The sequence below is a fragment of the Conger conger genome, chromosome 5, assembly GCF_963514075.1.
Source record: "Conger conger chromosome 5, fConCon1.1, whole genome shotgun sequence".
Taxonomy (NCBI): Eukaryota; Metazoa; Chordata; class Actinopteri; order Anguilliformes; family Congridae; genus Conger; species Conger conger.
Window position 1 is genome coordinate 60,682,665 of NC_083764.1, and position 123,317 is coordinate 60,805,981.

The 123,317-nt window shown below is 48.6% G+C and overlaps 9 protein-coding genes across 18 annotated transcripts in view; 5 read left to right on the forward strand and 4 right to left on the reverse strand.

The window, feature by feature from the left end:
- Positions 1 to 8,807, forward strand: part of LOC133128134 (mitochondrial fission factor-like) — a 14,651-nt gene extending 5,844 nt beyond the window's left edge. The window contains exons 5-8 of the mRNA XM_061241439.1: positions 341 to 490; positions 3,764 to 3,820; positions 4,947 to 5,031; positions 6,656 to 8,807. Coding sequence (XP_061097423.1) covers positions 341 to 490; positions 3,764 to 3,820; positions 4,947 to 5,031; positions 6,656 to 6,787 — 424 coding nt within the window. The 3' untranslated portion in view covers positions 6,788 to 8,807. The remainder of the gene's footprint in view (positions 1 to 340; positions 491 to 3,763; positions 3,821 to 4,946; positions 5,032 to 6,655) is intronic.
- A 372-nt stretch (positions 8,808 to 9,179) lies between these two features.
- Positions 9,180 to 20,233, forward strand: agfg1b (ArfGAP with FG repeats 1b). Of its 3 annotated transcripts, none has more exons than XR_009708726.1 (12): positions 9,180 to 9,721; positions 12,616 to 12,709; positions 13,594 to 13,709; positions 13,798 to 13,960; positions 15,797 to 15,947; positions 17,122 to 17,275; positions 17,767 to 17,846; positions 17,956 to 18,054; positions 18,176 to 18,327; positions 18,567 to 18,662; positions 18,818 to 19,608; positions 19,640 to 20,233. XR_009708726.1 is itself a non-coding variant. In XM_061241438.1 (11 exons), exons 1-11 carry the CDS (start codon positions 9,555 to 9,557, stop codon positions 18,875 to 18,877), a joined length of 1,332 nt encoding a protein of 443 aa, XP_061097422.1. In that variant the 5' UTR covers positions 9,180 to 9,554; the 3' UTR covers positions 18,878 to 20,233. The 3 variants fall into 3 exon arrangements, 1 of the variants encoding a protein (XP_061097422.1); XR_009708727.1 differs by having other exon boundaries at positions 18,818 to 19,541; XM_061241438.1 differs by having other exon boundaries at positions 18,818 to 20,233.
- A 1,180-nt stretch (positions 20,234 to 21,413) lies between these two features.
- On the reverse strand, positions 21,414 to 36,759 carry LOC133128937 (A-kinase anchor protein SPHKAP-like). Its single transcript, XM_061242745.1, has 10 exons — positions 36,548 to 36,759; positions 34,009 to 34,111; positions 32,153 to 32,263; positions 31,638 to 31,697; positions 30,928 to 31,053; positions 29,766 to 30,012; positions 25,722 to 28,713; positions 24,984 to 25,036; positions 23,226 to 23,386; positions 21,414 to 22,272 (listed from the first exon to the last, which is right to left on the reverse strand). The coding sequence occupies exons 2-10, from the start codon at positions 34,090 to 34,092 to the stop codon at positions 22,135 to 22,137; spliced, it is 3,972 nt and encodes a 1,323-aa protein (XP_061098729.1). The 5' UTR covers positions 34,093 to 34,111; positions 36,548 to 36,759; the 3' UTR covers positions 21,414 to 22,134.
- Positions 36,760 to 50,610: 13,851 nt separating this feature from the next.
- LOC133129458 (PTB-containing, cubilin and LRP1-interacting protein-like) lies at positions 50,611 to 58,824 on the reverse strand. Of its 3 annotated transcripts, XM_061243573.1 has the most exons (4): positions 58,221 to 58,824; positions 57,861 to 58,138; positions 55,341 to 55,487; positions 50,611 to 51,127 (listed from the first exon to the last, which is right to left on the reverse strand). In XM_061243573.1, exons 2-4 carry the CDS (start codon positions 57,888 to 57,890, stop codon positions 50,672 to 50,674), a joined length of 633 nt encoding a protein of 210 aa, XP_061099557.1. In that variant the 5' UTR covers positions 57,891 to 58,138; positions 58,221 to 58,824; the 3' UTR covers positions 50,611 to 50,671. The 3 variants fall into 3 exon arrangements, with proteins under 3 accessions (XP_061099557.1, XP_061099556.1, XP_061099558.1); XM_061243572.1 differs by having other exon boundaries at positions 57,861 to 58,824; XM_061243574.1 differs by lacking the exons at positions 57,861 to 58,138; positions 58,221 to 58,824 and adding an exon at positions 56,523 to 56,777.
- A 344-nt stretch (positions 58,825 to 59,168) lies between these two features.
- Positions 59,169 to 89,755, reverse strand: LOC133128048 (E3 ubiquitin-protein ligase TRIP12-like). Of its 5 annotated transcripts, none has more exons than XM_061241270.1 (40): positions 89,479 to 89,755; positions 86,732 to 86,878; positions 85,306 to 86,003; positions 82,550 to 82,670; positions 81,949 to 82,085; positions 81,391 to 81,474; positions 81,191 to 81,286; positions 80,379 to 80,530; positions 79,633 to 79,668; positions 79,325 to 79,420; positions 78,543 to 78,635; positions 78,292 to 78,453; positions 77,736 to 77,804; positions 77,479 to 77,644; positions 75,339 to 75,450; positions 74,734 to 74,890; positions 74,267 to 74,417; positions 73,627 to 73,855; positions 73,223 to 73,344; positions 72,638 to 72,839; positions 72,099 to 72,196; positions 71,632 to 71,806; positions 71,073 to 71,412; positions 69,971 to 70,122; positions 69,317 to 69,474; positions 69,134 to 69,207; positions 68,349 to 68,548; positions 68,020 to 68,147; positions 67,666 to 67,817; positions 66,672 to 66,814; positions 66,114 to 66,270; positions 65,817 to 65,915; positions 65,609 to 65,723; positions 64,835 to 64,989; positions 64,167 to 64,331; positions 63,437 to 63,601; positions 62,636 to 62,749; positions 62,081 to 62,175; positions 61,023 to 61,126; positions 59,169 to 60,847 (listed from the first exon to the last, which is right to left on the reverse strand). In XM_061241270.1, the coding sequence occupies exons 2-40, from the start codon at positions 86,827 to 86,829 to the stop codon at positions 60,651 to 60,653; spliced, it is 5,967 nt and encodes a 1,988-aa protein (XP_061097254.1). In that variant the 5' UTR covers positions 86,830 to 86,878; positions 89,479 to 89,755; the 3' UTR covers positions 59,169 to 60,650. The 5 variants fall into 5 exon arrangements, with proteins under 5 accessions (XP_061097254.1, XP_061097253.1, XP_061097249.1 ...); XM_061241269.1 differs by having other exon boundaries at positions 72,099 to 72,199; positions 73,223 to 73,341; positions 89,479 to 89,754; XM_061241265.1 differs by having other exon boundaries at positions 72,099 to 72,199; positions 89,479 to 89,754.
- Positions 89,756 to 89,987: 232 nt separating this feature from the next.
- Positions 89,988 to 93,246, forward strand: fbxo36b (F-box protein 36b). The gene is made up of 4 exons (XM_061243996.1): positions 89,988 to 90,098; positions 90,961 to 91,069; positions 91,788 to 91,960; positions 92,663 to 93,246. Exons 1-4 carry the CDS (start codon positions 90,003 to 90,005, stop codon positions 92,843 to 92,845), a joined length of 561 nt encoding a protein of 186 aa, XP_061099980.1. The 5' UTR covers positions 89,988 to 90,002; the 3' UTR covers positions 92,846 to 93,246.
- A 5,291-nt stretch (positions 93,247 to 98,537) lies between these two features.
- LOC133129576 (zinc finger and BTB domain-containing protein 38-like) lies at positions 98,538 to 106,003 on the forward strand. 2 transcript variants are annotated; one of them, XM_061243765.1, is made up of 2 exons: positions 98,538 to 98,829; positions 101,818 to 106,003. In XM_061243765.1, exon 2 carries the CDS (start codon positions 101,818 to 101,820, stop codon positions 104,998 to 105,000), a length of 3,183 nt encoding a protein of 1,060 aa, XP_061099749.1. In that variant the 5' UTR covers positions 98,538 to 98,829; the 3' UTR covers positions 105,001 to 106,003. The 2 variants fall into 2 exon arrangements, with proteins under 2 accessions (XP_061099749.1, XP_061099748.1); XM_061243764.1 differs by having other exon boundaries at positions 98,539 to 98,825.
- A 5,311-nt stretch (positions 106,004 to 111,314) lies between these two features.
- grk7a (G protein-coupled receptor kinase 7a) lies at positions 111,315 to 120,260 on the forward strand. Its single transcript, XM_061242165.1, has 4 exons — positions 111,315 to 111,908; positions 112,325 to 112,762; positions 117,397 to 117,680; positions 118,155 to 120,260. The coding sequence occupies exons 1-4, from the start codon at positions 111,315 to 111,317 to the stop codon at positions 118,486 to 118,488; spliced, it is 1,650 nt and encodes a 549-aa protein (XP_061098149.1). The 3' UTR covers positions 118,489 to 120,260.
- Positions 120,261 to 122,460: 2,200 nt separating this feature from the next.
- Positions 122,461 to 123,317, reverse strand: part of atp1b3a (ATPase Na+/K+ transporting subunit beta 3a) — a 15,846-nt gene continuing 14,989 nt past the window's right edge. Inside the window, exon 6 of the mRNA XM_061242929.1 lies at positions 122,461 to 123,188. Coding sequence (XP_061098913.1) covers positions 122,971 to 123,188 — 218 coding nt within the window. The 3' untranslated portion in view covers positions 122,461 to 122,970. The remainder of the gene's footprint in view (positions 123,189 to 123,317) is intronic.

A 123,317-nucleotide genomic window follows, 5' to 3' on the forward strand; every position in this document is an offset into this window, starting at 1 on the left:
CCTCTGTCTCCATCTCTCTTTCCCTCTCTCCATCTCCCTCCCTCTCTCTCTGTCCTCTCTCGCCCGCTCACCTGTCCTCTCACTCGCTCCCTCCCTCTCCCTCTCCCTCTCTCCCTCTGTCTCCCTCTCACTCGCTCCCTCCCTCTCTCTCTCTCTCCCTCTCCCTCTCCCTCTCCCTCCCTCTCTCTCTCCCCCTCCCTCTCTCTCGGTCCTCTCTCGCTCGCTCACCTGTCCTCTCACTCGCTCCCTCCCTCTCCCTCTCCCTCTCCCTCTCTCTCTCTCTCTCTCTGCTGGCTTGGCCCCTCTGTGCTGCTGCTGCTGCTGCTGCGGGGGTGAGCAGTGTGGCGCCCCCGCGGGCCTGCCCCCCCCTGTCGGGGCCGGAGGACGGAGAGAGCCCCTACAGCGCGCGCGGGATGCTGTCACTTATCCAGAACACCACCCGCCGCGCCTACCACCAGGTCCTGGAGGCGCTGGACGAGAACCACCGCAGGTGACCCCCTGACCCCCGTGTGTCACTTCCCACCCCCAGCCGCGCAAGCAGCCAATCGCCGCCCTCCTCCGTCCGCTCACTCCGCCCGCGATTGGCCCCGCGCCGCACCTGCACTTCACTCGCGTTTCCGTAGCCATCCGTCCGCATTTCACATTCGAATCGGCAGCCAATCAAAAGCAAAGCAAAGAGGGGTAAAAAAAAGAAGAAAAAAAAAAAGACAATTAATTAAAAGATTTGGCATCTGTAATTATCTGCCATTTATTTGTTAAAAGTTGATTTGATTTTTCCATTTTCATAATTCATTTCCTGCATTCTTGTGGCTTTGCTTTGCTTGTCAGAGGTGGGTGCTTATCAGAACACTGAGTCACAGCAGCGCTCATTCTGATTGGCTGCTGAACTCTTGACTCCCTGGCTTTCTCTGCTGTAGAAATGTAGAAATGTCACTTCCTTATTGTTGTCATAGCGATGTGTCATGGCTTCCATGGTGACCGGTAGTGTTGAATGTGCTGACGCAGCGTGACTGACAGAGGTGTAGTCTACTATGAGTCACTCACGGGGGGGGTGTGGTTGTGTGTGTGAGTGGGAATACCTGTGTCGGGCCTATTCCAGTATTCTCAAACTTGAACCTTGGACCGTGAACAAGTAGAGGAATTATTAGAGCAGGGTTGGGCAATCCCGGTTCTGAAAGGCCATTGTGTGGGCAGGTTTCTGTTTCCACCAATTACCCTGGCGGAATGAACACTTGTTCAGTTGTAGACTAGATCAGTGTTTCTCAACTCCAGTCCGGGAACTCACACGCCCGATCTAATGACTGAGCCAGTCAAACCACTGAGAGTGCCCTTGATTAGTTAAATTTGGTGTGTGAGTCCCTGGTTACAACTAAAACCTTCTGGCAAGTGGGTTCCGAGGACTGGAGTTGAGAAACGGTTGACTAGATCTCGGTAAAACATTTCACATCGGGACACAAGATCTGAAATGCGGCTAAAATGTCAGAGGTTGTAAGCGTTAGGGCGAATTATGTAATTAAGGGCGAATTATGTAATTAAGGGCGGAAGTTGTCATGAAACCCAGAAACGGCATCCGGCCCTCCTGCCCACATCGAGGTTAGAGGCTTCGCTGTAGAACACAGGTAACGCCACCACCTGGTCTGCTCCCGCTTCTGGACCGTCCTGTGCCCTCTTCCCACGCCAAGGATGCTCCAGATTTCCAGCTCTGTTAACAGTTTTTCGGAATGCTACCCCAGAGGGGAATTTCAAGGACAGGATATCCATAGCAACCAGTCTGGATCTTGGTCATGTCCCTGCAGGGATAATCGTGGGATTCCTAAAACTGGACCGTTTCTGCTTCGTAGTTGAGAGAAGCAAGCTGAGCTCCTGGTTGTTCCGTAGAATGTGTGCTAACGCCCCTTAGCACTGTGCTAATAAAGGAAGAAGGCTACAGTGAGCTTTGTCTGGTTATTCTGTAGAATGTGTACTAATAAAGGAAGAAGGCTACAGTTAGCTATGACTGGTTATTCTGTAGAATGTGTGCTAACACCCCTTAGGACTGTGGTAATCCAGGAAAAAGGCCAAAGTTAATTTAGCACACATTCTACAGAATAGCCAGGCAAAGGTAGCTTTAGCCTTCTTCCTGGATTAGCTCAGCGCAAAGGGACATTAACACACATTCTAGAGAATAACCAGACAAACAGCCTTTTGTGCAGCGATTATCCAAGAAGAGGGCTAAAGTTAGCATGGCCTTGTGTGACACAGCTGTCTTTGGACTGGCCATGTAGCAAGAGTTGGGGAAGTTAAACAAACCGTCTGACAAACGGCTGCCACTATATCAATATATACGCAGTACTCTTTAACCCCAGGGGTAAAAGGACAAACCCGCTATTTGTTAGTTTGTTTATGCAGAGAGGGGTCAGTCTGTATTGGTGTCTGTGGAGTTCCCAGGAGAGAACTTCTCATGAAGACCAATGTGGTTTTAATGTCTACCATTCACGTGATAAAATGAACATTTTTATTTGTTTTTTGGAGCATTAAGCAATTGTGTGAATCTTTTCTGAAGGACTCGGTGTTGGCCACAGTTTCAGAAGCTCATAATGAGCGCGTTGTCTGGTGTGTTTGTGTGCGTGTTGTGTGCATGTTTGTGTGTGTGTGTGTGTTTGTGCATGTTTGTGTGTGTGCGTGTTGTGTGTGTGAGCCTGTTGTGTGTGTGCATGTGTATGTGTGTGTGTGTGTGTGTGTGTGTGTGTGTGTGTGTGTGAGTGTTGTGTGTGTGTGTGTGTGTGTGTTTGTGTGAGTGTTGTGTGTGTGTGTGTTTGTGCGTGTCCATGTTTGTGCGTGTGTGTGTTTGTTTGTGTGTGTGTGTGTGTGTGTGTGTGTGCGTGTTTGTGCGTGTCCATGTTTGTGCTTGTGTGTCTTTGTGTGTGTGTGTGTGTGTGTGTGTGTGTGTCGGCCGCACCCTCAGGCCAGATTTTAACCGCATGCTGAGTGTGTTTCCACATAAATCCTGGACGGTCACCAGCACTGCAGCGCTTTCCTGATAATGATGTAACTTCCTGTGGACACAAGGCCTCGCTGTGTGGGCCTGTTGCTGGTACTGCGTGCACTTTGGGGTCGGTGTGGACCTCAGTGGTATTTGAAGTGATTAAATGTTAATAAGTATGTATAGTCAAATCTAGGGCATGCTGTGCATAAGCATGTCTCTGTCACTCTCAGCCCGGGGCTAATCGCTCGCTCTGATTCTCGTGCCCTCGTTGTTCTTAAAAATAACTGATCTGGGATTCTACACGAATCCACCCCACAAGGGTCACATGACCAGGGATAGTGTTGTCCAGCCCCTGGAGCGATGATTTACGGTCACATGGCAGGGTTAGTGCGGTCCCAGTCAGAAAATGTTTCGCTACGTTTTCTGTGTTGAACGAACGCAGCGTTTTGCAGCCGGCTTTTTAGGTGTGGTGGGTGTGTCAGGGGTGTAGCCCGACTCAATAACGACATAGTCCTGTGCTTTAAAGCCCTCAGGAGCAACCCGTACTATGTCAGCCAGTCTGCCCATTATATGGTCACATGACAGGGTTAGTGGTGGCCTGGTGTGATGTTATGTGGTGACGTGATGGGGTTACTGTTGGCCTAGGGTAATGTTTTTTTCACACATATTTCGACTGGACACCACCCACCCCCAGCCCTCACACACTCTCCCTTTCCTGTCCACTCCACCTGTGTGTGTGTGGGAACTTTCGTCTCAATCTGTCTTTTGTCTCCTCTTGCCCTGTCATTCCCTCCTCAGCAGCCCAGCTTTGAGAGGGGGGTCAGTGTCAGCCTCCAACCCCCTTCACGATACCAGGTAACTCCACCCCCCCCCCCCCCCCAACTCCACCCCCCCCCTCCTCTCATCCCCCCTCCTTTATTCCCCGCCAACCCCCTCATTCCATTTCACTCCACCCCCTCTCCTCCAATCCCCTTCAAGATACCAGGTAACTCCACCCCCCTCTCATCCAATCCCCTCATTCCATGTAACTCCACCCCCCCTCCTCTCCTCCAATCCCCTCATAATTCCAAGTAACTCCACTCCTTTCTCCATGATTCCCCATCCCCTGATACTGAACATTTTAGCAACGTTTCACGCCACTGAGGAGCATTTCCTTGCTTTTGGTGGGCGTGTCCGGGGTGCTGCAGTGATTGGTGCGTTTGAGAATCTGTGTCACACTGGACACAATTGCCCTAGCAGCTCCCGTGGTAACAGTTCACCTTTTTCAGGTAATAAGCACTTTGCGATGTTTTCCGCATGGTGAATGCAGCCAACATAATTCCTCTTCCTCTCCCTACTTCCACCCCACTCTCCAGGTAACCCTTCCCTCTCCCTCTGTACATTTCCTAATTCCAAGTCATTTCACCCCCAGTAGCCTTCTCATCCCCCCTATTTGGAATCCAGATACCGTCTCCCCACTCTAATCCTCTGACCAGGAGACCACTCCATCTCCTATATTCTCGTGTGTGTGTGTGTGTGTGTGTGTGTGTGTGTGTGGACGTGGACGTGGACGTGGACGTGGACGTGAAATTTCATGGATCTGTCAGGGTACTGCATCGATCAGGCTAATATTTACATTTTCAAACAGACTGACTACACCTCTGTCTCTAAATAGAATTATACGTGACCTATTACCTAGTCCAAAGACATGCAGGTTCGGGACTACAGACGAAAATTAGCTTATTAGCTAACTCTGGCGCATTGATGTGGAAACCGAAAATGTTGATGCTAATATGCACTGTTCCTGGTAAATGCACACAACCAATAAAATGTAAAAAAAATAAAAATAAAGAAGCACCACGGTTGGTAAACGGTGGCTGTGATTCGTCCAGGTGTAGACGGGAGAATAGAGGCGCGATAGCCACGAATGGCGTTGGATAAGTGCGGCTGTGATTGGATTAAAATGCGTTTCGTTTCGTTTCGTCTCGTCTCCTGTCCTCAGGCTGGGCCTCTCCACGCTGGAGCAGGCGATGGAGGGCACCCCGGAAGAGATGGCGGTGGTCGACGCGGCAACGCTACGGCGGCAGGTGAGCCCTCTTGCGGGACTGCGTCGACTTTAATTACACTTCCGCCCTTTCACGTTCGTTTTTATCAATTGACGGACTCATTTTGGAATCGATTAGGTAATGGAGACGAACTGATGGACGGATGATGGATTCATTGATTGGATGGCTCGACTGTCTGTGACTGGCCTGTGTGCATAATGGAAAAATTAATTGATGAAAATATATATATATATATATATATATATATATATATATATATGGGCGGCAGGGATGGTGCAGTGGGTAGCACTGCCGCCTCACAGCAAGGAGGTCCTGGGTTTCAATCCCGGTCGACCGGGGCCTCTCTGTGTGGAGTTTGCATGTTCTCCTCGTGTCTGCGTGGGTTTCCTCCGGGTACTCCGGTTTCCTCCCACAGTCCAAAGACATGCAGGTCAGGCTGATTGGACAGTCTAAATTGCCCATAGGTATGAGTGTGTGAGTGAATGGTGTGTGTGCCCTGCGATGGACTGGCGACCTGTCCAGGGTGTATTCCTGCCTTTCGCCCAATGTATGCTGGGATAGGCTCCAGCCCCCCTGCGACCCTGTTCAGGATAAGCGGGTTAGGATAATGAATGAATGAATGAAATGTATATATATTTCTTTTACTTTCATTATGTGAAGACAAATTGAGTTTGGTGACTACATTCATGAAAGATCCACACACTGCAGTTTTCAGTCAAAATAGGTCTTTGAAGAGTCTCTGAAGGCAAATTTAAACTCTGAGAATTCCATTTAGGAGTGGCTCTTATTTGGTTCTAGTTTTCAAAGTTGCTTACTTTTTCGCCTTGTCAAGGGGTGTAGCTTTCATTGTCATTGATTTGCATTCAGCTGAATGCCTCCATTTCAAGGAAGTCAACAAGCATTACATACACACCCCAAGATAGTAAGAGCAGTCGACACCCTTCAGAATGGCAGACTTTGGAGCCAAAGGCCGCAATGCTTTTGGTGCAGCGCTCCTTCGTGTTTGTAAACAGTATTTTTACTGCTTAATGGGGGATAACAAATGGGTAAGCAATTTTAAACCCGAAATCAAAGTGAAACTATTATTTATCATAACCATTCTCAGCATTGTCAGTTCGTAGTGTTTTCTTGAGAGCGCTCTCTTTAAACCAGGCGTTTTCAACCTCTTCTGAACTAGGACTCAGGCTCAAACGCATTCAGGGGACTCCCAACATAAGTTAAAAGGGGTTATGTTTTTATTTCATATTTTATGTTTTCAAATATTTTCCATAGGATATGAAGCCTGTTCAGGGGCCTCCAGGGAATGTGTTTATGGGTGCATCCCAATACTAAAAATGTATCCTCCTTTCCTCCACTCATCTTCTTTGCCCACCATAAGTATTGGGACACACCCCCTGGATGTTTTGACTGACTAGTGTTGTAGTTGTCAAAACCGTGGTATCGCTTGGTCAGTTTATCTCACTATTCTACAAGGGTTCAAGTTTGTATCCATGTGATCACTCTAGCACTTGGAAACCGTACTTCCCTCTGGGGTTTTCGGCGCTCTTGTCCCTGGATTTGATTTGCACTTCATTGTACGTCGCTGTGGATCAGAGCATCTGTCAAATGACTAATGTAATGTAATGTAATGCAATGGCTGTCGCAGATCATCAAGCTGAACCGCCGTCTGCAGCTTCTCGAGGAGGAGAATAAGGAGCGCACCAAGCGGGAGATGATCATGTACTCCATCACCGTGGCCTTCTGGATCGTCAACAGCTGGATCTGGTTCCGTCGCTAGGCAACCCGCCGATCCGCCGCGCCGCTCCAGTCCGTGTCAGAACCTTCGCCAAAAACCGCCCGCCTGCACTCCACTCCAGCAGGGAGCGATCCTTGTTGCACTACGTACTGCCCTGTTCCTGGGGATCGACCGTCCTGTAGGCTTTCGCTCCAACCCTGAATAAGCACATCTCATTCGTCTGCTAGGGCAGGGCTGCCCTGCCCTGCCCTGCCCTGTTCCTGGAGGCCTACCGTCCTGTAGGCTTTCACTTCAACCCTAATTTGGCCGATACGGCCTCCGAACTTCTGTGTCCTCAAAATATGCACTGCCTACTAAACATACTGCTTACTTGTATTAGTACACAGTGTGTACCCAAATGCAGACCTGAGTACGCTGGATGAGACAGTTGCCAAGTAGACAAACTTTTCTCTCAATGTAGTGTACATTAACATACGTATTTCCGGGGTTTCCCGGAGTGCATTCGGGAGCAGACTTTCCAGGAACTAAAAACCATACTTTTCAGGAAGTCCCACAGAGAGGAAGAGGCAGAGCCTTGTTTGGGTCCAATCACAGAGGCCATAAAGGAAGAGGCGGAGCCTTTTTTTCTTTTTGTTACAAGGGCGGGCATTGGAAAATGGCATGGGGATATATGTCAGTCTGCAGAATGGTAGGAGGACACAGTTGCTTCGGGTATGCACACACTCAGTGAAATGCATATATCATCAATACTGAATTTAGAGAAGCCTACTAACAACTTTCCCTTCCAGTCAACTCAATTTACGGATGCAGTAGTAAGCAAGTAGTAAGCTGTTTGGGACTCGGCGTCTCGGCGTTTTCAAACGCTTATTTTTTTAATCTCCTTTCCCTTTACCTGACCTGGAAATCTGATCAAGGTCCACCATCAATCAAGGACATTCCGTTAAATCGTTCCTTCCTGGAACTAGAAGTAGAAGTTAGGTGGCTCCCGAACTTCTCCTTTGAGCGAGGAAACGTGAGCGCATCCGTTGCGCAAGTATTTTTTCCAGAATGCACGATGTGCCGTATAAATGGATCGACCTGTGGATCCACCTCTCCCCATCTGCCACGTCTGTGACTTGGGTGGCCTCGAACTGACGTCGGAAGGATCAAAAGGACATTCCATTTGCCATTCCAATTCACATGCTTCTCACTCTCCCTGTCCTCCCCCGATGGGTGGAGCTCGGGGCCAAGGAAAGAGCCCTAGCTGTTGAATGAGGTGTGCTTTCTTAGGGTTGGAGTGAAAACCTGCAAGAACAATGGATCTCCAGGAACAGTGTTGGGCAGCCATTTTGTACAGCAAGAACTACTGGGCAAAGGGATCCCATTCTCTTTTACTGTATGCAGTACTTGTATAGCTTTTCTTTATTTTTCTATTTATTTATTTTTTACTTTCTTTTTTTTTTATTATTATGATTATGTTTCTGAGGTTTCTCAGATCGCCCAGCGCATGACTTGGTTGTAAATACTCGGTAAAGGTTTTTAGCCCTTAACTGGTGTGAGCATTGAGGTTTTTCCTATGTGATGGGAGAGCAAGTGCAAAGATTCAAAAAAGCAATCATGAACAACTTGGGTGGCTGTATTTTTGTCAATACTTGAAGGTGTGTTCAGAGTATTAAAAAGAAATAATGATAATAATAATCTCATTGTAGGGGACCTGCAAGGCACTGTCCATTGTTTGTATCTTCATTTAGGTCTATTGAATTATGGTTTGTGTAATATATTGCATCTCAATATTGTAAAGTAAATAATATGTGTATAGTATATTGCATTCCGGTATGCAAAACAAACCATACAATTGCATACTTGTTAAGTACTTTCCAGTTTTACATTTGACTGTTTTCCAAAAGAAAAATAGGGTGACGGTGGCAAGTGGCAGTTTCAGTGCCCTTGTGTTTGTGTGACCTATATTGTAATGCGTTTTATTTTATTATTATTTTTTTGTCTTCTGCATCAATGTGTATCATGACATACAGAGAAAAATAATGTACACAGTTTATTTAAATAAATATCAGCAATAGACGAAGGGTGTAGTCTCTTAAGCTGTATTTAACATTTTTTGTGTCTGGTCAAAACAACCAAGGAAATTTATTTTTGGATAACATTTTATGAATGGTTTAATTGGAATAAGTTTCAAATCATAGAGGTTACAGTGAGGCAAATATAATTGGTATTATTACATTCCGTGTTGTAATTTTTGACATGCCGTGGGATGGCATATCGGTTCACGTATGCAATACGTAGGGGTCCACAGATCGACTATAGTTGGTTCATCCGCTTACGGTCCTCTATTTGTAATTGCAATAAATGCTGCATAATAATGGTTACCTTTGCTCCGGGTCTGTCTGTCTTAAGAGGCCCTTGATTATATGGTATCAGCCTGAGTGCAAAATTGTTCTTCCAGGTCTGAGCGTATATTTCACCTGGGAGCACGCTATTATGCTAAACCCAGCCTGCCCAAAAATTGTATCTAGGCCAGTTTGAAGTTTGGCTGTATCATTCGCTATATCGTTTATTGTTCTGCGCAGGCGTGGACCCCCCTCCCTCCTAAAACTAACCATCCTTTTATGAGACTGAAGACGGAAGTGTACGGGAGTCAACAGTGGTGCGACTGTTGATTCAGTCGCTCTCAGCGTTACGTGCAGCCTTTCCCGAAGATCCCTTCTCCCCCTGGATTTTAGATTCCATAGCCTGCGGTCACATCTGGGCAGCTGCTCATCGTCCTCTTCCGCCCAAGTGTCTACACTGTTACCACCGACAGTCGGCCCCGGTCATGGCGGTGAATGCGAAGCGCAAACAGGAGGAGAAGCATCTTAAGATGCTGCGGGAGATGACGAGCCAGCCTCCCAACAGAAAGTGCTTCGACTGTGACCAGCGCGGCCCGACCTACGCCAACATGACCGTAGGCTCGTTCGTCTGCACCACCTGCTCCGGCATACTGTGAGTAACCGTCTCGGCTGACCTCTTTATTTTCTGACGGGCCGCTCCCATCTAACGCGGTGTCTCGGTGGTTAAACTAAATCTCAATTTACATGCTGTAGCTAGCTGTCTAGCTATTTGGCTAGCCGACGTTAGCTGACTAGGCACGGGCTATGCCTCTGTTGGACCGGGCAAGCTGGGGCGCTGTCATTGGTTATCACTAACTGGCTAGCAAGCTTCCCCTCGAGAGGAATAACAGCTGGCGGGTTACCGTTAGTCATGTAGCTAGTGGTAATACCATAGGGTACCAAGTCATCAACCACCGTTAGCGTTATTGTTATTGTTATTTGGTTAGGTTAGGTTAGTTAAAGCTGCCTAGCCTGCTTGCTAACGTTCTCGAAACGGTGATTGTTTTTTTTTCTAACCAGTTAGCTAGCTAGCTAGCTACATAGCGTCTTAGTCGTTTTCCCCAGCGGGCAAGTCCCACCGTTTCGTTAGTCAGGCTAGCGAACATATTTCGACCTTGCCAGGTAACATCAGTAGCGCACTTACATGTGGTTACATGTGTGCCAGCTGCAGTGTAACTGTCTGTGGGTAGGCAGTAGCTAGGCATTTACTTCAGATACGTGAACGTCTGGATGTCTAGATATCTTATGAGAGATGGAAATATTAACTTGCTTGCTATTTACTGGCGTGAAATAAAACAGTATAACTTGGCATCAGTATGATTACTTAGAATCCAGAAACTACTCTTGCGTTAGCTTTCTCGTTCGTGATCTTTAACAGATATTGCCTTATTTGACCTGCGTCCCGAGCAGATTACTCGGTCGTCCTGATGTAGTTAACAGTAAAATAATTTTGGTAGCTATTTAGCGGCCATTAGTGTCTGCGGTTCGTATCGTTCTCCAGATGTAGGCTACGTGGTTAGCTCTAGTTTGATATTGAAATACTCCACACTCTTAAAATGTTCAGCGGATATCTGAAACCCGAAAGTATGTTTTTTTTGTGGATGCGGATATCCCATTTCGATATTTTGCATGGCATGTTTGAAATTGGACCACGATACCGGATGTAAAATGTGACAGTATAAACTTAAACATTCCTACAAATACTTTAGAGAGTCCTCTTCTCAAAATGATTACTCATCTAAAAATATTGGAAACGACCCAGAATACTAAGCCTGTCGTGTGTCCTCTGATTTAGTGACCATTAGCAAAAAACGGTAAACCTCCCTCTTGGCTGTAGGGTGCCGAGCATGACACAATTTTAGTTCGTGGGGTCGCCCGCTGTGTTTCGGAATGAACTTTACGAGTGGAGTTGAATTGAACGTACTGCATGGGAGGGATTCGCCCACTGCGCCTGCACAGTCGGTATCAAAAGAGGCCAGATTTTCTCTTTCGCACCTTGGCGCTATACAGCCTGACAGCACTTTCCCCCCGTTGGTCACTGCCCCCACCTGTCAGCGTCTGAGGGGGATCTATTTTGGATAATTGCTCTCCAGTTTTCGACTTCATTTGATAGCCGTACAGTTTACGTGGTGCTGTTAAAAAAAAAACCCTAAATACAGGTGGGTCAAGCCATGGTCTGCTAGTGTTGAAAATTGTGTTCAAACTGTACTTTAGTCCTCCCTCCTGATTTCCCCCACCCCCTTTCTGATATCCCTATCCCTCTTGTCTAAAAATAATAATAATAATAATAATAATATTGCACTTATGATGACTATATGTTTAGAACAACACTTCATGTGTATTTTACTAGTTATGGATGTGATGCTTTAACTTGTGGAAGAACGTATACACTTGTAAGTCGTTTTGGATTAAAAGCGTCTGCCAAATGACTAAAATGTAAAATGTAAAAATGTTAAATTCTGGGTCTAACCTAGGCCAGGTACACTCAGATTTAAGGAGGCGTTCTGGGCCAGACCTAGGCTACATATGTAGTCCTATTTTTCTACGCTTTACTGAGCTTGTCTGGTGTATTGGAACCGATGAAATGCACTCTAAAAGTGCAAACCCTATCTTCTGGTCCTCTTGGTTTGCTCAGTTGTACTAGACAAGATCAGTCAAGCACAGAAAAATGACACTGACACTGCCCCTGGAGGGCACATTTCTGGCTGTTTTGTGGTTCGGCAATGGTCTTCTCTATTGATATCACACAACCTGTTGAAAGTGAGGCTTCTGCGGGCCTGAGGGGATGTTCTTCATTGGACTTGACACTGACCGGAGCTCCAGGGTGCAGGAGGTTGGAGGGTTGCAGGTTCATGCTGTGCCCTTGAGGTTGCAGGTTCAATTCCCAGGTGGCACAGCCCTGGACGGGAAGGCCCACACAGCCCGGCAGTATAAACTAATTAAACCCTCCCCATCACACTTTTCATTCGAATTAATTGGAATAATCCTCGGCTAAATTGAGAAGTGTGACGAGGAGGGCTTCATTAGAAGTGTGAAACTGCTCTAACAGTCTTGTTTTGGGCTGAATTATTAGTTTGATTGATCTGGACGCTGTGCAGGGGAATATTACCCATGGTGCTCCATCCGTCTCCAGCTATGTTAACGGACTTAACAGTGTGTCCCTGCGTTACCCTGCTGGGACTGTCTCTCTCCTTCTCCCTCCCCCTCTCCCTCTCCCTCTTTCCCTGCCACCCGCATCCTCTCAGTTCTCCTTTCTTCTTTCACTGCTGCTGTAGTTCTTTCCCTCCCTCCATACCCACACCGCTACCTCCCCCTCTCTGTTACTCCCCCCTAAACCTCACCTTCATTTCTTATTTGCGCTTCAATATTTTTTATCAATATTTTATTTTGTTTCTTTTAAATGTTTTGTCTGTGATGCACTTGAACTTTTGTTGAGGTAAGTGCTATCTAACTATATATTTATTATTATTAATATGATAATATAAACTCTGCTCCTTCCTCCCCCAGACGAGGCATCAACCCCCCCCACAGAGTGAAGTCTATCTCTATGACGACCTTCACGCAACAGGAGATCGAGTTCCTGCAGAAAAACGGCAACGAGGTGCGTTCTGCGTCACCCGTGACAAGCCGTCATCGTCCCTGGTGTGGTGGACGCCTCCACTCGCACACACGCAGTAGTGCTTTCCCCAGCGTTAGTTTGATTTGCATGAGCCCAGCTTTGCACAGATAGGAGACCAGGGAACGTACCTTAGGAATTCTCTATCGGAAGTGGTTGTCATGGTTACAGAGTCTGCATCGATCTGTGTCATGTGACCTGAATATCTCTCTCTCTAATGGTGCAAGCGCATTTTGTCTCATCTGGTGCTCTGAACTGGTTGCTAGTCTCTCCTGGCCCTTTTGGGCACAGTGCTGGTCCCACTGCAGACTGTGAAAGCTCTCTGTGGTTGATGCGTCCACCCGTGGTGTCTCAAATCTGCACGGGACTGCTCAGCGGAATGCGGGTGATTGGCCCACTCCCAGCTTTCCCCGCATGTTAATGAGCAGCTGACTGCTTCCTGCCCTCTTCCTGGCAAACACAGGAAGTGAATAATTTTTCCTCCTTAGTTCTCTCCCTCTCATATGACTAACTGGTTGAAAGAACAACCCCAGCTTGTGACATTTTGAGGTTATATTACATTACATTACATTAACGGTATTTGGCAGACGCTCTTATCCAGTTTGCGTACAGTTGATTAGACAAGGCAGGAGACAATCCTCCCCTGGAGCAATGCAGGGTTAAGGGCCTTGTTCAAGGGCCCAACAGCTGTGTGGATCTTATTGTGGCTACACCGGGGATCGAACCACCAACCTTTCGGGTCCCAGTCATGTACCTTAACCACTACGCTACAGGCCGCCTTATATTAATGTTATTTTCTATTAGTGATTGAGATGGGTAGCCTGTACATGTCCTTTTTTTAAAAAAGTTTGAATTCTCTTCCCTCTCAGTTCTGTAGACAGATCTGGCTGGGCCTGTACGACGACAGGACCCTGTCCGTTCCCGACTTCCGCGAGCCGCAGAAGGTGAAGGAGTTCCTGCAGGAGAAGTACGAGAGGAAGAGATGGTGAGTGGAAGCAGAGCCTTTTTTTCGGGAGGGGTACGCGCCTCCCCCCTCCCCCCTGACTGAGGGCCTGTCCCCCGCCCCGCCCCAGGTACGTCCCCCCGGAGCAGGCGAAGGCGGTGGCCTCCGTACACGCCTCCGTTTCAGGCTCCTCAGCCAGCAGCACCAGCAGCACCCCCGAGGTCCGACCCCTCAAAACTCTCCTGGGGGAGAGCGGCCCGTCTGCCCACCTCAGCAGGGGCACGCCCAGTCAGGTGAGAGCGCGCACGTCCACACACACGCACATACACACACACACACACGCACGTACACACACACGCACATACACACACACACACACTTATACACACACACACACGCACATACACACACACACGCACATACACACACACACACACACACACACGCACACACTTATACACACACACACACACTCACGCCCAGTCAGGTGAGAGCGCGCACATCCACAGACACACTTATACACACACACACACACACACACACACACACACAATTATACACACATGGACACGCGCACACACACCCAGTCAGGTGAGAGCGCGCACATCCGCACACACACGCGCATACACACACACACACTTATACACACACACACACACACACACTCATACACACATGGACGCACGCACATGCACGCACGCACACCTAGTCAGGTGAGAGTGCGCACACACATGCGCACACACACCCAGTCAAGGTGAGCACACACTCTCTCACACACACACACACACACATGCGCGCACACACCCAGTCAAGGTGAGCACACACTCTCTCACACACACACACACACACACACACACACGCATACACACACACACACTTATATACACACACACACACACACACACACACACACACTTATACACACATACACAGACACACACACATGCGCACACACACACCCAGTCAGGTGAGCGCACACACACACACATACCTGATCCAGGTATTTGAGGGCTTGATTAGTTTGCGTCAGGTGTGCTTGAGATGGAACGCGTAAAGTACCTCGAACTGGCTGAGGAGAGATTTGGGGGGCGGCCTTTAGTGAGGCCTTTAGTGATGGTGGCCGTGGCGGGAAGGTTAGCGGCTACCGCTAACGTACAGCACCCGCGCGCGGGTTCCACAGGAAGTGGAGATCCTGGCCCCACTGCTGAGCTCAGCAGCCAGTCGTGGTTGGTCACGAGGTCTCCGGGAAGGAGGAAGGAAGCTTTACGAAAGAGTGAGGCCAAGAATTGGCCAACACTGCAACATTTCCCCCTATATGTACTGTTCCTGTGGGCCACGTGTCACCAGAGCCATTCCACCAGGGCGTTGAGTTTCAGAGGAGTAGCGGCACCTGTCCGAGCTGGCTGTCTGTGAGGTAACTTCAGTGTGTGTGACGCGTTGCTGAATTTGGTGACTTTGTCTGCGGTACCTGAACTTCAGTCTTCTTGTCGGGTTATTATTGAATTTGGTGACTGAGGTACTTGAAAATCTGTGAGGTAGCTTCTGTATTTGTGAGTTGACTCTGTGAGGTAACTGTTGCTTCTGCCATTGTATTACTCTCTTGGGTAACTGTTTGTGGTATCTGAGAGGTAGCATTGAGGTGGCTGTGTTGTTATGTGATTTATGTCATTGCGTTTGTGATGTGACTATTATCTTTGCAACTCTGCTATCTTTGTACTAATTGTCTGTGTTTGTGATGTAACAGTTATATCTGTGAGTTCTGTCTCAGGGGTGACTGTTTGTGATGTCACAGCTGTATCTGTGAGCTGTTTGTTAGAGAGGTGACCGTGTTTGTGATGTAACGGTTGTATCTGTGAGCTGTTTGTTAGAGAGCTGACCATGTTTGTGATGTAACGGTTGTATCTGTGTCTGAGAGGTGACTGTGTTTGTGATGTCACAGTTGTATCTGTGTCTGAGAGTTGACCGTGTTTGTGATGTCACAGTTGTATCTGTGTCTGAGAGGTGACCGTGTTTGTGATGTCACAGTTGTATCTGTGTCTGAGAGGTGACTGTTTGTGATGTCACAGTTGTATCTGTGTCTGAGAGGTGACTGTGTTTGTGATGTCACAGTTGTATCTGTGCTCTCTCAGTCTCCAGTGACGAGTCGCGCGCATCCCCAGCAGGCTCAGGAGAAGAAGTTCGACCTTCTAAGCGACCTTAGAGACATCTTCGCCACCCCTTCTTCTCAGGCCCCTGGCCCCAACAGCTTTGCTAATTTTGCACGTTTCAACAACCACCCAGGTACGTGAGCGCTGCCCATATTCCTGTGCTCCCTCCATCCTGCCATACTGTCTGGATCATGCTTTCAAACTCGCGTGCTCAACGCTAAGCTTTTGATGCTATTCATTCATTTTAACCCTCACTCTCCCTCGGGGCCTTTTCCCTTCATGTACCCCCCCCTCCCATTTCCCAAACTACTTATGCTTTCCAGTACCCCCACCCACTTCCTTTTTTCATTTCTCACTTCCTGTGCGCCTGCTGCACTGTCCTGAGGTGACCGTCTCTGCGATGCTGCAGTGTGCGGGGCACGTGACCGGTCTCCTCCTGCTGTTCCCTGGCTGCAGTACCGCCACAGTCCTGTAGAGGGGGCGGTGAGCGCTGCAGCTGGTGAGAGCCATTCCTGTGGGCTTCCCTATTTAAGGCACTGAGGCAGACGGGAGCTGCTCATTGGTCCTCATCGCTGCTTACTGCAGGACTAGATATGCAGCTGCTATTTCATAATATGGTGCCAGCTTTTGCATTTTTATTTATTTGTGTTATTTTATTTATGTTTTATATATATGCGTTCCCCCACCTGGAGTTATTGCAAGCACATTTAAGCACTGGAAATGTTTGTGAGAGCACAGACAAGCCTGGCCTTGTTAATTCCTGTGGCAGAACAGGCCGTGAATCTTTTTAAAAAAAATGTTGTCGCACCCTCACACACACCCCCACACACTCACACACTCGAACGCACACTCACACACCCTCGCACACACTCACACACCCTCGCACACATTCACACACTCGCGCACACACTCGCACACACTCACACACACTCGCACACTCACACACACACTTACACACTCGCACACACACTCGCACACTCACACACACACTTACACACTCACACACACACTCGCACGCACACTCACACGCGCACTCACACACCCTCGCACACACTCACACACCCTCGCACACATTCACACACGCACACACACTCGCACACACACTCCCACACTCACACACACACTCGCACACTCACACACACACTCGCGCGCACACACGCACGCACACTCGCACACACACTCACACACTCGCACACACACACTCGCACACACACACGCACGCACACTCGCACACACACTCCCACGCTCTCTTACACACTCTCACGTGTTTGTCTGTGTCTGTGTGTGTGTCTGTGTGTCTCTCCCAGGCGGCGCAGTGGCTCACATGGCGGGTCCCGCCCCGGTGTCGGCCGGTTCTGCTCCAGCTCTCGTTCGGGTCGCCGGGGTCGGGGGAGACCGCTACGCCGCTCTGGCGGAGCTGGACAGCGTCTTCAGCACGCCCCCCACCTCCGCCCCCCCGGGGTGAGAAACCGCTCCGCTGCTCTGTGTGCTGCAGGAGAGACCACCCTGCTGCACTCTCTCACCGTCAGCCCGTCCCGATACTAATGCACACTGACGTTTACACCGTGTGACCGTGTCTCTGTCCCTCTCTCTCACACACTGTCCCTCGCACACTCACACACACACAGATATGCACAGTCTCTCACAGACACGCGTACTCACACACACACACACACACACACACACATCACACTCACACATCCCACTGTCACACACGCCACGCACACTATCCCTCACACAAACGCACTCACACATACACATGGATTCACACTCTCACAGACACGCCTACACACACACACACACACACACTATCCTTCGCACAAACGCACTCGCATAGATTCACACCCATATGTGCACACACACACACACACACACACACACACACACACACACACACACACACACACACGCACCCCTGCTGCTCAGTGAGTGTGTGTCCTGTGTTGTTGCAGTAACGTGTTTGGTGCAGCTGCTGGGATCACACCTCCCCCGACGCAGCAGGGATTACCCAGCATGCCGCAGGGCTTTGGAGGTGAGAAACGCGCTGCACCGTGTCCTAAACGGAGGATTTTCACACTTCGTCCACGCCCACTGCTCTCAGTTTAAACCCTGAACCTCTCCTTCTTTTCACCTCCACCTAGCTGCTCCCTCCACAAACCCTTTCGTTGCTGCCTCGGTTGCCCCGGCAACGGCCCCCACCAACCCCTTCCAGGCCAATGGGAAAGCAGTGGCGGCAGCAGGTAGGGGCATGTCGGAGAACTTGTGTGAAATGGACGGTATTTGTGCGTGCCTGTGTGTGTTTGCGTAAATATATGTGTGTGTGTGTGTGTGTGTGTATAATCTCCCCTCTCTGTGCTGCAGCTCCCTTCGGGACAGGCTCTATGAGCATGCCGGCGGGATTTGGGAACTCCGCTGCCTTCAACCTCCCGACCAGCTTCAGCGGAACCTTCCAGCAGCCTGTCCCAGGACAGGGCCCCTTCCCCCAGCCCCCGGGCTACCCCCTGCAGCCCAACGGTGCGTCCTGTGTGTGTGTCTGTGCCTGAGTCCCGTCTCTGTGCGTGCGTCTGTGCCTGCACGTGTGTGTATGTGAGTCCTGTGTGTGAGTGTGAGTCCTGTGTGTGAGTGTGAGTCCTGTGTGTGTGTGCCTGAGTCCTGTCTCTGCATGCGTCTGTGCCTGCACGTGTGTGTATGCGAGTCCTGTGAGTGTGAGTGTGCGTGTTTAATATCCATTTCTTCATAATCTCTCTCTCCGGGTACAGGCTGTGCCCCTTACGGACACGCTAAGCCGGTGGTGACCCCGTTTGGTCAGGTGATGTCGGGCCCTGGGGTGTCCAGTAACCCCTTCATGGTGAGTGTGTGTGTGTGCGCACGTGTGTTCTGGGGCAGGGGGTTGAGGCACAGGGGCGTGGGAGTTCCAGTGAGAGAGTGAGAGAGAATGGTGTTTTTTCGGGATGGGATGTGACGTGATTTTGTTCTCCCCCCCCCCCCCCCCCCCCCCCTCAGGCGGGACCCCCAGTGGGACAGTACCCAGCCGGGAGCTCGTCCACGAACCCCTTCTTATAGCGAACCTCCTCTGTCCCGCCACCAGGGGGCGCTCTGACGCCTGCCCCACCAGCTCCCCGCAGACCTCCGTTACGGCTGTCGTCTGCATCACCGTTTCGCCGATCGAAACCGACGACGGCGTCCACAACCACTTCCAGTAACCGACAGAACAAAACATTAAACGTGGTAACGGTGCTACTGGCTGGTCTCCCTCCCTCTCTCTCTCTCTCTCTCTCTCTCTCTCTCTCTCTCTCTCTCTCACTCAAACTCTCTCTCTTTCTCTCCCCTCTACCGCTCCCTCTCTCCCTCTCCTACTCTCCCTGTCTCCATTTCTCACATGCTAGCCGCCCCCACCCCAGTGCACCATAGAGACATGTATATTCCGGCTGGCTGTCAATGCAGAGTCCTTTCAAACACCGCATTCATCACACTGCAGTTCTGTACATAATCGTTTCTTAGAAAAAGATGATGATCTTTGTGCATATCAGTTTGTGCATATTTAAGGCCCATACTTGTGCAGAGCTAGAGTCTTTTAGGGGGAAGAGGGATGAAAAAGGGATCTTAAGCGGTCATGAACGGGTGTGTTTGGAGGAAGAGGAGGAGCAGTGAGGAGGAGGTGTGTTTGGAGGGCACGAAGAGCAATAACGAGGAGGTGTTTTTGGAGGGGAGGGGCAGTGAGGAGGTGGTGTGTTTGGAGGAAGAGGAGGAGCCGTGAGAAGGTGTGTTTGGAGAGGAGCGGTAGTGAGGAGGTGGTGTGTTTGGAGGAAGAGGAGCAGTGAGGAGGTGTGTTTGGAGGAAGAGGAGGAGCCGTGAGAAGGTGTGTTTGGAGAGGAGCGGTAGTGAGGAGGTGGTGTGTTTGGAGGAAGAGGACCAATTCCACCTCTACAGCAGCTGGCAGAATGACTGACTGACCGTTTCTACTTGGTGTTACAAAAATTTAAGTTAATCTGTAAATATATACATATATAAATATTAAAATGGATTTTAAATAAGAACATTTATTCATTTTTTTTGTATTCCTGTACTTGTTCAAGTTTCAAATTCCTGTTATGATTCACAACGCGTACCGAACCTTCAAAGAGCAGAAGGACATTTTGTCTGTTCTGCCACTCACTGGGTGTGGACAGATCCTGCCCTACACACTGATCCTGGATCAGTATAAAGCTTTTCTACCTAACGGTGGGGGTTTGGATTGTGGGTTGAAATAAATGGTCCTGTATCTACTGTTGAGGGGCAGTAATTACCCAGAATGCTGCACTGTTTCCAAAGCGACGTGGAGGAATGTGGCTTCAACTGAGCACACTGCACTGAACACACTGAGTACTGAACTCACATGGGGGAAAAAAATGCTTTAAATAAAATTATTTCTACTGTTAAGTCACCTTCATGTTTGTGCTCTTATTTCAATCAAAATTTTGATTTCATGGAAAGAAAATGTTAACACAACTATGTTAACTCTAGTAGATTACTGTAAGCTTTTCAGCAGATAGTGAGTGTGTGTCTGTGTGTCTGTGTGTCTGTGTGTGTGTGTGTGTGTGTGTGTCTGTGTCTGTGTGTGTGTCTGTGTGTGTCTGTGTGTGTCTGTGTGTGTGTCTGTGTCTGTGTCTGTGTGTGTGTGTGTGTGTGTTAAGTGCAGGTAGTGCCCAAAGGAAAGGAACAGGAATTGAAGTGAAGTGCATGATGGGAGAAAAACATTTGTTGTGAGTAATAATAAGGAAGTGTAATGGTGTGTTTAGTCCACTGGGGGTCGCTCATTCACCGTTCTTGCATCTTCACTGGCTATTCTTTCCGTGTTAAATATGACCCATTTAAAGTACACACTTTTGTCCGCTAAAACTGCAGAGGGTAGATTCATAATTTAAGGTGTAGAACAGTGTTGAAATGTGATGAATAATTATAAATAAGATGTACTTTACTGAACCTCATGGGATAATTTGTCCTCTGCATTTAACCCGTCCTTAGCAGTGGGCAGCCACAGTGCAGTGCTCTGCGAACGAATGTTTAATCTATTTTGGTGGGGCTGCAGAGTATTAGATATTTGTTTCCCTTTGCCCTTGACTATTGCTGTGGAGGAATGGGGTTCAGAGGGTGTCCTCTCTGAGACCGCCTGGACAGATAAGCCTCAAACCAATCAAACTATAAGTCCTGTAGGAAGATGAATGGAAAAACTGCACTATGACCTCATCAAAACTGGACACGTACACCATGACCTCATCAAAACTGGACACAAGTTCTTGTCATAACTCTCACCTTAAGTCCATAGCACATAAACTTTACCCTGAAATCCTAAACCAGGGGTTGGCAACCCTGGTCCTGGAGAGCCGTGGGGTGTGCTGGCTTTCGTTGCTACTCAACACTAAACTGTATCTTGCAGATTTTAAGGTAAAAACAAAAACCAGCATGCTCTGTGGCTGTCCGGGACCAGGGCTGCCGACCCCTTCCCTAAACCTTAAGCCTAAAACTCAAACCATTGACTCTATCCCAGGATTGAGCGTCAGCTTTCAAAAGTATCTCATCCAACTTCACTGAGCAAAGCACTCAAACACCATCTGCAAAATTACACAAGCAGAATTACACATTTATTTCATATCCTATACAGTAACAGCTAACAGCTGAATACATTACATACTGTACCAGGGTACAGTGTCACATTACAAACTGAACGTGTTATACCTCTCCCGTTTAAAACATTAAACCAGTGTGAATTAGTTCATCTCACCTCCAAACCACCGAAGCATACATGACATCAACGCATCAACGATGAGAACGTTTACAGGATCTCTAAAATACAAGGATCACATCATATGACCATAGATACCTTACAAGCGTTTGCAAACCGGAATCAATGTGGGAACACCATGGGATCATGTGACCAATCTGCATTTCCCCTCAACCTTCGATGACGTCATGGGCTCTTAACCCCAGATCAAACTGATTACATTTCAGATTAACCCTGTGTTGCAATAAACAAATGTTGTTTGAATACTGCGACGAAACATTGCTTTAAAAATCTTATTTTGAACAATGAGCTTTCTTGCAGGTTCTGAATCTGGCATGGACAGAGTCTCCTGTAATATGTGAATGTTTCAGGCGTGGAGTCTCTGTAATATGTAAATGTATGAGTGTGGAGTCTCATGTAATATGTAAATATATGAGGGCAGAGTCTCATGTAATATGAAAATGTTTCGGGGTGGAGTCTTAAAATATGTAAATTTACCAGGGGCAGGTGCCCTGGAATATGCAAATGTCTCAGTGCGGAGTCTCTTGTAATATGTAAATCAAGGACAGAGTCTTTCCAAGAGCCAGTCCAAAAAGTCGGCCCTTTCCTCGTGTGTCTCACAGAACTGCATCACCGCGCAGAAGAGGTTCCCCACGGTCCAGCCCCTCTGGCACACCAGCTGCACCACATCCTGGAACTGTAGTTCAACCAGAGAGACGATCAGTGCCCTGCACCCCTCTGACAAACCAAGAGCAAAGCCCCCCTGCAGATACTGCTCGTAACTGGTGCCCCGTGTGAGGGTTCATTAACAATGTGCTGTGGATCCTCACCTAGTGTCAGCCAGACCTGGGTCAAATTCATTATCGTTTTGGATTCAAATATTTTTCCGTGCTCAATTGATTTTGCCTGCTGCAATTGAGGCAACCAAGAGGACCAGCGTATTTCATAGGTTCTGATACATGAGACAAGCTCAGTAAAGCATAGAAAAGTTTTTTAATTGGCTGAAACCAGATCTGGGTCAAGTATGTAATTGTTTAGGCTTCAAAGATGTAAATGTGGAATTTTTATTTTTATTCCAAGTCCGTGCTCTAGAACTCCATAGCGTTCAGTTAGCAGCGGTGATTATTCAGTTCATATATGATTAGAATGTTCAGTTAAGAACTGAGTCTTTAAAGCGTTAAAGTAAGCTCTTTTTTTTTTCCCCAAGCTGATAAAAACCAACAGTGAGGCTTGCTCTAAATAAGCCTTGCCTACAGGTGCTCTGTCCACACCTGATGCGACAGAAGCTAAAATTAGGCAGGCAGGAGTATCAAGTTTAATTATGCAAGCACCGGCAAAAAATAGCAGCATGTCTGTTGTTTTTGTGCACAAAATATCTCATCTCATTTCCTTTGCCAGTACCAGAGGCAGGTGGGTTTTGTACTACCTCGTACATATAGTGTCGGCCATTTTGTGGTGCCCGTAGATGCCATGGGTCTCTTGTACTCAGAGCTATAAAGTCAATGGAGGTAACCTTGGACAAATTCATCTGTCAGATTAATGATTAATGGCAAATGAAAACAATCTATAATATCCCTGACTATCAGCAAAGTCTCTCTTGTGTTTGATGTTTGGCTCTCCACTGGGGGGGAATGGGGGGGGTAGGCCCACCTTGTCTGTTCTCCCCGGAGGTTTCTGGAAAAAGATGGCGGGCAGGCCCAGTTCTGTAGCAGCGATCCACTGCAGAGTAGCTTGAAGGTTCCAGTCTAGGCACTCCCCACCCAGGTCAAAGTTCATCACCAGCACCTCAGTCTGCCTGCCACTGCCCCCTGCTGGAAGGGAGACCGGAAAGCATTCACACATCAGTGCCCGGGGAACACTGACATTTATGAATTTATAAGATGTGTCTGTCCAGGAGGTTCACAGCTTACATCTCTTTACACAGTCATCACTTACCGTGGCTACACCGGGGATCGAAACACCAACTTAGCGGGTCCCAGTCATGTACCTTAACCACCACGCTACAGGCTGCCTAGGTCAGTGCTACCTTACTGTATTCACTACTCATTACTGTAAAGCACTTTGTGAGAAAAGCGCTGTATAAATGAAAGGAATTATTTGTATTGATATGATTATTGCCAGGATATTAACTGAAGTAATTTAGTAGACTGCACAAGCTGGGAGTCAAACCTCAGCCAGTGAGTTACACAACAAGCTCCCTACCGATAATTCCACACTATCCATCAGTTCTGGATGGAGTACCGGCTGAGAAAAGCACTGTGCCAAACGTGACTTCTTTCTATCTTTCTTTCCCACCACCACCCGCCTCTTCTGTGGTGAACTTTTTAAATTGTCATATACAAAACAAATTATGGTGAAGCCTCTCCCTGAGGGAAGGATATATCAAAAACAAAATACAAAACTGGAAAAAAGCCTCCCCCCACCTGCCCTTCCACTGCCTTGGTTTGTTTTTCGTCCCAATGCACTGCCATTCCAATTCCAAGATGAGTCCCATTTACATTGCAGACCAGGACTCTTATGACTTGTAAATATGTAGATATGTTGGGACACTGAGATGGGAAAATTATGCTAGGCTCTTAGATTGAATCTTGCTAGATTGAATAACCAGGCTATATACATTTCAACTATTTAGGCTATGGTATCGATTTAATGCAATGAGTATATACAGACAATACCATGAGTATATATAGACAATTTTAGCCCCAAAAAGTGCCAATCTTTGTTGCATGTATATATATTTTTTATGTATATATGACCTTGACCTCTGACCTATATAGTTGTCATTTGAGAAATATGTGCCCTCAGTCAAGCTTCAAGTGGATATTTTGGTTTTCCTGATCGGACATATAGTTCTCGAGCTATCAGCAAAAACATGTTTTTGTCCAGTAGGGCGGCCATCCTTGAAAGGTATGTCAACAACTTAAGTAAGCATACATCTCTGATGTACAAGGACGGTTTCTGAGATTCTGCTGCCACAGTATTTTTGAGAGTGGTTTTGAACTAGTGGGTGGAGATGGAGTCTGATGACGTAGATAATTCCTGCGAGAAATCAATGTAGAAGAAAACCCAAAATACTGGTATAAGCCAGTGGGGGAGGCTTAATTAAGAGAACACAATGAAAGCAAATTACACAAAATGCATGAAATAGATAGAGGATATAGCAGAGTATATTGCAGAAGAACAACCAGAGGGCACACACATAGACAAAGACAGACATAGACTAAAGGACCAGAAGAGACAGACATGGATAGGCCTAGACCAGACACAGACTGATGTGGAAAGGACCATCTTGCAGTGGCAGTCATTGGCATGGAGTTACAGTTCTGCTGCCCCTGTTTCATCCAATCAGAGTCAAGGGTGTGGCTGAGACCCTGCTGTGATTGGTCGCAGAGGTGCAGCCTGACTCACCTTCTCCATCCTCCAGGCAGTCTTTAGCAGAATCACTCTGGCCCCAGGATTCGCTGCAGAGGAATGACATTGTTAGCTGGAAACCTGAGGAACCATTTGCTGATGAAAAGAAAACGCATAATTTATTCAGATTTGTCAAGACTCCTCTGAACACGATGTTCCCAGCACATCACTCCAACAGTTAGCATTATTTCTGAAGCCTGAAATTATTCCTAAAATAGACAGACGGAAAACGTCTCAGTGCAGATGTTGCTTTTGGAAATGTGCACATGGACAGTATGTTTGTGTGTGTGTGTGTGTTTTACAATGTGCTTGAATTAATTTTTGGTACAATACATTCATTTAGCAAATGTTATAATCCAGTGTGTGTATACAAGTGTACATAAGGCCAACAGTGCCAGACCTGGCTGATTTCAATCTTCAATCTCTTCCCTCAAACAACAGGCAACCTGCTGATCATCAACCGTACGGTTAATCGTAAGAAGAAAATGTGGTGACCATGTGTGAGAGGGTTCAACAGGGTCTATGGGACAGAGAGAGTGTGAGACTGGGGCAAGAGACAGGGAAAGGATGAGTGTGACAGAGATAGAAGAGGATGTAGGCGAGTCAGAGAGTATGAGATGGCAAGCATGAGGGAGATGGTGTGAAGGGGACAGAAGGTGTGAGATGTCATAGAGAGTGTCAGAGAGAGCGAGAGAGATGGTGTGAAATGAAGATGGCGGGTGAGAAAAAGCGTACCTGCTCGTCTGGAGGGGTGAATGTGGACTCTCCTCCGGCGACTGGCAGAGCCTGCCGTCGTCGAGTTGCTCCCTCTGGTCCTCCTGGATGTGAATCTGTGGCACGTCCCTGGAGCCCGGCGGAGGGGTGGCGTCTCCTCCCTGGCCCCACCCGCTCCAGTCGAACTCCGCCTTGGCCCTGAAGCACCGCCTCCTCTCGCCCACGGAGGCGGGGCGGCGGCTGCCCAGCGTGGACTTCCCGCTCTCCATGATGTCCGCCACCAGGCGGTTGGCGTAGACCTCGACGTGCGGCCTCCGATCCCCGGGGCCCTCCTCGTCCGCCGGTTCGTCCCCGATGATCTTGTTCTTGCGCATCAAGGACTCGATGGAGCCGCGCCAGGTGTCGTGGATTAACGCGTCCGTGATGCGGTCCATCTGACCCCTCTGGTACAGGCAGGAGTCCGAGCGGCACAGGCCCGACCCCGACGACGACCCCGCGGGGTAGACGTCCAGGGTGCTCCTGTGGCTGCTCCGGCCAAAGTCGAACGAGTTGGCCTTGACCGGCGCGTTCACGGTCAGCCTGGAGTCGGACGAGCGGCGGTCCGGCATGGACGACTGGCGGATGCAGAAGGGCGACCGGGGCGTCGGAGGCAGCAGGGTGTTGCTCCACTCCTTGGCTCTGGCCAGGCCGCGGTCGCCGCCGTCCCCGTCCAGGTCCCGGAGCATGAAGCGGTAGAACTCCTCGGTGATGCTCTCCGTGCTGGACTGCTTGGACACGCAGGCGGCGCGGACGTTGAGGCGGCCGTTGCTCCTCCGGCCGGCCACCTGCTGCATGGCGGCGCTCAGGATGCTGCCGGCGCTCTTCCCCGCGTAGTAGTCCAGCAGCAGGTCGAAGCCCCGCCCCTCGCTCTCCATCTGGTGCACCATGAACCTGGAGAACTCATCCGTGATGCTCTCGCAGCTCGACTGCTTGGATATGGAGCCCCCCCGGCTCAGGTCCTGCCCCAGACGGGCTGCAGGGCCCAGGGCGACGGCGGGGCCGTCCTCATCCTCCGGGATGCTCCCTCGGCCCGCTGTCGTCCCTCCGCCCGAATTCTCGCACCCCGGCCGGCTCTGGGGCTGGTCCTCAGCGGACGTGTCCACCACGCTGAGCTCAGGACAGGCCACGGCCTTGGCAGGGCCCTCGGACGCCAACGCGGGGTCCGGGGGCTCGTCCAGGATCACGGTCTCGTCCACCACCCGGTTCACCAGCCTGTCCATGAGCTCTGGTTGCTCCTCCGCCTTGCGCTTGATCTCGCTGAGACGCGGCGGGCGGTGCTTCTTGGCGACCGCGAGAACGCCGCTGCAGTCACTCTGCGATTCCTTTCTCCTTCCCGCCGCGCTGCGGCAGGGCAGCAGGAGGCGCTGTGGGGCCTTGCCGACCGCGCCCTTCAGCCCGCAGAACCACGGCTGCTTCCCGCTCGAGTTCTCCAGGTAGATCGCCGCTAGCTCCGTCGCCATGGAGACGACCGTAGCAGCCAGGTCGTCGGCGAAGCTGGAGACAGGGGATGCGAGCGCTTCGTGAGTTGTTGTGCTTCTCGTGACCGCGAGTGGAGAGGACTGTGTGAACTGGGGGGTCAGCAGAGACGGTTTGTTCTCTGGGACCGGCGGCGTTTTCTCTCTGACTGAAGGGCAGGTCTTGGGGTCCGTGCCGGCGGGAGTTTTCTCACTCTCCGAATCGATTTTGACATCGCCTGTGTTTTTCCTGCCTGACTGCCCTGATAGGTCAGAGCAACCCCTGCCTGAAGAGGAATCTCCTTTAAATTGACTGGCTCCTTGGCAATCTTTGCCCGTTTGCGTGTAGTCTGAGCTTGGTATTTCAGCATCTTCCTCATCCTCGCCCTCCTCCTGGGTACTGTCCTCCTTAACTGGAAAGGCAGACAGGGCATCTGCGCAGGGAGACACACTGCTCTGTCCCCAGCTATCGGTCAGCCTGGACGCAGAGAGCTGCAGCAATTGGTCCAAAGGTTCCCCGCTCGACTTTTTCAAAGCCCCGGGCTGGTCTTTTTCGCTCCCTCGTCCGACAGACACGCCCGCGCTGTGTACTGAAGTGTCACTGATCTTCTTCGCCGTGACGCACAGGACATCGAACAGAATGGCGTTCATGCTCTCCAGCAGGGCGTCCTGCACCGGGGGCGCGTCTCCGCTCTCCCCGCCCGTCTTCACCGCCGCTCTCTTCGCCGCTTGCTCCCAGATGCTGTCGGCGACCGCGCGGGTGAAGCGGTCCACCTTCCGGCGGCCGCCCGAGCGCCGGACGTCCGACCCCAGGATCGCGTCGTTCGCCTGGCCGCCGCCTCCGCCGCCGGACCGCAGGAGGTCCGCGACGCTCCTCCCGTCGTCCCGCTGGCACAAGATGGCGGACGCCTCGCCGAGGAGCACCCGAGCGATGTTGGCGCGGAACGCCTCCGCGTCGGCGGCGTCGTCCGCCTTGGCCAAGTCGGCGAGGGCCACGGCCCCCGCCACCTGGGCCGCCCCGCACAGGGCGGAGAAGAGCGAGAAGTCCTGCCTCTCGCCCCTCGCCTTCAGCAGCGGGGGGACGGGACCCCGGAGCCTGGGGTAGGCGGAGGTGATGGTGGCGGCACACACGAGGGGCGGGAGGTCCGGCCAGGGGCAAGAGGAGCGAGGCACCGCCCCCTCTCCTGGCGCATCGCGGGGGACGACCTTCAAGGTCGGGGACCCCGGGTGATCGCCTGTGCCGTCATCGCTGTCCGTGCTCTGCATGATGATGATCTTCGGGAGTTTGAAGGAGTAGGACTGGGAGCCGGGGGCCACCTCATGCCCCTCCTTAGGGAGGGTAATTTCTGACAAGGAGGGGACGAGGAGGTCAGGGGTCACGGCACAGGGTACGGCCCCCTGGTCACGGACACATGAGTAGTTGTCCCGAGGTGTCCTTTGGCAGGGCTGCTGGCTGTTGGTTAGCTCTAACGAGCCTGGCCCACCCTGCAGGGTGTCTGTGATGTTTCCACTGGCAACATCTGCAGGGAAGAGACAACAGCTTGCCTTTCTCTTTTTGTAAACCAACATCTCCAAAATCATTTAATCCAGGTAGATATTACCACTACAGTTTACCAGGCACTGATGAATGACACATATGTTAGATGTTACAGGTTGTTCATAGCATAGCATTAGAATGTTCTTAAAGATTCTAATGCTGATGAAACAACCTAGACTGAATTCTGAAAAACAACATTCCAAAAAACCTACCCCTTCAAAGGGTTTTAAAGTAGCTGTTTTTTGCCCAGCCAAATTCTATGCACACATTAGCATACGACTATATTCTTAATCTTGAAAATGTGCTGATGAATGGTGCAGTGCAGCATAAAGTTAAAACGCCCCGTGCTGTTAGCACTGACGTGTGCCTCCAGCTCCAGGGCTTCCACAGAGATGCTGAAAATCGCATTAGAGTCGGAGAGACAAAAACTGCCATGCCAGACCAGTGAGCAATGAGCCTGCTAGATTACCTCATTCAGGGAGATGAAGGTGATCTTAATTGATGGTGAATGTTAAATGGTGTGTCATGGTAACCTGTTTTTCTTCCTGCCACCATTATTTTCCCTAATACAAAATATTAAATATGTAATAACCTTCGAATGCAAAAAACATTAATTGGAAACGAAGAGCATGACACATAACTGTGCATATTTGCCTTCTAAATTGGGACATGTGAGGTCAGGCAAACTGGAACCGATGTCTAGTGCAGTGTATTATCTGGAAAGCATTTCAAGTACCATTATTATTATTATTATTATTATTATTATTTTATTTATTTTAATGAACTCTTTGAGGAGTTTTTCAGAATGTATTTTCAACATGAGCTCTTTCTAACTGAGTGTTCTAGATTCTAGAACTCAATTACCAGTAGTGACTGCTACATCAGCATCAGAAACTTCATTCTAATTCTAATCACGTGTTTGTGACATTCTAATCTAGAACACACATGTTTGTGACCTCACACCTTAAAGGTTACAGGGCATTTGAGGCTGAGTGAACAGCTGAGGAGCACGGTGGTTTAAGTCAGGTAAGTCACCTGCTTGGAGGGTGTCCCCCTCATTGTTCTCTCCCAGGTGTTCCGAGGCAGACAGGAAGTCGTCGTCGACAGAGGACACGGAAAGCTCGGCGTCTTCCTCGGTCTGCTGGCCCAGCGGGTCGCCGCGGCTCTGCAGCTCTCTGCCCGACCCCAGGGCGGTCAGGAACCTGTTTATCTCGCGGGCCGCGCTGTCGCCCTGGCAACTCCGCGCACAGCGAAGCAGACACACGCTGGCGGCTGGCTGGCTCTGAAACAGAATGCACATGCTTATATATGAGGGATGAAACTGAACACTGTAAGACAGGAGCCACCTGAACACAGCTGCTACCTGAACACTGAGATCACCTAAAGTCACCTGAACACATCTGCTACCTGAACACTGAGATCACCTAAAGTCACCTGAACACAGCTGCTACCTGAACACAGAGATCACCTAACGTCACCTGAACACAGCTGCCATCTGAACACAGAGATCACCTAAGGTCACCTGAACACAGCTGCTACCTGAACACGGAGATCACCTAAAGTCACCTGAACACAGCTGCCACCTGAACACGGAGATCACATAAAGTCACCTGAACACAGCTGCTACCTGAACACGGAGATCACATAAAGTCACCTGAACACAGCTGCCACCTGAACACGGAGATCACATAAAGTCACCTGAACACAGCTGCCACCTGAACACAGAGATCACCTAAAGTCACCTAAACACAGCTGCTACCTGAACACGGAGATCACCTAAAGTCACCTGAACACAGCTGCCACCTGAACACGGAGATCACATAAAGTCACCTGAACACAGCTGCCACCTGAACACGGAGATCACATAAAGTCACCTGAACACAGCTGCCACCTGAACACAGAGATCACCTAAAGTCACCTAAACACAGCATTCACACTGCTAAAAATGACAGTCATAACAAGCTTTTTAGTCTTGTAACTTAAAGATCTTATTTTTATGTCTTCTTTTTTTTTCGCAAGATTAAATGATTCGCTTGTCTTACTGTTTGCTTGCAAGTGCAATTTTCTTACCCCATTGGCAAATCTTGAAATGACTCAGACTGTCTCACCAAATATATATATATTTTTTAAAACAGAAATAAGAATACGATTTTAAGCCTAAATATAAGACTTTTTTTTTTTGAGTCAGTGGACTCACCTGTTGGGAGGTGGAGGCCTTGGGAGACTGCAGATTGCTCAGGAGCATAATCTCACTCTCCTGAAGACGCTGCGCTTTCTCAGAGAGGACCAGCTCTGGCAGGGAGGGAGAGATGGAGGCTAATGTCTGTAGGAAGAGGAAGGCAACCCTTCAGAATCATTCACAGCTCTCTTTTTTTCAAGGAAATAGTCAAAAAATTATTTATGTAAAGCTGGGTATAAAATTCTATCATTAATTCCACACTGCATAAAGTGATCGTCTTAGCACATATATTTTAGTCCTGTAACTTGTAAGATCTTATTTTTATTCTCTCAAGTAGAAAAATATTGGCCTGTTTTAAGTGTAATGTGTAATGTTTGCTTGAAAAGTTAAATTTTCTTATTCCATTGGCAAATCTTGAGATGATATTTGCTTGACAAGTGAAATGTTCTTATTCCACTGGCAAATCTTGAGATGATTTTTGCTTGACAAGTGAAATGTTTTATTCCACTGGCAAATCTTGAGATGATATTTGCTTTACAAGTGAAATTTTCTTATTCCACTGGCAAATCTTGAGATGAGATTTGCTTGACAAGTGGAATGTTCTTATTCTATTGGAAAATAGTGAAATAAGTCAAGTTTATTTATGTTTTTTTTTTTTTACAAAGAATTCTTCATGAACAATGTCTCGTAAAAACAGCGGAAAAGAAGGCCATACACCCCGTCTTTACCTGTGCCCAGCCATTGTCCTTTTGAGTGACATCACACTGCTCCAGGTTCACAAAACAGATCTGCAATGTGACAAACACCTTCAGATGCTATGTCTCTGAGGGAGTGGTCCACCTGTATTATCATACCTGATAATATTCATTTTCATTTGTATAGCTTTTCTCAAATCCAAGAGAACATGGTTCACCTATAGTACATAGGACCATAGCTAAGGGGGAACTAACCTAACCAACATGTTATTGATTTATTCCATGTTATTGATTTATTTCCTGGTATCGACTGCTTTTTCCGTTGCCTCAGGCTGATTCATTTTGCACCAGTCTCCAGTGCCATTGCTTTTCCCCTTTCCCGCCAGTAAAACTGATTTTAAGCAGGCAACATCGGGCTGTCCTCATTATTCTTTGTTGTCATCCAGGGTGACCCCCACACAGACACAATGTATGCTCGTAGGGCGCGTACATTAAGCGGTGCATTGTGGGTAATGTGGGAGAGTCGTCGCAGTGTGACGGGAACTCACCTTGGTGCAGCGGTCCTGGCTGCTGCCCTCCAGGAAGTCGATCTGGCAGAGCACCTTGTCGTTCCTCGACCAGAACTCGGCCGAGTCCAACGGACCACTGCTGCACTGCACCTGGGACACAGGTAACACCGCAGGTAATACATTATTAACCGGCTGGGACGCACACGGAGACACACAGGTCATGCCCCAGCCTCACACACGGGGGCTCATTAATATCAGCTAACTCCTTCACACCAGCAGTGTGTGTGTGTGTGTGTGTGAGAGTGTGTGTGTGTGTGTGTGTGTGTGTGAGAGAGTGTGTGTGTGTGTGTGTGTCTGAGTGTGTGTGTGTGTGTGTGAGAGTGTGTGTGTGTGTGTGAGAGAGAGTGTGTGTGTGTGTGTGTCTGAGTGTGTTGTGTGTGTGTGTGAGAGTGTGTGTGTGTGTCTGAGTGTGTGTGTGTGTCTGAGTGTGTGTGTGTGTGTGTGTGTGTGAGAGAGTGTGTGTTTCTGTGTATGTGTGTGTGTGAGAGTGTGTGTGTGTCAGAGTGTGTGTGTGTCTGAGTGTGTTGTGTGTGTGTGAGAGTGTGTGTGTGTGTGCGTGTCTGAGTGTGTTGTGTGTGTGTGTGTGAGAGTGTGTGTGTGTATCTGAATGTGTGTGTGTGTATATGTCTGCGTGTGTGGCTGTGCGAGCTTGCGTGCGTAAGCAAACGTGTGTGTCTGTGTGTGTGTTCATGTATGTGTGTGTGTGTGGGTGTGTCTGTGTGTGTGCATCTCTACAGTAAGCGTGTGTGTGTGCGTGTGCGCGTGGGGTTGTGCGGGGGGGCTGTTCAGTAGTCAGGTGCGATAATATGCAGACACACCAGTGTGCACTAGAAATGCAATGGAGTATGACATCTCTGTGTGAAGTTACTGAAAGCTATCAGACCTCCCGCTTTGAGATTCCGTGCCACATTACAGGCACACTTAACATCCCTGTGACTGAGAGTGCTACACACGCTCTCACAGGCAGAATGAGCCATTAACACAAAACGATTTAGCAGACCACATTCTTACAGGAGAACTGAGTGAGAGTTATATATCAGATTCAGTGGGAGGTGTACGTATCCAGCATACTATATTAGAGGTAGATTAAGTTGGACGTGTGTACGCTCACTGAGCACTTTATTAGGAACACCCACTTATTCATGCAATTATCTAATCAGCCAATCGTGTGGCAGCAGTGTAGTGCACAAAATCACGCAGATACGGGTCAGGAGCTTCAGTTAATGTTCACATCAACCATCAGGATGGGGAAAAAAGTGACTTTGAACGTGGAATGATTATTGCTGGGTGGTTTGAGTATCTCAAAATCTGCTCATCTCTTGGGATTTTCACCCACAGCAGTCTCTACAGTTTGTAGAGAATGGTGCGAAAGACAAAAAACATCCAGTGAGCAGCAGTTCTGTGGGCAGAAACGCCTTCTTCATGACAGAGGTCAGAAGAGAAGGGCCAGACTGGTGAAAGCTGACAGGAAGGTGACAGTAACGCAAATAACCACACATTACAACAGTGGTATGCAGAAGAGCATCTCTGAACACACAGCGCATCAAACCTCTATGTGGATAGGCTACAGCAGCAGAAGACTTAATAAGTCTAAAAATAAGTAATATACCTAATAAAGTGCTTACTGAGTGTATAGCATATTAGAGGTATAGATTCAGTGACAGACGTATACCTTTTTACAGGTAGATTAAGTGTGAGGTGTATAGACCTTACAGGTAGATTTATTGAGATGTACATTCCTCCATACCAGTTGAATAAGTGTGAGGTGTAGATACATTACAGGTGGATTAAGTGAGATGTGTTTATACATTGCAGGTAGACTGAGAGGTATATACCTTTTTACAGGCAGTGGTTGTAGTCCCCAGGTTCGTCTCTGAGCTGAGCCCCTCAGGGTGGGGAGGTCCTGAGACCTCCAACATGGCGGAGAGCGGTATAGTACTGAAGAAAACATAAATCAGGGTGTTAAATATACACTCATTGCACAGTTTAAACCAGGAAGAGAGTGGTGTCCTGTGATTATGTCATTTCCTGTCCCAGGGGTATGAATCTGCTTCAGGTCTTTCCAGTAAGAGAAACCAGGATTAGCCCCTTAACAGGATCAGAAGCACGGCAAGGGCCCTATTGTCACAGTGAAAAATGATACAAGCTTTCAGCACGCGGTGGGAAAGGGGCTCTATTTTAAAACGATAATGCAGTTAGGTAATGCTACAGAGTGTGAATTAAAAAAGATTAGCATGATATGGGAGATCCCGTTTCACCCAGTTTGAGTAAACGCAGAAATGAGAAGAAATGAAAACACCAACATTTACTTAAAAAAACTTAAAAACGAAAAATATATATTTTGTGCACTTGTATTGCTCCACAATTACAGTATTTTGGCACCTCAGCCATGTTTTGGTAGTGTCAAAACAGGGATTCGGTCCCACAGATGAACCCCGGAAGAGCTGTGTACAGTCGGTGATATGTTGGAAGTTCTGGAGACGGTTTTGTGCGCTTATAAAAGAGGAAGCGTGCCATTCATTGTTTAAATATGAGTTTTGTTTAAATGAATCAATCCTGCGAGAACACTTCCATGTAAACGCTTGTCATTGAGAGTGTTCTGTCGGAAAGGAACGTAATTATTCAACGTCAGCAGAAAACCGCAGTTTTTAAGGTCAAGTGTACCTTAGCATAATACAAAAAGTGTACGTTAGCATAATACAAAAATGCAGTATGGGAAAAACAGTATGGCGAATTACCATTCATTCATTCGTTACCACTTCGCCACCACTTCTTATTCTAAACTCCTTTCATGTGTTTCCATGGCAACCGTGAAGCAAAAAAAAAAGGCGTGAAAATGCCACTTCTTGTTCCAGCATGTAGCTACCCCTGGCATAATTTGTACAATAAAATGACTGTCATTAATCTTTTGCATGCGTTCACAAGCCTAATTAAATTTAAACACAGCGCAAGTTTGAGTACAAGACGCAAGTGGCAAGTAGGCCAATAGATTTTTTAATTGACCCTTATTCTAGTATTTAATTAAGGCAGTTTGATAATGAATTAAAACAACCTGAGAATAAACTTGAAAACTAACACACACTCGAAAACATGAGCTGAGGGCCTGGTACACAGTATCGTATTCGGTGTTAAATCAACACTTACAGAGTTGGCCTGCATATGGTCCCTATTGGACGTCTAATGTAGTATTGTTAAGAGTGGACAAAAAATATAAAATGCTTATATATACAATTTTAACATTAAAATGCACCTTATTTTAATGTTAAGCCCGCATCCATCAAACACCAGCCTGTTCAAAACAGCATGTGTTCATATCGCAGGTAGTGTCAGTTTAAGACAATTAGAGAAACAGCGGCGTTGAAATATCCATTGTTGGAATCTCAGGATTAACTGAGCCCCTTCAGTGCTGCTAATTTGTTTAATAAGATGACGTAGATACAACCTCAAAAGAGAAAAATATATATTAATAGCCCACATTTATTAAATTAAATTATCATTATTAGGTAACTATAGGTGAGACGTCAGCTTGTGTTACTTGTGTCTCCATATTTCGTTAGATTGTGCCGTTGCTTTCATATTCTTGTTTAGATATTACATCATGTCTCATCTGTGTGAAACAGCTTCCTTTGTAAATGTCCAGTCATGAGTGGGATAAGCATCGTTTCATGGCTAAAGCGGACGCCAGCTGGCAAAAGTCCACGGCGAGCAATAGTGAACCTTTGAGCAAAAAATACGTTTTAATATTTCAGCGCACCATGTGCACGTGCTTCATTGCCCAAGGTGACGCACTAAAAGTAGGCTGCAATGATACATACTTTGTTTTTTTAACCCTCAAGACGGTGCTTCAGTACAAACAACAGCAGCGTTCACATTTAGACCTTTCATTTTAGGGCGTCTGAAACCGTTTTAGATGGTAAATATATTTCTAAAGTGATAGCTCCGAAATAAAAGGATACTCATACCCCCCGTCGTGCATGACGCTGTTTTTATGTTTTGGCTGAGCCAGATGTTGGCTATATTAGCCTGGGGCGAAACTTGTGTAGTCCTGTGCACTGATTAGAGAGGAGAGTAGCGCTGTGTGAAATTTAATGAAGTACTGAATAATTTATTTTCTAGCTGTTTTACTAAGATCACGTGCTTGACGAAATTGTTTGCGTTATCTGCGGTATTTTTTCATTCGAAATTAAAATAATATCTGGACACCACAGCCTGTCTGCGGTCAACTCAATGTCGGAAATGTGTTATAAAAACTTGTACCAGTCGAGCAAAGGTCAAATTACGTTAAGAAACTATGCCCTTCGCGCGCAAAAAGTGTGCGCAAAAACGGCGCTCTAAGCAGCGATACAATTAAAATTAAAAGCGAGACACACATACCTGTGCTTTCAGAGTCGCTCCAGCCGTCCAGTCAGACAGAAACAGATTCAGTTACATTTTCTACGACGGAGAGACCGCTCTGTGTTTGCGGCGAGGCTGTGCAGGTAACGGGGTCCGTACAAGGATGGGAAAGGATGTTCTCGTGCCGCGCCGCTGTGCAGTACCTGGCAACGCGACCTCTAACGGACGAATGGCAGGCAGCCGTTAACGCAGCAATTCTAAACGGAATAACACCGAAAAGTCAGTCACGCTACACCTGTGTGGGCTTTTCTGGCAACGTCGCGTTTCTCCCCCCCCCCCCCCCAAAAAAAACACTCAATTTCCGTACTGAAAATGAAATTAATTCTCCTTTAAACTGAGCTTGATGTTTTCAAAAAGGCAACATTTTGTATTTTTCCATAATTAGCCTTGTAGACACGTAAAATAAATTTCTGACGGAAGTCCGGGTAATCTGTGTGTGACAGAAAGGAGTTTTAGACGTCCTTGATCATACAAGACCTCAGTTTAGCTCAAGTTATCATATTTCCAAGGGTTGTTTTGTGATTGGCTGGTAGCCTAGTTGTAGCCTATGCGAAACTAACTGGTAAAAATGAGGGTAATTAGAAACTAAACAATGGGTGGGTGGAATAATTAACCCACAATTAAATCCAGATATACGGTTGTGCGTTTGCGTTAGCCCTCTTTTTAAATTAACCCCTGAGATGCATCACCGGAGATGTAGGCTACTGCTCGACCATTTCTCAATAGATAATACATTCCAGTGACGTCAACAAAATAGGCTACCTAATTAATGTTGTTAATTAGTGTGAATAATGGACACTGAACCAGGAACGCTCATTCCCGGTTCAGTTACTGCCCATATCACAAAACCAAGTGTGAATGTTAGACTAATTGCTAACCATGGCATGCATGAGAGCTTTCAGGGAGCGTACTTATCACTGTGGCGAAAATATGATACAGTCATCACCCGTTGTTATTGAATCGGTCAACCGTCTGAAAGCCGAAATTCTAGATGATCTGCCTCCTCTGCTCTTGAGAGATACACATTAATGTGCATGAATGGAAACCGAGGGGCACAACTATGAATATAATGCAAGACAGTTGGCCGACAACGTTGGATATATAAAAAGGGGCAGAACATTGGGTAATAGCGTGTGCCAAGATTATGGTGAATGGCCCTTTGTGGACATAGAAACATTCACACTCTATTATCAACCGTCAGACAGAGGTGTAAACGGTTTTTTTTATTATTTAATGCACTTGTTTACGTTTCAGGATCAGGTTATTGCCTATATGCTGCCAATTTCATCTCAGCTGTAAGAGTAGGCCACAATTTGAAAAAGAATAAAAACAGACTTTGTCATGATATGTCTATAAATCCATTAACGTTCTGAAATATATTTTTAATTTTAACTAATAATTAAAGTGACTGTCTATGTAAGTCTGTGAATGGCTTCAAACTACATTGAATGGTATGTATTACGGTATGTATTTAGCATGATCAAAGTTAGCGAAATCAAATGCATTACAATATAAACTTATATCCGTGTAAACACTTCCATCTGAGCAGAGTTCAATTTATTACCAGACTCTGAGCTACTGGGTCAGGTACCTTGAATTCATTAATGAAGAATGAATGGCCAATGAATGTTTTGGTCTGGTTGCATATCTCCTCCCAGAGTTTCATGAGATGTGTATGTAGAGGTTTTTTACAGAGAGATTTGTAGCATGTGCTAGGTGCGACATGGCTCAGGCAGTAAGAGCAGTCGTCTCATTGGCTCAGGCAGTAAGAGCAGTCGTCTCATTGGCTCAGGCAGTAAGAGCAGTCGTCTCATTGGCTCAGGCAGTAAGAGCAGTCGTCTGGCAGTTGGGGGGCTGCCGGTTCGATCCCCCGCCCGGGCTGTGTTGGAGTGTCCCTGAGCAAGACACCTAACCCCTAAATCAACCCTGGTCTTGGAGAGCCGCAGGGTGTGCTGGCTTTCGTTGTTGCTTGGCATTAATTGATCAATGAAAGCCGTTGATTACACGGTTAACTCACCTCACCTGGTTTCTTGGGTCTGAGTCGCTTGCTTATTTTAAGGTGGAGACGAAAGCCAGCACACCCTGCGGCTCTCCAGGACCAGGGTTGCCGACCCCTGCCCTAAATGCTCCTGACGAGCTGGTCGGTACCTTGCATGGCAGCCAATTGCCGTCGGTGTGTGAGTGTGTGTATGAATGGGTGAATGAGAAGCATCAATTGTGCAGCGCTTTGGATAAAGGCGCTATATAAATGCCAACCATTTACCATTTGGTGCAGTGGATCACACCATAGCCTCGTAACAACAATGTCATGGGTGGAATCTTTTTTTTCTTTTTGGGAGCCAGTTGTACCCCGTCTGATTCAATTAGAGCTAGTATTAGTTACACCGTCCCTCGGCGGCCTGAAGGAGAACGACACGCCTTCTTCAAGCCGTCTCGTCTCATGCCTGTTGCTGTGATTCCGAGGCGCCCGAGGTGCTTTGTTGTGCGGCGATCTACTAACCCTGCCAAGTCCCTCCCTCTGGAGCAGCGAGCCAATTATGCTGCTCCACGTGAGCCGGCCAAACTTGGCTCCACCAGGGTGGAATCTTTACCGGGGGTCTTCCTGCGTGGTGTTAGCATCTGGCTATTTTCAGGTCTTAGTCCCTCTACAGACCCTATAGCCTGTAGTGTAGTGATTAAGGTGCATGATTGGGACCCGCAAGGTCAGTGGTTCGATCCCCGCTGTAGCCACAATAAGATGCGCACAGCCGTTGGGCCCTCGTCTCCTGCTTAGTCTACTCAACTGCATGTCACTCTGGATAAGAACGTCTGCCAAATGCCATTAATGTAATGTAATGTAATGGGAGATGAGGTGGTCCGGACCACACCCATACAATCCTGACGTACAGAATTTATGTCCGACATGAAATGTCTTATTATATTTTCATTTGAATAGGTATTTGGTGGATGTGTAGTGATTACATCCCCCTGTGATAATTTGTGGTTATTTCCAGTGAAACAACAGCATGCGTGAGTAAATGTTTCATGGGTTTCTGTGGCGTTGGAGGGCTCAAGAGGATCTGAGAGAAGAAAGAGAGAGACAGAAAGACAGAGACGGAGAGATAGGGAGACCTTTGATTCCCCTTTATTATAACAACTATAAAGGAGACAGCTATTGTAACCCAAACAATTTAAACATACAAAATGGAAAAACAGGCAAAAAAAAGAAAAGACCTAGAAACCCCCAGACACAAGACAACCACCCCCTCAAAAAATGAAAAAATGAAAAAATGAAAAGAGAAAAACCACAAAAAGAGCACCATATTTCAGTGGACAGTGACATGTTTTTTGCTTCTGTACTCTAGCCCTTTGACTTTGAAAGGATACAATGACAATGAGGTTTATTTGGCTTCACAGATGTATTTTGTCATAAGTCAATGCAGATGAGAGCTGTTGATGTCTAGCCTTGATTCTAGATTCTAGACCCTGGGCATGCCCAAGTCAACTGTTTGGTTCATTATTAACTAGAAGAAAAAAAAAGATCTGGCCCAACGGACAAAAAATCACAGATGCTGGTGTAGATGTGTCAAAGCCTACCATACATAGAAGACTACATAGCAGGCCTACAGAGGGTACACTACAAGATGCAGACCACTGATAAACCTGAAGAACTGAGACAGAGAGAGCGAGACCGTGAGAGACAGACAGAAAGACAGAAAGAGAGAGGCATACAGAGCGAGAGAGAGAGGCACAGAGAGAGAGAGAGAGAGAGAGAGAGAGAGAGAGAGAGAGAGAGAGAGAGAAGCAAACAGGCAGGAACTGAGAGAGAGGTACAGAGAGAGAGACAGAGAGAGGCACATAGGCAGAAACAGAGACAGACACACAGAGAGAGAGGGACAGAGAGAGAGAGAGGCAAACAGGCAGAAACAGAGAGAGAGGCACAGAGAGAGATACAGAGAGGCACACAGGTAGAAACAGAGAGAGACAGAGAGAGGCACACAGGTAGAAACAGAGAGAGAGACAGAGAGAGGCACACAGGTAGAAACAGAGAGAGAGACAGACAGAGAGAGGGACAGAGAGAGAGAGAAGCACACAGGCAGAAACAGAGAGAGAGGCACACAGGCAGAAACAGAGAGACAGACAGAGAGAGAGGGACAGAGAGAGAGAGGCAAACAGGCAGAAACAAAGAGAGAGGCACAGACAGAGAGAGAAGCACACAGGCAGAAACAGAGAGAGAGACAGAGAGATAGACAGAGAGACAGACAGAGAGAGAGAGACAGAGAGAGAGAGAGAGGCACACAGGCAGAAACGGAGCGAGCGGTTGCTTGATGGATCGATGCACTCCAGCGGCGCTGGACGTACGAGGGGCTAGTCCCTCTAGGAGTGGCCTTTAGGAAAAGGCGCTCGGCCGTGGAGCAGTCAGCTGGCGGTGCGGACGGGGGGTTAATTACACCACGCAGACGTGGCTACCTCGTCTCCCGCTCGGTGTCCAGCTGGACCGCGCTCCGGCGTTCCTCCTGGAGTCCGCGGGGGCCTGGAGCCCGTCCCAGCACGCAGAGCCGGTGGGCGGACAGGCGGGGGACCGCTGCATGCTGGGTAATGGCGGAGCAGCAATGCTGACGGTGGGGTGTTATGGGTAAATATCGTTCTCTGCTGCTACACAGAAGGCGAGTGCTGGAGGTCGGCATGAAAAGTAATTTTCTCTTGATTTGCGCTGTCGGAGGAGGGCACACTCAATTTTACAGGGGATTACAGAGGAAATTGGGTTCCAGGGAAACAACTCGTGACCAAAACAACACATGGCCCAACTGCGTTCGGATTCAGGAGCCAGCTCTCGGGGCGGAAGACTTGATTCTTGACACGGAGTCACAGTCTCGCAGACACACAGATGAAGCCTAGTCCAGTTTGAATAGTGATTCCCCATGCGAGACTCACTTTAGTCCAGTGACGTCAAGCTTACTCCTGTGCCCGTGAAACCAGCCCTTAATTAGCATGGGCATGGAGGCGCAGTGGGTAGCACTGTGACTTCACAGCAAGGAGGTTGGGGCCTTTCTGTGGTTTTCCTCTCAGTCCAAAGTCCAGGGCTCAATGCCTCCACCTGTATTATCTATTGCATGCTGGGATAGGCTCCACATCTGGTATAAGTTGTTCAAAACCCACATACTAGCATACTACTATGCATACTAAATTTCAGGCTGATTTGCATTGAAATGAAGTACAAGTGGTATGTTAAGTATGCAGCTTCGAACACAGCCTGCGTCTCTGCGATGATTTGCCGACCTCACAGCCCATGTATGCTGGGAAAGGCTCCTGTGACTCTGATCAGGGATGAGCGATATGGCATGGATGGTTAAGTCTCAAAGAAAGGAATCAATTTCAGAATTCAGATAAAAGACTCAGACGAAGACCTCGCTAATTTGCATCTGGAAACTCAGGTTGAGGACACGATGCTTTAAAATTGCCATATTAATGGGAAAGATAATCTGTGAATGATTTAATGAATGACTTGGATGAAAAAAAAGGGACGGGATGACCTTCATATTGATCATTAACAGCCTCCATCTCATCCACAGGTGTTTTGCTTTAATGAGCTGTGTGGCAGGGATGGAATCCACAGCTTGTTAAATCCTATTTTTATACAGTCTATGGTTAAAGCCTGTTAATGAACCTATCAGGGCTCATCTGCACCCGTACTTTAACATTTCAGTCTTTACAGCCTTGTGCCAGGTGAATGGAATATTATTCATTATTATTATTATTATTATTATTATTATTGATCACCACTACTACTACTACTACTACTACTAATAATAATAATAATAGTAGGCTAGGCAGCACAGATGGTGCAGTGGGCAGCACTGGGTTCGAATCCCGGTCGGCGGGGGCCTCTCTGTGTGGAGTTTGCATGTTCTTCCCGTGTCTGCGTGGGTTTCCTCCGGGTACTCCGGTTTCCTCCCACAGTCCAAAGACATGCAGGTTAGGTTGATTGGAGAGTCTAAATTGCCCGTGGGTATGAGTGTGTGAGGGAATGGTGTGTGTGCCCTGCGATGGACTGGCGACCTGTCCAGGGTGTATTCCTGCCTTTCGCCCAATGTATGCTGGGATAGGCTCCAGCCCCCCTGTGACCCTGTTCAGGATAAGCGGGTTAAGATAATGGATGGATGGATGGATGGATGGATAGATAATAGGCTAATAATAATAACCCAACAGGCCAAACCTCATTGGTCAATTGCATAATTGCAATGTGCTTAGCTGGGGTTGAAATCTCAGGTCTAAACCCCTGGATCACAGAACTGCATTACAACTGAAACACTGGGGGGGGGTCTGGTCTGGGGGTTTAAAACCTGACGTTTAAACTCCAGCTGTGCATGCTGCCATTGACCTGATATGACATGCAAAATTCTCGGGGGGCGCTCACTAATTCAGAATTCGCGGTTCTTTTAAAACCGACTCAACCCGGTACATATCTGGGATGAAGCCATGTTGTTTCATTGTCTCATTCTCAGTCGCTGTCGCTACTCATCAGATGATCTATTTTTACTCCGTGTGGCTGGATTATGAGTCACAATCAGCCGCAGAAAGCGTCTGAAAAAGCACGCTAGGCATGACGATTCAGCTCCGCGTGAAATCTTGGCATTTATAAAATAAAAATAAATAAATAAATAAATAAACCTCCTCGCAGCCTACGCGGCGCACGTGTGCGCGTGCGTTTATGCGACCGTCCGATCGCTCTCGCTCTTCCAGATCCAATTGATTGAACGTCGGCGCCGCGTGTTTACGGGGTTGAGTACACCCCCTCTCCCTGTGACGGGGTAATTTTTCCACATTTACCACTGAAATAAAAAGAAATCTGCATCCGTCGGTTTTGGGGGGAGAAGGCAATTTGAGCTCTTGTAATAACTTGACAGGGAAGGTAAGAAACTGTGAAAGAACCAAGCTGCTTCGTATTTGTAGATCACGGGAAGAAAATATACTACTATATCTGAGCAGCACACATATAATTGAGTAATAGCCATTAGCCGGTACTCTGGTAAGCAGAGAACAGAGGAAAGGGATCCCTGCTGATTTATTCTTTTAGAAGAGCTCGGTAGAAAATGGGTCATGAAAACAAACCATCTGTGAAATTCCATCAGGTCTTTTCGACCAAGTCATTATCAGTCAAATCTGTGCGGCTTACCTGATAACATTAACAAATTCACCGGAGAGCGAAGGAGAGAGAGTTATAGGAGAGAGGAGGGAGAGATTAGCACAACAGAGAGAGGGAAATGAGAAGACTGCCCTAGGAAGGAGTCCGACCTTCCGCCTGAAAACAACTTTCAATAGCTCCAATACCAGCGCTCAGTCTGATTCAAATGTACACGTGTACTGCACATAGGAAGTACGGCTACTTCTAATCATTTGTTGAAAGGGCTCATCTCTGTAATTTGGTAAATAAAGGGCTATGTTCCACCCACATGCCCTTGCCATGACAGCCAGCTATTTGCGCCGCTGCTGGCTATTATTAGACTAAAGATAACCTGTCACCGTCAGCGGAGGGAGAGATACGCGGAGAGCGCTCCTTCATTTTCCGTCTGTCAGGGGCGCCGTTTAATCTCGCGCGTTAAGAGATAAAACGGGGAGATTCTGAAGAGGGGAGAGGCACGGGGAGAGAGGGAGAGGGGAGGGAGACGGAGAGATAAGGGGGACTCGGCGAGAGGGTGAGGAAGTCGGAGGAGCGATGGGAATATCAGGGATAGCAACATTACAAATGAGGTGTCGATTTTGGAAACAGTGATGGGACATCCCCACGCCTCTTTCCTCTCCTCCCTCTGAGTTCAGAGTCGTGTGTGTGTGTGTGTGTGTGTGTGTGTGTGTGGACACAACACATGAGTGCGTCCATATGTGTGTACGATTATATGCGTTTAAGCGTTTCGCACAGTGCATGGATACACTATAGATCCATTTGAGATCACAGATGTGTGACTAATCTGTTAACCTGTGATTAAGTCTGCTCCCTGGCTCACTATCCTCCTCAGAGGCATTAATCAGCCAATCTCCCGCTCTTCACAAAAGGCCAGTAATCAGCATTTGCTTGTCCTGGGGGAGAGATAACCAGAAGAGTGAATTAACTCCGACACTATAAAAATCACAACCTCTCCCGTAGTATCAGCGCGATCGCAGGCCCTTTGTAAAAACCCGTCACAAAAGGTTGACGATGTTCGTCTAAGAGACGGCGGCTTCACAGACCTATCGCGCAGGGAATTTATTCTTTTTCTGAATCTAAATGAAAATAATAATAGTCATTAAACGGAAGACAGAAGTGCATTCTGGGCAATCGGAGCGAACGGTTGCCATCCCTACCGGAGGATTGCAGAAGGCGTTTGGGGCGAAAGACTGTTCTGAGCAAGGCACCCAGCAGACTAGAGAGCAAGTCACACATTATCCACATTATGAGAGTCATATTAAAAGGGAAGACATTGTGCCACTCACAGGAACTAATCACAGTAAAAGACTGGTACTGGAACCCGGAAGGTTGGTGGTTCAAGCCCCGGCGTAGCCACAAAAAGGTCTGCACAGCTGTTGGGCCCTTAACCCTACATTGCTCCAGGGGGGATTGTCCCCTGCTTAATTTAGTCAACTGTATGTCGCTTTGGATAAAAGTGTCAGCTAAATAACAGATAAATAACAAAAGATCAGTGTGAACTGGTACAGGCAAACCTCTCCCTCAACCAAAGGTCTGATTTTGAAGGAATGTGGCCACATCTGTTATAGCATGGAATAACATGGAATATAAACATGCTTCACAGTGATTGAGAATCTGTTACACTGTTAAAAAAGACTGTTCCTCCATTACCAAGTCTGGGACCAACACAGCCACGGCGATAGGCCGCCATGCAAGGCGCCAACCAGCTCGTCAGGAGTATTTGGGGGGTTAGGGGTCTTGCTCAGGGACACTTCAACACACCCAGGGCAGTATTGAACCGGCAACCCTCCAACATCCAGACGACTGCTCTACCACCTGAGCTAATGTCGCCCCCATCTGGACCACAGCCGACTTGCCGCCTGAACGAGTGGAGCTTTGTCTAAGAAACAGGGGACCGGGGACTGACATTCCCCTAGAACAGGGGTCGGCAACCCTGGTCCTGGAGAGTAACAAGTAACAAGTGCCAAGTAACAATGAAAGCCAGCACACCCTGCGGCTCTCCAGGACCAGGGTTGCCGACCCCTGCCCTAGAACCTCGCAAACTCTAGTTCTTACCGGAGGTACTGCAGTTTATTAAGACTCTGGTGCCAAAAAGCACATTTAGCCATTGAAGTCACAGAACTGTGAAGTTTCCCCGGTGAAATTTACACCGCACAGCAGACACAGTAATACTTATTTCATTCATGTTCGTCCCTTCACCTTTAGTTACCCAATGTACATACTCTGATGTCAAAAAAGCCCCATAGTCAAACATAGCAGCCTCCATGAACCATGAACCTGATGCAATTAAGCCACAGTGCTGTTACCAGAGCGGAAGGGGCTGTTTTCAGTTATTAAACTTTTATATAGATTACTGAGTCCGTAGTTCTACACGGAGATCATCAAGCTTTTGTGTAGTCTTCTACTGAACATGGACCTCAATGCATTCTGGCTCTGACCTCCCCTGTTCAGCATTCTCTTTACAGCCAAGATCATCACAGATACACAGAAATCAGTGGATCTTAGCTCAAGCAAACAACGGTTTTTATTTGCGCTTCTTTCCCAAGGGTTCTTTTTTTTCTTTTTCAAGCGTTTTTCCCCCCCAAGAATGCTTGTAGTGCCCCCATGTGGTCCTAGAGTGAGGACTGTTTTATTAAACTCCACTGAATTTAGAGCCATAACCAATCCACCTTTTTTATATGTCTTATCACTATAAAGCAGGGCTACTCATGCGGAGGAGTGTGTGTGTGTGTGTGTGTGTGTGTGTGTGTGTGTGTGTGAGTGTGTGTGTATTCTTCATCCAATCCTATAATTCCTCAAAGTAACAGAGAACATCCGTTTACAGGTTTCCATGTTCGTTTACTCAGAATTCCGGTTTGACTTATTGCCATTAGCTTTTTTAAACCGATGATTTATCACAATGAAACCGCAGTAACCAGGTGGCTACACTTTGAAGCGTTTAGGATTTAGCCAGCAAATCAATGAATTAATCAGCTGCTCAACACACAGTCCCCTTTACGGACTACATTTGAATAAGCTTCTTATTACATATGCCGAAAATCAACATCAAGAGAAAAAAAAAGTTAATCTGACGCACATGATACCAAGAACAACACTGCCTCTGTTACACGTTTAAGAAAGAAGAATGAGCGAGAGGGCTTTGCAAGCTAATATTTGTGACCGAGTTGTGCTTACAGTGGTCTGCAGTTCATCGGCGTTATATAACGCGTTTAGGCTAAATCTCTCTCTCGCTCGCTCTCAGACACGCACCCCCGAGTTCCCAGAATCCCGTGTCTCCATTGGCCAGCCCGTGGGATTGGGGGTAGAGGGCCCCCGGGCCGGTCTACTGGCTGGACATGGCTGAACAGGGAGAGAGGATTTATGAGCGCGTCGTAATCCTGATTAACACAGAGAGAGGGGAGGGGGAGAGGAGAGGGGGGACACAGGGGAACCCCACGCCTGGCCCAAAGGGTCGGGACCGAGGCAGAACAGTGTGGCGTGTGTGGGGGCATATTTGCACACTGACGCACCCTAGGAAGTGAGTCAAAAAACAGGACAAGTAGGACAGGTCCCAACACCACACACCCACACAGACACACACAGCACCAATACACAAACACTCAGACACATCTACACAAACACACACCTCCCCTACACACAAGCACCCACAGACACACACAGCACCAATACACACTCGGACACATCTACACAAACACACACCTCCCACACACACAAACACCCTTACACACCACCCACACACAAACTCCAAAACAGGAGCCAGTCTGGGTAAATACTTTATATATTTTTGTTGTTTTATATGTTCAAATACAGTGTAGAAAACAAAATGAAACATGATAGGTTTATTGTGAGAAGGGCTGACCGTAGCCCGCTCTGTAGTTTGATTGTAGACGGCCTCTTTTTCACATTGTCCCCCTGCGGCTTCTCAGCTGTACAGCAGGGGGCTTCAAAATCACAGTTGGCAAATCAACATCGTACATCTTTACGCTTACATAAAATAGTACCATTTTGCTTACATGAATAGTACCGTTAAGCATCTACGCAATTACTTCTGGAAAAAAAAAACTGTTAAAATGTTTCATTTACAAGCTTATTGGAAAACTTAAAAACAGGAGCTTTACGCATCCCCTACTACGATTCAGAGTAAGGCCTTGTCTATAGGCAGACCAATATATATTTTCAAAACGCAAAATTTCACATTTTTGCCTCGGAAATGGCATTTTAGGTCACTAAAACCGGAGCTTTTCAAATAGGAAACGCAGCGATCAGTGTTTTCGTGTGGACGGATGAAAACAGAGCTTTCCGTGTAAACCTTGTATCGTCTGAACCACATAACCTGTAAACCACGTCGGAAAAATGGCGCAGAGCAATGAGCTTAATGTTCAGCGCCTGTTAAGTTCTGGAATGTATTGCGTGTAGATTGATGGATATTAATTTAAAAACGGCTGAAAAAAATAATAAAGTGTTCAAAAATGGTCTACGCATAGACAAGGCCTTGTATCTTTATTAAAAGTCCTGAGAGTGAACTAAAGATTGGACCGAGGCACCTAACAGACGGGAAGAGGTCTCATTAACCCCCAAATGGGTGGAACTACAATGACCTGTCAATCACTGACGTGGCTAAACCAATTAAAAGACTTCACAGCATAAAAGACGGTCGTTGGTTCAGATCAGGGAGTCGTATGGGGGTTCCGGCCATCGTGGGCTACATGAAGCCTCATTCTCCCATCACTATTGAAGGCAAACAAAAATGGCAGACGGTCCCCTTGCAATCCACAAACCAAAAACACTTGGGAAGGCTCCTGTGATGCAAGGGATGGTGTTGCCTTCAGCCACAAGGCACGGCCTAAGATTCAAACCTCACTCGACTAGACTCAAAGGCTCTAAAGCAGGGGTGCACAACAAGGGCCAATCCGTTTCAGGATTTCGTGCCAACCTCTGGTCTTAATCATTAAACCGACTCAGTCTGACACGTGTAAGAGCACCGGCTACAGCTGCAGACTGCAGAAGTGTATCCTCATGATTTTACTGTGCTCAAGTACAGACTTGAACCATTTATAGAGCTGTAAGCAAATTAAAAACAAGGCTGTAACAAAGACCAGTGCGCAGACTGGCCCTCAAGCACCGGAGCTGTGTACCCCTGCTCTAAAGGGTCCACCACTATATCCCTGAAATACTGACTACATTTTGTGAGCTTAATATTTTTATTTGACGTGCACACACACGCACACACACGCGCACGCACACACACACACACACACACACACACACACGCACACTCTCTCTCTCGCTTATAAATGCACCGGATTTGAAAATTTAAACCCAGTTTGAGTTGAACAGAGCTCCACATAAATCTTATTTAACACTAGCAATGCCACCCTGGGTCAGTACTGCATATCAAACCAAATACTTGTGTCTTAGCTTAAAATTCATTTGAAATATCAACATGGGTATGTGCGAAAATATTTCTTTAACAGAAATACTGCATGGCAGGACAGTGGGCTGTGACCGGTCCTGTCTTCACACCTGAGGTCTCAGGCAGACACAACATCACTGAAGAGCAACAGAACTTTAAGGACCAGTTACACAGACAAGCGTAATCCCGGACTAAATTGAGTTTTTATGGTGCAGACTAGTCTTAAACAGTATCTGTGAACCTGGCCCTTAACATTCTGCTGCTCTTCAAAGTGGTCTACTCATAAAATACAACCCCTCACGCCTCCCCACAGCTCCAAAAGCACCACGGCAACACACTAAACTCCCCCCTCATGGTCAGAAGGCAATTTAAGAAGACATACTTAATTGTGATATTTTAGGAAAATCATCCAATTATAGATAAAACTGGAGCACAAAGGTACTGCAGTTATATTCAGTCAAGGTGTTGCAGCAAAGAAAGTGTAGCAGAATGAGCCCTTGGGAACCACATTAGCTGCAGATGTGCAAGTAATCTGGCCCACACAGGTGTACAGATGTGCAGGTAATCTGGCCCACACAGGTGTACAGATGTGCAGGTAATCTGGCCCACACAGGTGTGCACATGTGCAGGTAATCTGGCCCACACAGGTGTGCAGATGTGCAAGTAAACTGGCCAACACAGGTGTACAGATGTGCAAGTAATCTGGCCCACACAGGTGTGCAGATGTGCAAGTAAACTGGCCCACACAGGTGTACAGATGTGCAGGTAATCTGGCCCACACAGGTGTGCAGGTAATCTGGCCCACACAGGTGTGCAGGTAATCTGGCCCACACAGGTGTGCAGGTAATCTGGCCCACACAGGTGTACAGGTGTGCAGGTAATCTGGCCCACACAGGTGTACAGGTGTGCAGGTAAACTGGCCCATAGTCTGAGCTGTATGCACTGGCGGGTTGGGTTCTCAACTTGTTGACGATACAGCTTGCTGAGCACTGTATGTTATGCTGCATGCCAGATATCTCAGAAACCTGTAGTTATGACTGTCCAACCAGGAAGGATTACTGGAAAGGCCTGTTAGTTTACGAATCGGAAAGTCAGGTATAATTTCTCAGGTCCGAGTTGCTGAGTAGGAAACTGACGCTGTTCAAAATGGCTGGAATGTCGGAATGCACAATAACTAATAATCGATTTTTACTGTTCCCAACGAACAGTAACTCTGAAGGTTTCACTCTTCATAAAGTGTCAGAGCTGGCGACAGCTTTGCTCGCCAGCGATTACGTTACTAATGGTTGCTATGAAGTAACCACTGGAGCTCGTAAGTCTGATCCCCCAAGTCGGCACTCACAAGTTTCCGAGATATCTGGAACGCGGCGTTACTTTTCGTTGCGTTCGGTCCCCAAGTTCTCACCCCACTCGCACCCCCCGCCCCGCTCCCCTCCCCTCCCCACCCCCCCCCCTCTCTCCATCAGCCAGTGCTGTCCTGTGAAGCGCCGCCCCCCCCCCCCTCTCCCGCACAGGCAGGTTTGGGGGCTCAGCCGTCGGCGGGGGCCGGGGCGGCGTCGGCGGGGGCGGAGATGCGGCCCTCGCTGTGCATGCGCTGCAGCGTCTGCCGGAAGGCCTCCATCATGGCGTGCGCCAGGCGCTTGGCCTCCACCTTGCTGGCGCACTCCACGGCGTGGCAGTCCATGCGGAAGGTGAGGTCGTCGTCGATGCGGCGGTAGATCCAGGCGAAGACGGCGGGGCTGACGCCGTGGTCCGCCGTGCAGTAGGCGATGCGGGACACCTGGTGCGTCTCCGCGGCGACCGAGGCCCCGCCCCGCTCGTCCAGGGGCCGCAGGCGCACCTGGAAGGGGCGGATCTCCAGGAGGGCGTCGGCCTGGGGGGCGTCGCCCCGGGCCCGCCCCTCCCACAGGCCGGCCACAGCCGACTCCGTGCAGCCCGACAGGAAGTGGGAGCCTGAGACCGTCACCTTGCCCAGGTACGCCACCTGCAGGTCAGAGAGGGGCCGCATTCAATACATCTAGTTAAAAACAGGTCACTCGCACGCACAGACACACACACACACACACACACACACACACACACATACACACACACACACACACACACACACACACACACACACACACACACACAGACACACACACACACACAGACACACACAGACACACACAGACATACACACAAACACACACACACACAGGCACACACACACACACACACACAGACACACACACACACACACACGCACAGACACACACACGCACAGACACACACACAGACACACACACACAGACACACACAGACACACACAGACATACACACACACACACACACACACACACACACATACACATACACAACACACACACAGGCGCACACAGGCGCACACAGGCGCACACACACGCACACACACGCACACACGCACACACACACACACACACGCACAGACACACACACAGACACGCACAGACACACACACAGACACACACAGACACACACAGACACACACAGACACACACACACACACACACACACACACACACACACACACACACACACACACATACACATACACATACACATACACATACACACACACACACACACAGACACACACAGACACACACACACACACACACACACACACACACACACACACACACACACACACACACACACACACACACACACAGACACAGACACACACAGACACACACACACAGACACACACACACACACACACACACACATAAATCCATCGAGAAGTCAGATCAGGGCCTGCACTCGCTGCAACTCAGGGCAAACACTACTGGTCTAGTATCACTTTTACATTTTATCTCCTGTGTGCTAACTCTTAACTGCGTGTTTGTTTGTTTGGGTGCGAGAAAGTATGTGTGTGTGTGTGTGTGTGTGTGTGTGTGTGTGTGTGTGTGTGTGCGCTTCTGTATATGTGTGTGTGTGTGTGTGTGTGTGTGTGGCCAATGTGGGCCATGACGGTGACCTTGTCTATGAGAATGGAATGTAAATAAACCCCAGACAATCAGCGAATGTACAGTAAGTAACCCCTGTTCACCCCCTAAGTGAAGACCTCAAAATGGCTGCCATAGCTGAGGTGAAATCCTGTGTCACACACACACACAAGGTAACTAACGCAGGGCTGCACAACTCCCTCCCGAAGGGCCAGGGCACACAGGCATTTCCAGCGTCACACACCCAGTGTACGGGTGCAAGCTGAGCTGCCGTGTGTGCCGCATAGACTCCACACCGTTACTCTGAGTACGTAGCCTATTCAATAAATTCACGTTTTATTTCCATATTGTTCAGATACTGGCAAGTGACAAGCCAAAATGGGCTGGAGTTCAGTTCTCTGCAAAAGCAGTAATGCTGCAATGTTCTCACTGCCCTGTGGGAACCGGCATCTGACACGCCGCAATTCTCATGACTTAAATTGTTTTTGAGCTCATAGCTTTAAAACCATTGTTCCAAAATCAACACCAAAAAGTACAATAAACGTCTGGACCCCTTCAAGCCTTGTCGCCATTCAGTGGAGGAATAATTGTTCAATTATGTATTACTGCTGACATAAATCTTTAAATCATTCAATCTTCATGCAAACGTTTTATGATACCATACATTATGCAACATGACGGATGAATAATTTACTGCCAATATAATTGCTTTAATGGCATTTTAATCCACTCCATTTGATCGACAATTTTGGCCCACTTCCATAGCATTTTTCCAAACCTGGACCCCAGTTTGATTGTCATGGCAACAAAGTGAACAGCAGGGCAGGCAGTCTTCTGAATGGCCGGCTCAACACTCCCCACTTTTATCCAATCACATCGCCGGAAAAAGCACACCCCACCGAGTTCTAACCTGTCAAATCGCACGGCGAGTAAATTGGCATCGCCCAGGGGATATACCCCCATCCATCATTTAGCTGTCCAAGGTAACTGGGCGGGGGGGGGGGGGGTGGACTAAAATCGCCAACACTACCCAGCCCTAGCAGGGCCACTCTGGCACACATGGGGCCCTATGACCCTGTGCATACGAGCCCTCTACATAAACATCCTTTCCCATAAACCGTTCCAGAAGTGCAGTAAAAGCCTCCGCGCGCATGCCACGGGGGCTTACAGTAAGCCTGCGACAAAGGAGATTGTTTCGCATAATTACAACGTGCCCCCGCCAGCACATTACAGGAACGGCACGGCACACTTCAGATTTCGGGTTTTCGAACAGACGGGACGCGTTTGCCAGTCACTATGCAAACAGCACTCTAAACCGCCATAATGATAAATATGTAATTATTTAGTTGACGCTTTTATCCAAAGCTACTTGCAGTTAATTAGACTGAGGCCTCTATGGGCCCGGTGTTAGCCTGACAGGGGCTGTACCTTGTAGCCTCTATGGGCCCGGTGTTAGCCTGACAGGGGCTGTACCTTGTAGCCTCTAGGGGCCCGGTGTTAGCCTGACAGGGGCTGTACCATGTAGCCTCCATGGGCCCGGTGTTAGCCTGACAGGGGCTGTACCTTGTAGCCTCTAGGGGCCCGGTGTTAGCCTGACAGGGGCTGTACCATGTAGCCTCCATGGGCCCGGTGTTAGCCTGACAGGGGCTGTACCTTGTAGCCTCTAGGGGCCCGGTGTTAGCCTGACAGGGGCTGTACCATGTAGCCTCTAGGGGCCCGGTGTTAGCCTGACAGGGGCTGTACCTTGTAGCCTCTAGGGGCCCGGTGTTAGCCTGACAGGGGCTGTACCTTGTAGCCTCTATGGGCCCAGTGTTAGCCTGACAGGGGCTGTACCTTGTAGCCTCTAGGGGCCCGGTGTTAGCCTGACAGGGGCTGTACCTTGTAGCCTCTATGGGCCCAGTGTTAGCCTGACAGGGGCTGTACCTTGTAGCCTCTATGGGCCCGGTGTTAGCCTGACAGGGGCTGTACCATGTAGCCTCTAGGGGCCCGGTGTTAGCCTGACAGGGGCTGTACCATGTAGCCTCTAGGGGCCCAGTGTTAGCCTGACAGGGGCTGTACCTTGTAGCCTCTAGGGGCCCGGTGTTAGCCTGACAGGGGCTGTACCTTGTAGCCTCTAGGGGCCCGGTGTTAGCCTGACAGGGGCTGTACCATGTAGCCTCTAGGGGCCCGGTGTTAGCCTGACAGGGGCTGTACCATGTAGCCTCTAGGGGCCCAGTGTTAGCCTGACAGGGGCTGTACCTTGTAGCCTCTATGGGCCCGGTGTTAGCCTGACAGGGGCTGTACCATGTAGCCTCTAGGGGCCCGGTGTTAGCCTGACAGGGGCTGTACCATGTAGCCTCTAGGGGCCCGGTGTTAGCCTGACAGGGGCTGTACCATGTAGCCTCTAGGGGCCCAGTGTTAGCCTGACAGGGGCTGTACCTTGTAGCCTCTATGGGCCCGGTGTTAGCCTGACAGGGGCTGTACCATGTAGCCTCTAGGGGCCCGGTGTTAGCCTGACAGGGGCTGTACCATGTAGCCTCTAGGGGCCCGGTGTTAGCCTGACAGGGGCTGTACCATGTAGCCTCTAGGGGCCCAGTGTTAGCCTGACAGGGGCTGTACCTTGTAGCCTCTAGGGGCCCGGTGTTAGCCTGACAGGGGCTGTACCATGTAGCCTCTAGGGGCCCAGTGTTAGCCTGACAGGGGCTGTACCTTGTAGCCTCTATGGGCCCGGTGTTAGCCTGACAGGGGCTGTACCATGTAGCCTCTAGGGGCCCGGTGTTAGCCTGACAGGGGCTGTACCATGTAGCCTCTAGGGGCCCGGTGTTAGCCTGACAGGGGCTGTACCTTGTAGCCTCTAGGGGCCCGGTGTTAGCCTGACAGGGGCTGTACCATGTAGCCTCCATGGGCCCGGTGTTAGCCTGACAGAGGCTGTACCTTGTAGCCTCTAGGGGCCCGGTGTTAGCCTGACAGGGGCTGTACCATGTAGCCTCTAGGGGCCCGGTGTTAGCCTGACAGGGGCTGTACCATGTAGCCTCTAGGGGCCCGGTGTTAGCCTGACAGAGGCTGTACCTTGTAGCCTCTAGGGGCCCGGTGTTAGCCTGACAGGGGCTGTACCATGTAGCCTCTAGGGGCCCAGTGTTAGCCTGACAGGGGCTGTACCTTGTAGCCTCCATGGGCCCGGTGTTAGCCTGACAGGGGCTGTACCATGTAGCCTCTAGGGGCCCGGTGTTAGCCTGACAGAGGCTGTACCTTGTAGCCAGTGGGGGCTCGGTTCTTGGGCAGCGGCGTGGTGGAGCGGAGCTCGATGTCCTCTGGCTCGTGGAACACCACCGTGGGCAGGGGATCCTTCTTCAGGGTCAGCACGTTCAGTTTAGACTTCAGCATCGTCTGGAAGTGCTGAAACGGGGAATCGCAAAGATAGAAGGAGAAGAAAAAAGAAAAAGAACAGACAAAACACCACTGTGAGACAAATGGCTTTCATGAACAGACCAGTCCAGTGCTTGGTTTTTTTTCTTTCTTTTTTACAAGGTCTAGGGCCCTCATATCTGGGACATTGTGTACTCTACCCAAGCTCCCAAGATTAGTCTGCTCAGTGGGTGTCTGTAGAAGAACACAATCTGTACTGATACTTAACGTCACAGCAAACAAGACATACTGTACCAGGTGTCCCTTGTGCCAGGCCAGTGTGTCAATCTTAGCCCAGAGCGAGAGAGTGCTACGACCCCTTCTGTGTTACTACACACTAGGGCTGGGGGAACCTGGGTCCAGTAGGGCCATTATCCATTATTCATTTCAACATAATGTCCTTAATTATTCAATTACAAAGTACACCCAGCACACCAGTTCACTTATAGAATATACCACAGTGAAGCACACTTAAGACACAGCTAACAGACCAGACAACACAGTGTATGACACAGTTATAGAACAGAGAACACACAGGCAGCAGCGGTGCTGTATGCGTCTATGTGATAGCATGCCGCAGCCACTAGCCCCGGCTAATCAATGTTAGCCTAAACTACTGCTTTGTTATGAATTGCTTATCTGCAAACTCGTCAGTTTGAAGGTTGTACCGACGTCACTTCGTTGCAAACAATGGCTTTTGTGAGATATCTTCACAGGCACCTGGCGAAAGCTAATAAACACTGCACGCCAATGAAGCAGAGTTGATGACGTTAACGAACCCCATTTGCTATAGGCACAGTCCGGTACATTCCTGTACTTGGGCCCTCTCTGTGACTAAACATAAAGCAAGTAAACATGTGGTCGAAGTTTAGTATGCTTATTTTAAATCTTGATTCTATACATGGCTGTAATCTGTTTCTACCACCATAATCCAGTTTGAGAGTTTGCCAATTGCATCAGGAACATTGTAAGATATGCATCAGTACGGCTCATTATTCTAAAACTATACTGCAGTACAGTCCGTACCCCTCAACTCCAGATGTGATCGTTCGTATGCACACACTCAAACGCAAAGCTTCCATAATTTCTCTAAAACGCTTTTGTTGGGTTACATTCCTCTTTGAAGGGTGACAGCGTTCCATAGATCCATATGTCGACACGACAGCACCACCTCGCAAACGTCTCCATGTAATCCGCCTAGCGCTCGATGTGAGTAGGGGGCTGGGGGTGGGATTGTGCAAGTTCACTTGGCAAGCCGTCTAGTGCCATCTGGAGAACATTACAGAGCCGGGAAAAAGAGTGCCAGTCCGCGCACCCAGTACCCTGGGGAATAACGCACGCGTCATTGATCATTTATTTACTTACACACAAACGAGGTCCAAAAAGCCGAGCTTTCTCACTCATACTTGGATGAGGGCGATACGTCGATTAATCTAACTTGGAGATATAACTTTAGCTAACTAACGAGAACACAGACAAATATTACATAATTCACTTGGCCAGCTGGAGCTAACAGTCCGTTAACATTACAGGGGAAACATGGGGGAGGATGGGGGCGAAATAGTTTGCAGTAATACCCGGTCTTAGCTAGCAAACGACTAAGTTTAACTTAATAATAACTTAGCTTGCAACGTCAGCTAGCAGTTAGCTTTCAGAAGGATTCGCATAACAGAAGCTCGTAAACAATGCATGTCCATTGAGTTATTTTACAATTCCCGTTAGCTAATTGACTGGGGCAAGTTGAAATATAGCTAACTGTTAGCCGCGTTTGCTTGCTAGCTAGCTAGTGTTAGACACTTGAGAAAAACATCGAAGCTCGACATGAGCACCATTACGGAAAGAAAAGTTGGCGAAGCTAATATTTCAGTTTGGAGGTGTTAGCTCACCTAATTCATTAAATGTAACGTTAGTGGACTAACGGGCTATGTTGTAAACGCTACCGTGCTTGCATAACTGGATCTCGCGTTGCCGTGGTGAGGGCAGTCGCCTTACTGATAAGACAGATTTGTTTTCTCAAAAATAATTAGCACGTTAACTTGTGAAACTAACACGCTTAGCCAATTGATAGGTTACCAATACAGTACCGAAAACCCTGGGTTATTGCACACCTGAACCCCATGAAGCTAGCTAGCTTAGCTGTAAAACGCACTCCGATTTCCACAAAAGCATACTAGCTAGCATAGAAAGCTAGTTAGTTAGCTAGCTTAGCTAACTGGCCAGACGTGATTGCAGTGTCTGCCCAGAAATCACGTTGAAGGTACTCGATCGATTTTTTACATTACAGCCATCTAGCTAAAAATGAAACAATTATTAGCTAGTCAAATATGACAAATACGTAACGGTATACATGAGTGTGATTTTTACCTGCAGTCTCTCTGTTGCTGGCTGCCACATATTATCACGATGTAGCTAGCGGTTCTAAGCGGGTGGCTGGTGATTCACTGATGTCCACCCCGGCGTCTCCTTTTGCCACAGCGGTCCGGAGCAGCTCATTCGGAGAAGGCGGACTGCGAATTCCAATGGAGTGCGAGAACGGAGCCCCGCCTGCACCGCCCCTTGCGCCACCTTTTTCCCCCCTCAAAGAATTCGGATCAGGGGTGACCTGCAGGGGAGGGTTCCGGGTCGGTCCGCCACATGCACAGCTGTAGACAGATCACAGTTTGGATGGCTGTTTGCACGGCTTCCTTTGTAAACGTATGAGACTACACATTTTAGGGGATTTACATTTATGTTTGTGGGTCGGTGGGTGATGACGCTCAATCCTCGATATATAACCCTGACAGCTGTATTTGTGATTCCACGCAGCAATGCATATTTGGCCTATTTACGATTATTCTTCAGTATATCCCTTCTTGTTGCTCAGTAACGGTGACTTGCATAAGTTTAGCGGTGGATGGCTGCAAAACTTTCAGAGGACTTAGGTGTTGCGCTCCACAACAGACAGTGACCGTTCCAACAACGTAACCGCTCTATGAAATTTCGTATCGGGTGGGGGGCCAATAGTTCAAGTTTGTCTTGAATCATCATAGATCATCCCATGTAAAGCGATCTGAACTTCTGGGATTCTGTCCGCATTCCACTTACTTATCAGCTACATTCCGAAACATGTTTCTTCTCTCATTTAAACAAACCCCGAGTCTCACTCAAGGGTTTGACAAAGCAAAGATAGCACTAGAATGTAAATTTTCTTCCCAATACACAAATCATTCCTATCCCTTGTGCGCTTGTGAAAATAACTAACCCGAAGTTCATCTCCAGGTTCCAGCTACCCTATACCAGCCGAGTCCATTACCGACTCTCCATTCTGGTTCAGACCATCACTGTATCCAATCAACATGGTAAACCCTGAGAAACGCATGCACATATACACAAGATGGGACACACAGATAGACCCATCCATTTGCTGTGGCATACTGTTGGGAGATGCTGAGAAAAATGTGTCACCCAAGGGCGCGCGCGCGCGCACACACGCACGCACACACACACACACACACACACACCCTCCGCAACATCATGAGGATAGCGGTTTGTGGTTTCGATGATTCTACGCAGTTAAATGTTTGTATGAATCAAATGCACTCTGCGTGTCATTCATTCATTCAAGAGCTAATTCAGCCCCAGCCAGAGAAATAGCCCATACGCCGAAAGAACGGAAACAAACACGAACAGACGCACGTTATACAGTTTTATTTATTCTCGAGTAAAAACATGGGCTGAGTGCAGTCCGTTTCCACAGCTCAGAAAAGCCAGCACAGGAAACACAGCCGCTGGCACTGTACATACACGTACCGGTGCCTTCCACGACACGCACGCGCGCTCAGCTGTGAAATGCAAAACTCCCAGGCGAATAGAAAACGGGTGCGCCGCGCTGGAGAACCGCAGCACCTGCAGGGTTTCCGGGTGCGTTTGAGCCGCTCGCACGATCCGTTTAAACTCACCAGTCGCAGATGCTACGGTCCCCCCCCAGTTCTTCATTTTGACACCCCCCGGATAATGTGTGCACTTTTTCTAAAAGCATGCACATGAAGTAATTATTTTAACGTTCAGAGGGCTTTATTGGGATGGCAGGTTTTGGGTAAGGGGGGAGGGTACCTCTGACAATGCAGCCCCCCAGGACTGGTGTGAACCCCCTCCCCTGGGTATTTTGGGACAGTAGGGGACTGAGCCTGTAGCTAAAAATGGGTTATGGGTTCAGCTCCCAACTGGGGTGTTGTGCAAGTTGCTGTGGACAAGAGAATCTGCTAAATATTGAAATGAAATTAAACTTTTCAGACAATAACTGCATTCCTCATGGAAAGTGTGTGACTTTTACACGATGAGCTGTTTGGTAACATCTTTCCCTCTATGACTGGGCTGACATTAGAGTCATGTTGCTCTGACATCCATTGAAAGAGCACATAACCAAACAGTTAAATACTTACAGCCTCCAAATCCACCACCACTTGCTTTCCCAAAAGATTTGGGAAAACCAAAATACAAACCAGAAATAAAATTGGATTAAAAATCAGTCCAACCGACCCCGTGGAACACCAGAGGAACAGCCCACCAATCAGAAATGAAGCCTGCCAGAGGAGCTCAACACTATCCAGTCAGAGGCCAGGAACATCGGAAAAGCCCACCAATCGCACGCGGAGTGCCACCAATCAGAATGTCAGAGCAGAAAAGAGCAATCCAATCAGACAGGAAGGCTTATCAATGACAAGTGACGCTGTCCTATCAGAGGTGAGAAGTTAATGTCCCAGTTATGTTATTCTGCAGAGGGTCTTTTGAGCCAGTGCATAAATTGGTTCACACATACCTCCAAGTACACAGTCACCTTTATTATTTCTGCCTTTTCTTAAGGAAAAGAAATCCCTTTTTTTTTTAATTTAAATATCTCACAGCAAACCAAATTTAAAATGTCAGACTTATTATTATTTTTTTAAACATTAAATTCAACTGAAGATTAGTGTAGTCTGATTTCTGTGGGTGGTGTAAAGTTCGTGGGAGAAATTGGGGGTGGGGAGAGGGGGTATTTTCTATACATCGATCAGGTGTCGGTTCAGCAGGGTGGATTTTTGCTAAGGCTGAGCACAGCGCCTCCCTGTGGCGGACCAGGGGAACAGACAGTCTGACGGCCCCCGGAGGAGGCGGTTGGGCCCCCGCGGGGAGGGATCAGGAGAGGTGGAAGGACTGCTGGCCTTCCCGGGCCGCGAGCAGCAGCTTCTGGCGCATGGCCTCCATGCTGGAGTAGTCCGGCAGCTTCAGGTAGTTGACGCAGGTCATGACCGAGGGCAGGAAGTCGTCCGGGTTCTCCGTCGACTCGAACGTCTTGCGCACGATGGTCAGCGGCGGGTTCAGGCTCCGGAACCCTGGGACGCAGAGGCAAGGGGTGAGGGGGGGGGGGGCGGAATACACGCGACGCGGCTGGGGAACGATGAACACGCGACACTCGGGAGGAATAAAGACATTTAAACGTGCAAGAGGGAGGAGGCAATTTGTGACAGTTGGTGGAAGAAATACACGTTTTAGAGAACAGTTCTCTACCTCCAACAGGCAGTCTGGGGCTCCCCGTTACAAACTGCAGGAACAACCTCTGTTGGTCGGCGTCGAAACTGCTGAGAACCTCGAACAGGAACCTGACGGCCCGGCTGAGGACAGAAACGCAAGCTTTATACAGTGGTCCTGCAAACGTTACATTACATGTTATCTAGCTGGTGCTTTTATTCAAAGTGACTTAGTTGATTCGACTTAAGCAGGAGCCAATCCCCCCTGGAGCAATGTGGGGTTAAGGACCTTGCTCAAGGGCCCAACAGCTACACTGGGGCTTGAACCACACACCTTCCAGGTCCCTATCAAGCACCTTAGCCACTAGGTGTGTGTGTGTGTAGTGCGTGTAGCCGTGGTTACGGCTCAGGTGAGACGGTTACCTGTCGTGTGTGTAGCCGTGGTTACGGCTCAGGTGAGACGGTTACCTGTCGTGTGCGTAGCCGTGGTTACGGCTCAGGTGAGACGGTTACCTGTCGTGTGCGTAGCCGTGGTTACGGCTCAGGTGAGACGGTTACCTGTCGTGTGCGTAGCCGTGGTTACGGCTCAGGTGAGACGGTTACCTGTCGTGTGTGTAGCCGTGGTTACGGCTCAGGTGAGACGGTTACCTGTCATGTGTGTAGCCGTGCTTACGGCTCAGGTGAGACGGTTACCCGTCGTGTGCGTAGCCGTGGTTACGGCTCAGGTGAGACGGTTACCTGTCGTGTGCGTAGCCGCGGTTACGGCTCAGGTGAGACGGTTACCGGTCGTGTGCATAGCTGCGGTTACGGCTCAGGTGAGACGGTTACCTGTCGTGTGTGTAGCCGTGGTTACGGCTCAGGTGAGACGGTTACCTGTCGTGTGTGTAGCCGTGGTTACGGCTCAGGTGAGACGGTTACCTGTCGTGTGTGTAGCCGTGGTTACGGCTCAGGTGAGACGGTTACCTGTCGTGTGTGTAGCCGTGGTTACGGCTCAGGTGAGACGGTTACCTGTCGTGCGTGTAGCCGTGGTTACGGCTCAGGTGTGACGGTTACCTGTCGTGTGTGTAGCCGTGGTTACGGCTCAGGTGAGACGGTTACCTGTCGTGTGTGTAGCCGTGGTCAGGCCTGCAGCACTCCATCAGGGTCTTTACGTCCCAGCTGTGAGTCCGGCTGCCGCACAGCAGCTGATCCAGCTGCAGGGGGTTCGAGACGGAGAGTCATACTTACATTACATTACATTGGCATTTGGCAGACGCTCTTATCCAGAGCGACGTACAGTTGATTAGACTAAGCAGGAGACAATCCTCACCTGGAGCAATGCAGGGTTAAGGGCCTTGCTCAAGGGCCCAACGGCTTTGCAGATCTTATTGTGACTACACCGGGATTAGAACCACCGACCCTTGCATGTCCCAGTCATTTACCTTAACCACTACGCTACAGGCCGTAGCCGGGTATTTCAGGGTCAGCAGGTGCTCGAAGAACACAGAAACAAAACGGACATGATGCTAGATAGCCCAGAGAGTCTCCTTTAGCCCAGAGAGTAGCCTGATCACACACAGTGGGACTGTAAGCCTCCACAGCAGCAAAGCGTGGATGAATGAGGCGTGACTGGGTGAGTGTGTGGACGGGTGCAGAGCGGGGGGGGTAACGTACCTCCTCTGGGTAAAAATACTGCAGGTGATGCAGGGGGAAGACCGACTCAAACCCCTCCCTCAACGACTCAAACTGCCGGGACACGCCCTCATTCAGCGTCCAGTACACCACCAGCTACAGAGAGAGAGAGAGAGAGAGAGCATAATATACCCTGTGGTTACTACTCCAGCTTCTGGGTGTGTGTGTGTGTGTGTGTGTGTGTGTGTGTGTGTGTGTGTGTGTGTGAGAGAGATTTACCCTGAGGTACTCCTCCAGGTTGTGTGTGTGTGTGTGTGTGTGTGTGTGTGTGAGTGTGTGTGTGTGTGAGATTTACCCTGAGGTACTCCTCCAGGTTGTGTGTGTGTGTGTGTGTGTGTGTGTGTGTGAGAGAGAGAGAGGGAGATTTATCCTGAGGTACTCCTCCAGGTTGTGTGTGTGTGTGTGTGTGTGTGAGATTTACCCTGAGGTACTCCTCCAGGTTGTGTGTGTGTGTGTGTGTGTGTGAGATTTACCCTGAGGTACTCCTCCAGGTTGTGTGTGTGTGTGTGTGTGAGATTTACCCTGAGGTACTCCTCCAGGTTGTGTGTGTGTGTGTGTGATTTACCCTGAGGTACTCCTCCAGGTTGTGTGTGTGTGTGTGTGTGTGAGATTTACCCTGAGGTACTCCTCCAGGTTGTGTGTGTGTGTGTGTGTATGAGAGAGAGAGAGAGAGAGAGAGAGAGAGACTTACCCTGAGGTACTCCTCCAGGTTGTGTGTGTGTGTGTGTGTGTGTGTGTGTGTGTGTGTGTGTGTGTGTGTGTGTGTGTGTGTGTGAGACTTACCCTGAGGTACTCCTCCAGGTTGTGGATGGTGACGGGGATGTCCTTGCCCCCCTTCTTCAGCTCGATGTTGGGGAAGCCGGGCAGGGTGAAGTCCAGCCCCAGGTCCTCCACCGAGCAGCCGTTCATACTGAGGCCCTCCAGGGCCTGCTGCAGCGTCTCCCGCGTCTGGGGAAGGAAGGGGGGTTAGCGCCTCCTACAGTCACAACAGAGTACTGCACAACCACACCGCTGACCCAGTCACTGGAGAACTGATCAGGGAACTGATTCCATCACAAGATTACTGAAGAAGAGAGAACAGATCCCAACACTAGATTACTACAACAGAGAGAACTGATCCCAACACTAGATTGCTACAACAAAGAGCTAATCACATCACTAGATTATTGAAGCAGAGAACTGATCCCATCACTATATTACTGAAGCAGAGAACTGATCCCATCTCTAGATTACTAAAACAGAGAACAGATCCCAGCACTAGATTACTGCAACAGAGAGAACTGATCCCATCTCTAGATTACTAAAACAGAGAACTGATCCCAACACTAGATTACTGTAACAGAGGGTCAGCCAGGGGAGACACAGGCAAGGTGGTCTGGGGTTTGGGGTTTGATGAGGGGAGGTTTTGGGAGAGGGATGGAGGGAGCTCTTCAGCCCCAGTCACTCGGTCCCATTCTGATTTGGGGTGCGGGACGGGACAGGGGAAGGGGGAGGGGGGGGGGGTGTGACTCACCTGTGACCGGTCCTGCTCCAGCCTCTTCTTCTGGCGGATGATGTCCTCCAGGTGCTGGATGGAGGTGGCCACGGTGGGGTCGACCTCCGTCAGGTCGTGGGAGGTGATGAACGCCTCGTTGCGGAGGAGCCACTTGTAGAAGGGCAGCCCCAGGGGGAGGTCCAGCTGAGAACGGAGCGCAACATCGGAGCAACGTTACAGCGACATCTCCGAAACGTTCGTCCCGAGGAGAACAGGGGTGTAACGTCAGAGCACCGTTAGAGCAACGTTTCCGAAACGTTCAGGGGCAATGCTTCCACAACCAACTAGAGCAGTGTTACTGTTGCTCCGACGGCACTACACAAAACTGATTTCACCAATTATTTTACCTGTTTGGATCAGATAATGAGCTAATTAGTGAAATCAGGTGGTGTGGCGCACGGTTGAAGTAAATGCCTACAGACACTGCGGCCCGCAGGACGTGGACTTTAGTAGCGCTGAACTAGAGCACAACTGTCACAGCAACGTTACAACAACGTCTCAGAAAAGTCACAAGCAGTGCGTCCACAACCAAGAACAGAATGTAATGTCATCAGGAGCATCTCTGAAATGTCAGAGAACACAGAACGCCCCGGTGGAAAGGAGAGCGCGCAGAGGTAACGTGTCTAGGAGAACCGGCGTGCCCTCACCAGTCTGAAGTCCATGACGGCTTTGGCAATGAGCTTTCCCAGGAAGCGGAACTTCATCTTGACCTTGGCGATGTGCGCCGGCTTGGTGGTCCTCCCGAACGGAACGGCGAACAGACCCCTGGAGCCGAACATGTACCTGGTGCCCTCCAGACCTCCTGAGGGGAGGGAGGGAGGGAGGGGGAGAGAAAGGGGGATCAGCACTGCCTGGGGGACACTGAGGTCCAAAATGTCCTACACAACGCAAAACCTTATACCGACCCGAACAAAAACGGACTTGAGGTCAAAATTGACCCACAACATTCAACAGTCTACTGTGCTGATGATGGGCCAATTCAGTCATCGTTCAACTTTTAACTTTCAGATTGTGAAAGCTCCAGCACAATGTACACATACTGAATATAACCACCATGATTTCAAAATACCATTTTATGACTTCACATTAACGGTTTAACCAAACATTCTCTTGTTCAGAAGACAATCTCATTCAAAACACTCACTGCAATGTGCTCCGGTCTTTCAGGTGTGAACACTGTGTGTATAGCAGAACCATTCTGGTCTTAAGAGGTGCTGTGGTCATATCTGAAATGTACTGGTCTTCATAGCAAAGCCATTCTGGTCTTTTTGGCACTATGGTCATTGCTGAAATATCTTAGAGGTAGTTCAGAGTGCACAGTAGAAATGCTCTGGTATTAAGAGTTCCTGTGTGTATAGTGGAGACCTGCTTAAAAATAAGTTTTGGGTTAGTGTGGTTCCTCTGGCCCCATAGAGCCGTACCTTTGGGGTGGGGCAGGGCGACCTCCTCGCCCCTCCACAGGCCCAGGTCCGCCCGCTGCAGCTCCTGAGACACCAGGGCGTAGAACTCCAGGGTGGGACCCAGTCCCGTACCCACCTGCAGAGAGAACCGGGGGGGTACGCTGAATTAAAGACTGTGGGACTTGTATAGACCTGGGGGTTTAAACCTCCTCTGGTTCAGAGACCGTACCTCGTTCTCATACTGGATCTCCAGCATGGCTCTGGAGCTGCCCAGATCCTGCATCACGGACTCAGCCTGCTTCAGCAACTCCTCCCGGTTTATCGTGCGCTGGGAGGGAGGGAGAGAGAGAGGCATTTTATTCATAAAGCATTTTGAATTTGAGAGGGACAAAGGCAGGAAGAAAGAGAGACAGAGAGACAAAGAAAGAGAGACAGACACAGAAAGACGGAGAGAAAGAGACAGAGAGAGACAAATAGAGAAAGGTGAACACACAACAAACGTCATGCTTCTCTCCCACGGCACTACCTTCTTCCTGTCCAATCGGGGGGCCACCCTGCTGTCCTGAGAGTCTGATTGGTTGATCTCCGGGTTGGTGTCCAGCAGGCGCTGCATGGCGCGGTCGCGGTCGAACGCGGTCACGTAGAACAGCATCTGCCGCGTGTCGAACGGGAAGAAGAAGGGACTGGAGAGAGAGGAAGAAAGGAGGGAGGGAGGGAGGATGAAAACAAATGAGCAACGGGCTGTAGCGTAGTGGTTAAGGTAAATGACTGGGACACGCAAGGTCGGCGGTTCGGTGGTTCTAATCCCGGTGTAGCCACAATAAGGTCCGCACAAACGTTGGGCCCTTGAGCAAGGCCCTTAACCCTGCATTGCTCCAGGGGAGGATTGTCTCCTGCTTAGTCTAATCAACTGTATGTCACTCTGGATAAGAGCGTCTGCCAAATGCCAAAAATGTAATGTAAATGTCAAAAAATGGGCTACAGCACGAAAACATGCGTGTGTGCGTGTGTGTGTGTACTGTGTGTGTGTGTGTGTGTGTGTGTGTGTGTGTGTGTGTGTGTGTGTGTGTGTGTGTGTACATACCAGGTCTTGCCCAGCTGAATCAGCCAGCAGGGGATGTTGCCGGTCATAATGACCAGCGGGTCCTGCAGTTGCCGGTTGGCCTTGGCGCTCAGCTTGCTGTTGATGAACTCGCTGGTGGGGATGATCTCCTTACACACAGCGTTCTGCAGGGGAGACAGAGACCAGGCAGTGAGGAACAACAGACCACAGAGGCACACATACACGCACGCACACACCACAGTGAGAAACACACAACAGGCTTACAGCACACACAGAAACACCACAGAGACGCATAGCACTGCACTGCTTCAAAAGAGTCAGGGTAGTGATAATCCTTTGAAGAGTTTTATTTTTTATTCTTATTATGAGTGTTCTAGAACGCCATTGTTTTCAGCAACCAGTCGTGATTGTGACATGAGCATTAGAATGTTCAGTTAAGACTCATCCAGGTGTATTTCCAGAACATTCAACCAGATGCTCACATCGTACAGGTAAATTCCAGAACATTTAACCAGACACTCACATCGTACAGGTAAATTCCAGAACATTCAACCAGATGCTCACATCGTACAGGTAAATTCCAGAACATTTAACCAGACACTCACATCGTACAGGTAAATTCCAGAACATTCAACCAGATGCTCACATCGTACAGGTAAATTCCAGAACATTTAACCAGACACTCACATCGTACAGGTAAATTCCAGAACGTTCAACCAGACACTCACATCGTACAGGTAAATTCCAGAACGTTCAACCAGACACTCACATCGTACAGGTAAATTCCAGAACGTTCAACCAGACACTCACATCGTACAGGTAAATTCCAGAACATTCAACCAGACGCTCACATCGTACAGGTAACTTCCAGAGCATTGAACCAGACACTCACATCGTACAGGTAAATTCCAGAACATTCAACCAGACACTCACATCGTACAGGTAAATTCCAGAACATTCAACCAGGTACTCACATCGTACAGGTAAATTCCAGAACATTCAACCAGGTACTCACATCGTACAGGTAGAACCAGTAGCGGCTGATGGAGTGCAGGGCGCGGAGCAGCAGGGTGACGTCGCGGGAGGGGTCGTCGAAGGTCATGCTGTCCGGAGGCTCGGAGTGGAGGCACATCTCCAGGGGATTGGCCGCGCTGGGACAGACGCCGTCTGCGGGGACGGACACACGGACAGGGAGTCAAACATGGCCGCCGCGCTCAGGGCAGACAGACAGACGGACAGACAGACAGACAGACAGACAGACAGACAGACAGACAGACGGGCAGGCGGGAGGACAGACAGACAGACAGACAGACAGACGGGCGGGCGGGAGGACAGACAGACAGACAGACAGACGGGCGGGCGGGCATACCGTGCCACAGCTCGTCGTGCTTCTTGGCGTTGCGCGGGGAGGTTTTGGTGGGGGCGGTCTGCGCCCTGCCCCTCTTCCCCCCGACTACATCCTTACTGCCGTCCTCATCCTCCCTCACAGGCTTATACCTGCAGGGATACACTGCGTTATACCACACACACACACACACACACACACACACACACACACACACACACACAGGGATACACTGCGTTATACCACACTCACACACTCACACACACACTTATACCTGCAGGGATACACTGTGTTATACTACACACAGAGACACAGAGAGACAGAGACGGGCACAGACACACAGACACAGGTACCATATGGTGTGGGTCTTGGTCCAGATGCCGGCTCGGCCCAGCGGGTTGGCCTCGTCGTCGGTGGACTCGCGCTCCTCCTCGGCCTGCAGGCTGAACTGCCGCACGGCCTGGTACACCGTCATGCTGTAGGGCAGCGCGTGCTCGCCCATGCAGAACTGCAGCCTGTGCCGCACGCTGCCCGAGTTCAGGAACTGTGCAGCCTGGGGGGGGGGGGGTCAGAGGTCATCCACTGCGATCACTATAGCAACCATACAACGCAGGTCCTCCAGTCTTGACTCCACCTAGACCAGAGAGACGGTCCAAATCTGGACTGGTCCTCTGCAAAACCACATCATGAGCAATTAATGTCACCGATTCGTCAGGGACGTCACTGCTCCCGTGTCCTAGGCCCAATAAATCCCAGATTTGAGGGGAATAATAAAAAACAGCAGTATAATTGGCACAGAGATTGGCCAGATTTGAGTATGCCTAGTCTTGTCAATTGGTAACATTTTTTTTTTTTTTTTTTCATGCTATGTTACAGTTTATGTATATGCACAGGAGTGCACGCATTCATTTGGAATTAGGCCAGCATTTGGCTGTGAAGAGATGAGAGCTTTTAAGAGTAAAGAGTACTAAGTGTGTCCTGATAAACTTGAGGGTTCTGGATGAGTTAAGAGTACAGAGTGCTGATGTGTCCTTACAACCCATCCAGAACCCTTGGGTTTAAGAGTACAGAGAGTACTGGCGTGTCCTTATAACCCAATCAGAACCCATCCACATGTGACACAACAAAAACGACGTACCAAAGACTCGTCTATTTCATCATCCGAGCCGTCCTCCTCACTGTCCTGGTCCTCCTCTCGAATCCGCCCGTAGCCTGGAGGGGAACAGGTCAACATTGTTCACCGTCACCGCCAAACAAGGCTGGAGTAGCAAACGGGACAATATCAATATCAATATCAATATCCTCATGAGTTCCGTCTCACCTCGGACGACAAGGTATCTCTCGATGGCCTGTACCAAGGCCAGGGGGTCGATCTTGACTGTCCCCCCCTTCCACTGCTTTACGTTGGCGCAGTCCGGGTGTCTCTGCAGCTGGCACTTGAGCTGGTGGGTGTTGAAGAACTTGAGCGCTTGAGAGCCTCTGTGGATCAATCAGCACAGATCCGCCAATCACAAAACGGCACTGCCAAGGAGGGCCAATGAGAGGGATGGAGATGGTAAATGGTAAATGGTTGGCATTAGGTAAGCAATAGCAACAGAGAGGCTAAGCAATAGAGAGAGAGAGAAAAAAAAAGAGAGAGAGAGAGAGAGAGAGACTGGGCATTAAGAAAAAAAGATAGGGCTAGGGAACAGGAGACAGAGGGTGTGAAGGAGAATTTGAGAGAGAGACAGGGTAAAGAGTGTGTGTGAGAGTACTTAAGGGAGCAAGAGTGTTGGGCAGAAAGAGGGGTAGCATATGAGAGAGGAGAATGTGCCTTAGAGATAATAGGTAAGAGAAAGATAGAGGGAGGGAAAAGAGTGAAAGACCAAAGGGAGCAAGAGAGGGGGAAAGAGCGAGAGGGGAATAGAGACCGAGAGAAAAGAGAGAGAAAGTGAGAGGTTGGCTGGACGTTTTACGGGTAGAAGGGAAAGCAGACCTGCTCCCGGTGCCGTTTCCGCTCGGGAAGTCGTGCACTTTGACGGGGAACTGCTCCATCTGACTCAGGCAGCTGTTCATCTTGTGCACCAGAGCCAGCAGGGGGCCGCTCTCACAGGGGTCTAACCGCCCCAGGGGCTCCGTCCCCGGGACCTGGAGCCAAACAAAACCACAGCCTTAACAAAGCCACACTCACACCGCACAACCCAGACCACAGCCGCACCGCATTAACCAAGCCACACTCACACCGCACAACCCAGACCACAGCCGCACCGCATTAACCAAGCCACACTCACACCGTACAACCCAGACCACAACCACTCCATAACCATACAACACTACCCAAAACGCAACCATACCTCTCCAACCTGACCATACCCACTCCTCACAACCCAAACAGTTAGTCATAATGAAATGCATGATGTTGCTGACCTTACAAAGTGTGCCAGTCCCTAAGACTCAGAGACTGGGAACTGCCGGTCCCCTAAGACTCAAGAGACTGGGAACTGCCGGTCCCCTAAGACTCAAGAGACTGGGAACTGCCGGTCCCCTAAGACTCAAGAGACTGGGAACTGCCGGTCCCACAGACTCAGACACTGGGAACTGCCGGTCCCCTAAGACTCAAGAGACTGGGAACTGTCGGTCCCCTAAGACTCAAGAGACTGGGAACTGCCGGTCCCCTAAGACTCAGAGACTGGGAACTGCCGGTCCCCTAAGACTCAGAGACTGGGAACAGCCGGTCCCCTAAGACTCAGAGACTGGGAACTGCCGGTCCCCTAAGACTCAGAGACTGGGAACTGCCGGTCCCCCAAGACTCAAGAGACTGGGAACTGCCGGTCCCCTAAGACTCAGAGACTGGGAACTGCCGGTCCCCTAAGACTCAAGAGACTGGGAACTGCCGGTCCCCTAAGACTCAAGAGACTGGGAACTGCCGGTCCCCTAAGACTCAAGAGACTGGGAACTGCCGGTCCCCTAAGACTCAAGAGACTGGGAACTGCCGGTCCCCTAAGACTCAAGAGACTGGGAACTGTCGGTCCACAGGCTGAAAGTCTTGTGGAACCAGTGCTCTAACCCGACGCCCCCGCCCCGCCCGCCCCGCTCACCGGACAGCCGAAGAAGACGTGCAGGAAGCGGCGCAGGCGGGCGTGGCGGGGCACGGCGTGCCGCTCGCAGTCGGAGGTGAGGTACAGGAGCAGCTGGCGGACGAGGCCGCTGTGCTGGATCTCGAAGGAGGACGCGTCCGAGTGGCACACGATGCTGCAGATCTCCAGCAGGCACTCCAGCCCGCCGTCCAGCTGCAGGCCCAGCCGCGCGGTGGCGGCGCACAGCCGCTGCAGCACGTTCAGCGCCGGGTTCCCGCTGCTGCCGTTCACCTGCTCGCAGCCCAGGTACCGCTCCACGAACCGGCAGGCCTGCTCGCGGATCCACGACTTTATCTTCTCCCTGAGCGGGGGGGGGTGGGAGAGGGGGGTCAGAACTCTGCTGTCTCCGTGTGGAGTCTCCTGCTCCTCAACGGCATGAAGACCATGCCACTGATAATGTTGTACGCACTGTGCAAAAGTTCAGAACATTAGAGCTAATGTGCATTCAACAGAGGTGCTGTACTAGGGCACGGAGCTCCAAAAAACACTCCAACACCAGGATACCTCAGGTGAGCTGTACCTGTTGTTGCAGATGGAGTCCTTGGGCGTGGCCCTCGTCAGGCCGCTGACCCCCGCCATGCGGGACGGCTCAGATATGGCGTTGTTGGTCTGGGTGCCCAGCTTGCCCCAGGACTTGGGGTTCAGGCTCGCCAGGAAGGAGGATTTCGGGGACTGAGTGCTGGTGGGACTCTTAGCTGCGAGGGAGTGGGATTAAAGCGAAACAGCCGTTATGGGGCCTGTGTCATAGAGATGCCGAATAAAGCATCACATTCATAATGGAGCATTAAAACCAGGCAAATCTGCCATAAAAGCCAAATGTCTGTGTGTGTGTGTGTGTGTGCGCGTGTGTGTGTGTGTGTGTCTGTGTGTGTGTGTGTGTGTGTGTGTGTGTCTGTGTCTGTGTGTGTCTGTGTGTGTGTGTGTGTGTGTGTGTGAGAGAGAAGCACAGCAGCCGTGTCTGCCGCAGTCGAAGCAGGGCACCCTTACCCTGATTGTCCATTTTGTCCTCGTCCCGCGGGGGGGAGTATTTGGGCCGCCTGGGGCCTCGTTTGGGAAGACGCTTCCTCTTCAGAGCGTCACTCAGCCTCCTGGGGGAAAGAGGGAGGGAGAGAGGGAGGGGGAGAGAGAAAGAGAGATAGAGAGAGAGAGATAGAGAGAGGGAGGGTGAAGATAGAGTGAGAGGGTGAGAGGGAGGCACAGAGACGGGCACAGAGAGAGGGAGGGAAAGATGGAGTGAGTGAGAGGGAGGGAGGGCACATTGGGATAGAAAGAGGGAAGGAAAGAGAGTGAGGGAGGGAGAGAACAGAACATTCTCACTATGCAGTCCTCGGAGTTACTGGGATCTTCACAAAAGCTGTGCTGTGACAGGGTGCCGGGCAGTTAGAGGGGTGTGCCATTAACAAAGAGGGACTGGTAATTGGCTGCCTCCAGAAACAAAGGGCTGAATAAGAAATGCTGTGATTGGCTGGCTGCAGGAGGAGCAGCTGAATGGGCAGCGCTGCGATTGGCTGGCTCTGGTCTCTCACCCCTGGGGGCTCAGGTCCAGCGAATCGTCCATGCTGTGCTGGTAGCTGGGGGAGCCCAGGTCAGGGGCGTTGGTCGCCATGGTAGCGGTTACCATGCTGATGGTTGTGTTGCAGATACCGGAGGTTCCGCTGGAGCACAACCTGGGAGGGCTCGTGAAGAAGGTCTCAGACTCCGCCAGGTTCTTCACCTGGTGCATCACACCTGAACATGCACACGCACGTGCGCACGCACACACGCGCACACGCGCGCGCACACACACACACACACACACACACACACACACACACACACACACACACACACACACACACACACACACACACACAGAGCTGGTCAGCAGAGGAAACTCAGAGAAAATGCAAACAACTCTATATGGCATGAGTTCTATGCACCTGGACCACTGTGTGTGTGTGAGTGTGTGTGTGTGTGTGTGTGTGTGTGTGTGTGTGTGTGTGTGTGTGTGTGTGTGAGTGTGTGAGTGTGTGAGTGTGTGAGTGTGTGAGTGTGTGAGTGCGTGTGCCTGTGTGTGTGTTGAAAAGCCGCGCTTTGTCTCCTGGGAATGCACCGGACGACGCAGGTCGTACCTTCTCTTCTGAAATAGACGCCGAAGACGTCAGACAGCTTCTGCATGAGGATCTCAGCCATCTGCAGAGCCCCCACCACGATCCTCAGGTCCTGACTGGACAGCATGGACGCGATGTGACTGCAACACACAACCCGGCCGGTACTGTGATTAACCCGCACACAGCGAGCAGGGACTCCAACACCCAGGGTATTCAGATAGTCCCTCAGGGCTGTCCGACCCGGTTACTGGAGATCTACCTGAAGGTTTTCACTCAAACCCTAACAGAGCCACACCTCATTCAACAGCTAGAGATGCTAATCTGTAGAATCAAGTGTGAAATGAAGCTACAGGACGGTAGATCCCCATGAACATCAGGGTTGAGCAGCACTGGTGTGCCTGTCAACGTGTCCCCCCTCCCCTCACCTGGACACGGCATGGTTCCTCAGCACGTCCCTGAGCAGCAGAGCGTCGGAGAAGTAGACGATCCTCAGGACGGCTCGAAGGCACTTGTGTCTGACGGCGGGGCCGGCGGAGGAGCTGTAGGCCTCGTACAGGACGCCGAACAGCGTCTTCACGAAGCAGCGCGTGAGCTCCGGCTCCTCCTTCATCAGCTGCGCCCGCGCGTCCTCCCGCCGCAGGTCCGCGTGCCCACCTGGAGCAGGAAACAGGAAACAGGAAGTGCAGCGTGCGGTCAGGCGGCGTACCACACGGGTCAATCCTCGGTCTGGTTGAAATACACTTCCCTCGCTAAATACCGTACGCACAAACTAAAAAATCTCTCACCCACAGAGCGGGAAGGGAAACTCCGAGGCAAATAATCACAACTCACCTTGTCAAATGTGGGGGGGTTTTTTTCTTTTCTTTTTTTTTCCTTTCTTGCAACACAGATCGAAGTGCTTTCTCAACATTCTACCCGTATTCTGAATGAAGCTTGTGAAAACATTCAGCAAATATTGATTTTCCCCTCACACTGTTAACATAATACAGTCAACTGTTTTCTCTGGGTGTGCACACAACACGTGCGCGTTTGGGTGCGTGTGTGTGCGCGCGTGCGTGTGCTTACTGCAGCTGCTACTGGATAGGGGGTGTGGCTTCCTCTGAATGGCTCGGGCTGTTCCTGTGTCCTCGTTGATTTGCTGCATAGAGTTGAAGTCGATGGTGTAGACCCGCCCCAGGGACAGGCTGAGCTCCTCCTCCCCGCTCTGGTGCGCCGTCTGGGGTGGAGCAACACGGTCAGCGCCACACCCAGGGCATGCTGGGAGACCAAACACGCTCACACACACAGAAACACAAGAGACACAACACAAGAGACGCAACACAAGAGACACAACACAAGAGACACAGACAGGGCCACACAGGGCCACACAGGGCCACACAGGGCCACACAGGGCCACACAGGGCCACACAGGGCCACACAGGGCCACACAGGGCCACACAGGGCCACACAGGGCCACACAGGGCCACACAGACCCACGCTAGGACAGAGGCAGAAAGGTTAGAGCAGCAGAGGGCTCTGTGCAGCCCGGGTACCTCGATAATCCGGCTGTCGATGCGGTTGTAGGGATGCCACAGGCCCCGGTCATCCCTCCACTGCCAGACGGCACCCTCGCTGGCCTGGGCACTTCCCTTCTTCAGCAGGGAGTCCACCGCGAAGATGCCCTCTCTGGGCAGGCACGGCATCAGCTGGCTGCAGGACCAGCACACGGGTCAGCAGAATGGAGGACAACGACCGACCGCCACTGGCTCTAAACCCAGCGGCCATTTTGGCTCTAAAGATTCCAGTTTGTGCAAGGCCCTGGAATTTACCTATAAGTCTACATTTCTACATCCCCGTTACTGAAATCATAGTTGTTCATAAAATTGGGAAAAATCATGGTATTTAGGGGCTGAGAAGTGCTGGGCACTAAGTGTTCAGTTAATAACTTGGGAGAACAGAAAATCAGGGCAATTGTTCCCAGGATTGTTTTCAATAAAACTGGGAAATTATGAATTATTATTAATGTAAAAAGAAAAATCTCCTTCTTGGAGCCTCCCACATCAGTAAACGGATTAAAAAAATAAAAAAAACAGGATGTGACATGGCTCAGTGCCTTTCTGTGTCATGTGACAGGAAGCAGGAAGTGGACAGGGCTTACCAGATGAGTGAGGTCAGCTCATAGAGCTCCTGGGGGCTTCTGGGAAGAAGGTCGATCTGTTCCTGGCCGCTGGCCGCCCCACACAGGAGGAAGCGCAGAGTCTCTGCCATGTCTGCACACAAACACCATTAGGAGTGTGGCACTGGTGCGTTATATAAGGTGTAGTAACACAGCTGGCTCCCATTACACACACGACAGGTGCATGGGCTGAGGGCTCCCGGACCATGTGACTGGGCGCTCACTGAACTGGGGGGAAAGATTCTAGTAGCTTCCACAGCAGAACACAGGGAACCGAGCAGTGTACGCGAGCAGCAGAGGTGTAACGTCCAGGGGTCACACAAGTCCCGCCATCAGTTTCTTCCACCCGTCAAACTAACCAGCCAATTAGTTCCACCTCCTGGGTGAAGAACTGTGCCAATTAGCAAATCCGGGTGGTTGGAATAAAATGCTGGGGAGGACTTTTCCTTTCCGAACCTGGATTTTACACCTCGGGAGAACCGTCAGTTGTTTTGGCCCAAACCTAATCGTTTTCCTGCTAAGTAATTTGCACAAATAAAAGTTCTGCTGTTTTTTTTTTTTATTAATTCTATTATTATTACTATTATTATTATCACTTCATTTTATCTGTCAGAACAGGGGTCAGCCACATGGGGGATGACAAGCCAAATTATGGGCCTTATTTAGGTTAAAGGGGGCAGCACGGAGTGCGTGTACAGGAGTTGAGAGGGGTGGGACTAGGGTAGTTTGGGTGCTGCAGTGGGGTCATATGAGGGGGCAGGGGAGCAGTGTCTGTGTGTGTATAGTGTATATTGTGTGTGTGCTCGTGTGCATGTGTGTGTGTCACTCTACTTTATCAGCTGCACAGTCAGACAGGGGCAGTGTATGTGTGTGCTTATAGTGTGTGTGTGTGCGTGTATAGTGTGTGCTTGTGTGCGTATAGTCTGTGCGTGTGTGTATAGTGTGCGCGCGCACGTGTGTGTGTGTATAGTGTGTGCACGTGTGTGTGTGTGTGTGTGTACATGTGTGCGTATAGTGTGTGTGTATAGTGTATGTGTGTCTGTGTGTGTATATGTGTGTGTAGTGTATGTGTATATAGTGTGTGCGTGACTCACTCTGCTTCATCAGCTGCACAGTCAGACAGGGGCAGTGTGTGCGTGTGTGTGTGCGTGTGTGTGTAGTGTATGTGTGTATATAGTGTATGTATGTGAGTATATAGTGTGTGCGTGTGTGTATATGTGTGTGGTGTATAGTGTGTGCGTGTGTGTATATGTGTGTGTAGTGTATGTGTGTATATAGCGTGTGTGCGTGTGTGTGTGTATAGTGTGTGTGTGTAGTGTATGTGTGTATATAGTGTGTGCGTGTGTGTATAGTGTGTGCGTGTGTGTATATGTGTATATAGTGTGTGTATAGTGTGTTCCTGTGTGTGTATAGTGTGTGCGTGTGTGTGTAGTGTATGTGTGTATATAGTGTGTGTGCGTGTGTGTATATGCGTGTGTAGTGTATGTGTGTGTATAGTGTGTGCGTGTGTGTGTATAGTGTGTTCCTGTGTGTGTATAGTGTGTACATGTGTGTGTATAGTGTGTGCCTGTGTGTGTATAGTGTGGGTGTAGTGTATGTGTGTGTATAGTGTGTGCGTGTGTGTGTATAGTGTGTGCCTGTGTGTGTATATAGTGTGTGTGTGTATAGTGTGTGCGTGTGTGTATATGTGTGTATAGTGTGTGCGTGTGTGTATAGTGTGGGTGTAGTGTATGTGTGTGTATAGTGTGTGCGTGTGTGTGTATATGTGTGTAGTGTATGTGTGTATATAGTGTGTGTGTGTGTGTATATGTGTGTATAGTGTGTGCGTGTGTGTATATGTGTGTGTGTGTGTATGTGTGTATATAGTGTGTGTGCGTGACTCACTCTGCTTCATCAGCTGCACAGTCAGACAGGGGCAGTGTGTGCGTGTGTGTATAGTGTGTGTGTGTATGTGTGTATATAGTGTGTGTGCGTGTGTGTATATGTGTGTGTGTGTATGTGTGTATATAGTGTGTGTGCGTGTGTGTATATATGTGTGTAGTGTATGTGTGTATATAGTGTGTGTGCGTGTGTGTATATATGTGTGTAGTGTATGTGTGTATATAGTGTGTGCGTGACTCACTCTGCTTCATCAGCTGCACAGCCAGGCAGGGGCAGTTGGAGCACATGAGTGACAGCATGCGCACCACCATGATGAACATCCCCGAGCTCAGGATGGGCGGGGTCACCACCAGCAGCTGCTGCACGTTGGTCAGCAGGTCCCGCGACACCACCTGCTGCAGCAGGTTCTGCCACAGGTCACAGAGGGGTCAGAGGTCAGAGGGGAGAGGTCGCTGCAGGCTCCACGGCCGCAGAAAAGGGCAGAGGAAGTGGCCTCACCTCCTCATGCTGGAAGTTGTCCACCAGTCTGGCGAAACACAGGCAGGTGCTTTCAACTGACTTCTTGTCCTGCAAACAGAGGAAACAAACTATTTATCCTGCAGAGCTGGGACACACACATGCTTGTGTGGTGTGTGTGCGTGTGCGTGTGTGTGTGAGAGTGTGTGTGCGTGTGCGCGTGTGTGAGAGTGTGTGTGTGTGTGTGTGTGTTCAGACCTGGTGTGTGTGTCTGGGTCAGCAGGGACAGTGTGTGTGCGTGTGTGTGCACGTGTATGTGTGTGTGCGCGTGCGTGTGCTCAGACCTGGTGGGTGTGTCTCTGGGTCAGCAGGGACAGTATGTGTGCGTGTGTGTGTGTGTGTGTGTGTGTGTATGTGCGTGTGTGTGCGTGTGTGTGCGTGTGCTCAGACCTGGTGGGTGTGTCTCTGGGTCAGCAGGGACAGTATGTGTGCGTGTGTGTGTGTGTGTGTGTGTGTGTGTGTGTGTGTGTGCGTGTGTGTGTGTGTGTGTGTGTGTGTGTGCGTGTGTGTGTGTGTGTGCGTGTGCGTGTGCTCAGACCTGGTGGGTGAGTCTCTGTGTCAGCAGCGGCAGGGAGTCGGACACAAAGTGGAACTCATCAGGGGTGATGCTCTGGCAGCAGTTGGCAGCGATGGCCAGTGCGTTCCGCTGGGCGTTAATGCTGAAGAACTCCAGATACAGCAAGCAGTCCGCCAGACCTCCCTGAGAGAAGGCACACCATCAGAGAGGAGAGGGGGAGAGAGGGACTGAGAGGGAGGGATTGAGAGTCACAGAGCATGTCTCGTACTCACAGCCTGCAGAATGGCTTTGCTGTGTCGCCGTGACAACATCTCCAGGGCGGTGAGAGCCTGTTCAGCCACATCAATGAACTGGATCACCTTCAGCTGTGTGTGAGAGAGAGAGAGACAGGTGAGCATCAACTCCTACACCTGTATATAGGACAGAGCTCTGTGTGTGTGTGTGTGTGTGTGTGTGTGTGTGTGTGTGTGAGAGAGAGAGACATGCAAGTCTCGTCACCGTAACGCCTCCTTAATATCACCTAATTAATATAGGTTAATATCACCTGCACTGTAAATAGACTCACACTCCCTGTCCCAGAGTACACAAAGCAACATTGCCAGCAACCACTTGCATTCACAATCCTCCAATCACGACACTAAAATTGGGTCACGTGATCTCCCCTGTCTCAGAAATATCTTTTCATTAATGGCTGCCGTTCAGTGCCTGTGGAGCGAGGAGACAAACCTTGCGGCAATAACATTTTACTCTGGTAGTGGCGTGAGACCACTAGCTAGCGCTGTTTTACTGAATGTTTTTAATGAAATGCTAGTTTCAGCCTCCATCATATCTGTCTCAGCCAACTGTCAAAGGTTCGAATTGGCTCAAAAGCATTCCGATGACTCAACATTCTTTTTCAGTTACAAAGTTGCCCAGTTGTCCACACTAGTTGCTCTGTGTATCATCAGTTGCCTGTTGCAGCAACAGTTGGTCAGAAATGTGCCTTATGCATCAACACTATCACAAACCTCACAAACGTGCATAGCGCACACACTGCGGATGACCGCGGTCTCACCTTCTCTAAGAAGACCGGGATGGCATCTACCACGACCGCAGAGGACCGCGGCAGAGCCTCCATCATGTAGGTGAGTGCGCGGGAGGCGTGGTTCATCTGAGAGAGGGTGAGAGAGAGGGAGAGAAAGAGAGAGGGAGAAAGAGGGAGGGAAAGGGATGAGAGACGGAGAAAGAGAGGGAGAGAAAAAGAGAGAGGGAGAGAGAGAGAGAGAGGGAGAGGGAGCCTGAGTAACTGAGGTAAACACACTTCACATTTCACACTTCAAAATGACCCACATTAAAAAGGAAGATGGTTTAAAATGGACTCACAATATCAAAGTTATGCTCCATCTGCAGAAGAGTGATCTGTAAAGTAGAAAAAAAAAAAAGAGTGTTTGTGTTTGAGCAAAGAACAGGTAACACAGTCCTGGGGGTTTGCGTTTGTTTGGAGGGGGTGGGAGAGGGTTTTGTGCAAGGGGAATATGATTTTGGGGTGAGGTTGAGTTTAAATGTAAAAAGCAGAGGACAGGGAATGCGGTCAGGGACAGGGAATGTGGTAAGGGGATGTGGGTTAGGATTAGGGCATCGGGAAGTGGTCTGGGTTCAGGTCATTTTATAGTCCAGTGACAATGTGTTACTTAAATTGCAGAACATTCATGAACGTTGTATTGTCACCCGACGGTGGTCAGTGTCATTGTGTAAGGGCTAGCGGTTAGAGTGTAAGGATGTAGGGGGCTAATGTGCAAGGGTGTAGGGGTGGAGGGGGTTAGGTGGTCAGGGGGTTACGGGGTGTAGGGGGTTACTGTGTAAAGGTGTAGGGGATAGGGTATAAGGGTGTAAGGGTGTAGGGGATAGGGTGTAAGGGTGTAAGGGAGTAGGGGACAGGGTGTAAGGGTGTAGGGGGTTAGTGTGTAAGGGTGTAGGGGTGTAAGGGTGTAGAGGATAGGGTATAAGGGTGTAGGGGGTTAGGGTATAAGGGTGTAAGGGTGTAGGGGGTTAGTGTGTAAGGGTGAAGGGGTGTAGGGGTGTAAGGGTGTAGGGGTTGGGTGTAAAGGTGAAGGGGGTTAGGGTCTCACCAGCGCAGGCACCACGGTCTTCACAGGGAAGCCCCCCAGGGTCTCCTCGTTGCCCATGACCAGCAGCTGGCACATCTCTATCACAGCCTGCAGCTGCTGGGACTCGTCCCCCACCGCCTGGAGCCCCTGCAGCAGCTGCTGCGCCTTCGAGCCTGAGGGAGACACCCAGCTCACTACACGCATACATACACACGTATACAAAACACACACAGTCATACACACACACACACACACACACACACACATATATACACACACTCATATACACACACATATACAAACACACACACACACACATATACAAACACACACGCACTCATATACACACTCATATACACACACATATACAACACACACACTCATATACACACACATATACAACACACACACTCATATACACACACATATACAACACACACACTCATATACAACACACACTCATATACACACATATACAACACACACTCATATACACATGTATACAACACACACATTCATATACAGACTGCGCCTTCGAGCCTGAGGGAGACACCCAGCTTACTACACACATATACACACACGTATCCAACACACACTCACATACACACAAATACAACACACACACTCACATACACACGTATACACACACATACAACACACACACTCATATACACACACATATACAACACACACACACACTCATATACACACATACAACACACACACACTCATATACACTCAAATACAAAAACAGAAATATACAAGCATACATACATAAACATAAATAAACACAGTCACACGAACACACACAATGTCAAACACGCAGTACTCACTCGCTCCACTCCCTATAGTGCGGTGAAACAGCTGGGACATGCGGGGTCCCAGGGGGCCAAACAGGTGCGGGGGGAGGCCCCTGGCCTCCAGGAGAGCTGCAGAGAGCAGAGACTACAGTCAGGGGCCAGGGCCACAACATTAAAACCTGCTTGTTGGAGAATGCATCTGGAGAACAGAGACAGACGGACAGACAGCCTACCTTGCAAGCGGCCCATCTCGGAGTCCTCCGATTCGCTCTCTCCGGAGGTGGCCACGCCCACTGCACCTGCCACAGAGCCGGAGGCTGGAGGTGGTTGGGGGGGAGAGGGAGACACAAAGAGGGGAAGAAGAGAGAGAACAGGAGGGGGAGAGATCCCAAACAATGAGAACTCATCACGGAACACAGGGAGGTTCCATTATTCCTTTGCAGGAAGTCATCTTCAGAGTTCCTCTTGGTCCTCTCCAGGGATTTCAAACTCAAATCCTGGAGGCCCACACTGCCTGTGTTTTTGTTTGTTTGTTTGTTTGTTGAGTACTTAAACATTCAAACACTGTCTGAGGAATGACTACACACTTGTTCACAGGGCCTAAGAACAAAACTGAACAAAGTAAAAGTACAAATAGTAGACATAAGTAAACACCGTTGCCCTCTGGCCCTGGGGTTTGAGTCACCCCTTCCACTAGTTAACAGCAGTCTGGTCAGGTGACCCACTATCCTGCCCCTGCTGGTCCCAAGCAGCAGTGCGGTCATGTGACCCACAGTGGTCATGTGACCTACCTGCAGCTCTCTGCGAGGCCTCATCGCTCCGGGAGGCGGAGGAGTTGGCTCCGTCCAGGTTGTTGTCCGAGTCGGCCATTTTCTCCTGCGCGCAAGCGTCGGCCGCCCCGCGCTTTCCCGGGCCTGAGCCTCGCCGACTGCGACAGAGCACAGCGCCCCCATCAGGCCACCGCGTGCCACCGCAGGCAAACACTCACACAGCCCACACGTCACATCCTAAACCTCGGCTTATGATGTTACTACAGACTTTCTTATTACGAGACTGTGTTTGTTAAGCTTTAAATACCAAACAGCCAATTCAAATAAAATTAAAATAAAACAGTACAGCACCAAGTTCAGCTAAGCGAAAATAGCCGAAATATAAGATATTTCTTGGTAGAACAGCTGACAAATGCAGGTGAATGTGTGTAACTGGCAAAGTCTTACAGGAGGTTTTTGCATAGGCATTCGTGGCCAATACTTACTCGGTAATCAATGTAAATAAGGAAAAATATATTGAAGAAGTATTTCATAACGGAGGTGGCTGTAAAATGGTGGAGTTATGATGGACAACCCTCCCACAGTGGCCGTGAATGAGGCAATTACTGAGCACGCTCAGTACCTGGTGCTGGCACAGGACCCCGTGGTCCTGTGTCGTGTGCTCCTCCTACAGCTAGGGGGCTCCACTGGAGGAGGCTCGGCTGGGGGGGACTCGCTGCGCTTCTTACTGGACTTCCGCAAGCCTGGAGAGGGAGCACTCAGTCAGCGCACCAGACCACTAGCCACAGGCCACGGCAAGACACACACCCAGCCAGGACACAGGACACACTAAAACCCACGCCTATCCCACAAACACACTAAAACCCACGCCTATCCCACAAACACACTAAAACCCACGCCTATCCCACAAACACACTAAAACCCATGCCTATCCCACAAACACACTAAAACCCACGCCTATCCCACAAACACACTAAAACCCACGCCTATCCCACAAACACACTAAAACCCACGCCTATCCCACAAACACACTAAAACCCAAGCCTATCCCACAAACACACTAAAACCCAGGCCTAGCCCACAAACACACTAAAACCCAGGCCTAGCCCACAAACACACTAAAACCCAAGCCTAGCCCACAAACACACTAAAACCCAAGCCTATCCCACAAACACCCTAAAACCCATGCCTATCCCACAAACACACTAAAACCCACGCCTATCCCACAAACACACTAAAACTCACACCTATTCCACAAACGCACTAAAACCTATACCTATCCCACAAACACACTAAAATCCACACCTAGCCCACAAACACACTAAAACCCATGCCTATTCCACAAACGCACTAAAACCCATGTCTATCCCACAAACACAGTAAAACCCAAGCCTATCCCACAAACACACTAAAACCCATGCTTATCCCACAAACACACTAAAACCCATGCCTATCCCACAAACACACTAAAACCCAGGCCTATCCCACAAACACACTAAAACCCAGGCCTATCCCACAAACACACTAAAACCCAGGCCTAGCCCACAAACACACTAAAACCCAGGCCTCGCCCACAAACACACTAAAACCCAAGCCTAGCCCACAAACACACTAAAACCCAAGCCTAGCCCACAAACACACTAAAACCCAAGCCTAGCCCACAAACACACTAAAACCCAAGCCTATCCCACAAACACACTAAAACCCACGCCTATCCCACAAACACACTAAAACCCACACCTATCCCACAAACACACTAAAACTCACACCTATTCCACAAACGCACTAAAACCTATACCTATCCCACAAACACACTAAAATCCACACCTAGCCCACAAACACACTAAAACCCATGCCTATCCCACAAACACAGTAAAACCCATGCCTATATCCCACAAACACACTAAAACCCAAGCCTATCCCACAAACACACTAAAACCCAAGCCTATCCCACAAACACACTAAAACCTATACCTATCCCACAAACACAGTAAAACCCATGCCTATATCCCACAAACACACTAAAACCCAAGCCTATCCCACAAACACACTAAAACCCATGCCTATCCCACAAACACACTAAAACCCATGCCTATCCCACAAACACACTAAAACCCAGGCCTATCCCACAAACACACTAAAACCCAGGCCTATCCCACAAACACACTAAAACCCAGGCCTAGCCCACAAACACACTAAAACCCAGGCCTAGCCCACAAACACACTAAAACCCAAGCCTAGCCCACAAACACACTAAAACCCAAGCCTAGCCCACAAACACACTAAAACCCAAGCCTAGCCCACAAACACACTAAAACCCAAGCCTATCCCACAAACACACTAAAACCCATGCCTATCCCACAAACACACTAAAACTCACACCTATTCCACAAACGCACTAAAACCTATACCTATCCCACAAACACACTAAAATCCACACCTAGCCCACAAACACACTAAAACCCATGCCTATCCCACAAACACAGTAAAACCCATGCCTATATCCCACAAACACACTAAAACCCAAGCCTATCCCACAAACACACTAAAACCTATACCTATCCCACAAACACACTAAAATCCACACCTAGCCCACAAACACACTAAAACCCATGCCTATTCCACAAACACACTAAAACCCAGGCCTATCCCACAAACACACTAAAACCCAGGCCTATCCCACAAACACACTAAAACCCAGGCCTAGCCCACAAACACACTAAAACCCAGGCCTAGCCCACAAACACACTAAAACCCAAGCCTATCCCACAAACACACTAAAACCCAAGCCTATCCCACAAACACACTAAAACCCATGCCTATCCCACAAACACACTAAAACCCACACCTATCCCACAAACACACTAAAACTCACACCTATTCCACAAACGCACTAAAACCTATACCTATCCCACAAACACACTAAAATCCACACCTAGCCCACAAACACACTAAAACCCATGCCTATTCCACAAACACAGTAAAACCCATGCCTATCCCACAAACACAGTAAAACCCATGCCTATATCCCACAAACACAGTAAAACCCATGCCTATATCCCACAAACACACTAAAACCCAAGCCTATCCCACAAACACACTAAAACCCAAGCCTATCCCACAAACACACTAAAACTCATGCCTATTCCACAAACACACTAAAACCCATGCCTATATCCCATAAACACACTAAAACCCAAGCCTATCCCACAAACACACTAAAACCCATGCCTATCCCACAAACACACTAAGACGTACACTTGAGCCAACCAAGAGGACTAGAAGGCAGGGCTCCAACACACCAGACAAGATCAGTAAAGTGTAGAAAAGGATTTGAATCCAAAACGATTACGTTGTGCCTTCCGGAGGGTGACTCACTCGCTAGCTTGGCCTGCAGTCCCGAGGGGCCTGGTTTGGGGGCGTCCAACTTGGAGGACCCGGGCAGGGAGAGCCGGGGCTTGGGCAGGTTGACCTTGGGTCCGAAACGCGGCCACTCGAACCTGGAGCCTCCGGCGATGCGGGCCTGCTCCTTGTCCCAGACGGCTCCGCGGCGGGGGCTGGGGCTGGAGGCGGATCGGGAACGCCGGGCCTTCCCGGGATCCGAGCCCTGCTTGAGCCTCGCGCCCGGCGGGGGGGCTGCCGTCGCTGCTGCCGGCGACGAGGACGAAGAGGAGGAAGAGGAGGAGGAGGAGGACGACGTGGAGGACGTGGAGGAGGCGGAGGAGGAGGCGTCGGTCACGGCTCTGGCTGAGGCCTCCGGTTTGGGATCCAGCTTGGTGGGTCTGGCTCGGCCCGCGCCAGCCTTGCCCCCTCGGGCCCCTCTCCCCCTGCCGCGGGAGGGCCGCTCGGCCGTGGGTGCGCGGGTCGGCGCGGAGGCGGCGGGCGGAGGCTTGGCGGGCGGGGCTCGGGGCCTCTTGGCGGGGCCGGGAGGGGCGGGGCAGCCGCCGTGGTCGGGAGGGCCTCTGCGCTTGCCCCCTCTGCGCGACGCAGGGGCCGGTGGGTCTCGCGGCGAGCTCGCTCCGTCCCCCGGGTCCGCCTTCGGTTGGGCTGAGGCCAGGGCCAGGGAGAGGCCGCTCCTGCAAGGCACAGACACGCGCTCAGCTCCGCCCCCTGCCCCTCGAAACCACCCAATCAGGAAACGGGGTCACACACACCATGTCCTAAACCAGGGCAGCCCAAACCTGTTCCTCTTCCGTACCGTAGGGCTGCGTTCCAAACCGCGCGCTAGCATACTGAACGTGCTATGTTTCAGGCTCGTTTTCACCGAGTAGTATGCAAAGTATGCGGTTTCGAACAAAGCCCAGGTGTTCGTTTCAATCCTAATATTGCACACCCGATTCTACTAATTAGCAGCTCAACAAGACCTCTAGCTGTTAGACGAGTTGTGCATTGTTAGTGTTGGAGCAAAAACCTACAGCAAGGTAGATTTCCAGGGAAAGGGTTGGGGAGCCCTGCCGTAAATGGTATCGGTGCCAAGCTGCCCGTCATTAAGGGGACTTCAAATAAGCACTTGAGACTGAGCCCCTGGGGCAATAAAAACACACCCCTCAATTTCTTCTTCTAGGGCTTTGACACAATAACATGCAGCACAGAACTGTTATCCACAATAGGCACTGTGTGTGACAAATTGCAGCACAGCCAATTTATGCAATCAATACTGGTGACGCTCAGCTAACCTTAACCAACCTCTCTGTGTGCACTGTTACACGTAGCACTGGACAAGTGTCTCCTTATTAGATATAGTGTCTCCTTATTAGGTGAATGGGATGGCGGTGAGACAACTAAAATTGCGTTCCCAACCCACCTTCCCGAGACTGAGTGGCCCTGTGGTTGGGTTGCAGCAGTTTTCCTCTGTGAGCGTCGCAGAAACCCCCCTGGATTGGAATTAGGCCGGTCGGACATAGGCTCCACTCTCCTGAAGGGACATACCCTTTCTAGACACTACCACTCACTGATGGGGGGGGAGAGGCAGTAGTGTGGCGTTAGCACAATCACTGTGAGACTCCATACAAACAGTCAAAACAGTCCACAGAACAGGGAAGACAAGAGGCAATCCGAGTACAGAAGTGAGAAAACATCACTCCATGAAGAGGGAATGCAATTTTACTAAATTAACTGAGGAGTCAACTGGAATGGGGAATGGAATGCATCATTATCAACCCAAAAAGTAAAACGGAAAAACCTCAAACGTTAAAGATCAGAGAATAACAGAATATAAGGCTCTGTTTTGTTTGGGGTGTAGATTGGGTTGGATTCATAATAATAACAATCACTATTATCATTATTATTATTGCTATTTGGCTGACATTTTTAACCAAAGCCACTTACAGTTCAATAGACTAAGCAATCCCCCCTTGAGCAATGCAGAGTTAAGGGCCTTCCTGAAGGGACCAACAGCTGTGTTGATCTTATCACGGCTACACCGGGGTTTGAATCACCAACCTTCCGGGTCCCAGTGATTTACCTTAGCCACTAGACTACAAGCTGCGCATTATTACATCTAGGCTAATGGAGGAAACCCAATTATCATCCAGTCATTATGTGGGAAAAAATGTGCAGCCAGAAGGCTCCGTCGGCCTTCAAAAGCGGCCAGGGTTCTGAACAGTACTCTATGCCCTAGAGAACTTTCAGTAAGTAAGCCTGATCGCGCCACACGCCAAAATGTCAAATCGAGTCATAACACAGTTTGGCTGCAACCGAGCCGACTGCAAGGGATTCTTTTACTGGAAATTCCAACCACCCGTCCACACCCACATACTGATCTGTCAAAAGAAATGCTCAACAAAGTAGACGGATTCGTACGAGGGAGGAAAAATCCTGTCTTTTGCTGGTTACGCCAGCACCGCGTGCTATTTTTAAATAGTAGATGTGAAATAAGGACAGGGGCTGTCTGCGCAAGGTCACAAATAACATCATTAGCCTACTGCCAGTTTGCAACACGCAGTACTAAGAAAGTAAACACACACAGGCAGACGGACAGACGAACACAGTCGAGCATTATAACATCACCAACAACAGAGGTTTGGTGAAAGCAAATAATTTATCACCGGTCCCCTTTCAATGACGCACAGCACAACCAGTTTTCCAGTGCTTCTTCTTGGGATTACCATGACGCTTTACTTAGAACAAGATGCAGCATTCTGGCTAGTTTGGGCAACAGCCAAATTACCCTACAGACAGCCTACTGTAGCCATCATGAACAATTCTGAAAATATAAACCTCCTTGTTTTATCTGTCCGGAGGCAGTACTCTTATGCCATAGGTACCGGGAGAGCAAGACTATTCTTTGTTTATTCCGTGTTGGTACATTAATAGGAATATGACATTTTTTTAGTGAATCTAATTTTATTTTCAAACTCAAAGGAGGCATAGTTACCGTGAAGTAGAAAATGTACGTAAACAGACGTATGATCAGTTCTTGTCTTCGCTTAGCTCTTCGGCTTATTTTTTGTGAAATAAACAACAGCACAATTGGTGGCTAGCTGACGTTGGTTAGCTGGCTAGCCAGTTTGTTAGCAGCATATTATGAGGTCGAGAGAATTTCCTCGGTTGCGTGATCGCTGGCGTTTGGCTGCTTTGATATTTATCACAATAGAGTAAAACAACTTAACTAAAGACCTAACGTTAACCCTTGCTATCGTAACGTTTACATTCGTGGCCTTGGCCACTCGGATATTAGCTCGGTTGTCACGTAGCAAACTAGCTAGTTCAGTCAACCATCGTGAATGCAACTGCATCGCGCAGTAGACAAGCGTACGTCTGGGTCGCTTGAGGAAACGTGCCCCGACGAATCGAATGCACGTCCCCCGTCTCGCTCGTTCGTAGTGCGTTGCTAATTTGCCAGCGTTAAAAACAGGCTAGTTACTGAACTGTATTCCACAGCGAAGCTACGTTATGTTAGCAAGGCATGACGTTAATATTTATGCGCTGTCACTATAGCCACGTATCAATTCGTTTTCCCATAGCCATGCAAACAAACACAAAGCCCACACCAGCTAACTAGATACATGTCTAGCTAAGCTAGCTATTTGGACACTAGCTAGGTACCGAAGTTAGCTTGCCAGCAAGCTAGCTGGGTCCCATTATCATCGCAATCCTATGACGTGACCAGTAAAGCACTGGTAGCTAGCTAGCCTAGTTTGTACATTTCAATTCAGAAATGTACGAACCAGCTACCTAGCTAGCTGTTTTAAAAACATTTGCGATTCGATATAGGCTATCGATATAACTGATAATTCCACTCACTTATCACAGGATGGGCTTCTTCTTTTTTTTATTAATGACAAAAGAAAACTGTTTGTCTTTTCAGATCACTCTCGAATGCCAAAGACAACAGCAAAAACGCAATGGCCTCTGAACCTTTTTCTCTGCTCGCATCACATAAAAATATCAGGAAGGCAGGAGCTGGATTCGAGATGACGACTGGAATCCATATTTTCACGGAAATGTATATGCCTGTCTTAATTTTATACTGTCTGCCCACTAAATATACAACAAATGTACCACGACAGAATGAGATGTTACTGAAGGTTTGGTAGATTATATTATTACCTATTTGTCCCAGTGTTGTAGTTGTTAACAGACAGTGCAGTAGCTTCTCTCTGTTTTCAGCTTCCCATCAGCTGAGGGACCTGCAACCTGCAATGTCCTTCCGCTGATTTAACCCGATCTTCCGAAGAGAACTACTTTGCATGAATACAGCACGCTAGATCAGGGCACTGTTTCAAGTACATTTAATACAGAGATATCGCATAACATTTACGCTTATATATTGCATTATTAAATAGTATATGCTTGCGACAGTAAGGCTACATTTTGTTTACCCTAATCCATGCCACAATGTATGAGAAATACCCGTCCGCAGGGTTATGACCCCTAATCTTGACAAGTGTTTACCGGATTATTTACGTTTTTGTATTTTTCCTCAATTATTAAAATGTGTATACTGTTACTGGAGCACGATTACGAGTATTGTGTTAATTATGATGTTTAAATTGTTGTTACATTTTACTCGTTTCCGTCTCAAAGTGTTCCGTTGTTCTCTTCGTTGTCATGGCAACTCTAAAGCGTCAAAAATGGCGTCTCTGTTAGAAGATAAATTATTTGAAGTTAGCGGGCAAGGTGCTGCTCCAAATAAAGACTTTTATCAATTGGTGATTACAAGAAAGGAGGTAAGTGACATCTCTGTCTGTTAATAGAGAATTGGTTACTGAAATCTGATCATATTTAAAGTTGATTTTACGTTTCAATCGAGGGGTTAAGGTATACATTAGAATAGCTTCTGATTTGCTATGTGATTCACTTGCCGATCATAACATAACATAAGCCAGGCAACAGCCAACATAAGCCAACGCTTCACATTAGCTGGACGAGTTAACGTTTGATTATTTCACAGAAAGCCCAATCCTAGACTGCATTTAATTTTCCTTCATACCAAACTCACTTTAGTCGAGCGTTAAAGTTCATCTGTGTCCGCGAACCCAACCCAACAACTATCTACGTTAGCTAGTTGGTAACATAAACGGTTGCTAACGGTACCCAACAACATACGCAGCTAATAGGTGCAAATGCTGAAATTACTCGCATTTAGTTGTTCATAGCTTGTACTTTAGCATGTTTGATAAGATGAGAACTGGAAGTGCCAGATAAATGGAGAGAGTTAAGTTATGTGAAATTAATTGACGTGACTGGCCAATAACGCAAAATAAGCAAATGCATTATTGATATTATTGGTTTTATACCTAGGTATAATAGTAATAATAATAATAATAATAATAATAATAGTATGATTTTTTTTTGTGTGACGCTAACTGGCTATCCCTGCTGAAAAAAACAGCTCAAGCTAGGTTTAGAAACAGCTAGCCTAGTAGCTGGTTGGCCAGTTCAGACCAGCTCCATACTTAACATGGTTTGAACTGCTCAAGCTATGTTTTGAAACAGCTGGTAATTTCAAACTGGTCTAGTTGGATTTTACACCAGGGATGAACATTCAAAAATGTCATTTATTCAGAATATGTGCCCTCTTTACCACAGGTGATATGGAGGTTTTGGAAAATTTCTTTGCGCAGTGAATTTCGGACAGCACGGCCAGGAGAACTGAAGATACCCCATGACTATTTTTTGCACGACACCCAGCTTCAGCGTAAGATACTGTAACATTACTGTCCTTACAAAAACCAAGCTTTGGCAACTGTGATCCTGTCTGGTTTTCTATCCCAAGTACAAAAAAAATCAATATGAGTTTTTATTTATTTAAGTGTGACAGTCTGCACTTTAACCTCATATTCATTATTTCATTTAAAATTTAATGTGGTGGAGTACAGAACCAAAAGAACTTGCACCACTGTCCAAATACTTACGGACTCCACGGTAACTTCCTTAACCTGCTTGCATGTATGGAATATAATTGAGCTGCTGTATATCTGAAGCGTGGGTGGTCCGGTTTCATGCCTGAAATGAAAAACACACAGTTCGTATTTTGTGGGAACTTGTGAAGCAGTGGTAGCAGAAGGTCAGAAAACCCCAGCAGGGTGGAGTGAGGGGTTTCTCCCTTTTATTTTGTTCATTTTCGAGGATGCATTTTAGGGTGTAAGTGCTGTACATAAGCTCCTTGATTTGGCTTAAATTTGAGAAAAATATTCTCCCTCCTGAATTAATTGCGACTGTTCTCACAAAGCTAATGAAATTGAATATCACAGTCGAAAATTAACATATTGCATGTTTGGAACGTACGTGTACATTTGGGGAAAACACAGAGGACACGGCCTCCGGCCCTGCTAGCGGACACCGTGTGGTTGCGCAGGTGCGGTCGGGCGTTTGTCTGAGCCGGCAGGCGTGCGCTGAGGTTCTGTGCTCTCCAGACCAGGTGAAGGTGGTGTTTGGCCCCAACACCCTGCTGTACTCCCAGGGCCTGTGCAGCGGCGATTTCGACTACCTGCCGCGCCTCCCCGACCGGCTGCTCCTCCGCATCCTGGCGTGTCTGGAGCTGGAGGAGGTGCAGCAGCTCCGCTGCGCCTCCCGCAAGTTCCAGAAGGTGAGACCTCCCCTGCAAGCGTCGCTCTTTAACGGACCGGGGCTCTAATGGCTGGTGACATTGGCTCCGGAGGTAAGAGCAGTCGTCTGGCAGTCGGAGGGTTTGCCGGTTCGATTCCGACCCTGGGGTGTGTCAAAGTGTGTCCCTGAGCAAGACACCTAACCCAGTTTGTCGTTGGTGTGTCGAGTGTGTGTATGAATGGGTGAATGAGGAGCACCACTTGTACGGCGCTTTGGATAAAGGCGCTATATTAATGCCAACCATTTACCGTTTAATAGCACTTTGTTTTGGATTCAAATACTAAAGTAACCCGTGTGTATGTGTGAACATATTTGTTTGTGTGTGTGTCTGCATGTATGTGTGTGTGTGTGTGTGTATGTGTGTACATATATGTTTGTGTGTGTGTCTGTGTGTATGTGTGTGTGTGTGTTTGTGTCTGTGTGCTGTGTGTGTGTATGTGTGTCTGTGTGCCTGTGTGTATGTGTGTACATATTTGTTTGTGTATGTGTGTGTGTGCCTGTGTGTACATATTTGTTTGTGTGTGTGTATGTGTGTACATATTTGTTTGTGTGTGTGTCTGTGTGGCTGTGTGCCTGTGTGCGTGTGTCTGTGTATGGGTGCACGTGTGTGTGTGTGTGTCTATGTGTGGGTGTGTATGTGTGTGTGTGCATGTGTGTATGTGTCCATGTGCTTGTATTCCAGCTGTGTGACTCTGAGGAGTTCTGGGAGCAGGCGGTTCGAGCTCGCTGCGACACGGTCACCATAGAGATGGGCTACCTAGCCAGGGAGGTGGGCTGGAAGAAGGTGTTCTTCACCAACAAGCTTCAGCTGCAGAAGCAGATGAGCCGCCGCAGGCAGAAGCAGGACAGCGCAGACTTTGTGTGACCACGCTTCCTCCAATCAGGGCAGCGCTCCTGGGTCACTAGGGAAGTCAGTAGGAGATGAGGGAACAGTGTTCCGTTTGACTGTGATCTCTCTGTGCCTTTGTTGAGACCAAGCTATCACCCTTTTCAAGTTACCACTTACAGCCGTAAAACAATTGACCTGTTTTAAAAAAGTGCTTGATTAGAAGTTTTCAGTTCTGACGTTCTGTGTGGATGGCTCAAATATAGAATGTTGTGTTTTTCAACAAATGCCTGGGAATATAATTGTTCAATTAGTCACGCTTGGTTTGTGTTGCAAAAGCTAAAGGATCAAAATAGTCTTTTCACCTTTTGTGCCACAGAATTTGTTATTGCCATATTCCTGTGAAGCTTGATGATTGTGAGTATGTGTTTAATCTTTGTATATTGTGCTGTAAACTTTTTTTATTTGGATAATAAAGTTTATTTTTTAAGTCTTCTCATTTTTCTCTCCATTGATTCCTGTAGACCCTGACAGGAATTTCAGATAGTGCTTTATGTTCATTGAGTCACACAGATTGTATAAATATCCATAAAGACTATTGAATGCAGCTTTAATAACCACCTATAAGCATTAAGTCATGTTTGATTTAACATTGAACGAATTGAAAATCATCGACACGTAATCAGTTCAATGAATGTAGTACTCTATCTCATCAACATTAAACCCTCACTGCCATCTAGTGGCAAATTAAATAATTTAATAAATAAAGCGTAAATAAATGTATAAAAGTGTTCGCTGCAAGGCTTTTAATTAAAGTTTTGACTATCAGTCTTATTTTTTTCGAAATTACGTACTACAATCACGTGTGAAATGGCAAGTCTAACGTTAATGTGGACAAACGCACATCCCTCCCAACAACATCTGACGTTTTAGTGTCCTCAACCACCATTCGCAGTTTCTGAAGGGGAAGAGGTAGAATGAGCAAGTAAGATGACGTCATGCGGTCGTTATCTGTTGCTTACTTTTAAAAACAATCTGCCTTGAAAACTCCTCATGGTTTCTACCTCAATGTAATCAAAGTTGTTTTGGATTCTGTGTATGATGGGTATTTTAGGTCATTTCTACATGCAGACTTTGGATACATAATGACACGGCAAAGGCCCGCTTTATAGTTACTAAAAATGTATTTTCTTGCTTTAATGGCGCAAACCCCCAAAAGCTCCTATACCGGTCATTGTAAAGCCAAGACAAATAATCAGAAACGTCTCAAAATATTGAAATTACCCTTTACCACACATACACACATTAAACAATTTGTGCAGTGCACTGAAAACAAAATATTTTATAACCATTTTAGTGTATATCTGCGGTGTACTGTATACTCATTTGTGTAGACTCGCAGACCTTTTAGCACTTTTTGGACCTTTTAGCATGCGCAAAACCAATAACAGGACCAATGATTGGTCATCGTATTTGCTTTGCACCAATCAGTGGTTGTGTTTTACATGCGCTGTAAGGTTTAGTGTTTGTTTAGTGTTTGCTACAGGTCTTAGTAAATCACTACTGATGTATGCACGCATAGGTGTTTGTGTGCGTGTGTGTGTGTGTGTGTGTGTGTATGTATGTGTGTATAGGAATGTGTGTCGAACACACTTTCCCATTATTCAGATTTTTGTGGCACGTGCTTGTTGTTTTTAAAATTTATTTTATGTTGCTCTCTAAGGATCTTGTTTACTCTGGTAAATTGTGTATCTTTGTGACAAAATGCGCTAAACATCATTCAGTTCCATTATAAACCAACCTGCTGTTCTTAGCTGAAAAGTTGCCTACTTACACTAACTTTTGGTGCAGTTGTTCCTGACAATTTTAATTTTAACATTTTGTAGTGGCCCTGTGTATGTGCTGAATGTCTGAGGATTGTGTTTTTCTTCATGCAAGGACAGCAGCTGGATTTTTCACACGACTGATTTTGTGTAAGCTCTTTCTCTGACAGAGAGGGAAAGGGCAGGAGTATCCACAAAACACTTTCTGAAGGGTCAGAACATTTTGTTCTGACACAGTGAAGAGGGGCTGTAATACTTGTCAGTGGCTTGACATCGTACCAGTCTCACTATGGCAAAGCACGTGCACACGCACTCTCAGTGACCACTTTCTGAATACCAGCTTGTTAATGCAAATATCTAACCAGCCAATCATGTGGCAGCAACTCAATACATAAAAGCGTGCAGACATGGTCAAGAGGTTCAGTTGTTGTTCAGACCAAATATCAGAATGAGGTAGAAATTGATTGTTAGTGCCAGACAGGGAGGTTTGAGTATCTCAGAGACGGATCTCCTGGGATTTTTACAGCAGTCTCTAGACATAACAGAATGGTACAAAAAACCATAAACATCCAGTGTGCAGCCATTCTGTGTTATGTCCATTCAGCGACCCAAGTGCAGACCAAGGGATAATCAGGAATCATACTTTATTCAGTCCAAGGGTCAAAACCAGGTAATCCGAAGTTTAAATACACAAAGGGATGTGACACACTAGGTGGGGTAAGGGAGTGGGAATGATCTAACAAATAAACATCAGGTGAGAAACGTGAACGGTTAGCAATGCAATAATGAGGGGGAACGAAAACATGGACTGGAATCACAAAGACACCTATGTAATACAAACGGCTCCGGACTAGGGAGTAGACAATTGCACAGAATTAAGGCACATAGTGACATGGGAGAGCAGGGGCGAACACTTCGCTGAATCAAGGCAAGCAATTAGAGATAGAACAGAGAGGCGGAGTAATAGAGCAGTATCGAAATAGAGGTAGAGTTAGTTTGTTTAGTTTATGTGATTAAATTACAATTACCTAAAACTAGAGACTGTTAGTTAGACAGATGATTAGTGTGTTAATATTATTTAGTACTGTACCAAATCTATGTTAGTAGTTATTAGTAGATTCGTTCCATACACAAACATAACTGGAGGAAAGCAGGAAGTAAGTGAAAAACGAGACATGGAAGGAATCATGGAAAACCGGAAAATTCCAAAACCACCCGAATAGTGAAGCACGCAGACAGAGGAGTGATTTGGGCTCAGAATACATTAAGAACAGACATCACAGGGGAAGACGAATGCAATGAACTATGAATGAATAAACAGGGGACCAGATATGAATAATGAAAAATAATAAATTACTAGAAAAACAAAATGAAACTAACAGACAGAACTCAGGAACATTACATTCAGTGGGCGAGAATGCCTTATCAATCAGAGAAGTCAAAGGAGAATGGCCGACAGTAACTCAAATGACCTTGCGTTTCAACAGCGGAATGCAGAACAGCATCTGTGAACACTGAACACATCATACTTGTTCGGTGTTGGCCGGGCTGTAACCAATGAGAGAAAAATATAAGTTTAATCAACACCTAATAACGTGGTTACTGAGTGTATATACAGCACACACACACACACACACACACACACACACACTCACATACATGCATAAGGAAACCCAACACAAGCAGGAAGAGAATGACAATAGGAAATAATTCCTGTTAAAAGTCCCTGTTAAAAACCTCAACACAATGAGTCCTTCTTCCAAATTCGAGAACTTTCAGCTGCGAACACACCCGCTGTCATGTAGCTGAAGTGAGCACTCTAACCAGACTGTTCTCTAACTCTCTTCCTCTTCATGGCCAACAAAATAAAAGCAGAAAGCCAGACAGGTTCTAAAACAAATTCAAAGGTACGCCCAATCACGTTAAAGGTCACAATAAGAAAATAAGCACGATCAGCACCTTACTGGGGCTACCCACAACCTCTCTCACATCTTCCAATGTTGTCATTCTGAATAGACAACAAGAGTCTGGAAGAAGTCTTAGCAATCCAATAGGCGGGCTACCGTTGGTAGCTAGCATTTGCACGTGTACTGGTTCACATTTATGAACTTCCCGCGGCTACCATAGGATACCAATCTACTCAGGCACATGAGGAAAATCAATCACAGTGGATGATTCCACTGACAAATAGGCATTTCGTCTAGGATGCCTCGGATTTTCGCAGTGTCCAACACTCGGTATATATCATTGTCCAGCACATTTGGAGGTACTCTGCCTAGCATGTGACATCACACCGCAGCTAACTGCTTCTCACGACACAAGCTCTTACAAGCTCTCATTTGTCCATACTGAAAGCAGCACCGGCAACGTATGATATACCAACATAGTCACCAGATTCACTAGCCTATAGAGTCGCCTACAAGCCCCCACAAATGTAACGCCTGTCTCCATGGGACTCTGGGCCAGTCAGCTCTCCAGCTCCCTTCACTGCGCAAAAAAACTGAAACCCAGACATTTTTAAACAAATTAACAGACTGAAAAGTAGAGCTGAAATCGCATCAAAGGTCACAGCAACAAAAAAACAAGCGTGATCAGTAGCGATTAACCAATCACGAAATAGAATAACAAACATGAGCTGTGGTAAACCAAGCTTCCGCAAAAACACATTTTGAAAAAAAAAAAAAAAAACTTCATTATTTAAAACTGTTTGGGGCCCCTTCATCATCTCATTAGACTTGCCTGTTAACTAACCCCTCCAACACACACACACACACACACACAGAAAACCCTGTCTGTCTTTCTGTCTGTCTCTGTCTGTCTGTCCATCTGCTGGGTTTCATAATATCTTATCATGTATGTTTGTTTGTCCATCTGCTCGGACTCATGTCTTGTCAAGTCTGTCTGTCCATCTTTGTGTTATGGGATCAGGGTTGGTGGGTGGGTTTGTGGGTGGTAGGGTGGGTATGGAGCAGCTTCACCTAATTTCATGTATTTGCACTTGAAATTTTAAACTGTCCTCTGAAGAGGGGGGGTGGTGGCGAGAATAATAAAAATAAAAAAACAAGGAAATAAAAAAACAAGAAAATATATTAACCCCTTTGCACTCTGCACAACTCATAGTCCCCTTTCATAAGAGGGCCACATCTGTTTATTAATTGTATTTTGATGACTTATCACATTTGAATATAAATGATCAGTGCCCTTATATCGCGCAATTCTTCAGGTCGTAGTTCTGTCGAACCACTGCTCCTTTTTCCTTGTCTTTTGCCGCATGCGATTTAATTAATTGGTTGGACCGTTTAAAACAAAGGGCCAAACAAAAAGGTTCCCTGTGGATGCTGTGGGAAAGGTTCCCTGTGAGGACTATGGTTTATGCTGAAGCAGATGACTGGATTCACTGAGCTGTGCGTGACCCACAGCCAGTTCTGACAATGTCACTAGGAGGACAGCAGTGCTCTGACTGCCACCATAACTGCTGATAAGGGTAACTGCAAGGGAGGGAAAAACCATCAATAAAACCACCCCCCCTCACACACACACACACCCCCCACCCTGAGGAGGGACGTGAATTACCCCGGAGGTCCACACCAAGGTTGAGGTGATCCCCCCCAACAGCTGAAGGATTGGGGGGGATTATGATTATGTAGTCATGTAAATAAATAAAAAAAGCAAAGAAAAAGACCTTTCCCCGCTCCCCATGGACTGTACCACAGCGACAGGGCCTGCGGTTTCCGCGACTCCTGTTTACGTCTCTCCCTTCTCTCTCTCTCTTCCTCCCTCCCTCTCCCTCCCCTCCCTCTCGCTCTCTCCCCTCCCTTCCTCCTAAGTGGGTGTGTTCCTGGCAGAGTGACAGGCCTGTGTCATGTGGCGCTGGCTGGCTTGTGCGCAGCTGTAGGCTCGCGGACAAACGACTCCGATATCTCTCTCTCTCTCTGTCTCTCTCTCCCTCCCTCCCCCCTCTCTCACTCTCTCTCTCTCTCCCTGCAACGCTCTCTCACGCCTGGCCCCAGCGAGGCAGGCCGCGGGAGGAAGAGCGAAACAGCAGTCGCGCAGTCGCGCAGTAAAGGACGGTGGGAGTGGGCAGGCCCGCGGCTTCGTAGGCCTCTCTGTCTCTCTCCTGCTTACGCAACGCCTCGCTCGGCCCAGGCAGGCCTCGCTGACTCCATCTCCTCTCTCCGTCCGGGGGGAGACTCAACGTGGGTAACTACGGTGGCTGGTGGTGTTTTCTGTTGTTGTTGTTGCTGCTGCTGTGTGTCTGTTGTGTGCGTGCGCGCGTGCGTGTGCGCGCGGGTGTGCTTTGCGCACGTCGGGGGAACGCTCCGCGCCGGGCCCTTACCGCACCGCGCGTCCGTCGGCCTCAGCCGCCGCGAGAATCGCGCGCCGTCCCTTTAACACCGCAGAGGCTATCGCTGTCACTAGGCCCCGAGTGTGTTTGCGCGCGCGCGCCCGCGTGCGGTTGCGTTTTTCGCGCGCGGTGTTTGTGTGCGTGCGGCCTTGTGTGCCGGGCGTCTCTGCGTTTTCGTCTCCCCGGCCGCTGAGCAGACGCTTCAGAAGCCGCACGCACACAGAAAGGCTCGCGGACGGAGCGACACGGACGGACGGACGGACGGACGGACGGACGGACGGATGGACGCAGAAAATCTGAAAGCAGGGCGGTTTGTGGATATACCGCGGCTGATCCGGACGCCGTACGCGGGGCAGAGGGCAGTCTGGGAAACCTTCCCACACCGGAGACACGGGGGGGGGGGGGGGGAGGGAAGCTGCTTCTCTCACGCTCGGTCCAAACAGCCGCCATGTCCGCCGTTTCCCGTTTGGTCTTTCTCCGCTGCAGGCCCCCATATTGTTCTCCCGACGGTCGTCACCTGCTGCAGCCCGTTTCGCTCCTCGCTGATTTTCATAGGTATGTGTCGCAGTCCGAGACTCGGCTGCTGTTCAGAGGCCGATTTACACACTCTTTTTGTTTGTGTCTGGCTATGTGGAACATTCAAATGCGCAAGTGTATTCATAGTAGTTTTCTTTTTGTTGTATGGTTGCGAGGTTTGTTCTTTCGCCTTGAGGTTGAAATAGAGGATTATAAGATCGTAACGTTGCGGGGAGAATGTCACTCCACCATCCAAAAACAGGAACCCCCCCCCCAAAAAAAATTGTACCTTCTGTGTTTGTTTGTTTGTAACATACCTTACGTAGCACACAGAGAACACACGGTGAGCAGATGGGGCGTAACCCCCAAAATAGTTAACGCCAGCATAGCCTCCATGAGTCCCTGTGAACTACGTGTCGCCGTGACAACTGGGGGGGGGGGTGGGGGGGCTGCCGGAGGCCGTGGGGCGAGGCTGGAGCTGTTTTTCCCAGCAGTGTGACGAACGCCCACACCACACAAGCCCCCCCCCCAACCCCCCCACCCCACAGGCAGGACGGGAACTCTTCACGGCTCCACGGGGGTTTACAGCTGGAGATACAAAACCGCTTACACAATGCCCACTTCATTATGACGTCAAAAAAAGGATTTTTATTTATTTACAAAAAAGGTGCCTGATATAACCTGTACTTTGGGACTTGATGAGATATTACAGATAATGGTGTACTAGTGGTAAAGTGCTCAGCGGTAACTTCTTGAACAGAAGCGTTTGCGCTGTGCGTTCACAGCTCACAGAAATGCATGTTGTTTTTGGCAGAGCGACGGCATTGGCCGAGCTCAGTTCCTGTGTTATGGGAGGTGTCAGTGGGGGATACGTGGACCGTGGTACAGTACGCTGTGTACCGTTTCCGTAGTTTTGGGCGTGTCACGTGACTGTGGGTGGAAACTCGTCTCGACCTTCAGTGAGATCAGTGCGTCAGAGAGAGAGGCTCGTTCCCCTGTGTTCCCCTGTGTTCCCCTGAGTTCTCAGGGTTCGTCCGGTATGATCAGTGCTGTTATGCTGTTTTAACCCTTGACCCCTTAACCCCTAACTCATTCAAGGTGCAAGGTCATAAATATGTGATTAGAATGTTGTTAACTGAACATTCTAATGCTGGTGTAACAATCACTACTGGTAACTGAAAGCAGTGGAGTTCTAGAACACTGACTGACTCCGAGAATTTCTAGGAGGAAAAAAAACCCCGTAAAAAAACAAAACCTACTCTCCAAAATGGTTAAGGTTAAGTCCTGCCCGCAGCACTTTAGATACCCTTATCCATTATTCAGATGGTCAGGTGTGGGGTTTCAGGGAAGTGAACTTTCTGCTGAGAGAGGAGGTTAACACTGAAACTAAACTAAGCCAATGCGAATAAGACGTATTTTAGCAGGAAATGTGTTTAATCACACCATCAAGGTTGTGCACATGAACTTGCATTTTTTAAATCACGTATTGACAAAATAAATTTGTAGGGAAATTTTTTGGGCAGAGTTATTTGGCTACTTCTAAAACCTTTAGAGTAAATCAGTGGCAATGTGTAGTCATGATGGTCAGCGCTCACTGCTGCTACCCTGCTCCAAAGCACACGATGCAAGGCATCGCCTTGTCTCCTTATCACGCCACCGCAGTTTGCATGTCGGACTCGCCCATGAGTCAGAGGAAGGCGGTCCAGACATACAGGCACCTGATCGACCTACGGGTGTCGCTGACTGAAACGCTCTCATCCCTGGTCGATGTTCAAGCCAACTGAGCCACCTCAAGGCCCCTGGTATGGTGCAGATTTGACACTGATCCGTGCACTAGAGTATTGCCTTTACAACATGCAGTAAACCACCCAACAGTCCAGTGCAACACTATAATCTTAATCCTTTATGGTGTAGGACCACAAGCGTGTGATTAGAATGTTCTTAACTGAACATTCTAATACTGGTGTAACAATCACCACTGGCAATTGAAAGCAATGGAATTCTACAACAGTGACTTAGAATTTAGAGAAAAAAAGAAAAACATTCCAAAAAGCCTACTTTTCAAAGCGTTAAAAAATTCAAACCGTATTACAGAAAAAAAGAGTTCAAGACAGCAGTAAATATGTAAATGCTTACATCACCTCACACCATGCTCTTCCTGTTGTTCCTGCTATTTTTGTTGACTCAGCATTCCTCTCCATGCAGTAGTCGTGTGCACAGCTGCCCACTGTTTAGAACACTTTGTGCTTTGTAGGTAACGCCTCATTTTTTTTCAAGTGCATTTAACAAAGGGAATCCATTGTTTCTTTTCTCCTCCCCCCCTACAGATGGCGCTGTTGTGTCAGACCTCTCCCATACTGGCTGACACCTCGTACGGCGGGGTGCTCCTTGGGGCCCTATGTGACCAGCGTGCAAAAGGCCTGTTCTGCGATGTCACCATCGTTGTGGAGGACATCAAGTTCCGGGCCCACAGGAACGTGCTGGCCGCCTCCAGTGGATACTTCCGGAGTGCCCTGGCCAGCCCGGATGTGTGGACGTCCGGCCAGGTGCTGGAACTGATGGACCTGAGGTCAGAGGTATTCGCCCGCATCCTCAATTTCATCTACAGCTCCAAAGTGGCTCTCACCAGCGTCGAGGACGTCCGGTCTCTGGTGGCGGCCGGCAAGAGGCTGGGAATCCCCTTTCTGGAGAGGCTTTCGGTGTCAGAGACTCGCACGGCGCAGAGTGTCCCCCAAAGCCAGGCCTCCCTCTCGAACGTGACCCCGCTGCCTCCGGCATCTCACAGAGGTCGGAGAAAGACGTCCGAGAAAAACAGCAGGCGGGGCCCCCGCATTACCAACGCCTTCTCCATCAACGACATCGCCACGGGCAACGATCCCTTCACGCCCCTGGACCCGCGCGGAGACGGACAGCGGCCCACGTCCAGCGTCCCGGCGAGCTGCCCCGCCCCGGACTCCACCCCTTCCACGAGCGAGAGCCTGCACACTCTGGCTGACCATTCCTACGCGGTGAGCTTTGGAGAAGGGGGTGAGGCCGGCGCACCGTTGCTCGCCCACGGCGACACACAGACGTCCACAAAGACAGAGTCGCCCATGCAAACCACATCTGCGGGGCAGGCGAGCAAGACGTGCAGCCCTCTTAAGAAACGCTACAAGCTCTGGGGCACCCTGGATGAGCAGAAACCTGGCACACCTGCCTCACCAGCCGGCGTCCACAATGTTCCTGCCCTCACATCCCCCTCTCCAGACTCCTCTTCCCCAAACCCAAAAACCCCAAACACCCAGTTGACCTCTGCGTCAGACCTACCCAAGACCTCCGAAAATCCCCCGGCCGTGTCGGGGCCTCCTCTCGCACCCCTGCCCCTGAAGCCCAGCAAGGTTGTCCAGCACCGCGAGCCCGGTTCAGCCAGCACCCTCTTGCACAGGCGCAGAACTAGGGTTCCGGGTGTCCTGTTCTGCCGGTTCTGTCACAGGAAGTTCATGCACTTGAAGAGGCTGCGCAACCACGAACAGGTGTGCACCAGGGGTCCGGTCCCGAGTGACGAGGAGGAGGAGAAGGACGCGGTGGCAAGAGACCCGACCTTCATCAGCAGCCCCACTTTCACCGCACTCCCTCCCCCTGCGGCAGACCTCCCAGAGATGGGGTGGGAGGTGGGGACAGGAGCAGGGTTGGGGGCGGGGCTGGGATTCCGGGTGGGGCGAGGCCCCAGGAGGATGTACCCGTGCAGCGTGTGCAAGCGGGCGTACGCCACCACCTCCAGCCTCCGGAGGCACGAGAACGTCCACTCCTGGCAGCGGGCGTATCCGTGCCACTACTGCAACAAGGTGTTCGCCCTGGCCGAGTACCGCACCAAGCACGAGGTCTGGCACACCGGTGAGCGCCGCTACCAGTGCATCTTCTGCCTGGAGACCTTCATGACCTACTACATCCTGAAGAACCACCAGAAGTCCTACCATGGCATAGACCCGCGGCTGTCTGTCAACAGGAAGTCGGCTAATGGTGGTTTCAAGGGCAGCGTCTACCCCATCAAGCTGTACCGCCTCCTCCCCATGAAGTTCCGAAAGAGGCGCTACAGGTCCTACGGCCGGGGGCTCTCTGAGGCTCCGGAATTTGGGGGGCAAGCATTCCCCGACCCCCTCGGGAGTTGCAGCTCCCCCTCTGCGGCATTTGGAGAGGGTGCGGATGAGCCCCTGACCTTCATGGCCACCCCGAAAATGGCGGCTCCTGTCCAACCCTCGCGTGCAGAGGCGGAGGCGTGTTTGCGTCGAGGGGCGATCTCCCCGCCTCCGTCGCTGTTCCACAGACAGGGCGGGTCTGTCGACTACACCCTCCCCGAGCTCCGAAAGCAAGGGACATCACCTCCAACGATCCATGACATGGAATTAGGCGATGGTCACCTGCCGCCTGACAGTACATCAGGATCAGGAAATGACCCAGAGGATCACTTATCAAATGCAGTGCACCCTCCTGTGGCCGGAGGCCGTACTGCAGCTGGTGGCAGAATTGCGACCTACATTGCCAAGCCGGCATGTGCGGGCCCATCGAGTGACAGCCGAGTGCCGCCACTCTGTCAGATCACTGTGAAGATCGGCAACGAGGCCATCGTCCGTCGAAGCATTGCAGGGTCCAACCTCATCCCCAGAAAGAAGAGGCACCATTCAGAGAGGCAGATTCTTCACCCAAGGGTCGAGCAACGGCGAGCATCTTTGCGGGAGGCCGAGCTATGTGACGACGGTAATTGCGATGACATGGACGAGCCGTGGCGGCCTTACTACTCGTACAAGTCAAAGAGGAGGGCGAAGAGGCTGAGGTCCAGAGACAAGCGGGGTGGCAGGAGAGCCAGAATAAGGAGGTCCACGGACATTGAGCCAAGCCTCCTAGGGGAGGCCTACAGCCCGGAGGAGAACTCACCCTCAGATGCAGCAAATGCCTGGATTGCGGCCCAGAACACCACACACAGCTGTGAGGACTGCCAGAGCACCTTCCCCTCCCCGTCTGCACTACAGACACATATAGCCGACTGTCACCCCAAGGAGCGGGTGCACACCTGCCGCTCCTGTGGGAAACAGCGCCCCCACCAGGAGGAAGTGCCGCAGGACGGCGGGGAGTTCACCTGCAGCACGTGCGCGAGGGACGGCCCCCACCTGGACAACCCCGCCGGGAGCCCCGCCCCAGACCGCCGCTACCGCTGTTCCTTCTGCCCCCAGCGGTTCCTCTACCTGGCCACCAGGAGGAGCCACGAGCGCAAGCACCTGGAGAAGCAGGGGAAGAGCCAGGGTGGCCATTTAATCCCCAAACCCACCTCCCTGGGCGCCCATCAGAAAAGGCAGCCTATTAAAACAGAGGATGAGGAAGTGGAGGTGCAGCAGGTGGAGGTGACGGAGAGCAAACCTTTAGTGAGGGAGGAGCTGAAGCTGAGCGTGTGTGACGACCCCACGCCGTGCGCCCCCGTCACCCTAAAACAGGAGGACCACGCAGAGCCAAACGGCGGTGGCTGCGACCAGGGGTAGACAACAAGACCGGACCAGGTCACGTCCGGGTCACTTCAGGACAGACCCTGAAAGAAGTGCCTCTGGAGAACATTCCAGAACACTGGGAAAGCCATCATTCCAGAGGGCGGAGGGCTTCCATGCCGTTCCAAGTCTGCAGTGGTGGACAAGCTGCGAACTGCCTTTCTTTGGGAGAAAATGATCTTCATAACCATGAACAGTCCTCCTGCGTTCAACCGCTGATCCAGTCCTGCAACACCTGCCTGGCTGTTTCAGCAAGGAGAGAAAATGTCCGGGAAATATCTGACAAAAACGGCACTGTTGCAGACCATTAAGGGCACAAAACTAAGGACGCTTAGGTCCAGCAGGGAAAGGGACAGTATTGAGTACCTCACAATGGCCGTCTGTCATCTTTGACCTTTGACCTGAGCTTGCTTCTCACAGAATAGCTGCTCTCTGTTAGACTGTTTGACTGTTAGACTGTTTAAATTTTTAAAAGTCTGTCCTTCTTTAACAAACAAACACAAACAGAATGCCAATGTAAGACAAATATTTTTTTAACTCAGAATCCAAGTAAATTGGTAGTTTTCTTTTTTCACATTTTCAGAGAACATTTTATTTTTGTAAATTTTTTTAGGATTGGTAGGCCCCTGGGTAGACCCTCCCACCTTGCGACCTATGCACATACTCCGTGTCATTTCAGTGCACCCGGTTGTTGATAAGTGTTAAGAGCTGCAAAACAACCTTCTGTCTTCTGTTGTTTTGTGTTTTCCCGTTAACATGGTTCCCAGAATTTCTTCCCAGACATTCTTGCAGCCGTTTGTAATCAAGTTTGCCCTTTGACTTTGCTAACTTACCTTTAGCAAAAAGTCAGAGTCATAGAATTGTGATGATCGTGTCACCGCCAAGATTTGTGTCTTAATTTAATTTGTCTTAGAGACACTTCCAGCCTATAGATAGGTTGCAGCGCACCGGAGGATATTGTCAATAATTATGAATAAACCGTGGAATTGTAACTGTCAAAGCCTGAGTCGCTTGATTGATGGGTTTGTACTGGGGTGACAAGTACGCCTCGCACTTTCCGGAGTTCGCAGAGCATATCCCATATACTTCTGCAGCACACTTTTTAGACTCCTTTTCCTAATATACGGTGGCCATGTTGGTTTCAAAAAATAGGATGGGGTGGACGGGCTTCGTGAATACAATACTTGGCTTTTCATTTGTATATGGTCTATGGAATGAGATGGATATTTTTAGTTAATTATATTCAAACTAAGCTTATAAATTCAGCTTTGGGCCTTGGTGCTTCCTTTTTAGGAATGCCTTTGGATAGTGGGACAATGACATTCCAGACAGGTTATTTTTGGCAGGCCTGTTGTTTTGGCCTATGTCTCTGACTGTCTTATCTTGTTCCTCAGCCTCATAATGACTTTCATTGGCACAACTCTGTTAAAGACAACAGACTCCAGAGGCAAAAAGCAAAATAAAAAACAAAAGCCTACAGTCACAACTAGATACTGACAAGTTTCTTATACCTGCACTAAGGAAGCAATTGAATACACCCGACTAATCAGAAGCAGCTGAGACGCCGACTGTCTAATTACTTTTGGTCCCCAAAAATCAGGGGGGACACTATGTATAAAAGGGGATGTAATTCCTACACGGATCACCCGATATGGATGTAAATACCTTGAAATTAAAGGGACAGTCTGCCCTATAACCTCAAAATCATTGTTTCATTTCAAATCCAATGTGTCGGAGTACAGGTGAACCAAATGAACAGACATTGTACCACTGTCCCAATACTTATGGACTGCACTGTACCTGTATATAGTCTGAGGCATCATAATTGAAACTGTGGCTCCCTCGTGTGGTGGTTAATGGTATCTAGAATCCACAGTAATATGAACGGACATTTTCATCAACAGAACACCAATAAAAAATAAATAGGCATTAAAATAAAAAATATGTGAAAATGAAAGCAACACAGTTAAAATTATATATTCACGGTATTTCTTTGTACAAAATAGCACAGGTGCTGTAATAAATATGCCTGATATTTCCTGAATATGTTAGGGAATTTGGCCCTTATTTATTAATTTATTAATTTATTAATTTATGTATGCTTTCTTAACATCCGAAGAGAAGTCTTTCAAACTATGCGTATTGGAACTAAAGCAGAAGTGCCTTACCAGTCCATCAGTCTCCTAGTGGTGAAACGTTGTTACTGCACTTACCTACTGAGGCAGACGCCGGCCAACTTGCCCCTTTCCACAAAACCTTCCCCCAACTACAGCAATGTTCTTTATGCATTAATGGTACATAAAAAAAACCCAACTGATGCAGATTAGTGCAGATCCTTAGGCGGGCAGTAACATTTTCTCTCCTCAGGCGAAGGTATTTGGGGTTTTATTTACAGGTAGCCAATTAAAACCACATTTCTCAGAAGGGCGTTAGGAGACCGAGAACCGCGGTGCGGCCGACGCCCTGCGGGAGACCTTTGACGGATCAGAGCGGAGGGGTCAGGAGTTAAGGTGGGCAGGTGGGCAGGTGGGCTCTCTCGGGCCGGTTTGCGTAACGAGGTCGGTTAAACGGCTTACGGAGGGATTGTCCGGCACACTGTGCTGCTCGTGCGTGTCACAGCACCCCCTCCTCAGTGCCTATTTTTAGAGGACCTTTTGCTGGAACTGAAGTTCTCTGTTGCACTGTCCATAGACCAAGGGGTGGGCAATTCCGGGTCCCGGAAGGGCCGGTGTGTATGCAGGTTTTTGTTTCCGCCGATGACTAGATGAGCTAATTGGCTGTATAGGCCAACACTAGTTCATTCTTAGTTCTCAGGCTACATTACATTACATTTGATTCAGCAGACACTTTTATGCAAAGCGACATACAAAAAACATTGCACATCATGGTCATTGAACAAACAACTGTTTGTTTATTTGTTCGTTAAAAAAAAAAAAAGAAAAAAAAAAAAGGCCCTGGTTCTTATCTTTGTTGTACAGGTAGCAGTTGAAATTGTACTTCCCTCTAGGGTCTTTCAGCGCACTTATCCCTGGTTATGGGTATGCACTTTGTTGTATGTCGCTCTGGATAAGAGCGTCTGCCAAATGCCATTAATGTAACAACGAACCGGACATATAAGGTACAATTCATATATAACTGGTTGTAAGGCAAGGACATAGACTCACGTGTAAACACACAGTCACACAGACACACAAACACACATACACTCAGTGACCACTTTATTAGGTAGACCAGTACCTGTAGGGTGGCGTGGAGCATCGTGGTTAAGGTACATGACTGGGACCCGCAAGGTTGGTGGTTCGATCCCCAGGGTAGCCACAATAAGATCCTGTTTTGTCTAATCAACTGTACATCGCTCTGGATAAGAGCGTCTGCTGAGTGGCACTAATGTAGTGTAATGTAATATTTGCTCGTTGATGCAAATATTTATTCAGCCAAACATGTGGCAGCAACTAAATGCATAAATGCATGCAGTCATGATCAAGAGGTTTAGCTGTTTTTCAGACCAAATTTCAAAACGGGGAAGAAATGTGATTGAAGTAACTTTGACCATGGAATGATTGTCGGTAGCAGACAGGGTGGTTTGAGTATCTGCTCTCCTGGGATTTCCATGCACAACAGCCTCTAGAGTTTGCAGAGGATGGTGTGAAAATCAAAAAACATCCAGCGAACAGCAATTGTTAATGAGAGAGGTCAGAGGAGAAGGGCCATACTAGTGAAAGCTAACAGGAAGGTGACAGTAACGCAAATAACCACTCATTACAACAGTGGCATGCAGAAGAGAGAAGAGGAAATGTTGGCCCGGGTCTCGTTTCACGAAAGAGATGTGCGAGGATTTTTTTTCCTCGCAGATCGCAATATCTTATCAAAACGCGTTTCGTCACTTTTCGCGAATCGCGCATAAACCCGCCACGACTACATACCCCTCGCAAAACCAATTTTCTCCCTCGCAACAAAACCACAAAAAAATTTTTTTGTATTCCTTAGAGGAACACTGATGTTATCCACTACTGCACAACGCTCTGGATAAGATCATCTGCCAAATGACTGCAATGTAAAAATTACTATAATGATATAGCTCAAGTGATGTAGTTTCAACGTGTGGCTATGTGTGTTATTCATAATTTGCGTTGAGCTACAGGCAGACAGACATACGCAGTGGATGGTACTAATCACAGGGGATTGATCGCTAAAGGACGATCGCACTCTTTAGAAAAAAGGGTTCTGAAAGGATTATTTGGTTTGATCCCATGGGGGAACCATTTTTTGTGCTTTACGGAACCCTCTGTCATCGGTGTGAAGTGTGAAAGCTCCCAAACAAAGGAACCTTTTGATAGGGTTCTTCTGTGGAATCACAGGGTTCCTATTGGAACCACATAGGGCACTGATCATGGGCAGAGCTTGATAAGATCAGTCAACCCCACAAGGCTCACGGATGCTGAAGCATAACACAAGGATAAAGTTAAGCGTGGTGTGTGACCCTCACTCAGTCAGTATGACCCAATGGACGAAAGGGGGCAAGGTAGACCTGGAGGTATGTGAGTACCCCCTCCCTCAACCCCGACCCGGACCCAGGCTACACTCAGCAGGAACGAGGCTAATCTTAGCTGCCGATTACAGGACTGAAGTAGCCTACGTCAACCTCTGGCCTTAGAGGGGTATCACCGCCGGCCAATCAGCAGTCGGCTGCCTGATGATAACCAGGCCCACTTTGTTCTCAGTCAAGTCCATATCGCTCAGTCCATACCCTGGGCCTGTTCTGTCAATTAGAATGTACAATTTCACCGTTATCACTTTTTGCCAAAGTGACTTAGAAAAGAACATCTGAGCAAATCAGACTGCTGACTTTGCCTCTACAGACCAGCCGACCTGATTGGCTTGTGCCAGCCAGGGCACCTTTGGCGCTGACGCCATTGCTGTGTAGTCAAACAGGCCAATAGTATGCAATATAAAGATGCCAGTGTTATGTTAAATAAATAAAAATCAATAAAAATGTCAGATAAAACAAGAGCAACTGCAACGCTTATCCAGAGCGACATACAATTGATTAGACTAAGCATTACATTACATTACATTACAGGCATTTTGGCAGATGCTCTAATCCAGATTGGCACAGTTGATTAGACTAAGCAGGAGACAATCATCTCCTGGAGCAATGCAGGGTCAAGGGCCCAACGGCAGATTTGATTGTGGCTACACCAGGGATCAAACCACCGACCTTGTGGGTCCCAGTCATGTATCTTCCACAGTTTCAGTTCGGCTTGTAAACGATTGGCACCACTCTCTACTCTAACTTGATGAGCTTTTGATGATTTTTTTGTGGCACTGTGCTTGCACTGTGTACACCTGACCTATACATTCCTTTAGTTTTCAGTGGATTTATATGTATAATGTATCAAACAGTCCGGTGATCTTTCAGCAGGAACATGATTTTAGGTCACCTGTGTGCGTAGTAGCCCACATGGATGCTCTCAGAAATAAAGGTATGAAAAGTGCCAAAAAAGGTTATATATTTACTATTACTTTGTATCTCGTGTTTATAGTTTTATAACTTATGGTCTTTTTATATTTAATTGGCCATCTACAGGCTTGCTCCAAACAACGTTTCGTTGTACTTGTACAGTGACAATAAAGTAAAGTAAGTGTAGTTATTTTTGTACCTTTTTCGCCTGTAAAGTGTACTCATTTGTACCCTAAGTCAAAACATTACTATACTTTCAGGGTACATTTGGGAACTCTGATCTTTGAAGAACGAAAATGGACCTCCACTGTCACTGCATTTCTGAGAATGTACCCCTAGTTTGGGTTTTTTTGTGGAAAGGTGCAGGTTTGGTGAGCATGGCCTGGAGACTGCTTATCTTCACGGCGCTGCATATCTTCACCTTTGAAGAAAGCAGAGCTTCAGGCACCACCGATGTGGCCACCTTGGCAGGGACTTTGGAGCCGGCTAAATATAGTGGGCCGAAAGCTCCTTAGAGGAGAACCCTCTTATGCGCTCCCTTTCCGTGAACAGCGCCTGTGAATAGAGCCCTCAAAGATACTTAGGAGAAAATCCCTCCTTGAAGTATTTAATTTTAAATGAGTAATTACGCGAGTGTCAGTGGGGTCCTGGTCTCTGGGCGAGCGTGTGGCTCATTCGCAGCCGGGACGAGGAGCGAGTCACACGCACGGCACGCACACGCACACGCACACGCACAGCACACACACCGCCGCGGAGCTCGAGGTCCAGGGACGCCCGGTCGCGGATATCAGAAGGAACCGCACGCTCACGGAAAAAAACTCGCGAAAAGTCGTAATAAAAGCCGGCGATCATGTGCGACATAGGGGGTCTCGACAACCTGGTGGCCAACACGGCCTACCTGAAGGCCCAGGGGGGCGACGACAAAGAGATGAAGAAGCGTCGGAGGAGCCTGTCCCTGCCGCAGAGCGCCCAGTGTGCCGCCGTCCGCGGCAAAGTGGAGGTCAACTTCGAGTCGCTCTGCGAGCAGCAGCCCGTCGGCAAGAAGTTCTTCCGCAAGTTTGTCGCCGCCAACCCCGCGCACAGCCTGGCCACCGACTTCCTGGACGAGCTGAACAACTGGGAGCTGGCGGAGGGCGCCACCAAGGACAAGACCCGGCAGAACATCATCAACAAGTTCTGCAAGGCCGACTCCAAGAACTTCCTGTCGTTCCTCAGCGGCGAGGCGGCGGATAAGTGCAAGGCCGTCACGGACAAGGACTTCCCGGAGGTGATGACGAAGGTGAAGGAAGGGACCCGGGAATTCCTCAAGGGGAAGCCCTTCCAGGAGTACCAGACCAGCCCTTTCTTCGACAAGTTCCTGCAGTGGAAGCAGTTCGAGAGGCAGCCCATTACCGACAAATACTTCTACGAGTTCAGGACTCTCGGAAAGGGCGGGTTCGGAGAGGTGAGGAGACTATTTTATGTTTTATTTTGTAAAAAATGTTTTGCCAATATATTGGAATTCTTGATTTGGAATTTTTGTTATAGTGGAAGGTTCTGTTCGGATAATATTTTTGGAAATTGACTACCATACATACCAGTGATAACAAGACATAATATTGTATAATTTATTCAAGATAATAATTATAATATATAGAAATACATTTTAAATAATCCAATTATTGCCATGTTGGTCGCAGTGGGAAATAAATATAATCCAGGTAATTAAATAAAACTATAACACATTTCACATATACAAGCACATTATCTGGTGTGTTCCAGCAAACACCAGCCAGGAGGACTTGAATGATCCATATTGAAAGAGTTATCAGGTGTAGAAACCTGTGTGTGTGTGTGTGTGTGTGTGTCCTCGCGGTGCAGGTGTGTGCCGTGCAGGTGAAGAACACGGGGCAGATGTACGCCTGTAAGAAGCTGGAGAAGAAGAGGTTGAAGAAGAAGCACGGGCAGAAGATGGCCCTGCTGGAGAAGCAGATTCTGGAGAAGGTCAACAGCCCGTTCATCGTGAGCCTGGCGTACGCCTACGAGACCAAGACCCACCTGTGCCTGTGCATGACGCTGATGAACGGCGGGGACCTGCGCTACCACATCTACAACATCGGCGAGAAGGGCATCGAGATGAAGCGCATCATCTACTACGCGGCCCAGATCACCACTGGCATCCTGGAGCTCCACGCCATGGACATTGTCTACCGCGACATGAAGCCGGAGAACGTTCTGCTGGACAGCGTGGGTCAGTGTCGGCTCTCCGACCTGGGGCTCGCCGTGATGCTGCCCAGCGGGAAGACCAGCACCCAGAGGGTGAGGCTGAGGCGGTCGCCATGGCGCTGGGAAGGGAGGGGGAGATGATGATGATGATGTTGATGATGATGATGAGGGTGATAACGATGGTGGCGATGACAGTTAAGATCATGGCGATGGTAATGACAGTGATGATGATGATGATGATGATGAGGGTGATAATGATCATGGTGATGACAGTTAAGATCATGGCGATGGTAATGACAGTGATGATGATGGTGATGATGATGATAATGATGATGATGGTGATGAGGGTGAAGATGACAATGACGATGATGGTATTCTGATCTTGCTATCTCTGGAGCAACAGGTTTGGTGCAGAATGGTTCTTTGCAGAACAGAATGTTTTGCTCCTGTCGCCACTAGAGCTAAAGCTGTACAGGTGCACAAGACAAATTATGGGAGTGCTATTACTCTTATGCAATCGTCTGATATAGTATCTTTCCTGAGGATGGAGGTGAGGATGTGAGGCAAAGGGGTGTTGGGTCATGTGCATCATAAGGGCATCCATCCCAGCTTCAGGAAAGAGACACTATTCTGGGGAGAAGGGTCTTCCTTGAGGGCTTTGGTTGGTTCCTCGTAAAGCTAAATCTGGGGATTACATTAGCCTCCAAAGATTTACGCAATGCAAGGGATCCTGGGATAGGAAGGTACAGCCATGCCAATTATAGTCTCTCACTCCTAAGGCCAGTGAGCCACACTACCCGTTTGACCCTTTGAGGTGGAAGATCAGAGATGGGTGGTCGGAATGCTCTTAACCGAACAATGCCGATAATAATAATCACTACTGGCAATCCAAAGCAATGGAGTTCTAGATCACTGATGTTCCAGAAAAACTCTTTAAAGGGTTAAGTTATCTGGAAGACTGGCAATGGAAGCAGTGATCTTTTGATCTACACCTTCATACACAGTCACAGTCCGCACTTATATGAGACTATAAATGATACCCATGTACACAAAATTACCATCTGAAGAAGCCAGTTGTAGACCGAAATTAAGACTACTGTTGCCTACCATATGCCAGTGTAATAAAGCACAACCAGATAGCAAGCTGTTTTAATACTTCATTTCTCCACATACAATTTACTATGCTCATACAGCTTACTGTAGAGTAAGGGTTTTTCAGTTAAATGCCTGACCAGAAGTAGTATCCAGTTAAGAAAGCAGGCAAAATACATGAGTTAACATGTTTGATTGGTGAACACGCTGAGTTGTAAAACTCCTTAATCTCTAGACCTCTGGTTCCACATCCAGGGCATGCAGTACAACAAGAAACAGAGGAGTTTCTTTGGAACCTAAATTTAGGAACCTAACATTTGGATGGGATGGGTAGCAAAGTGTTGAAACAGAACTGCCATATGTCACAGTGTGATTAATAATTGTAAAAAGGTGAGGACTGTCCTCCTGTTCATCAGCTACCTATGGTTGAAAAGCTGATTTTGTGTCCCTGTGTAAAATGGTTTACCCTGGTCTAATCTATCAGTGAATTTACATGCAGACAGAGTTCATTCAGTTAGGGTAATTGGACAAAACAAATACCTACCTACACACCTACATATGCAACAGAGCTGGACAGTATCTAAAACGTACCTCCTTCTGAACACGCCTGTTCAGACCGGATCCCAAAGCTCTCTCTGTGGTGCCTGGCAGCAGTGGCTTGCCTAATCTGTCACCTACGTGGCACACACAGCGGCCATTTTGTGTCAAATGAGGAGCAGAAGGGGGCGGGAGCCGGCAGCGGCACTTTTGTTGGAGAATAGAAACTCCTTCCAGATGGACGGACGCGTCTTCTGGCCCGTTTGTGGGAAACACTCGTATTCCAGCCAAAAATATGTGGGAGAAATAGAACTGGAAGGCTCAACCAGCCAACCAGCTGTTCGAAAAAGTCGGGAGGATCAAGGCATGTCGCTCAAATCGAAAGCGACGTCGGCACCTAATTATAGCATGTAACCGTGGTCTGAAACAGAGGCCTATGCACCTGTATGGGAAATTGCTCCTTGCAAAAAAAAATAAAAAAATAAAAAAAGAAATAAAAAAAGAACATCATCACCATAATAAAGAATAGTGGAATAAAGCAGCTTTGGCTGGAGTGTGAACACACAGTTTGTTGGTTGACCTCTAAGCTGAGGACACTGCTGGCCTGCGGGCCGGGACGGAACTTAACCTTGTTTGCCTGCTTTTATCTGGATTGCAACACAAAGGGTTAAGCCCTTTCACAGAATGGCTATAATGTTCAATAACCCTTCGAGGAGTAGTTTTTCCGTTTAATGTTTTTTTGTTTTTCTTCAAAATTCTAAGTAGGTGTTCTAGAACTCCGTTGCTTTCAGTGACCAGTAGCCGATTGTTACATCAGCATTAGAATGCTGATGTAACTAATGCTCGGGCCTGCTAATGCTCACTGAAGAACATTCCAATCATATATTTGTGATGTCACACCTTTAAAGGGTAAAAAAAAAATTGGTGAGAAATAACAGGGGTCCTGAGAAAGCTTATTACCCTCCGCCTCTCTCCTCCGGCCCCTGGTGCAGACTGGGGCCCGGTTCTGGCAGCTGTGCGGGGCTTTGCTGGCTTTCTGCTCCTAAGCCTCTTACTTACAGGGCATTACAGTAATCTGGCTCTCCCCAGAGTGCCCGGCTCTGCTGCTCCTTATGGGGGGAGCCCAGGCATGGCTGCAGGCCGAGGGTCCTTCCACCTGTATCTGTCTCTATCTCTCTTTAGTTCACTTTCTTTCACTTTCTTTTTCTCTCTCTCTCTCTCAATCTCACTCTCTCTCGCTCCCTTGCTTGCTCTGTCTCACTTTCTCTCTCTCTCGCTCTCTCTCTCTCTCGCTTGCTCTCTTGTTGAGTTCACTGGGCATACGGGGATTAGATTTCCCACCATTGAACTTTGATCCCATCTCGACAGTACCAGTAACCCTCTCTCTGCTTTCCCCATGTCTACATAACACGAGAAAATACAACTGCCTGCTCTCATTCAAATGTATATTGTAGGTTGACCACAAAAACAAAATGGCCACGACAAGTGAAGTCTTTACTGTCCAGTTAAGCCCAACATCTGATCAAGGCCAAGTGTGTAGTGTAGAAAAGCAGGAAGCCCACACAAGGGAAATGATAAGCTGGTTACATGGAGCCTGGGTTTGTACTAAAACAACTCAGGCTAAGTACAATGCTCAAGGGTAGAAAAGCAGTGCCCCACCTGGGAACCTGCATCCTCAAGATTAAAAGCCCTGTTCCTTGTCCATTATACTACAATGTCACCACTCACCAGCAGTCCTGCTGTAAAATCCAGCTGACTGGCTTAAAACATTGAGCTGATCAAGCTGGCCATAAGCTGGTCTAGCTGGGTCTGAACTGGTCAACCAGCAAGTGCTGGTAGCTTCCGAGCTGGTCAAACCATGTCGAGCTGGGAGCTGGTCGGAACTGTTCAGCCAGCTACCAGCTATTTCAAAACCTAGCTTGAGCTGATTTTTGATCAGCAGGAAGCCCTCTGCTGGTTGGACAGACCTCCATGGAGTACACTCTCAGAAACCCTCTGTAAATGAGGTCCAGCTGTTACAGGTCTCTGGGCCGGTCATTAATTCATTACAGTGCAGTGTGACTATACAGCCCTTTGCTTCGACTGCCCATCAGTCCAGTCCAGTGTGTCTGTTGGGGTGGAGGGTGTCTCTGAGGTGCGGTTGCGAAACCAGGGCAGAGAGGTCTTTATGCAATGAGGCGGAGAGTACCAGTTTGGGCCGGAAACCAGAATTGGAATTTGCGTGGGTGCACATGGGTGTGGACATTGGGGGTCTTCCGCTAAAAGTACTTCCGCTAAGGATGCGCTCATTTTTTCTTGCGTAAGTAAACTTTGAGAGCCTCCTAACTCCTGACTTGTAGCTCTTAGAAAGAACAATTAACGGACTGGAATTTCCTTAAAGATGGCGGACCTCGAGCAATTTCTGGGTCAGGCAAGGAATAAGGAGATGGGAGGAGTAAAATAGCTCAGGACATGGATGTTTCTTGTTTCCTAGGACCTATAGTCCTCACTGGTGGTGCTCCTGGACTCTATTCGGAAGGAGAGGTCCATCCTAAGTATTTATCTGTCATTTAAATTGTTCAAAGCAAATACTCATAGACGAGGAGTATCATGGCTTGTGTGCCACGTTTAGGACAGTGTTGCCTGTGATGTAATCCCAAATTTCTCCTCCCCCTCTTTTCTCTTCTGTTTCTTTTCCTCTCTCTCTCCCCACCCTTTCTCATTCTTTTCCTGCCTCCCTCTCTCACTCCATTTCGCATTGTCCTGTTTCTCTCCCGTTTGTCTCTATTCAAACTATCACTCCATTTTCTCCTTCCTCTCCTTTCTCTCTCTTCTCTCACTCCACTTCACCTTTTTCAAACCTTTGTCTGTCATCCTCTACCTCTGTTGCTCTTCTCTCTCATTCCTTCCTTGCTCTCTCTCCCCCGTCTTCCTCCTTCTCCCCCTCTCCCTCTCTCTCCCCCCTCTCCCTCCCTCACTCTCCCGCCTCTCCCCCCCTTTCTCTGTCTCACCCCTCTCCCCCCTCCCCTGTCTCTCTCCCTCTCCCCCTCCCTCTCTCCCCCTCTTCCTTGCTCTCCCTCCCTCCCTCTCTCTCTCCCCCCTCTCCCTCCCTCTCTCAGGCAGGAACGGGGGCGTACATGGCTCCGGAGATCCTGAACGAAACCCCTTACCGCTGCTCAGTGGACTGGTGGGCTCTGGGGTGCAGTATTTACGAGATGGTGGCGGCCTACACGCCCTTCAAGGGTCCCGTCGATCCCAAGAAGGACAAGATGGCCAAGGAAGAGGTGCAGAGGCGCATCCTCGAGGAGGAGGTCAAGTTCGACCACAAGAACTTTGACGCGGCCACCAAGGACATCATCACCCAGTTCCTCAAGAAGAACATTAATGAACGCCTGGGCTGCAAGTAGGCCACCCCTCTTCTCGTTACCTCCTACCACCTTTCTGTGCTTTACTGAGCTTGTCTGGTGTATTTGAACCGGGGCGACATGGCTCAGGCAGTAAGAGCAGTCGTCTGGCAGTCGGAGAGTTGTCGGTTCGATCCCCCGCCCGGGCTGTGTCGAAGTGTCTCTGAGCAAGACACCTAACCCCTAAATGCTCCTGACGAGCTGATTGGTGCCTTGCATGGCAGCCAATCGCCGTCGGTGTGTGGGTGTGTATGAATGGGTGAATGAGAAGCATCAGCTATATAAATGCCAACCATTTGAACCAATGGAATACTGTGAAAAAGTACAAATCCCACCTTGTGGTCTTCTTGGTTGGCTCAATTGGCAACCAGGCCAGATCGATCGAGCACAGAAAAGTGTGACGTACTTGACCCAGGTCTGGTGTGCATGTGTGTTTCGCTCCTGATGTAAGTGTCTCTCTGCGCCCCTTTCAGGAACGATGACCCCAGAAAACACGAGTGGTTCAAGTCCATCAACTTCGCCCGTCTAGAGGCGGGGCTGATCGACCCCCCATGGGTCCCCAAGCCCAACGTGGTCTACGCCAAGGACACGGACGACATCGCCGAGTTCTCAGACATCAAGGGCATCGAGCTTGACGCCAAGGACGAGAAATTCCACCAGGAGTTCAGCACGGGCGCCATTTCAATCCCCTGGCAACAAGAGATGATTGAGACCAAACTCTTTGATGAGCTCAACGACCCCAACCGGAAGGAGTCTGCTGCCGGTATGGATCCTGACGCAAAATCCAGCACCTGCATCGTGCTGTGAAGGACTGATGAAACCTCACGTCCAGAATAAAGATCCTTCTGGAAATCACTGCAATATCACACCTGCAATGGTTTAATAACCCTTTTAAGGTTAGAGATCACGCAATACGTCAGCAGAATGTTCTTCACTGAACATTCAGGAATGCCGATGTAACAATCACTACCGGTAACTGAAAGCAACAGGGTTCTAGAATACTGACGTAGAATTTTGGAGAAAATAGAAACACACATTCCAAAAAAAAGAAGCTACTCTGCAAAGGAATGTATAATTCTTAAATTGGAGAAGTGCAATGGAGGCTTCAAAAGCCCCTCTGTGGGAAAGGGAGGTGGGAGTGTTTGGGAGGTGGGAGTGTTTGGGAACCTGTTTAGGCATCGGAGATGGGCATCGAGAGCCCCAGACATGCAGTAAGACACATTGAATGATGACGTATCGGAACTATCCAAGATACCACAGCTTTATTGGAAACCTCCCACCATGCAGTGTCCCCATAGAGAGAAAATAAACATTAGCGTGGACATAGTCTTAGTGTATGTCCTCCCAAGTGTAAGCCAGCCACTTCAAAAAAATGTATCCTCCTTCCCTCCACTACCACCATAGTGTGTCCTGTCCTGAAGTAGGGGGTGAGGAGAAGAAAGGAGGAAAGGAGGATAATTTTTTAAAGAATTAGGACACACCCATGGTGTTCTTCCCAGGGCCTGACATTGTCCCATTCTCACACAAAACCAGGGTTGATAGTGAACGAGCATCATTGAAAGAGGAGTGTGGAGGAAGGTTCTGTTTGTTTGTTTGTTTGTTTGTTTGTTTCTATTCTGTTCTAGCTTTAAATCTGGCAAAACACCACCACGTTACATAAATTAAATCAATGTATATGTTTTTTTACAGGATATACAGCTATTTCTTTTTTTTTACAAAAGTGCGATGAAATGTATCAATATCCTGTTTACTACATTGACACATGTGCTTTGATTTGAACTAGACTAGAATTACATGCAAACCTCTCAGTTAATAAACCTCTTATGGTTGTATCTTTACCTCTACTTCAGTAGTTGTGGGTCATGCTCTCTGTCTGGGTCTCCATATTGCATTCATCCAACAGTTGGCTTTAATTTTATAAATATGTACATGTATGCATCAATTTGTAAAAAAGAATAATAATAATAATCTTATAGATGGAGTTAATTCATAATGACTATTTTTATTTATCTAATCTGAAAAGTTGTTTCTCTGTAAACCCCAAACGAAAAATGGGCTCCTCTTTTTGTAATCTAAAATGGATGCCAGGGCATCAATTGGACATATCTGGGCAGGGGTCATGCCAGCAGTTGTACAAGGTGTACAAGGTGAACAGGGTTGGGGCAGTTTGAACCAGTGATTAACAGTGCACCCCAAATTCTGATTTGTTGTGAGTTCCAGAGAAACTGCCATATGCATCCTGGAGAAAGGAACAACGACCATTTTCCCTAAACAAATCCAGCTGTACCCACGGGTTTGAGAATGTACAAAGTATAAAATTGTAAAAAAAAGAAATTGTATGTTTTGTTTAATCAGTAATTGCAATCATGTTTTCTGAAGGGCTTAGCTAGGTATTATTTGTTATTTGCACAATATTAAACAATACTCTGCAAATTGTTATTATAGTCTCCAGTTTCTACAGTGTAAATAATCCGTCAGTGTGTCTGTATGCTTGCTGTAGGAATGGCATTAATTCACCATGGATGGACTTGCTTGAAACATGAACACATCTGAACCAATAAAATATTTATTTTAAAACATCTACTATCTGTTTTTGTTTTTTTGTCAATAGACTTTCATCTGACACCCAGCCAGCCCATTGACTTGCACCAACTTCCACTTCCTAAAACTGTCCATTTGTGCTTCTGTTATTACATTATTGCCATTTTGGCAGACGCTCTTAACCAGAGCGATGTACATGTTGATTAGACTAAGCAGGAGACAATGCTCCCCTGGAGCAATGCAGGGTTAAGGGCCTTGCTCAAGGGCCCAACGGCTGTGCAGATCTTATGTGGCCACACCGGGGTTAGAACCACCGACCTTGCATGTCCCAGTCATTTACCTTAACCACTACGCTACAGGCCGCCCCTTATGACCTCTGATGCTTCCAGTTTGTGAAGACGCAGCCAGGCATCTAAAACAGGCCAGCTAATGCTGTCTAAACCAGTCAAGCACGCTCATTTTATCATGAGCTTCCCTGGCTAATCCAAGATCGAGATTAGCCATCACTGAAGCTCTTAAAAGCCGGATTAGGGAGGAGTTCCTATTTACGATCTATGGCCTGCTCCCCTTCATAGCATTTGGCGCCCTCTTGTGGCATCCACGCTAAATACATCTTATAGTTTCTTGTCCTTTTGGCACCCCCAGTGGCCACACTATATATTACACATTACATTTCAAGCCCTGAATTTTCTGCAACGTAAATTATGAGGCTGAAATTCATCAGAAATACGCTGTTCGTTTACAGTCATTCCTTTTGAAGGTAGTCAGTGACGAAGCTGTGACTAATTACATTTAACCAAACTCATGGATCATCACACAAGCTGCTGCTTGAACTGTAACAGGAGTCAGACTCCAATCCTTATAAGGTCACAGGCTTTTTGGGCTCTTCCAGCACTTGCTAAATTCAAGATTGTGATTGGCTAGGGCAGGGGTGTCCAATAATTTTCAAAAAGAGCCAGTTTCAGTTTTTGCTTTATCCCGACACAAAGATACCTTATTCGACTTATAAAGTGTCTTGATTTAAGACCGTTATTAGTTAATTAGCTGAATCAGTTCTCATAGTGCTGGGCTAAAACAAAAAAACTGCTCCCACACTTTTCCTATAAGACACCACTGGGCTAGGGAGTCCCAAAATCCAAAGGTTAATTTGGCAGTTTATTCTTGTTTATTTTTCATTTTTTCATTTATTTATTATTTGGCAGTTTATTCAAAGGAAAACACAAAAAACGATAAATCACAAAGACGTTGTCATGAAATCTAGATACGAGTTCCCCGAGTTAAACGTTTACCACAAAAAAATAGTATCCGCATCCTTAATCTGTTTGAAATGATTCATTCTAGAAACACAGAGACAAGCGTGGAAAAAAATCTCCCTCGGTTTGCTGAGATTTACTGAAAGTAAAGAGACGCAGCGCGAGGGTCGTTTAAAATCACCTTTATTTCAAGAGATCTTACAGGTTTTAAGGCGTCTGCTGAAACGATGCGGGTCCAGCAGAGGTTGAAAAAAATCACTTCCTTTTAGCATTTCCCAGGTGGTCCGGTTAGATTTTTTTTTTTATTCTTTTCTTTTACAAACATATTTATTTTCATTTTTTATTACATTATATACTTATTTTTAATTTCCTTTATGATTTATTACAACGGCCTGACATTGTGAGCTAATTCAGAAAAAACAAAAAAAAAAACAGTGTTGGAATCCATTAAATATACACACACAGAACGGCACATCACAAAGACTGCACAGAACTAGAGACAAGGGGAGCCCACGGGAACTTCAAGTACAGTATTTACAGGTCCCTAATATGGCACCATCTCGTAATGTTCAAGGACTGTCTTTTAAAAACGCTTGTTGCGGGTTGGTGGGGGGGTGCGGATGGGGATGACGGGTGGGGGGGGGGGTGAGAGGGGATTGGAGACGTGTGCAAAAGGACGGTGGTTTTCGGGAGAGGAGAGAGAGTGTTCTTGTGTTTGTGTTTTTCATTGCGTGGGCATGAGACTATGGGTGCACCCCATACTTGAGAAATGCTTCCTCCTTTCCTCCGCTGGTCTCCTCCCTCCATACTTCTGAATGGAAGGAGAGGAGTGGAGTGAAGGAAAGAGAGGAAACTTTTTTTTCGTGAATTGGGACGCACCCAAGATTTGGCGAGTCTCGTTGTGAAACCCTCACCCCCCTTCCCCACCACTGCCCCCCCCCCACCCCCCGTTGTGCTAAAAAGAGTCCCCCCCCCCCCCCCCCATGTGACCCTTCAGTACAGTGCAAAGGGCAGTCCTTCAGTGGGGGCAAGAGGAGGGGGGAACCAGACCTGGGTCCAATACGTAATCATTTTGCGTCAGCATTTAGATTTGGATCAGTATTGTATTTCTCTGCTCGATTGCCCTTGCCTAGTGCAGCTGAGCCAACCAAGAAGACCGGAAGGTGGGGTTTGCACTTTTTGAGAGTATCTCATCGGTCCCAATACAGCAGATAAGTTCAGCAGAGCGTAGAAAAGCATTTGAATCCAAAACAGTTACGTATTTGATCCAGGCTTGGCGGGAGTATGGGGGTGAGTCCCAGGTAGGAGGGGCTACAGACTGGGGGGTGGGGGGGGTGGGGTCAGGGGGGTGGGGGTGTTGGTGTGGGGACGGTAGGTACCCAGCTAACACAAAATGTTCCCAGAACGTTCTGTCAGTGTTGTAACGTTGGCGCTTGACCGCAGCAGCATTGCGGGAAGGTTTTGCGTCGGCCGGGCAGTGCAGGAACGCCCCCCCTCACTCCGTGACCTTCACCCTGAAGGTCACGCGCCCCAGGAACTTGTCGCGCTCGTCGTTGTTCTTCAGGTCGGTGCCGTGCAGCTTGCACTCCAGGCTCAGCTCCTTCCCATAATCCTCTCTGGTCAGGAGCAGCTTCACCGCCACCAGCGGCTGAACGTAGTTCTTCTGCAGTGGAAAACGGAGGGAGGGAGAGAGGGAGACAGGGAGGAGAGAGAGAGAGGGAGGGAGAGAGAGAGAGTGGAGGGAGAGTGGAGGGAGGGAGGGAGAGAGGGAGGAGAGAGGGAGAGAGCAGAGGGAGGGAGAGAGGGAGAAAAGGAGAGAGAGAGCGGAGGGAGGGAGGGAGG

What these genes read in the sequence shown, in the direction of transcription:
- agfg1b (XM_061241438.1), top strand. Translation starts at nt 9,555, where the DNA reads ATGGCGGTGAATGCGAAGCGCAAACAGGAGGAGAAGCATCTTAAGATG. An exon ending in CCCACCTCCGCCCCCCCGGG is followed by an intron (nt 17,276 to 17,766) that starts GTGAGAAACCGC and finishes GTGTTGTTGCAG; the next exon opens with TAACGTGTTTGGTGCAGCTG. An exon ending in GAAAGCAGTGGCGGCAGCAG is followed by an intron (nt 18,055 to 18,175) that starts GTAGGGGCATGT and finishes TCTGTGCTGCAG; the next exon opens with CTCCCTTCGGGACAGGCTCT.
- LOC133128937 (XM_061242745.1), bottom strand. Translation starts at nt 34,092, where the DNA reads ATGTTGGAGGTCTCAGGACCTCCCCACCCTGAGGGGCTCAGCTCAGAG. An exon ending in GCCAGGACCGCTGCACCAAG is followed by an intron (nt 31,698 to 32,152) that starts GTGAGTTCCCGT and finishes GTCACATTGCAG; the next exon opens with ATCTGTTTTGTGAACCTGGA. An exon ending in CTCCGGGGAGAACAGACAAG is followed by an intron (nt 22,273 to 23,225) that starts GTGGGCCTACCC and finishes GTTGAACTACAG; the next exon opens with TTCCAGGATGTGGTGCAGCT.
- LOC133129458 (XM_061243573.1), bottom strand. Translation starts at nt 57,890, where the DNA reads ATGTGGCAGCCAGCAACAGAGAGACTGCAG. An exon ending in CAGCAACAGAGAGACTGCAG is followed by an intron (nt 55,488 to 57,860) that starts GTAAAAATCACA and finishes TCCCCGTTTCAG; the next exon opens with CACTTCCAGACGATGCTGAA. An exon ending in GAGCCCCCACTGGCTACAAG is followed by an intron (nt 51,128 to 55,340) that starts GTACAGCCTCTG and finishes TCTGACCTGCAG; the next exon opens with GTGGCGTACCTGGGCAAGGT.
- LOC133128048 (XM_061241265.1), bottom strand. Translation starts at nt 86,829, where the DNA reads ATGTCCGACCGGCCTAATTCCAATCCAGGGGGGTTTCTGCGACGCTCA. An exon ending in GGACAAAATGGACAATCAGG is followed by an intron (nt 71,807 to 72,098) that starts GTAAGGGTGCCC and finishes ACTCCCTCGCAG; the next exon opens with CTAAGAGTCCCACCAGCACT. An exon ending in ATTCAGCTGGGCAAGACCTG is followed by an intron (nt 66,271 to 66,671) that starts GTATGTACACAC and finishes CTCTCTCTCCAG; the next exon opens with TCCCTTCTTCTTCCCGTTCG.
- fbxo36b (XM_061243996.1), top strand. Translation starts at nt 90,003, where the DNA reads ATGGCGTCTCTGTTAGAAGATAAATTATTTGAAGTTAGCGGGCAAGGT. An exon ending in GCACGACACCCAGCTTCAGC is followed by an intron (nt 91,070 to 91,787) that starts GTAAGATACTGT and finishes TGTGCTCTCCAG; the next exon opens with ACCAGGTGAAGGTGGTGTTT. An exon ending in CCTCCCGCAAGTTCCAGAAG is followed by an intron (nt 91,961 to 92,662) that starts GTGAGACCTCCC and finishes CTTGTATTCCAG; the next exon opens with CTGTGTGACTCTGAGGAGTT.
- LOC133129576 (XM_061243765.1), top strand. Translation starts at nt 101,818, where the DNA reads ATGGCGCTGTTGTGTCAGACCTCTCCCATACTGGCTGACACCTCGTAC.
- grk7a (XM_061242165.1), top strand. Translation starts at nt 111,315, where the DNA reads ATGTGCGACATAGGGGGTCTCGACAACCTGGTGGCCAACACGGCCTAC. An exon ending in GAAAGGGCGGGTTCGGAGAG is followed by an intron (nt 111,909 to 112,324) that starts GTGAGGAGACTA and finishes CTCGCGGTGCAG; the next exon opens with GTGTGTGCCGTGCAGGTGAA. An exon ending in GGAAGACCAGCACCCAGAGG is followed by an intron (nt 112,763 to 117,396) that starts GTGAGGCTGAGG and finishes TCCCTCTCTCAG; the next exon opens with GCAGGAACGGGGGCGTACAT.